Source organism: Elephas maximus, chromosome 3, assembly GCF_024166365.1.
Source record: "Elephas maximus indicus isolate mEleMax1 chromosome 3, mEleMax1 primary haplotype, whole genome shotgun sequence".
NCBI classification, from domain to species: Eukaryota; Metazoa; Chordata; class Mammalia; order Proboscidea; family Elephantidae; genus Elephas; species Elephas maximus.
Genome location: NC_064821.1, coordinates 27,981,841 through 28,103,736, shown reverse-complemented (window position 1 = coordinate 28,103,736; position 121,896 = coordinate 27,981,841). Strand labels below are relative to the sequence as shown.

The 121,896-nt window shown below is 48.8% G+C and overlaps 4 protein-coding genes across 5 annotated transcripts; 2 read left to right on the top strand and 2 right to left on the bottom strand.

Annotated features, from left to right (window-relative positions):
* Window positions 1-7,588: 7,588 nt before the first annotated feature.
* OLFM2 (olfactomedin 2) lies at window positions 7,589-72,227 on the top strand. 2 transcript variants are annotated; one of them, XM_049876812.1, is made up of 6 exons: window positions 7,589-7,787; window positions 67,027-67,176; window positions 68,768-68,914; window positions 69,161-69,380; window positions 69,698-69,804; window positions 71,011-72,227. In XM_049876812.1, exons 1-6 carry the CDS (start codon window positions 7,713-7,715, stop codon window positions 71,686-71,688), a joined length of 1,377 nt encoding a protein of 458 aa, XP_049732769.1. In that variant the 5' UTR covers window positions 7,589-7,712; the 3' UTR covers window positions 71,689-72,227. The 2 variants fall into 2 exon arrangements, with proteins under 2 accessions (XP_049732769.1, XP_049732768.1); XM_049876811.1 differs by lacking the exon at window positions 7,589-7,787 and adding an exon at window positions 21,969-22,224.
* A 3,943-nt stretch (window positions 72,228-76,170) lies between these two features.
* PIN1 (peptidylprolyl cis/trans isomerase, NIMA-interacting 1) lies at window positions 76,171-88,661 on the bottom strand. The gene is made up of 4 exons (XM_049876809.1): window positions 88,562-88,661; window positions 85,463-85,675; window positions 77,750-77,860; window positions 76,171-76,775 (listed from the first exon to the last, which is right to left on the bottom strand). The coding sequence occupies exons 1-4, from the start codon at window positions 88,617-88,619 to the stop codon at window positions 76,666-76,668; spliced, it is 492 nt and encodes a 163-aa protein (XP_049732766.1). The 5' UTR covers window positions 88,620-88,661; the 3' UTR covers window positions 76,171-76,665.
* An 8,785-nt stretch (window positions 88,662-97,446) lies between these two features.
* Window positions 97,447-99,038, bottom strand: UBL5 (ubiquitin like 5). Its single transcript, XM_049875814.1, has 5 exons — window positions 98,930-99,038; window positions 98,541-98,607; window positions 98,257-98,340; window positions 98,076-98,113; window positions 97,447-97,584 (listed from the first exon to the last, which is right to left on the bottom strand). Exons 2-5 carry the CDS (start codon window positions 98,594-98,596, stop codon window positions 97,541-97,543), a joined length of 222 nt encoding a protein of 73 aa, XP_049731771.1. The 5' UTR covers window positions 98,597-98,607; window positions 98,930-99,038; the 3' UTR covers window positions 97,447-97,540.
* Window positions 99,039-110,676: 11,638 nt separating this feature from the next.
* On the top strand, window positions 110,677-117,408 carry FBXL12 (F-box and leucine rich repeat protein 12). The gene is made up of 3 exons (XM_049876801.1): window positions 110,677-111,000; window positions 111,109-111,181; window positions 116,016-117,408. Exons 1-3 carry the CDS (start codon window positions 110,915-110,917, stop codon window positions 116,835-116,837), a joined length of 981 nt encoding a protein of 326 aa, XP_049732758.1. The 5' UTR covers window positions 110,677-110,914; the 3' UTR covers window positions 116,838-117,408.
* Window positions 117,409-121,896: the final 4,488 nt, after the last annotated feature.

Genomic DNA, 121,896 nt, shown 5'->3' with positions numbered 1-121,896 from the left:
AAAAAAAAAGCAAATGTATAGAGAACAAAGCTTATTAGTGGTTACCAGGGATGGAAGGGAGGGGGAAATGGGGGATTAACAAAGATGGAAAAATTGCATTGATTAAGGGTAGGGTTGCACAGCCAATTATTGTGTTTTTGTTATTGTAATTGCTGTCAATAAGTTGTATTGTTGCTGTTAGGTGCCATCGAGTCAGTTCCGACTCATAGCAACCTGATGTACAACAGAAAAAACACTGCCCAGTCCTGCACCATCCTCACAATCATTGCTATGCTTGAGCCCATTGTTGCAGCCACTGTGTCAACCCATCTCATTGAGGGTCTTCCTCTTTTTTGCTGACCCTCTACCAATCATGATGTCCTTCTCCTGTATGATCATTAAGGTTGTGTGTCAACTTGGCTGAGCCATAATTCTCAGTGATGTAGCCTGGCAGTTGTATGATGATGTGATCACTTCTATGATGAGACTTGATACAGTGTGATTACCTCTATGATGGGATCTGCTGTGAGTAGCCAATCAATTGAAAGGGAGCTTCCTTGGGGGTATGCCCTGAATCGAATATAAGAGGACTTCCTGGCAAGGCTCAGTGGCTTTTGCTCACTCTGGATCCTGCAGCTGGCTCCTGTTTGTCTGACCTCGGCTTCTTGGGACTTGAGCTAGCAGCTTACCTGCCATCTTGCCTGCCGCTCTTGGCATTCGTCGGTTTTCACAGCCTGTGAGCCAAAGCCCTGCTGTCTGACTTGCCAATCTTGGGTTTGCCTGCCCCTACAGCTGTGTGAATCAGGAGAAGCCTCCAGCCTGATCCACGTTGCAGCCTCTACAACTGTGTAAGTCATTTTCTTAATATAAATCTGCCTCTGTATATATTTATACACTTTACTGGTTGTGCTTCTCTAGAGAACGCGGCCTAAGACATCCAGGAACTGGTGCCTCCTGATAATATGTCCAAAGTAAGTGAGGTTAAGGCTTGCAGTCTTTGCTTCCAAGAAGCATTCTGACTGTACTTCTTCCAAGACAGACCTGTTCATTCTTCTGGCAGTCCGTGGTATATTCAATATTCTTCACTAACACCATAATTCAAAAGCATCAATTCTTCGGTCTTTCTTATTCAGCGTCCAGCTTTCACATGCATATGAGGCAATTGAAATACCAGGCTTGGGTCAGGCATTCCTTAATCCTCAAAATGACATCATTGCTTTCAACACTTTAAAGGGGTCTTTTGCAGCAGATTTGCCCAACGCAATATGTTGTCTGATTCCTTGACCGCTCCTTCCATGGGCATAGATTATAGATCCAAGTAAAATGGAACCCTTGACAACTTTAAGCTTTTCTCTGTTTATCATGATGTTGCTTATTGGTCCAATTGTGAGGATTTTTGTTTTCTTTATGTTGAGGTGCAATCCATACTGAAGGCTGTAGTCTTTGATCTTCATCAGTAAGGGCTTCAAGTCCTCTTCGCTTTCAGCAAGCAAGGTTGTGTCACCTATATCTCACAGGTTGTTAATGCACAATAAGTTGTACACCTGTAAAATGCTGAGTTGGCAGTTGTGTGATATAGATATTTACAACAACAACAACAACAACAAAAGAGTAGCTCCTGAGGCTGCTTATGTACAACCAAACACCTCATGGGATTTGTCTCCTTGGTTTGGAGGTTTAGGGTCATGGTTTCGGCCATCAAGTCTATTGCAACTCATAGTGACCTTATAGGACATCTCAGTTAATTGGCCTAATAGTGCATTTAGTGCTTCTGTCCTACCTCCTAGTTCATTGCATAGTGCCTGGGGTCTTAAAAACTTGCAAGCGGCCATCCAAGGCACAGCAATTAATCTCTATTCACCTGGAGCAACAGAAATTAAAAAAAAAACTGAAAAAGTATCAAGATACCATTTTTCACCCATTGGGTTGTCAGTGATCAAGAAGTTTGATAGTCCACAGAGTTAGCAAGGGTGTGAGGAAACAGGCACCCTTATTCATTGTGATGAATGCTTATTGGTACAACCTCTTTAGAGGGAAATTTGCAACATGCACGTACCATATAACCCAGTACGTCCACTTCTGATAATTTATCTTCCCAGTCTACTTACACATGTAGGAAATAGCACACACACCAGGTTATTCACTGCAGCATTGTAATAACAAGATTGGCATTAATCCAAGTGCCCAGGTATAGTGACTAAGTAAATAAATTATGAAATACATCCATATAATGGAATACTATATAGCCAAGAAAAGGACAGTGAGGCTTTTTATGGACTGATCTCCCAGATATATTGTTGAATGTTAAAAAAGAAAATACAGGACAAAGGGTATAATAGGCTACAGTTGTGAAAAAAAGGAAGGGGAGAGAAAATTTAAAGCATTGGTTGCCTCAAAGGAGGGGTCTGGTGGCTCAGGGAAGGAGTGAGTGGAGACCACTTTTGTACCTTTTGAATGTATTACTTACTTGGTAAATAAATTTATTAAATGAAACATCCACAGCAGTTATTCAGATGCTTGGGTCTTATTCCTGGAGATTTTAATTTGTTTGGGTTTTAGTCTTAGGAAAGAGATTTTCAGGAAACACCCCAGGAGACTCTGGTCTAGAGCCTGATGGGTTGCTTTTGGGTTTTGGTTTTGTTTTTGGTCATTTTTTTGCCCCCACAATTTATTTGACAAGAACTCGTGGAAAAACTTCCACCCCCCGCCCCCTCAGCTGAACAAAGAGGATTGTTCGAAACTTGGTCAAGAGATGAAGGCAGATCAGAGCACCCCCAGATGTTGAGTGGGGTGATAAAGTTTCCTGAGTTCAAGTACTGGCCTGCAGAAATGAGCTAGGGTTGGTCTCCACTCCTGAGGAGCTCCTGGTTTGATGGGGAAGGAAAGATGTACAGCAATAACCTATTGACCGTGGAGGTCAGTAAGTTGGCTGGAGTCAGATGGGACGGGGTTTGAATCCTGTGTCTGTTGACTATAGCTGGGTCAAGTTACCTAACCTCTCTGATCCTCGGACTTTTTGTTCTTAAATTGGGGATACTAATGTCTATCTCAGGGTTCTTGTAAGAATTCCAGGAAAAATGCATGGAAATGACTTAGTCTGGTGTTAAAGCTCAATAAGTGGGAAGAGTCATTATTAAAGAGATGTTTCCAGGGTGCTCTGGGAGGGAGCACTGAGTAGGTAGTCGTGCCTAGCCTGGAATATTACAGCGTCATGACTGATGAGGTACTCTCTAGACAGATAAGGGGAAGGAACATTCCAAGCATATGTCAATCAGGATTTAGCTGTAGGAAACAAGACCAGATCCAGAGAGCTGTTGGAAGGCTGAAGGATCTAGGGTTCTAAAAACAAAAAACCAAACAAACAAACAAAAAAAACAAACCCACTGCCCTCGAGCCGATTCTGACTCATAGCGACCTTAAGGACAGAGTAGAACTGCCTCATAGGATTTCCAAAGCTGTAAATCTTTATGGAAGCAGACCGCCACATCTTTCTCCCACAGAGCGACTGGTGGGCTCAAACCTCCGACCTTTTGGTTAGCAGCCAGATGCTTTAACCACTGTGCCACCAGGGCTCCTTTCTAGGGGTCTAGGCTGGGCCTATAAGATGACTTGCTACAGAACAGCACCTTTGAACTGACCCACCCCGGAGCTTCTGGCTCTGTTACTAGCAGGAAGGTGGAGAGTCACCAATTGGGAACTGTTAACTTCAAGAATACTCAGCCGCTGTTGTGATTTAGAGATTTGGAAAGTTGCCATCATTGTCACTGCAACCACTTTTCATCAAGAGCTGATGACGTTGGTTACTGGAAACAGGAATATCCCTGCAGGAAAACCCAACATCTCCACAACTGTGCTTGCCAGCTTGCCACTGCCAAGGCAGCAGGAAGATGGCCCCCATTTACTTCACCCACACATATCTCATGGTTCTAATTGATAGAACCTAATCGTCATCAGAAGTCTAGCTGCAAGGGAGTCTGGAAAACATTTTTTTTTAGCTTTGCAGCCTCTGCAATATAGGAATGCATACTAGGAGGTTGGAATGGTGCCAAGAGCCAACCCACCATCTTTTGTTTTTGCTTGCACAACATGCTTTTCCTCTTTTGATGGTAAAAATGCCACACTCCTCCTCCCTCCTTATTTTCTATCCAGCGCAGTTTAGGTGAGGCTGACCTCACTGTCTGGCTTCAGGAGGGTGATAAATGAGCCAGGTCTGGTCAATCCACATAATCAATTTCATGATGGGTACACGGCTTGGGATAGACCAATGAGAGTCATTATTTTGCAAGCAAACTCTGCTGGAGTTGCTGAGGTTGGAAGACACAAGCTTCTGGGAACCATCTTTGTCACCTCTTGGGGATAACTTACCTGAAAGGGAATCCCTCACAGAGAATAACACAGATGAGAAATACAGAGAGACAGAATCATAATGATAAAATAGGACCCCAGGATCCAGCCATGCTTGAATTGCATTATCCCTGGATTTTTTTTCAGTTATGTAAGCTAATAAATACTCTTTTTTGCTTAAACCAGTTCAAGTTGGGTTTCTGCCACTTGCTACCAAAGGAGCCCTGAAGGATATAGAAAGGGATCAGCAAGAGCAAAGGTCAAGGTGCGGAAATGCACGGTATAAGTTCATTCATTCATTAAAACTTTCTTCATCATTTTCTCTATGTCAGGCCCTGTGCTGGGTGTGGGAAAACAGAGGCCCCAGGTCAGGGCTTGAGTGCTGTTCTTCTGAAGGGACCACAGGAGAGCAGAGCTGATGACTGAGCACCCATTGGGAAAACACAGTGGTGGGACAGTGAGAATGGGTGGATTTCCAATGCCCCTTCACTCTGCCTTCTGAACATTGTGGAAGGTGGCCTGTGTCCAGTGCTAGACCTTGAGGCACCTGGTCCATCAGTTTTGCTACATGAGGTGCTTGAGAAGCTGATCTCTGCTTAGCGATGATCCGTAATACTGACCCCTACACTGATCACAGAGGAAGGTAAATACCATGCTCATCATAGCATTGATCACAATTCTGACCTTGAAGCTGACAAGAGTGCAACCAAGACACTGAGCATGACCTTGACCACAGCGTGACTTGATTATAACTTTGATCATAGCAGGCCAGGTCACTCCCAAAGAAAGCTCAGGACAATGATCACAGCATGACCAGGACATTGATTATGACACTAAGCACAACACAGCCAGGAAACTGACCACAGTGCTGGCAACTACTTTGACCACAGCACAACCAGAAATGACCAGAGGTCACAATACTGACCACACTGCTGACCCCAGAGAGCTGGGGTGCTGACAGCAGTGCAGATCACAGTTCAATAAGACACTGACCACAGCATAATCAGGACACAGTGCCACTGACCACAACACTATCATAACGATGACACTGAATGTATTGGCCAGAATCCAGTCAGAAAAACAGAGCCATGCCAGGTAGTTAAACAGAAGGAATTTAATATGAGATATTAGTCACAAAGGTGGAGGTAGGCTTCAAGAGCAAGTGGGAGAAGGTGGGTCATATCTAGAGTAACAAGCTGCCATCTTCCTAAGGGCTGGAGGGACAAAGGGAGGAGGTGTTTACCAGACAGCGGGAGCTGGGCCACTGGTAGGAGCTGAACCATGGTGGAGACTTCCCACTGGGGGTTGAGACCACAGAGAAGACAGAATGGTCACTTCCAGAGACACCCAAGGGAAGAGAGAGGGGGAGAAATACTCTGGCTTCTCCTTTCCTTCCACCCTCCAATCTCCTTCCAGGCCTTTCATTGGCTGAACATAACCAGATAAAATGGAGCCTGGGAAATATAGTTTGCAGGGCTCATCTCCTCTGTGATACAGAGCTTGGGGGGAGTGGATTTGAGGGCAAATAGGCTCAGGTCCAGCATATTGACCAAAGTCCAGCCAAACAGCACAGACCAAAGCTTGACCATGACTGTGACCATCTCAATGACCAGATCCCATGGAGGATACTGTTCATGACCCTGAAACACAGCTCTACCCAGGACCCTGCTCTGTAGAAAATGGACAAGCAGGATCCTCCCACTCCCTCCCCCATCCTATTGCTGACCGCAACCCAATTCAACATTCTGCTGGACACTCTTGGTCAAGAGCTTGTGGGTCCCTCCAACCAACATCCTTCTTCTACTCCACTTCTACTCCAGGCTTGGCCTGAGGAGTCAGCAAAGGACCATGTCCCATTTGGGGAGAGGAGGTAAAAGAATGGATGAGATTCTGCTTCCTGTCCCACATCCCATGGCCCTTGGCCTCGACTCCATACTCCGTTGGGGTAAGGCTACCAGTTACCAGTTGCTATTGAGTTGATTCCAACTCATGGTAAGTCCACGTTTGTCAGAGCAGAACTGCGCTCCATAGGGTTTTCAGTAGCTGATTTTTTTGGACGTAGATTGCTAGGGCTTTCTTCTGAGGCTCCTCTGGGTGGATTCAAACCTCCAACCTTTTGGTTAGCAGTCGCATGTGTTAGCCATTTTTACCACCCAGAGACTCCCAGGTACTCTGTTTGCATGAGTGACAGCAGTCTCCCAACAACTCTATCAGGGAACAAGTCTCCTAAAAGAGGGAAAACACTTTGCCTAAGATCTTGTGAAGAAGAAGTAACAGAACCAGGGTTGAACACAAGTCTGTTGGACACCAAGCCCTTCCTCCTTGTTCTGACAAAACCATCAATAACGTGCGTTATCTGCCTGGCACACGGTAGGGCCAGAAAAGCATGAATCCTCCTGTTCCTCCCATGGATTGTGCCCACATTTCTCAACAACCAGACTTACTGCTCCAAAGACGTCATTGAGGGGCTGTGGGGAAAGCAGGCGAGCAGGGAGGCTGATGGAATGGCAGGAGCTAGCTCCTCAACAGCAAGTAGGACCAGGATGTCCTTCATATGTGAATAGTTCCACAGAGGCTGGGTTAATATTTGATTCTCTGGGGATCTGGTCTTTCTTCTTGGACCATTGAAACAGGAGCAAGAGATTGCCCCAGGTGTGGCAGGGGAGGGGAGACTTTTAGGCTGGAATGGGTGCCAGGAGAGAGTAAGATGCCTGCTTTGGGGGCCAGGCCCACCCAGCTGACCGTCCTCCACCTCCTCCTTGGCTTTTAGTCTGCCTATCGGCCCCCCTCTCCCTGTCTCTATCTGTGTCCCAGCCCCCCCACCCCCGTCCTGGTAGTGACCCCTCCCCTTAACTTCCAAATTTCGCAGGCTGTGCCTCAGTTTCCCTGTTGGTTCTTGAGTTTTTTAAGGAGAGGATCCCTCAATTTCTCTCCTTTGCTTCCAGGACTTCCTCCTACCCACCCACCACCCCCCCCCAAGCCATTGATCCCCTCAACAGCGTCTTTAACCGGGGAAACGTCCGGAGAGGGTGAAATTTACAAACCCGTAACGGGCACCCCCTCCCCCAGCTTCGTGACCCGCCCCCATAATGTCCTAGGGGACTGTCGGATCTTGTCGGATCAATCCCAGGGCCCCCCTTCCCAGCCCGCAGACCCCGCTAGGTTGGAGCCTGAAGACGCGCTGGGGGCGGGGCCGGGGGGTGGAGCCCGCAACAAAGACGGAGAGAAAGGGGGCGGGGTGGGGCGGAATCCCGGCCGCCGGAGAGGCGGGGGAGGCGGTGGCGGAGGGTCGCCCTGGCCGGGCGGGCGGGGTCGCGCATGGTCGCGGTCCCCGCGCCGAGGCGCCACTAGGACGGGCAGGGGGCCCGGGCGCGGGCCGGGGGCGCGTCATGTGGCGGTTCACGGTCCCGCTGCTGCTGCTGCTGCCGCTGCTGCTGCTGCTGTGCCCAGGCCTTGCCGGACAGGTAGGGGCCCGGCGGGCAGGTGCGGGCTCTGGGGGTTCTTGGAAGGGAGTGGGGCTCAGAGGGTTCCTGGAAAGGTGGATTTAGGGCGCCACGAGCCCCTCGATGCACCGCATGAGAGGGGCGGGGGTCGCAGCGGAGGAGGGCTGGGGACGGCCACCTCGGCTTGAGGGAGGTGACAGCAGGGGCTTCAAATCCGACCTGAAACTGGGATGGTTTGGGGGGCAGCCTGACCACAGCTTCCGGGGTTCTTAACCTCTCAGTGACCCGGAGCCCACACCCCGCCATCTCGCTGGAGCTTGGAGGTGGGGAGGGGACAGAGCTGGGGGTGAAACTTCAGGAGGCCTTCACTCCCCCCATCATGGCAGGAGGTATCTGGTTCTGGGGCCCCCACCGCGGCCCACACCCCCAGTGTGGGGAAGGGGGCGGGACTCACGTGTGAGTGACTGACAGGGACCGTGTGTGAGGGGGTGCAGGTACTGGGAAAGCGTGTGTGGCTTTGTGTCCGTGGCTGGGTGTGACTGAGGGGAGTTTGTGTGTGAGGCTTTGAGGGTGTTTGTCCGCGGTACGTGAGTTGGGGTGTGATCAGGTGAGGGTGTTTGTACGTGAGCGAGTGCCTGTGTGTGACAGTGCGAGACTTGTGAGCCTGCGACAGGAGTTGTGTGTCTGTGTGTGATTGGCTGTGTGACTCTGGGGGTATTTCGGCAGCTGTAGCTCTGTGTAAAGGACTGTGTATGAGGCGATTGTGTCCATCTGCTTGGATGTTGTACAAATGTATGTGACCAGGTGTGTGGCTCTGTGCCAGCTTTGAGGTGACTGTGTGTCACACTGTGCCTTTGAGTAAATCATTCTGAAAGGGGGTGTGAAGAATAGGGGCTGTGTATGCAAATATGTGCATGGCCGGGTGTGTGTGTGTGTGTGTGTGTGTGTGTGTGTGTGTGTAGTCACTCAGGTTGCTGCCTGGCACCCCCCCTTCATGCTGTCACAGAAACAAGTCTCCCTTGCATTGTTACCCCATCCCCGTGAGGGGCTTGCAAAATGTGGAGGTGGCCCAAGTTTTCTTCAACTGTTGGGAAATCTTGTCTTGCCTCCTCCATCTTGGGGGTGGGAGCACCTTCAATTTTTCAGATCTGTAGATCAGAGGGAAGCTGTGATCAAAAATAATAAAATTTGTTGAGTGCTTACTATGTGCATGCAGGGCACTGTTTCAAGCATACAGCATGAATTAAGGCATTTATTTAATCCTCCCAGCACTCTTCAATGGGTGGTACTGTTACCCTTATTTTACAGATGAAGAAACTGAGGCACAGACAAGTTTAGTCACTCGCTCAAGCTCAGATAGCTTGGGAGTGGCAGAGCTAGGATTGAACCGAGGCATTCTGGCTCCTGAGCCCACATGCTTACCCTTTTGTTAAATCATCCCCGTCTACCTCCATGGGTGGTGCAAACGGATAATTCACTCAGGTCAAATGCCCCCAGACGCACCTTGGAAGAAATGCCGGGTGACCTGCTTCCGAAAAATCAGGCCCTGAAAACCTTATGGAGCACAGTTCTACTCTGAAACACATGGGGTCACCATGAGTCAATATCGACTCATTGGTCATGGATGTGGACAGTGCCTGTGTAGATGCCTCTAGGAGGGGCTTGCAGGTAGACACTCAGGAAAAACAGTCCTGGCACCTTCCCTTTTCTGATCAAGGGATGAAAGGAATGGGCTCTTGCACCGAGGGGAAATTGGGAGGGATGAGGTTTGGAGGGAAGGGTTGTCAGGCCACTGGGAGAGATTGTGGGGTCTCCTCCCTCCTGCACTGGGTGGGGCGGGGGTGTGCTAAGTGCCTAGCATCAGGCTGGCACACAGTAGGTTCTCAACTCACAATGTGAGCCAAGGAGAAGCAAAGAGAGATGGATGAGACAAAGAAACGAGAGACCCAAATACACACACACAAAAGAGACTGCTGGAAAAAAACCAGGAACCAAGTTGATTTCCAAGAAGGATCCTTGAAAACACCAAGTGGGGGTTCTCCCGCACCCCTGCCAGCGACTGGGAGCAGTTGCTTCCAGGGTGAACTCTAGATTTCCCTTCCCCTGCGAGATTGGCTGGGGGAGCAGGAGAGTTTGCTTTGAGAGGTGCTATTGGGGAGTCTGTAGGAACTGACCACAGGGCTGGAAGGGAGTTGTTTGGGCGTGGGGGAGCTAAACTGGGGATTGATGGAGGCGGGGCTAGACGGGGGCCAGCGAAGGCGGGGCTGGACAGTGGGTCGGGGTGGAGCTAAACTGAGGTAATCTGTTGGGGCGGGGCTGGAGGGGTCATGCAAAGGGCTGCAGTGCCACCAGGCGGCTACTGCGGGTATAACTGTCTCAGCCCCCACGCTTGCCAATCCGGCTTGGCATCCCAGGGGAGAGAGGAGTCTGGAGTGAGGTTGACACAGAGTGCTCTGTTCCCCACTTCGCCCCCTCCACCACTTCCCAGAGCCCCCTCCTCGGCCCCTGACGGGCCCTGAGCTCCACCAGGGGCCCCTCCTAGGAGTCATTCAATCACCAGATATTATTAAGCTCTGGGGATACAGTCAAGTGGTCAAAATTTCTGCCCTCCTGAAGCTGACCTTCTGGCAAGGGATACAAACAATAACCAAAGAAATATATAATATAGTAAGAGGCATGAACGATAGTGAATAGGCTAAAGGGGATTAAAGACCGACGATACCGTCCTGATCAGAAGATGTCTCTAAGGAGGCAGTATTTGAGGTGACACCTGAAGGAGGTGAAGGAAGGAGCCTTGTGGATATCCGGGGGAAGAGCACTACAGGCAGACGGAACAGCATAGGCGAACGCCCTGAGGTGGGACTGAACTTGGTGTGTTTCAGGAGCAGTGAGGAAGGAGGCTGGTGGGGCTGGAGAGGAATGAGGGAGGAGGAGGGTGGGGAGAGGTGAAAGCAGGGAAGCCAGGAGTGGCCAGACCACATGGGAATGTGTGGGCTGTGAAGCAGAGTTTGGATTTGACTCTAAGACGACTTGTCAGAGGTGTCATACATCCAGCCATCCAGCCAGCCAGCCAGCCACCCAGGATCTGTCCCAGGTGTTCTGAAATCTGGCCCATGAGTGACCTGGGAGTAACCAGAGTGCTTGACAGCTCAAAGCCCCACCATCTTCCCTGTGGGGGAAGATGCCCTCTCCACTAGGAAGTTCTCCCTGAGATCTAGGGTTTGGGGCCACCTCCTTCCTTGGGTTCCCATAGGATGAGGGGGAGGAGTAGTTCAGTTGGGATTCCATGCCTCAGGGGCTTTGCACTTGCGATTCCTTCTGCTAGCTATGTTCCCCCAGCTAGCTATGTGGCTGTCTCTCCCCTCCTTCAGGTCTCTGCTCAAACACCACTGTCTCAGAGAGGCCTGTCCTGACCAACCATCTCACATATTACCTCCTCCCACAGCCACTCTCTGAGCTCTTATCCTGTGTTATTTTTCTCCATAGTACTTGCCATTATCTCTCCATGATTTGCTTATTCGTTCATTGTCTCTCCTCCAGAGGTCTTTGTTGTGTCCCCAGTGCCTAGAACAGAGCCTGGCACACAGTAGGTGCTTAACAAATATTTGTTGAATAAATGAATGGTTAGTTGCTGTCAAGCTGAATCTGACTCACGGTGACCCAAGTAGAACAGAATGAAACATTGCCTGGTCCTGTACCATCTTCGCAATCACTGGTATGCTTGAGTCCATTGTTGCGACCACTGTGTGTTTTGAGTGACTTCAAATCTCAGGGCTCATCTTCCAGCACTATATCAGACAATACTCTGTTGTGATCCACAAAGTTTTCATTGCCCAATTTTCAGAAGTAGATCATCAGACCTTTTTTCCTAGTCTGTCTTAATGTGGAAGATCTGCTGAAATCTGTCCACCATTGGTGACCCTGCTGGTATTTGAAATGCCAGTGGCATAGCTTCTAGCATCTTAGTAACACGAAAGCTACCACAGTATGACACACTGACAGGCAGGTGGTGGAAATGAATGGATAGGCTCCCTCTCACCCAATACACACACACACACACACACACACACACACACACACACACAGAGTTGTAGTCTGCCCAACATCTCTTTCTTTCTCCAAATGCCGCAGTCTTGTGCCTGGAGGTCAGGGGAACAAGTCTTACCTTGAACAAGCCTCGCCACATATCTATTCTGAGTCCACCACCACTCCTGGATTGGAAGCCTCAGGAAAGCCCATTTTCCTCACCTGTGCCTGAAATCCCACCCTTATCCAAAGCCAAAAAAAAAACCCATTGCTGTTGAGTCAACTCCAACTCATAGCCACCCTATATAGGACAGGGTAGAACTGTCACATAGGGTTTCCAAGGCCGTAAATCTTTACAGAACCAGACGGCCACATCTTTCTGACACAGAGCAGTTGGTGGTTTGGAACCGCCGACCTTTCAGTTAGCACCCCAGGGCTTTAACCACGGCACCACCATGGCTCCTTCCATCATCGTAGGGCACCACTACCTGTTGCCGAGGAGTAGATTCTGACTCATAGCAGACCGGGATTAAGACTCTGTTACCCCGGACTCCTTTAGAAAATGTAAATGTCCCAGTTGGAGGAAGTAAAAGGAAACCCGAAGGGCTCCCAGGGAATAAGTGAATTGGACATTTTCTTCCTAGAGAAGAGCAAGGTTGGGGCTGGGCCTAAGATCAGGGTGCTGGAGCGACACCTAGTGTTGGAATGAGGTTTGTGCAGGGACTGTGTGTGTTGGTGTGCGAGTAAAAAAAAAAAAAAAAAAAGAGTATGCGTGCCTAAATGGTGTGCAGGTGGTGTGTCAGGGCCTGGACCAGGTGAGGCGAGTGAGGCACTCACCTCAGGTGAAAAATTGAAGGGGACACTAAAAAAACTCAGTAACCAACATAAACGTTTTAGCTTAATATGAATCAAAATGTGTGCCAAAAAAAATGAATAAAATGTCAAAATTGTAAAGACAGACAAGGATTAGGACTAGGGTGAAGTAAGTGGGATGAGTCATGCAAGTACATGATTGTTGTTGTTAGTAGGTGTTGTCGAGTCGATTCCAACTCATAGCGACCCTATGCACAAAAGAACAAAACACTGCCCAGACCTGCGCCATCCTCACCATCGTTGCTGTGCTTGAGCCCATTGTTGCAGTCCCTGTGTCAATCCACCCCTTTGATGGTCTTTCTCTTTTTCGCTGACATGCTACTTTACCAAGCATGATATCCTTCTCCAGGGATTGGTCCCTCCTGATAACACACTCTCTGGCTGTACTTCTTCCAAGACAGATTTGCTCGTTCTTCTGGCAGTGCATAGTGTATATTCAATATGCTTTGCCAACACCGTAATTCAAATACAGTACATGGCTGAATCCTATATTTACTTAAAATTTTGATAATTTGTTTATCACAGATTTGTGTGAGTGTGTGTGCTCACGCATGTGTGTGGTTGTTAGCTGCTGTTGAGTCAGCCCCCGACTCATGGTGTCTCCATGTACAATGGGATCAGGTCATCGTGATCCAAAGGGTTGTCACTGGTTGATTTTCAGAAGTAGATTGCCAGGCCTTTCTTCCTAGTCTTAGTCTAGATGCTCTGCTGAAGCCTGTTCAGCATTGCAGCAACACGCAAGCCCCCACTGACAGACAAGTGGTGGCTGTGCTCGAAGTGCATTGGCCAAGAGTGGAACCTAGGTCTCCCACATGGAAAGTGAGAATTCTACCACTGGGCCACCACTGCCCCTTTATTGTGGTAAAATATAACATGTCAAACATATATACCATGTCAACCATTTTTATGTATAAAATTCAGCGACATTAATTATGTTTCCCTGGTGCTACAGTGATTAAGAACTACGGCTACTAACCAAAAGGTGAGCAGTTCGAATCCACCAGCTGCTCCTTGGAAACCCTATGGGGCAGTTCTACTCTGTCCTATAGGGTTGTTATGAGTCAGGTTTGACTTGATGGCAACAGGTTTGTTTTATATGCAATATGGTGGATTTTTGCATTAATTTTGATTTTTAAAAATATTGCCTTAAAATATTATTTGTCTTGAGGACTGAATTTTTTGCCCCCCCCCCAAATTGTGTGCCTCACTTGATACCCTGGTCCCAGCTGTGTGTGGAGGGACCATGAGTGAGTATGCGGGGCCCACGCATGGACAGCCTGCCTCTGCATGTGTCTGTAGTGCCCATGGTGTGTGGGTGTGTGTGTGTGTGTGTGTGTGTGTGTGTGTGTGTGTGTGTGTGTGTTTAGGGAGCATGTAGATGGCATCGGCCACGCTGAGCACAGTAACGTGTATATCAGAATCATGTCTGTATGCGTTTACTACTTGTGTGTGCGTGCATGCACAGCGACTCTGTGTCCATGTATGCCCACCATATGGGAGTGTGTAGATTTCACATGAGCCCATCGGCTGGGTATGGGCAATGACTGTGTCCCCAGAGTTCAGTGTAAGTGCCTGGGAGGAAGTGACTCGGTGTTTTCTCTTACTCATGAATTCATGTATTCATCCAAACCAGTTGCTGTCAATTCCGACTCGTGATGACCCCATGTATGTCAGAGTAGAACTGTGCTCCATACGGTTTTCAGTCGTTGGTTTTTCAGAAGTAGATTTCCAAGCCTTTCTTCTGAAGTGCTTCTGGCTGGACTTCAACCTCCAACCTTTCTGTCAGCAACAGAGTGTGTTAGCTATTTGCACCACCCTGGAACTCCGTATATTCATCTAGAAGGCATTTATTGAGAGCCTTCTGTGTTTCAAGCTTTCTCCTAGACACCAAAGGCTAGGTGAAAGTTCACGTTCCCAAAGGGTCGGTCGATGACTTAACTTCTCTGGTGAAGTTGAGCCTAGCTGCGCTGGGGAGAAGGGGGCTATGACAGGAGCCTGAGACTTTATTCCCACTCTTAGGGAACTTCTGTGTGGGAACATCGACATGTCTTCACCCCCAGGGTGGAGGCCCAATCTATCTCACAACTACATCCATCCAGAACTCAGCCACAAACCAAGGAGAAACCAGAAATGCACAGAGAGTAGTCAGAATAGATTTCATAAAGTCTGTATGCAAAAGCTTGTCCATGTTAGCCCCGGGAACCCCAGTAGGATCTCAGTGCCTGCTGACTCGTACTTTACGTACAGTTCTAACAATCATGGTAACTAACATCTAACCCCTACTTGGCAGATGAGAAAACAGGGTGTTACAACATGAGAAGAAAGAAACCAAAAGGCAAAGTCAGTTGAGGCCATTGAATGAAATGGCCAATAGCTCCTCACCTTTTAGGTCCCAAGAGAATCACTGTTATTCCTAAGAAAAATACATGGCAAGCGAATGATGAGCCACGTTCGTTCTATTCTTGGTTTATCTGGTAATTTCTATGTGAAGGACACTGGGGGTGTGGAGACGTGATACAGCCCTACAGTGGAGCGGCCTTCATGGTCAAGTCCAGGAAATTTGTCACGGAGACGTGTAGCAGGCACACAATAATAATAAAAAAAAATGTCAAGCATCAATCAGGCTTCCTAGAGGAGGTGGCATTTGAGTTGGTCTTGAAGCATGAGTGAGTGAAGATTTGGGAGTGGACATTCCGTGCAGAAGAAGGTCATTGGTCAAGCTAACAAGACCTGAAAGGAGACAGGGGCTAGGTTGGAGTGTGGTTGGTCCACCTGGGGAGGTGAGATAGGAGATGAACTTGAAAAGATAGGTTATAACCTAACTGTAAAGGCCTTGAAAGCCATTTTAAGGATTTTAGAATTTACTGAGCTGGCAATAGGGAGCCACAGAAGGGGGTGTGTATGTTTTATATAGAAGTTTTTTTTTTTAATTATTATTATTTTTTATTGTACTTTAGTTGAAGGTTTACGGAACAAATTAGGTTCTCATTAAACAGTACACATATTGTTTTATGACACTGGTTAAGAACCTCACGACATGTCAACACTCTCCCTTCTCAACCTTGGGTTCCCTATTACCAGCTTTCCTGTCCTCTCCTGCCTTCTAGTCCTTGCGCATGGGCTAATGCACCCCTTTAGTCTTGTTTTGTTTTATGGGCCTGTTCAGTCTTTGGCTGAAGGGTGAACCTCAGGGGTGACTTCATTACTAAGTTGAGAGAGTGTCCGGGGGCCATACTCTCAGGGTTTCTCTAGTCTCTGTCAGGCCAGCAAGTCTGGTCTTTCTTTTTGAGTTAGAATTTTGTTCTACATTTTTCTGCAGCTCTGTCTGGGGACCCTCTATTGTGATCCCTGTCATAGTAGTCAGTGGTGATAGCCAGGCACCATCTAGTTGTACTGAACTCAGTCTGGTGGAGGCCGTGGTAGATGTGGACCATTAGTCCTTTGGATTAATCATTCCCTTGTGTCTTTAGTTTTCTTCAATCTCCCTTCCTCCCGAAGAGGTGAGACCAGTGGTGCATCCTAGATGGCCACTCACAGGCTTTTGAGACCCCAGATGCTATGCAGAAGGTTTTAAGGCATAAAAGAAATATGGTTGGATTTGAGTGTGGGACAGTCCCTGTGGCTATAATGTGGAGGACAGACTGGAATGGAGAGACTAAAAATGCAAAGACAGAATTATTTCAGGAGCTGACCAGGCCTGAGGCAAGTTGCTGGCAGCCAGAGGCAAAGCAGGACTAACATTTATGGGGGTGGAGGGTGCACCTCTCATTGTCTGGTGTCTGAGGTCCTCAACAAGGGCTACTGACTCCTTTTCACCCTTCTCCTGGTATTCTGAGCCAAGTGGGAAAATGGAGATGCCAGGAGAGTCACAGAGCTAACAGGCTTCCAGGGAGGAAAGGGGGATACATTTTTCAACAACATTTTCAAAAACTTGCTGTAACCAAGGAAAACTAAAACGAGGAGCAGGCTAGATGACTAACACCATTGTTGACAGTACGTGCACGAACACAAATACATGTCTTGTGTACGTGTGAGCGAAATACCAAATGGGGGAGATGATCCAGTTTGACAGAGGGCAGTTGACTTGTTGGAAAAGGCTCTTAGTTTTGCTTGGCTTGTGGTTTCTAGCTTATTGGAAAGATGTATCATTTTCACCTGCTGCAAATCAAACAGAAATGCAATTAATGTTTTATATATTTACAATTAATGTTTGGTGTGCAACATCTACAGAGAAATGCACAAGTCATAAGGGTGTAGTTTGACACACTGTCATGAAATGATCAAGAAGCAGAACTTTGAAAGAGTCCAGAAGCCCCCTCATGCCGCATCTAGTTGCTACCCAATCCCCCAAGAGTAACCACTAAGCTGACTTCTCTCACCATGGATTGGTTAGGCCTGCTTTTTAACTTAATCAAATGACTAAGTATGTAGTTTTTGGCACGTGGCTTCTTTTACTCAACATTATGCTTGTGAAACCCCTCCATATTATTGCTTGTTTTCTCTGCTTTATAGTGTTTCACAGTATATTCATTTTACTGTTTGGGGGCGTTAGGTTGGGTTAAGTTTGTGGCTGATACCAACAGTGCACTCTGACATACGTCTTTTAATGAATGTCTGTTCACGTTTCTGTCAGGTATATACCTAGCAGTGGAACTGTTGGGTCATGTTGTTAGGTGCCATTGAGTTGGTTCTAACTCACAGCTATCCTTTGTACAACAGAATGAAACACTGCCCATGATCGTTGCTATATTTGAGCCCATTGTTGCAGTCACTGTATCAGTCCATCTTGTTGAGGGTCTTTCTCTTTGTTGATGACCCTCTACTTTACCAAGCATGATGTCCTTCTCCAGGAACTGGTCCCTCCCGATAACATGTCCAAAGTACGAGAGATGACGTTTCACCATCCTTGCTTCTAATGAGCATTCTCACTGTACTTCTTCTAAGACAAATTGGTTCTTTCTTCTGGCAGTTTATGGTATATTCAGTATTCTTCACCAACACCAAAAATCAAATGCCTCAATTCTTCTTCAGTCTTCCTTATCCATTGTCCAGCTTTCACATGCATATGAAGCGATTGAAAATACCATGGCTTGCGTCAGGTGCACCTTCGTCCTCAAAGTGGCATCTTTGCTTTTTAACACTTTAAAGAGGTCTTTTGCAGCAGATTTGCTCAATTTGCATTGTTTGATTTCTTGACTGCTGCTTCCATGGGCACTGATTGTGGATCCAAGTAAAATGACAACTTTAATCTTCATTTGTCATGATGTTGCTTATTGGTCCAGTTGTGAGCATTTTTGTTTTCTTTATGTTGAGGTGTAATCCATACTTAAAGCTGTAGTCTATGACCCTCATCAGTGAGTGCTTCAAGTCCTCTTCACTTTCAGCAAGCAAGGTTGTGTCATCTGCATATCGCCAATTGTTAATGAGTCTTCCTCCAATCCTGATATTGTGTTCTTCTTCATATAGTCCAGTTTCGCGGATTATTTGCTCAGCAAACAGATGCAATAAGTATGGTGAAAGGATACAATCCTGATGCCCACTTTTCCTGATTTTAAACCACTTGGTATCCCCTTGTTCTATTCGAATGACTGCCTCTTGGTCTATGTACAGGTTCCTCATGAGCACAATTAAGTGTTCTGTAATTCTCGTTCTTCGCGATGTTATCAGTAATTTGTTATAAACCACACAGTTGAATGCTTGGTCAATAAAACACACGTGAACATCTTTCTGGTATTCTCTACTTTCTGCCAAGATCCATCTGACATCAGCAATGATATCCCTTGTTCCACATTCTCTTTTGAATCCGGCTTGAATTTCTGGCAGTTCCCGTCGATGTACTGCTGTAACCATTTTTAAAATCATCTTCAGCAAAATTTTACTTGTGAGTGATATTACTGATACTGTTTGATAATTTCTGCATTTTGTTGGATCACCTTTCTTTGGAATGGGGACAAATATGGATCTCTTCCAGTTGTTTGGCAAGGTAGCTACCTTCCGAATTTCTTGGCATAGATGAGTGAGTACTTCAGCATTGCATCAATTTGTTGAAACATCTCAATTGCCATTCTATCAATTCCTGGAGTCTTGTTTTTTGCCAATGCCTTCAATACAGCTTGGACTTCTTCCTTCACTACCATCGGTTCTTGATCATATGCTATCTCCTGAAATGGCTGAACGTTGACCAATTCTTTTTGGTACAGTGACTGTGTGTATTCCTGCCATCTTTTTTTGATGCTTCCTGCATTGTTCAATATTTTGCCCATAGAATGGTCATTGGTGAGGCATATGTTGTGCTTTAGAGGATATTTCTAACAGTCTTCCAAAGGATGGTACCAATTTACCCTTCCACCAGCAATGTATGAACATTCCAGTTACTCCATGTCCTCACCAACACTTGGTGTTATCTTTCTTTTCCATTTTAGACCTTTTGATTGGTATGTAGTGGTATCACATTGTGGATTTAATTTGCGTTTCCTGATGATTGTTGATGATGTTGAGCACCTTTTTTTTTAAAATTAATTTTTATTAAGCTTCAAGTGAACATTTACCATTCCAATCAGTCTGTCACATGTAGGTTTACATACATCTTACTCCCTTTGTTGAGCACCTTTTTATATATTTATTATTTGGAACCCTTTTGGGAAGTGCCTGTTCAAGTCTTTTGTCCACTTTTTTTTCTTATTGATTTGTAGTAATGTCGTATGTGTGAGTGAACACATATACATGTATATCCACACATATCTATCCACCTACCTACCTATTTCTCTATCTTCAGGATATGAATTCTTGTTGGACGTAAGTATTAAAGTATGTTTTTTTCATTCTTTTAATGGCTTTTTTTATCAATAGAATTTAAATATTTAAAATTTTTGTTTAAAATATACACAGCAAAACATACACCAATTCAACAATTTCTACATGTACAATTCAGTTACGTGAACTGCATTCTTCAAATTATACAGCCATTCTCTCCCTCCTTTTCTGAGTTGTTACTCCTTCATTGAAATAAACTCACTGCTCTCTGAACTGCCTATCTAATCTTTCAAGTTTCTGTTGTCGATTTGATCCCATATAGATAACTCTAAAAGAGCTCAATGCTCAAGGCAAACATTTTTTACTAATCGAGCTAAACTGTTGTTTGGTTTAAAGAAGACTTTAGGGGGTATTTTACTTTAAGGTTTAAAAATTTTCTCAGGGCAATGATTTTGGGAGATCATCCAGCCTCAATGACTCCAGAAAAGTCTGGATTCCATGGGAATTTGTAATTCTGTTCTGCATCCCCCCCACTTTTGATCAGGATTCTTCTGTAGAATCTTTGATCAAAATGTTCAGTAATGGTAGCCAGGCACTGTCCAGTTCTTCTGGTCTCATGGCAAAGAAGGCAGTTGTTCATGGAGGCAATCAGCCCTGCTGTTCTATTTCATCTCACTTACTTTGGACATGTTATCAGGAGGGACCAGTCCCTGGAGAAGGACATCATGCTTGGTAAAGTAGCAAAACGAGGAAAAACCTTAATGAAATGGATGGACACAGTGGCTGCAGCAATGGGCTCAAACATAGCAACGATTGTGAGGATGGTGCAGGACAGGCAGAATTTTGTTCTAGTGTACATAGGGTCACTGTGAGTCAGAACCAACTCTAGGCACCTAACAACAACACTATTTATAAAACACTTACTATGTCCCAGCCACCCCACAAAGTGCTTTACAAGCATTATCTCCTCCCTTGGCTCACTCTGCTCTGGCCACACTGGCCTCCTTCCTGTTTGAACACATCACTCACGCTCCTGCTCCAGGGTCTTTGCACTTGCTGTTCCCCCTGCCTGGAACTCTTCTTCCAGATATCCGAATGACTCCCTCCTTCACCTTCTCCACATCTTTGCTGAAATGCCCCCTTCCCCAACCAGCCTGTTTAAAGTTAACTCTCCCCCCGCCCCGCCCCCGAGTCCATATTCCCCTTCCCCTCTGCATTTTTTCCTGTTTCTTGTCTGTTTCGCCCAATACAATGTCCAGCTCCAGGAAGGCAGGCATTTTTGTTTGATGTTCACAGGGCCTAGGAGATTGTAGAACACTGGAGCCCTTTACAGTATGAAGCACACGGGTCCTCATCATTCATTTTGCAGATGAGGAAAGTGAGGCAGAGGGGGGCAGTCATCGCTGGAGAGAGAGATCACACAGGGGTAGCACCTGTTGTTGCGCTCAGAAAAAAAAGAAGTTTACAGAAGCCCCTCCAACAATCAGCGCTTCACCCGAGGCTAGCCCTCTGCGACCGGGAAAGCCCTGAGTCATCACCGCCTCCAGACGGTGGCCGCCGCGGACTAAGGGCGATGGTGGCGGCGGTGGCGCGAGGTGATGCGGGGACGCCAGGAGGGGGCGTGAGTGCAGGGAAATAGAGGAAATTAAAAGCTGCCCTGCGCTCCTCCTGCACTCCACCGCCCCCGCCACCGGCTGGCGCTGGGGGCCGGGGGCGGGGAGCACTGCACATCCTCCCACGAAGGGGCGGGGCCGATGCCGGTCCCTGGAGGAGGGTTCGAAGTGGAAGTTCCCCATCCCACCCCAAGTTCAAATTGTGAGTGGAGACCAACCTGGGACTCTATGCAAAAGGCCGTTCCCGCCTCCGCCGCTCTAGTTACCGCGCTGCCCCTGGTGTAATGGGAAAGCCTCCGCTGCCGAAGTGACCCCCATTCCTCATCTACACCCAAAGAATCGCGTTTGTTGGCTCCGCACCACACCACCCTGGGCTTTCCTCGTTCCTCAACGACCCAGGGGTCCCCAGAGTGGTCCTGGCACCGGGGAAGCCCTTTCCCCAAGGAAAGGAGACCCCCGGCTGCCGGATTCGCTTAGACGCACAGGGTCAAGCCTCCAGCCGGGAGATGCCCGTTCCCGGGTGGGAGAGCGCGGATCTGGTTTTTCTAACAGCAGGGGCTGGGGACTTGCGACCCCGGTCCCCTGCCCGTTTTGGGGTTCGGAGTGGGGCGGCTGCCCCTTTAAACGCAGGCCGAGCTGCGGGGTGCTGAGGGGCTGCGCTTCGGGGTGGCCCCGGAACGCCGCCGGGGGGCGGGGCCGGGAGTGCCGCGGCGGGGCAGCAGGGGGGTGACGGCCGCCCGGGGTCCCCCGCCCTGGGGGGCGGTCCCTGGCGGGGACGGGGGCCGGGCGGTCGGGGCGCCCCGCCGCCCCCCGCGGGCCCCGGGCCGGAGCCGTGACGTCACGGCGGCTGGAAGTGCCCGGCGCGGGTGGGGGCGGGGGCCGAGCGGCGCTTTATAAGCCGAGCCCGCCAGCGCCGAGCCGCAGCCGCGTCCCCGCCGGCCCGGCCCCGGACTCGCGCTCGAGCCCCGGGCGGCTCGGTGGCAAGGGACCGAGCGCCAGGCGGCGGGCCGGAGGAGGGACTCGCGGCGGGCGGCCGCGGGGCATGAGGCGGGGGCGCGATGTCGGTGCCGCTGCTCAAGATCGGGGCCGTGCTGAGCACCATGGCCATGGTCACCAACTGGATGTCGCAGACGCTGCCCTCGCTCGTAGGGCTCAACGGCACGGTGTCCCGGGCCGGCGCCTCCGAGAAAATCGTGAGTGGCCGCCGCGCAGGGGGCGCTCCCGGGGGGCGTGGTGCCCGCGCTGCCGCCGCCGCCGCCGCCGCCGCCGCCGCAGCCCCCGGCCCCCGCCCTGCCTCAACTTCCCCGCGCGCCTCGGACGGGGGCGCCCTCCCGGGGCTCCAGGCTGGACTGGGGCGGAGGGAGCCCGGGACCTGCAGACGCCTCCGCGCCGCTTAGTAGTTATCGTTATTATTATTGCTATTATTAATATTAAGCAGTGTCGGAGCGGCAACAGCGTACTGGCCTTGCTCCAGTCCAGAGAGGAGGCGGCAGGGGCTGCGGAACTGAGCCGAGTCCGAGCTGAGTGGGGCGGAGTGGGAGTGTGAGATACCAGGGGCTGGGAGGGATCCGCCTCTGATCGAGGGCGTCTCGGGGTCTCTGAGTGTCTCTACCTTTAGGGTCTCTGCCTGTTGGTGTCTCTCGCTGGAGAGTTTCGTCTCTTTATTTTTTCTGTTTTGCTTCTCTGTATCTCTATTTCTGTCCCGTCTCTGTCTCTGTTGCGCTGTTGTCTCTGACTTGGTGTCCGTTTTTGTCTGTCTCTCGTTTTCTCTCCCCTGCACGACCCCCACCCCCCACCCCGCCGGCATTTCTCTACTCATTCCCTGCCCCACCACGTGCTGAAGATTTATCCCATAACTCTCCCTCCCTGGAAGGCACACGGGTCTCAGACTGGGGCAGGGGCTGACGCTGCCTCCGGAAGCTCCAAGATTCCACTCCCCCCCATCCCCTCTATCACCTTCATCCCCTGCTTCCCTGGCCACAGAGCTTCCCTGGGCTGGGTAGCTCGATTGGGTTAAAGATGGTGGGCCTGGCGTGGGGTGAGGGGAGGGGGTGTTCTCGGTGCAAACTTCCCTCAGCCTCCTCCAGCCCTACTTCTGCTGGGTACACCCCTCTGGTAGCTCCGTCCTCTCATCAGTCTGTTTTCAGAACCCCACCCACTACCAGGGTCTGGGATGGATGAGGCTTTCTCTCAGCTGCCTGGGGTTTGCCCAACTTTGCCAGCGCCCTTTTAACACCTGATGGGCATCACACCACTTCAGTCCCTCCCCTGGCTGGAAGGAAAGAAAGGCTTTGCTCCCAAGGGCTGCAAGCAAGTGTTGGTGTGAGGAGCGCCATCCACTATGCCCAGAATTTGTCCAGCCCCTGTGTGTAGGTGGTATTGGACTTGGCACAGGTAAGGGCTTTTGGTCCACATTTTCAGACTTGAAGTCAACTTGTGAGGTGGTGTCTGTGTGTTGTCTCTCACACAGAGTGAGGGTGTTTGGGCATGTCCTGGTGTGTCTATCTGTGTGTGTGTATTTCTGGATTTGTATGAAGGGGTTGCAAGCACGGGATGGGAAGAGAAAGTGTTTGTGCATTGCCATCATGGGGGCCCCAGTGTGTCTTCCTGTGTGTGAAGGTGTGTCCCAGAATGAGTGAGGGTGTGTCCCTGAGTGAGCTTGTCTGGGCGTGGGTGTACCTGAGTGTGTATCTATGGGTTTGTGTGTATTGTGGTTGCATGTGTTCGTATGAGAGTGAGTCTGAGTAAGTGTGTCCCTGAATTGGTGTGAGTATGAGACAACCTTATTTTGCCTTCTAAGGGGGGGAAGAGATGATGTCTCCTTGACATCAGAAGCCAGATTCCCCTCTGCCCACCATCTGAGGAGTGTGAGTCTCTGTGTGCATGTCTTATGTGCAGGTGTGTGTGAACACAAGTATATGGTGTATATCTGGGAAATGTGTGCATAGTGATTAACAATGATTTCGTGTGTGGATGTGTTTCTGTGCAAACATGTGCATACGTGTGTATAGGTGTTTTTGGTATGCATATAAGTGTGGACATGTATGTCTTTGTGTGTATGTGTATGCAAGTGTGTGTCTGTGAATGTATGTATACCTGCCTTGTGTGTACTAGTTTTTGGCCTAAGTGTCTGTGTGCGATATGTGTGCACGCATGCACACACAGACCTGGTCACCACTCTGGTATATCTGTAGCTAATAGCACTTTGATTCAATGCTTCCATGAAATCACCTGCTGAAAGCTAATGGTTCCTCTGTACCTGATTCCCACCTCACCCATCAGTCTCACCAAGCATTGCCAAAAGGACCTTGTGGAGTAAGACTCCAAAGCACTGGGACTTGAGAATGATCTATAAAATGGGAGTGATAATCCCTACGTCACAGTACTGTTGTGGGTAATGGAGATTTACCATCCAGCTCCCCATTCATTCATCCATCTTTATACCCATCTACCCATCTTTACACTCATATTCCATTCTACCATCTGTCTCTCCATCCATCCATCCATCCATCCATCCATCCATCCATCCATCCATCCATCCATCCATCCATCCATCCATCCATCCATCCATCCATCCATCCATCCATCTTTTCATCCTTTTATCTTCATCCATTGATCTTTCCTCCATCTGTTATCCATCATCTGTCTCTCCATCTATCCTTCCATGCATCCATCCTTCTGTTCATTCATCTATCCATCCATCCATCTATCCTTCCATCCATTTTATATATTCAACAAAACTATTGGGTGTCTCCTTTATACTAAGCATGTATATATTTGGAACCCCCCAGCTCGGTGCCTGACATAATAGGTGCTCAGTTAGTGATAAGACTTTGAGTCAAACATGTGTGAGTTTGAATTCTGGCCTTGCAATTGGCTAGCTGTGAGACCTTGGGGGAAATTACTTAATCTCTCTAAACTCATTTTTCCTCTTTAGTCAAGGAGAATTGAAAGTCTCCATTAGACTACACAACCCATGAGGACATGTGTGTTTTGCTCATCACTGAACCCTAAGGCCTGATGCATAGTAAAAAAAAAAAAATTTTTTTTTGATGCATAGTAGGTCTATAATAAATATTTGTCAAGTGGCTAAATCAACAATCACACCTTCATAAGGATTCATGGATCCCACCTTCAAATGGAAACAAATGGCTGGGCGCATAGTAGGTGTTCAGTAAGGAGGAATTGTTTTGTTCACCATTGTGGTCAAGGACGTAATAGGCCCGGAATAAACATTTGTCAAGTGTCTAAATCAATAACCTCACACACAAACAAAAAAAGAATTAGGAAGAACAAATGGAGTAATTAGGCACAGAGTGGGTACTCGGTAAGGAGGAGTTGTAGGAAAATGTAGAGCGCCAATATGGGAAAGTTGAGGAGTTCAGGAATTCAAGTAGTGTGAATCCCCAAAGTCCATGAGGCAGAAGATTGGGTGCTGGTGTTTAGCATTATAAAGGACCTCAGAGGCATGGTGGGGGTGAGCGCAGTCCCTCTGGCCCTTCTCACCTCTGGCTTCACCCTCCCGAATCCAGAGAACTAGCTTAGTATTCTTGTGGTTACAGACCATCTCTGAAAAGGAGGGGGGAGGAAGCTGCTGCCACTAATACCTTTGGCCAACTCCCTGTCATAAACCATCCCTGTCGGATGGGAGCCTTTGCAGAATGGCTCCCCACTTGGGGATCATAAATCCAGAACCAGACTAAGAGCTGTCAGCCCCGTTGCCAGCAGCTACCATCATTGTGGGGCCTGAAGTGAGTTACCTGCATGTTGTACATTAGTTATGTCCTTGCCCATCCCCTCCCCCTTAAGGATGAGGAGGGAGAGAAAAGGGTGGGGAAGCGATGTTCTATTTTTGGGAAGGTCCTTTTTCTTGTGGGAAAAGTGGGAGAAGATCCGAGCTACTATCAGCAAAAGGCTGGGCTCTTTGAGGACGTTCTCATGAAGAACCAACGCTCAGAGTCCTTTCTTGATGGTGTTCTGGGGAAAAGGCCCCAGCTTCTCTGTATCAGTCAAGAGAGGCTGACTTACACTGCAGTAAGGAACAACCTCAAATCCCAATGATTTAACACAGTCCTGGTTTATTTCTCCCTTGCACTGTGTCCCCATCATTGGCTGGGGGGAGGGAGGGAGAAGAGGGCTCTGTCCATGGTAGCTACTCAGGAACCCAGTATGATGGAGGCTCCATCATGCCATGAAAAGGGAGGCACAGCAAATCACCCACTGGCTCCTGAAGCTTTACCCAGCACGTGACGCATGTTACTTTTGCTCAAATTCCATTGGTCAAAGCAAGTCACTTGGCCATGTCTAACCTCAAAGAGGGCGAGGAGTGCAGTCCTACCATGACCTGGATGTTGAGGAGTGGCCAAGTGCTTGTGAACAACCCTAAACACCACCCCACTCTGCAGTCTTTCCTCCTCTTACCTAACCAAACCAAACTAAACCCATTGCCATCAAGGCAATTCCAACTCACAGCGACCCTATAGGATTCTAACTCATAGTGACCCTATAGGACAGAGTAGAACTGCCTCATAGGGTTTCCAAGAATTGGCTGGTGGATTTGAACTGCTGACTTTTGGGTTAGCAGCCAACTGCTTAACCACTGCGCTGCCTCTTACCTAAGCAACAAGAATTCCCAGAGAGGGCATCTCTATTCATTCGCTCATTTATCCAACAAATATTTATTGAGCACCTAATATGTGCCAGGGACTATTCTGGGTGCCAGAGATATAACAGTGAATGAAACAGACAGAAACCCTTGTCCTCATGGAACTGACATGCTAGGGCATGGGAGTAGGGAGTAATAAATAAGTATATGGATAAATGTATAGTGTGTCAGGTGGTGAGAAGTTCTCTAAGGAAACCTAAGGAAATAAGGGAGATGGAAGAACTATTTCAGGTTGGCTGGTCAGGCAGCAAGAGGTGACGTTGGAGCAGAGACCTGAAGGAAGTGAGGGATGGGTCCTATGGCTATTTGGAGGAAGAGAGTTACAGGTAGAGGGAACAGCAGGTGCAAAGGCCCAGAGGTGAGCATATGCTTGAAATGTTTGAGGAACAACGAGGAGGCCAGTATGGCTGGAACAGAGCCAGCGAGGGGAAACGCAGGAGGAGACAAGGACAGAGGAGGTGACAGGAGCCACATCATGCATGGAGACCTTGTAGGGACTCTAGATTTAAACTGCAACTCCCCATAAACTCCTTGTCTCCCTTTTGTGCTTCATTTTTTCTCCATTACACTTTTAACTTTCTAATATACACTGTGGAGCTCAGGTGGCCTAGTAGTTGAGAGCTATGGCAAGCTACAGCTGCTAACCAAATGACTGGCTGTTTGAATCCACCACCTGCTCCTTGGAAACTCTATGAGGCAGTTCCACTCTGTCGTACGGGGTTGCTATGAGTTGGGATCAACTCAACGGCATCAGGTTTTATTTATTCTGGTAATATACTCTATATAGTCAACTTATTTATTTTATTGCCTGATTGTCCCCACTACAATGTCAGCTCCATGAGGGCAGGGATATTTTTAAAATCAACTTTTGTTCACTGTTGTAACCCTAGCATCTAGAACAGAGCCTAGCACATACAGGTGTTCATTCAGTACATACTTGCTAAATGTATACATTGATGAATAAAGGGGATGCTGTGTAGGGTTCTGAACAGAAAGGGATAAGTCTTTAGTCAGATGTTCACAGTTTCCCTTGGACTGCTATGGGAGGGAGCTCAGACAGGAGGTGAGGGTGGAAGCCAAGAGACTATGGGGTGGAGGCTGCTACACTGGCTCATGGGAGCCATGATGGGCTGGACCACGGTGGGGGCCAAAGAGGGGGAGAGAAGTAGGTACATTCTGGATTTGACCCACACCTGCCATAGGCACCTAATCCCGATTGTGGACTTCCAGCTTCTGCTCAAACACCGTGAGATGTAAGAAAACATTTATTGTGCACCTACTTTGTAGTGGGCAAGGTACTAAAACACACACACACACACACACAAATCCAGCTGCCATTGAGTCAATTCGAGTGGCCAGACTTTTGGTGAGTAGCTGGGAGCTTAACTGTTTGCGCCACCCAGGGACTCCAGGTAAAGTACCAGACTATGTAGTATAAGGATGAATAAGTTCCCTGATTTCAGTTAGATCACAGTCTCATCAATAGTGCATGTGACATGACAGGACGTGTGTGGTGATAGAGATAAGTCTATGGTGGTGTAGGGGCCCAGAGGAGGGTCACTGACTCCAGCCAGGGTGCGATGGAGGTTTCCTGGTGGTGGTGATGCCTAAGCTGAGTATTAAAGTCGAGAAGAAGTGACTAGGTGAAGGGGAGCAAGGGCAGTCCAGACAGAAGGAACAGAGGCGAGAAACATCCTGGTGGGCAGAGACTGCAAGCTGTTCAGCCTTGCTGGAGTCTGAAGTGCTGGGTTAGGAGGAGTGTGGAGGGACTGGAGTGGTCAGCAGGGTTCAGGTCACAGAGGAATTTGGCCTGAGATGCTTGTACTTCATCCTGTGTGCTGGAGGGCAGAAGCCCTGGAAGGGTTTGGAGCAGCAAAGGACTACAAGGCTGCATTTTTCAAGAGACCTAATTGTTAGAAAATCCCTCTAGATTGTGAGTTTGAAACCTGCCTCCTTTTAACTTTACCTGCCTCACTTGGACCAAATCTAACAGTGGCATAGTGGTTAAAGCACTTGGATGCAAATCAAAAGGTCAGTGGTCAGACTGACTTGATTTGTAAACTTTCACTTAAAGCACAATAAAAATTATTAAAAAAAAAAAAAAGGTCAGTGGTTCGAACCCACCAGCTGCTCCTCGGGAGAAAGATATGGCAGGCTGCTTCCATGAAGATCACAGCCTTGGAAACCTTATGAGGCAGATCCACTCTGTCTTACAGGGTCAAATGAGTCAGAATTGACTCGACAGCAATGGATTTGGTTTTGGTTTGGTAGCGCAATGGTTAAGCACTTGGCTGCTGATGGAAGGGTTGTTGGTTCGAACCCACCATCCGTTCTGTGGAAGAAAAGACCTCACAATCTGCTCCCATAAAGATTATCAGCCTAGGAAACCCTATGGGACAGTTCTACTCTCTCCTATAGGATCGCTATGAGTCAGAATTGACTCGACAGCACACAGCAACAGCATGGTGGCTCAGTGGTAGAATTCTCACCTTCCATGCAGGAGACCCAGGTTCGATTCCTGGCCAGATCACCTAATACATAACCATCACCCCCATCTGTCAGTGGAGGCTTGTGTGCCTCTGTGATGCTGAACAGGTTTCAGTGGAGCGTCCAGGCTAAGACGGACTGGGAAGAAATTCCTGGTGATCCACGTGTAAGTATCAGCCAGTGAAAACCCTTTGGGTCACAACAGCCCAATCTGCAACTGATCGTGGGGATGACGTAGGGCTGGGCAGCATTTCTTTCCATTGTGTATGGCGTCCCCATGAACCGAGGGCTGACTTGACGGCAGCTAACAACAACATCGTTGTTATTATTACTGTTATTATTCTAAGACCCTGCCTTCCTGCATCTCTGACCTTGTACCACTCTTCCATCCTTAGACACTCTTCTTGTTCCCATCTCTGGAACTTTGCCCGTGTTGTCCCATTCTCCAAGACACCCTCCCCCACCACCACCCCAGCTCTTCATCTAGCCAACTCCTTCTCATCATTCAGGTCCCAGCTCAAGTGTTACCTCTTCAGCGAGGCCTCCTCTCACCACCCCAGCTAAAGTTCTTACATGAGCCTGTTCTATAATTTTCTCATCAGTAATCATCCCGGTAATTATTTGTTTACCACCAGTGGAATGAAAGTGCCATGGAAGCAGGAACCTTGTCTCTGTTGTTCATTACCGGTGTCTTCTCATTCTGTTGTTGGTTAGTTGCCATCAAGTCTATTCCAACTCACGGCGACTCCACGTGTGCAGAGTAGAACTGCTCCATAGGGTTTTCAAGGCTGTGACCTTTTTGGACGCTGATCACCAGGCCTGTCTTCCAAGGTGCTTCTGGGTGGGTTCCAACTGCCAACCTTTTTTGGCTAGTATTTGAGTGCTTCACCATTTGCACCACCCCATGAGTACTCTCCCCTTTCTAGCATTACATATTTCCTGAATGGTCTCAGTTCTGCCCTGCAAGACCTCTGCCTCGTCTTCTTAATGACACCTTTGAGCCTTAATGAGCAGTTCTGTGCCCACTGAGTCTTCTCTCATGGCCCAGAACAACTCATTTAAAAATTTTTTTCATGTCCTTGTTTCTCAACCCTTCACTGTTTACTGTGCATGTTGTCAACTTCCCATATAAAGCTTGCCATATAAAGCTCCCACCAAACAGCAGAACAGAGTCACCCCCCACTAGTAGTCACTGGGTACCCTCTGTGTGCCAAGTCCAGTGCTGGGGGACTGGGGATACTGTGGTGAACAGATAGACATGGTCCCTTCCCACGTGAAGCTTCGCAAAGAGACATAATGACCATATAATCATGCAAATGGCTGTATACAAGTATAATTTGGTAAAAGCCATGAAGAAAAAGATGTGGAGCTATGAGAGCATTTAACAGAGAGAGGTGTGTGGTCAGGAATGGCTTCCTTGAGAAGTGACATTTGATCTGAGACATGAAGGATGGGGAAGAGTTAAGCAAAAAAAGAAAAAAAAACCCAAACCCATTGCCATCAAATCAATTCTGACTCATGTGTTACAGAGTAGAATTGCTCCATAGGGTTTTCTTTGCTGTGATCTTTTCAGAAACAGATCCACAGCGCTGATGGGTGGGTTCAAACCACCAACCTGGAGGTTAGTAGTTGAGCACAAACAGTTTGCGCCACCCAGGGGCCTTGAGTAAGGGTTAAGCAAAGGCAAAAGTAAAGGAGGTGAGGTAGAGGGAGGGAGACCGAGAGAACAGGGTGTGTGAAGGTGTCGGGGATCTAGTGATGTAAGCAGGAGACTTTACCCATCTGGTGCTGCTGATCACCTCCCTGGACCCAATCCACCCCAAATGTGATGCCGACACCCAGAAATGGCTTGAAGGTGGCTTTTGCCCACATGGTCAGCACCGCGGACAGCACCACAGACAGCTGTCCAGGGGAGTGGTCTGGGCCGTGGAACCTCTTGAGCATGGCTAAAACTGGCTGCCTCCTCTTCTGGAGGGAAGCACTAGCTTGTGCTTCTTGTTAGTGTCTTTCATGGCCCCAGCATCCTTCTCACCTCTGGCCCTGGGCGCTGCGCCTTTGTGAGGCTCCAGCGGGGAGCGGCAGCAAAGCTGGACAAGGAAGAAAAACAGCCTGCCAGGGAGGCCCAGGCACTTTGAGAGGGTGTGATGTAGGGTTGGTGTGTTTGTGTGGGAGGGAAGAGGCTGCTTTTGGGAGGCTGAGGGGACCATGCTGGAGAGAAATTGAGGCGGTGGGGGCAGGAGCTGCCTCAGTTTACAGTCTTTGTCTAATCCTTGACGCCTTTGTTTTTTAACTGCCTTTTTGAGCTTCTCTGTTTTTCTCACTCATCTCTGCCTCATCAACTATCTTTATTCCTTTCCCTCTGCCTTAACTGTATCCACAGCAGAATAACTGTTGAGTGAATACTGAGGGTTATCTCCACTTGCGTCTTGAAGTCTGCCTCTCTGTCCTTCTTTCTCGTCTCTGTCTCTCTCTGGATCATTCTGTATATATGAATTGGTTTCATCTTGTCTTTCTGTGTGTGTGTCTGTCTTGTTCTCTGTCTCTATGTTTCTTTTGTCTCTGACTCTGTCACCTCTCTCTTTGTGTTTCTGTCTCTATATCGTTTTGATCTCTGTGGCTGGGATTCTGTCTCCGTATTGCCATAGTTGCTGTATCACAGTCCAGGACCCTGATGAGAGGTAGACGGACTAGATGGCCTAAGAGGGCTCCTGAGACAGGACAAAGCCAGGGCTGGTGTTGGTGTTAGGGAGGATTCACTGAGGGAAGGATGAGTCAGACCAGCACAAGCCTGTGAAAGCCCCAGAGAGGTTCAGGGCGTCTGGATCCCTGGTGATGCTGGGGCTGGGGACCTTTGATGGGTGCTTAGGGTGGGGGCATCTAAGGTCCAGGCAGGCCCCTGTCTTCCACCCTCTATTTTCACTCCTTCCTGCCACCCAGGAGGGCATCCCTCTAGGACCCGGCTGCTAGACCTCAGCTCTGGCTCCAAGATGGAACAGCTGTCTGGGCTGCAGCTGCAGAAGCTCATTTTGAACAAGGGAGATGATTGCGGGAGTGATTGGGGGAGGAGAGGGAAGAGAGGGTAGCTGGGGCCAAAGAGGAATCAGGCTTGATTGTTGTTGCTGCTGCAGTGGGTGGCTTGCCCAGGAGATGGGGAGGCCAGGATGAGGTAAGAAAAGGCAGAAGCAAGTCTGTCTGCCCAGCCGTTGGTCCATCTGTCCCTACTTCTGGTCCTCCCTGTTTTGAAGTTTCTGTGCCTGTCTGTCTTTCAGAGCCTGTCTCTGGGTGTGTCTATCTGTCTGTTTCTGGACCTCCCACCTGCCTCTCTGCCTCTCTGCCTGTGCCTCTCAGCCTCTCCTGTTGCCTGTTGTTCTGCCTCCTACCCTTTCAGTTTCCCCATCTCTCTCTGCCTGTATCTCTCTGCCTCTCTGCCTGCCACCCTGTCTGGATCTCTGAGCCATCCTCCCTGCCCCTTGCTGCCACCATCAGTATCAGAAGCACAGCTAAGGTTCAAGCAGCCTTTGGAGTGCTCTTTCTTTTCTTGTCACTTCTGCAATACTCAGGGGCTGGAGACAAATTGAGGCGGCAAATTCCCAGGAAACGAATGGGATCGTGTCCTTCAATAAAGGGATATTTACAAAGATATCTCAATTAGGACTAATTAATTAAGCCAGCCACTTCCCCTGCCCTTTCCCCCACCCTGTGATCCCACAGCCTCCTGGGAGAGAACCAGCCAATGAGTGGATGGCAGAGCCTTGTGCTCAGATGGTGTCTCAATGTTTAATTTATAACCTCCTCTCCCCGCTGCCCCATCAATCCATCTGGAAGGGTAAGGTGGCCACGGGTGTGTAGGCTCGGGCAGAACTGGGGACCTGCCTGCCTCCCAGAGTGTGCCAGGGCATGTGAGTGTGTGTTGGAGGCTGTCCCTGCACATCAGGGCGTGTCTTCATGGCAGGGATGCCCCTTCCGGTAAGGGGAATCTGATGGCGACTGGGCATATCTAAGCCATGGGGGCATGTTGAGGTGAGTTAGAGGGAGTCTCTCATGGGAGGAATGGCTGAGGATAGGGAGGCACACCTAAGTGTATCCAGGTGTGATGGGGCATGTGGAGCACATCTGAGGATGTGGCATGTGCAGGGCCTGGCATGGCATGGTTCCTATCCTATGCTGTTAAGGGCTGTACTTGCAGGTGAAGCGTCTCCTCAAGGGCGTATCAAGGTATGTCTTGGCAGGAGCCCCTGGAAGGGATTGGAGAGGTGTAACAAGATCTACCACTCCCAGGAGGAACTGGTCATGCCCTCAGCTACATACTCTGAAGTTCCCCAGCCTCTTCAGCAATGGAGAATCAGGAGGATTGAGTTTCAATTCTTGGTCTACTATTTTCTCCTCTGTGGCCATCCTCTCCTAGTGCATGACTTCAGGGTCCCCAGTTTCCGCAACACTATAATCCCACCAGGATCCTTATGGTCCCTTCTCAACCCCACCCCTGCCTGCTCCTTCCCACCCGACACAGAGGAGTTACCAGTGCAGAGGGGAAAATGTTTCTTCTCAAATGTTACTTCCTAGTCATGAAGCCCTCAGTATAATGTCCAGCCTGGATTGGGGCCCTCAGTGTTATGACCAGAAGGATAATTCAGCCTTCACATAAAGACAGGTCTGACGACGCAACCCTCAGTGTAATACCCAACAAGGTAATGCAACCTTTAGTATAATGACAAGTCTGTTGATGCATCCTTTGGTGTAATGCCCATGAGAGTGATGCAGCCTTCAGTATAATGACAAGACTGGTGATGTAGCCCTCAGTGTGATGCCAGGGTAGCGGTGGGGCCATAAGCATATCTCAGAATGTGACTGAGGGTTCAAAGACAGGCACTGGTTGGAATATTTGGTGCAGTGAGAAAGAAGGGGAATTTGCTCATCTGGTGAGTACACTCTCCAGCAATTCCAGGATTCCAGGATTCCCCAACCCCACTGGCCGAGGCTGGCTCCATTAGCCCTTGTAAATGCCAGGTGACCTCAGCTGGACACCAGGCTTATTAGTAAAGCATAAATTCTGCAGGAATATTTCAGGACTGACTGCAATGCTAATGAGTCAGTCGAGAAGACCTCAGAGGGCAGCTGAGAGAGTACACAGATGTCAGTTCCTACTGCGAGCAGTGTAGGAATGTTCGCAGATACAGGCAGTGGACACAGTTGGAGAATTACACGTGGCAGGACATGAGTGTTCCTGAATGTACACAGATGTGTAACTTGTATGTGGCTTCTGCATGAACATACACTTGTGTACGTGGCTTCCCAGAAATAGCACACGGATGGACATGGGTATTTACAGACGTACACCCGGGTGACGGGTATGCAGGTTGGCGCGTTGCAGCAGAGCAGTTTGTGGATCTAAGCAATACGCACTTACGAACATGGCTATAGAGTGGTACGTGGGCACAGATGGTGAAGGATAGAGGCAAACAGACACAGATGTATGCAGCGTACAGATATATAGAGTTGTTATGCAGATTGACTTGTGGGCCCAGGGAATGCACACAGAGTATATAGAAATGGAATGCACTGTATATGGAAATGGAATGAAAATGTCTGAACAAAGATCTGGGCAACAGCGTAGCAGTATGCAGATGCACACACTCGTGCCCTTGTCCACTGACACACACTGGCATTCACCTAGATACACACTGGTGTACATGTATGTAGGTGGCTAGTCATAGATGTGTCCAGATGTTCACAGGTGCCTGTGGTTAAGCCTGGATGTCCGCAGTCACAAAACCCCTGGGTACCCCAATGCCTACCTTTTGGTATTTTGGTACATGAGAGACCAAATCCCGAGAAATTCCCTGGGCTTTTTGGCAAAGCGAGATCTCAAGGCCAACAAAGGTGGCCTTGGAACTGGCCCCAAGTGCCTTTCGGAGGATCATAGAGGGAAAGTCCAGAGTCACATGGATGTCTGTGTGACCCAGGAATACATAGCCTTGAGCCTTGCTTACAAGGATTTCTTAGCTGAGATTCTCCCCTGTTTGCTATTCTCCCCTCTCCCATCAGAGCTAATCATGGGGGTTAACACTTGGAAAGGAGCCCTGGTGGCACAGTGGTTAAGCGCTCAGCTGCTAACCGAAAGGTCTGTGGTTCGACCTCACTGGCCTCTCCACAGGAGAAAGATATGGCACCCTGCTTCCGTAAAGATTACAGCCTTGGAAACCCCATGGGGCAGTTCTACTCTGTCCTATAGAGTCACTATGAGTAGGACTCAGCTTGAAGCCACACCACCACCACCACCACAACAACACTTGGAAAGGGCTCAAAGTGTTGGCCAGAGCAAGGACGTGCCCAAGGCATGCCAGGCACCATCATTACTACCATTATGAGCATTCTACTGGAGATGCAGAGAGACCCCGGTCCTTAATGTCTAGTTTTCCAGCCTTGTTCCCTCACTCCCAGCCAGTCCTTACATCCACCCTAGTGTCCCTCCAGCTTCCAGCTTCATCTGTTTCTCTCCTGCTCTCACTGGAGAGAGTCAACCCTTCAAAGTCATTACTCCCCTCCCCATCCCAAGTTTCTTCTCCCACCAGTCGGCTCTTTCCTGACACTTCTCTCCATTCCCATTGCCTCCAAACATCACAGCTCCCGCCTGTCTGCCTGGGGGGTAGGTATGCTTGCCAAAGTGTCTCTTTGGAATAGAAAAGCTGCCCAAACCACCCCAGTGAAAGAGGATTTTTACATAAGGAAGGCAGGGAGTCTCACAAAACCCAACAGCTGGGGCTCCAGAGACTTGGAATGTATCATCACTCATTCATCAATTCAGTTAATGAATACCTATTTTGCACCTACTATGGGCCCAGTAAGGTCCCTGGGTGGCGCAAGTGGTTTGCACTCATCTACTAACCTAAAAGTTGGCAGTTTGAATCCACACAGTGGTACTGCAGAAGAAAGGCCTGGTGATTTGTTTCCATAAAAGGTTACAGCCAAGAAAACGCCACGGATCAGTTCTACTCTGTAACACATGGGGTCTTCATGAGTTGGAACCAACTCAATGGCAATGGGTTTGGTTTTATGTGCCAGGTGGGAGTCCCTGAGTGGCTGCTAACTGAAAGGTTGGAGGTTTGAGTCTACCCAGAGGTGCCTGGGAAGAAAGGCATGGTGATCTGCTTCTGGAAAAATTAGCCATTGAGAACCCTATGGAGCACAGTTGTACTCTGACACACATGGGGTTGTCATAAGTCGTGGTCAACTCAATGACAAACGGTAGTGTATGCCGGCAGACAAGATAGACAAGGCCCTTGCTTTCAAAGAGCTGACATTTCAGTTGGAAGAGACCAATAACAAACAGACAAGAAATTATCACTCGGCAATATAGGGTCGCTACGAGTCGGAATGGACTTGACGGCAACTGGTGTGTGTGTGGTATGTAACAAGGGCCCTGCATGCAGAGAGTTAAACCCGGGGAGGGATGGTGTTGGAGGCAGAACTACCTTGGATTCAGAAGCTCCAGCTCCTGCCTCTCTCACTGGCCTGTCCCCCTCCTTGCTCTGGAGGCCCCTCATTTCTGCACCCCTCACTTCAGCCTGCACATGGCTCTTGGTTTCTGCAGCCTCAAATCCACCCCTCCCTCCAGGACCTTCAGCTCCATACCTTTTAATCACCTTTGCCTCCACGTTCCCTTATTGTCTTCCTGGATTGGAGAATTTGGCTGGTTCCACTTGTCCCAGGAATCCACTCATTGTCCAGTTAGCTGAGACTGGGCACCTGGGTCACCTGGGAAAACATGGTTATGGAGAGTTGCTATTCTGTAGGGATTTAGAGGTAGGAGCATTCCCTTGGAAGGGGTACCGGGAGGGGAAGCACTGATAGACCCAGTCACTCACTCATTCATTCATTCACTTGACAAACTCTGATTGAGTGCCTAGTGTCTGCCAGGCAATGTTGTAGGTGCTGAGACATGGCTGTGAATGGGACAGATTCTGCCTCAGTCTTGCCGTGAGTATATTATACAGGAAACACAAGAAACATGTAAACAAATAAATAAACATAGATAAACACTGTAAAGGAATCAACGGGAGTATGAGGAAGAGTGATTGGAGGGTCGGGGAGGCCTTCTGGGGAGGTGATATTTGAGCAGAGACCTGACAGATGAGAGGAGCTGGCCATGAGAAGAACTGGGAGCAGGAACTACAAGTGCAAAGGCCTTGAGGTGGGAATGAGCTTGGTGCATTCTGGGAAGGGAGGGCCAGGGTGGCTGGAGAAGGGAAGGGGTTGAGGCTGGACAGGTCGGCAGGGGACCCTGTGTGCAGAGCCATACAGGCCACAATGAGTTGTTGGTTTTTAATTCCAAATGCAGTGAGAAGCCCCAGGCCAACTTGCAGTGGAGGAGGGTCATGATGTGATTCACATTTTAAAAAGATCCCTCTAACTGCTGTGTTAGGAAATGGATGCCAGGCAGTAAGGGTGGAAGCAGGGAGACCAGGGAAGAGGTGACTGCAATAGTCCAAGCAAGAGCCTATGGTGGCTGGGCCAGGGTAGAGGCAGCAGGAATGGTGAGCCGTGGCAGATTCAGCAAATGTTTTAGAGGTAGAGCTGACAGGATTTGCTGAAGGATCAGATGTGAGGGGTGGGATAAAGAGAGAACAGAGAAATGGGGTGGTGCCTGGGGAGAGCATGAGGCCTAGGGAGGACTTTTAAAAGGTGGAGGGACCAAAGTAGACCAGATATCAGCTGGTCAATGACCTGAACCCCTTTCCATGCTCCAACTTCCTGCCTCTGCTGAATTCTTTTTCTCTACTTGGCCTCTTATGCCCTTCGCTCTTTGCTCAGATCTTTTCCTGGACTGCTCAGATCTTTACCTGAGGTCATGGAGGGCCTCAAATGGCAGGCCAAGTCACTTGAACTTGATCCTGAAAGCAGTGAGGCCATCCATGTATTCAGCAAGTATAATTGAGGGCCTGCTATGTGCCCAACACTGTGTTCTTCATTGGAGAGACAAGCTAGTGAGCCAAACAGACATGATCACATGAGGCTTCCTGCAAAATGGGGAGACAGACCATGATCAAATAATCACAAAGAAATATAAATGGCAGATGTGATATCTGATCCTTAAAAAACGAAAAAACCAAACCCATTGCTATCAAGTCAATTCCGACTCCTGGTGACTACAGGACAGAGTAGAACTGCCCCATAGGGTTTCCAAGGAGTGGCTGGTGGATTTGAACTGCTGATCTTTTGGTTAGCAGCTGAACACTTAACCACTGGTGCCACCAGGCCTCCATCTGATCCTTGGTGCTACCCAAAACCAAATGCACTGCTATTGATTTGATTCTGATTCATAGAGACCCTGTGGAGTTTCCAAGGCTGTAAATCTTTATGGAAGCAGACTGCCTCATCTTTCTCTCACAGAGTGGCTGATGAGTTCGAACTGCCAACCTTATGGTTAGCAGCAGAGCTCTTTAACCACTGTGCAACCATAGCTCCTCTGGGTGTTACAGGAGCTTCTAATAAGAGGATTTAATCTAATTTGGAAGGTCAGAGGAAGCAACACATAAGCTGGGATCTGAAACAGAGACGAAAGAGTGATCTTGGCAGACAGAATTGCTTATGCAAAGGTCCTGGGGTGAGAGGAAGTGTGGAAAGCATGAAGGACTAAAGAAGGGAGAGGACAGTATAGGATGAAAGTGGAAAGGTAAGTGAAAGACAGAGCCATAGGGCCTAAGGCCATGTTAAAGGGTTTAAACTATGTCCCAAGAATGAAAGGAATCCACCAGTGGGGTTTGGTCAAGAGAATGATATGATAAGATGGCATTGTAAAAATTCCCTAAGGCTCCCATGTGGACTGCTGAGAGGAAGGGTAGACCAGGTGGGATACTTTCTGAACTGTCCAGGTGAGAGGTGAGGGCGGCTTGGACCAGCTAGTGATGATAGAGAGGAAGAGTCATGCATGAATTCTAAAGATATCTAGGAGTTAAAGTTGACAAGACCTGGTTAAAAAATAACCAACCAACCAACAAAACCCATTGCCATTGAGTCGATTCTGACTTATAGCAACCCTACAGGACAGAGTAGAACTGCCCCATAGGGTTTCCAAGGCTGTAATCTTTCTGGAAACAGACTGCGACATCTTTCTCCCGTGGAGCGGCTGGTGGGTTCAAACCACTGACCTTAAGGGAGCGGAAATGGGGTGACGATAATGCCTGGGTGTCTGATACACTGACCTGGGTAGACAGAGATGATGACAGGGAGTGTTGGATGACAACCAGGTTCAGTAAAGAAGATTGTACACTTCATTTTGAGCATGTTGTGACTGAGATACTTTTGAGACATCCAGGAGGGGCATCAAGGAGTGAGATGAATACATGGATCTGGAGCTTCGAGGACATATATGCATGTCAGTGGTGATGGAGCTTTGGCCAAGGGTGAGAACCCCTAGAGAAAGAGTGAGGTAAGGAGGAAGCTTATGGCTGAGTCTAGAGCAGTGGCTCTCGGCTGGAAGCAATTTTGCCCCCACAGTCCCTGGGTGGTGCAAACAGTTAATGTGCTTGCCTGCTAAACAGAATGTTGGAGGTTTGAGCCCACCCAGAAGCATCTCAGAAGAAAGGCCTGGTGTTGTACTTCCAAAATCAGTCATTGCAAACCCAGTGGAGCACAGTTCTACTCTAACAAACATAAAGTCACCATGAGTCAGAGTTGACTCCACGACAATTAGTTCTGGAGACATTTTTTGTCACAGCTGAGGTGAGGGCTGCTACTGGCATCTAGTGAGTAGAGGCCAAGGATGCTATTCAACATCCTACAGTGCACAGAACTGAATTATAACTAGCCCTAAATATCAATAGTACTGAGGTTGAGAAACCCTGGTCTAGAGGAACATGTACTGGCCAGGTGGAGGAAGATGAATCTACAAAGGAGGTACACCCAGGTAGGAGGAGACCATGTAAGCATGTGTCATAGTGGCTAAGGGAAGGAAATGTATCAAGAAAGAGGGGGTAGTCAGCAGACGAATTCTCTGGGAGGTCAAGAAAGACAGAAATCTAAAAAGCATCCACTGAATTTAGAAACATGGAGGCCACTAGTGGACTTTGCAGGGGCTGTTTGGTGATACAGTGGGGTCAGAAACCAGATGGGAGAGGTGGAGGATGAGTTTAGGAAGTGAAGAAATGGAGACAGTTAGTTTAAGCACCTAAGAAGACAAGTAGGAGGCAGATGGAAGGAGTCAAGTAAGGTGTCTTGTTTTATAATAACAGGGACTTGAGTACATTTTTTAAAAATTCCACTTCAAAGAAGGAGGTTGAATATGCAAGAGAACGACAGGATATTGACTGTGTATAAGATTTCTGAGAAGGCACAAGGGGATGAAAGCAAGAATGGTCTCATGAGCTTTTAGGAAAAGAAGCGGCTCCTCCATAGTAACAGGAAGGAGGGGCCAGGAAGGGGCATAGGTTTGTACATTGCTACAGCAGAGAAGAGGGATTCCATTTTATGGCACTCACTTTCTCTGGAAAGTTTGGAGGTGAGGCCAGGGAAGATTGGAGGAGAATGGAGAAGGTTTTCAGCCGTCCTGTTTAGCTCCAGTCACCTCACAACAAAGTACACTGGCCCTCCCTGTGGTACACACCCACGAAGAACGCTCTCTTTAAAGTCTCTTCCTGAGCCTGGGGAGAGCTCAGATGGTGGGATGTCCATCTCTAACATTTATGAGATAAGACTTATGACGGGTTCTCATAAAGTCCCCAACCCTTGAAGATTAATGCCATTTGTAACAGCCCATCAGGAAAACCTTATAATAATCCTTGAAAAAGCCCATAAAATTTCAATTTAATGAATTTTAGATAATGGCATTGGAAAAAATAAAATCCCTTTACTCATTAATCCTGGGATACATCAATCATTTTAAGCAGACTTTCACTCAAGTGGTGCTCAGCACTCTGAGGGACACGACTGCACGAGTAGGGAGATGCTTAGGAAGAGGAAACCTCAGCAATGGATTCCTCTCCCAACTGTGAAAAGGACAAGGTGGACCCTGGGACTGGGATAAGCTGGGGGAAACTGAATTCTGAGATAGTCCAGACTCAGCTTAGGTTCCGAGTTGGGGGACATGGGACAGAACAGGGATACACACCTGAGTTCTTAAGATACTTCATGAATGACTCTGAGACAGATTAGGGTCACTCCCAAGCCCAGGATAGACAAAGACTGAAGTTGGGTCTGGAAATAGAGCAGAGACAAACCTCGTCCTAGGAGAACCAAACTCAAGTTCTGGGTAGATAAGGGCTACACTAAGGCCTTGAGATAGGCAAGGCCAAACCCAGGTCTTGGGATGGACCAGGGATGCACTTGCATCCTGGGATAGACCATGGTTGGACCTGGGTCTTGGGATGGACCAGTACTTGACTCACATCCTGTGACAGACCAGAGCAGAGCCCATGAAGATAAAACGAGAAGATGGGCTTATCTTGGGGAAGTTGAGGGAGAATAGGTTTGCCCTGTGAGGATCTCCCTAATAGTCGGGTCATTTCACTCAAATTGTGGAGTGCCTCTGGGATTAATATCCATTGCAAATGATTTGGCATGTCCCAGGATTAATGAAGGGAAGAGAATTTTATTTTCCAATGCTAGGTCATTTCTAGTTTGATCCCGGCTGGGGCCTGTGGGCCAGAAACATGCTCAGCTGATCCAACGGCATGGGAATGTGCAGGGTAGCCATCTAGCGTTGGCTGTGACCACCTTGATCCAGACGTGAGTGATGTCTACACTCCACACAGGCTCATCACACACAGGGGCTCACACATTCATACACCAAAAGATACACATGCAGTCACACGCACAAACCCATACACATGCCTCAAGCACACAGAACCACACTTTGCACAGACATGAATACTGACACAGCAGTCACACACAGACCCTGGCACACACATGCACAGACAATGACACACATGCACCTCATCACAGCCTTACAAACACCCCTCCAGCCAGGCTAACACACGCATACATAGCCTCCCACACTATGACACTTCCACAGCGATCACTGTGACACAACTCCAGAGAACATGTTGTTCTCTGAGGACAGTACCCCCTGGAGTTGTATAGTGCAGTGCCCTGCCCCTCATGTTCATATTTCCACACCCATGTGCACAGTATCACACGTCTGTACTCATTCACTGTCTTACACGCTCATTCATGCTGTTTCATACATTTCAGATGCTTGCGCACTATAAATGGCTACACACTCGTGTGTTCTTGGCACATGGACACGAATGTCCTGCTGTGCCACACACCAATCTCACAGATTCCCAGGTTCGGCACTAGTCAGCACAGGAAAAGCTCTGCTGCTTAACACACAGCCCGCAAGTCTCAGTGGATTATCACAACCAAAATGTAGCTTTTGCTCATGCTACATGCAGGTTGGCAGGGGTCTCTGCCGAGCGGGGTCACTTTTACCCCCAGCTGATGGAAGTATCACATCAACACACACTTCTGCAACTGCTGAGGCAAGAACGTGGCAAATTGCCACTGGCCCTTAAAACTCACCCAGAAGTCACTTCCACTCACCTGGCATTGGCTAAAGGAAGTCATGTGGCCACGCCTAACATCACGGCTGGAGAAGTCCAGTGCTATTACGTGCCCAAGGGTGGAGAACTGGAAAATTTGTTGACACATACATACTAACGACTCTCACAGTCTCTTACACATTTAAAGAGTTACATGTGCATATATACATGTCCACACAGAGTTTATTTCTACCCATATGGGCCAGCCCTTATGGCTTGTTCCCTTCCAGGGGTAGAGGCATCCCCTCCCCATGGTCTGCCTCCAGAACCTATTTGCCTTGTGCTGCATTGGAGGGGCCTCCCCCTCCCTCCCAAGCTGGGGGTCCCAGGGTAATGCGTTTCCAAGCCAGAGCTGGAGCAGGAGCTGAGAAAACAGCGAAGACACCTTCCCTGCCCCCGGAGTGGGCGGTATTTTTCCACAGACACTGGGGAAGAATAATAACAGGCATTGGTAGTTCTCTGTTATTGGCCGAGAACCTTTCTTGTCTTGCCAGCTGCAGCTTGGAAGGTGAGCCTGAGAGGAGAAGGCAAATCCAGAGAGACCCACTCCTCTCACCTGCCCACCCTCCCCACCTCAGCCGGGGACCCTCTTCTTCCCCTCTTGGCCTGCCCCACTCCTTCCGACTACTTAAATACTATTCCAAGGCAGGAAACTCATGAATATTTATAGGGGCCTGGCAGCGAGGGAGATTAAAAAAAAAAAAAAAACATTTGGAATTTATGAACCAGGGTTCGTCTATAAATAACAGGCCTGTGGCTGATGGGGTTTCTTCCTCACCCACCACGTTCCTTTAACTTCAGCTCCAGCCCCACCCAGGCCTCCCTCAGCCACCCCTCCCCTCCCACACAGCCATACACGCACGGCCTGACTGTGGACCCATGACTGTCACATGCCTGCACACGCTCACCTAGACCCATGGACATGGACACACCTTCACACCTGCCTGCAGTCTGGCTCCCACGTCCCTTCCGCACCCAGACCTTCATGCCAAGTCCACTTGAACAGGGCCTCCTGTGTCACATTGGGGCACACACAGGGCCATTCCCACCCAGACCAGTGCACACATAGCCACACACACACACACAGACCCCCCATCCCAGCTCATGGCACTCCCTCCCTGACCTTGTGCATGGCACTTCCCCTCGCTGGGCCTCAGTTTCCACATTTGCATAAGGGGGGCACTGATAGTCCCAACCTCAGAGTGCTGTTGGGAGGATTTTTTAAAACAACAAATAAATACCAAGTGCCTATTGTGGACAAGGTACTATTGTAGGTGTCGGCAACACAGCAGCAAACAAAAACAGTATAAATTACTGACTGGCATTCTTGAGGGGAAGAATGATAATACACACTATTAATGTGTGAGTGATGTAGTGTGTTGGAGGTTGATAAAGTAGGGGAGCGGATGAGGAATGCTGCAGCCCTTGGAGTCTGACTAGGGTAGTCAGGGAAGGCCTCTTGAAACAGTGACATCTGAGTAAAGATATGAAGTAGGTGGAAGAACATTCCAGGAGTCCCTAAAACAAAAACCAAACCTGTTGCCGTCAAGTTGATCCCAACTTATATAGACCCTGTAGGACGGAGTAGAACTTCCCCATAGGGTTTCCAAGGAGTGGCCGGTGGACTTGAACTGCCGGCATTCTGGTTAGCAGCTGAACTCTTAACCACTGGTGCAAATGCTTAATGTACTCCCTGCTAATCGAAAGGCTGGCAGTTTGAGTCTATCCAGAGGCACCTTGGAAGAAAGGCCTGGAAATCTACTTTCCAAAAGTCAGCCATTGGAAATCCTATGGATCATGGTTCCGCTCTGACTCACGTGGGGTCGCCAAGTTGGAATTGACCTGACGGCATCTGGAAGAACATTCCAGGCAGAGAGAACAGCCAGTGCAAAGTCCTGATGCAGAGGCAGGCTGAGGTGTTGCAGGAACAAGGAGAAGGCCCATGTGGCTGGAACAGAGAGAGTGAGGCAGGGAGTGGGAGGAGATGAGGGCAGGGAGGTGATGGGCAGGTGGTGCAGGGCCTTGAGGGCTGCAGGAAAGATGGGCTTTTACCCCGAGTGAGGTGGGAACCACAGAGGGTTCTAAGCAAAGGAGGGATGTGTCCTGACTCAGGTGCTCACAGGCTTCCTCTGGCTGCTGCAGGAGTCAAGGATGGGAACCAGGAGACCAGGGTGGAGTGACCACACTGGTCCAGGGAAACAATAATGGGAGCCATTCCAGGGAGACGGCCATGGGAGAAGTGGTAGATTCTGTAGGTCAAATTGGTCACATTTGCTGATGGATCGGTGTAAGATAAAGAGAAGACTAAAGATATCTCCAAGTGAGTGGTTTTAAAGGATTAAGTCTTTAATTCCAGAAATGTTTATTGAGCACCTCCTTAATGTTGTTGTTGTTGTTAGGTGCTGTCGAGTTAGTTCTGACTCATCGCAACCCTATGTATAACAGAACAAAACACTGCCTGGTCCTGCGCCATCCTCATGATCATTGTTATGTTTGAGTCCATTGTTGCAGCCACTGTGTCAGCCCATCTCATTGAGGGTCTTCCTCATTTTTGCTGACCCTCCACTTTACCAAGCATGATGTCCTTCTCCAGGGACTGGTCCCTCCTGATAACATGTCCAAAGTATATGAGACAGAAGTCTCGCCATCCCTCACTTCCAAGGAGCACTCTGGGCATACTTCTTCCAAGACAGATTTGTTCTTTCCTCCGGCAGTCCATGGTATATTCAATATTCTTCGTCAACACCATAATTCAAAGGCATCAGTTCTTCTTCAGTCTTCCTTATTCACTTTCCAGCTTTTGCATGCATAGGAAGCCATTGAAAACACCACGGCTTGGGCCCTTACACTATTTTGGCACTATGTGACAGGCACTATTTTGGGTTGAGGGTGCAGCAATGAACAAAGAAACAAAAACCCCTACCCTTGGAGATCCAACAGTGTAATGGGGGAGACAGACAAGAAACAAGATAAATTTTAATGTGGGGAGCATCATAGATCGGGTGGACCCGGCAGAATTTGAGTTGCATTTGGAAGCTAGAGCAGCTCTCAGGATTGGCTGGCAGATTGGATATTTAGGTGGAAGTGAGGGAACTTGGTGCCTGGGTGTGAATGTGAGCTTGAAGGAACACCGCATAAATATTCTTACGCTGAATGGTCATCTTAGATTTGGGTTCCTGAGGAGCAGAACCTGAGACAGAGATTCGGAGCACATTATTAATGGGTGGTGGGGGGTAGGGAGGGAGGCAGGACTGGGAAGGGGGATGGGCTGAGCAAGGATGGGGGGTCTCAGGTAAAGACTAGCCATGGCCTGATTCACAGGGGTAGGAGCCCTCTTGAGTGTAAATTGCATCATAAGACAAGGGGGCAGGCTTTTATGCTTACATATCAATCCACCATTGGCCGCCCCTGGCCTCTCCCACGGGTCGTGGCACCCAAAAGCCAAGGGCAGTTCTCCGAGAAGGTCACAGGTGTCAGCTGCGAGCCTCAGAGCTCAGCAGCTGAGGGCGGGTGCCAATCAGTCAAGGGATGTGAGCAAAGCCCAAAGAGCATCTCCTACATCCCTGCTCATGAAGGGGGTCACAGAAGAGCCAGGCATTTATGCTGATCACAGCGTGGATGTCTGGCACCAGAACCTGTTCTCGGCTCTCTCGGGATGAAAACCAGAGCAACTTGGCACTGGGGCTCCCCTGACACAGCTGAGATCCTTTCCGGATTCATTAACTGCCAAAGATTCAGCCCTCTGCTTCCCAGACTTGCCTGCAAATTGCAGAAGGGAGATGTTGCCTCCAAATAGGTCAGAATAACTCATCTAATTCTTCCCCACCCCCTAGGAAGGTTGTTATCCTCATTTTGCAGATGGGGAAACTGAAGCTCAGAGAGGGTAAGTCACTTGCCCAAGGTCACACAGCTAGAAAGTGGAGGGTCGGAATTTGAACTCAGGTAGTCAGGCTCTGGGGTTCATGCACTTCAGAGCTACATTCAACTGCCTGAGACCCCAGGACCCCTTCAAAATGCAGAGCCCCTGCATCTACTCTGAGAGGGGAGAGGAAGAAGGAAGGTGAGGCTGAGAGAATAGGCCAGAGGGTGTGGGCAGATTGGGGAAGAAAGAGGTCACATTCATTCATTTATTCATACATTGATGCCTACTCAGTTCAGCGTGCACTAGTGCTGGGGCCACAGCAGGAAAGAAGACAGACCCAGCCCCTGACCTTTCGGTGCTCACAGCCTGGGGGCACCCAGGCAAGGAAAAGAATTAAATGTAAGAGCCTTGTGAGAGGGGAGAGGTAGGGAACTCTGGAGGCAGACACACGAGGGGACCCTGGCATGTCTTCAGGAATGGGGAAGGCTTCCTGGAAGTAGTGATGTTTTATCTGAGCCCTGAAGGATGCATAGAATTTGGAGAGTCCTGGGCCAGCTGGCAGGAGGTAGGCAGAGTGGAAACACCAGCATCTGTACAAACCCATGAACCTGGGTTCATATTCCCAGTTTTACCACCTTATGGATGACCCTGGGAGCAAGCAGTATTGCCTCAAGTTTAAAAAAAAAAAAAACTGGGCCCACCGAAGCTGATGAAACCCCCGAATCTGTTGCCCTGAGAAAATCTTTGAGCCTTGAACTGAAACTATCCTCTGAAGTCATCTTCAAACTAAACAATAAAACCAAACCACTGCCGTCGCGTTGATTCCGACTCATAGCGACCCTATAGGACAGAGTAGAACTGCCCCATAGAGTTTCCAAGGAGTGCCTGGCAGATTTGAACTGCCAACCTCTTGGTTAGCAGCTGTAGCACTTAACCACAACGCTACCAGGGTTTCCAACTAAACTATAGTTTAGCTGAATTAATAAAGGATGTTGGCCTTGAGCAATGAGCTCTTTTAAGGAATTATCTATCTGGGACTGCCCTGACAGGGAACACAACACAAAACCCCTGAGGGAGCAGGAAAGCAGTGGGATGCAGACCTCAAATTCTCATAAAAAGACCAGACTTAATGGTCTGACTGAGACCAGAAGGACCCTGGAGGTCATGGCCCCCAGGCCTTCTGTTAGCCCAAGACTAGAACCACTCCCAAAGCCAACTCTTCACACAGGGATTGGACTGGACTGTAAGATAGAAAATGACACTGGTGGGGAGTGGGCTTCTTAGATCAAGTAAACACCTGAGACTATGTGGGCAGCTCCTGTCTGTAGGAGAGATGAGAAGGCAGAGGGGAAAGAAGTTGGCTGAATGGATATGGAAATAGAGGGTGGAGAGAAGGAGTGTGCTGTCTCATTAGGGGGAGAGCAACTAGGAATATTTAGCAAGGTGTATATAAATTTTTGTATGAGAGACTGACTTGATTTGTAAACTTTCACTTAAAAAAATTTTTTTTTAATTCACTTAAGGCACAATAAAAATTAAAAACAAACAAAAAAGAATTATCTATCTGGGATCAAACTGACAACAGTAACTCTAAAACATAAACAAGTAGTTTATGGGGAAGTGAGTCTAAGTCAATGGCGGTGAAATAATATGGGGAGAGATAGCGAAAATGGTGACAAAATGTGGAAAACGTAATCAATATCATGGAACTGTATTCGTAGAAATTTGTTGCATGGATTATGATCTGCTGTGTATATTTTCATCAAAAAACAAAACAACAACAAAAAACAAACCTACAAATATCTATCGAGCACCTACTATGTGCCAAGTGCTGTTGTGGGCACTGGGGACATGGTAGTGACCAAGACATGAGGTCCTTACCCTTGTAAACTTCCCTCCTTTCCTCCTACTGGGTCATACACTACACCAGCCAACAAATGTATAGTATGGTTTCTGCCACGACAAGTGCCACGCAGGGAAGTGGGGGCTGAGAAGGGCTGCCATAAAGAGATGGTCAGGAAAGGTTCCCCTGAGGAGGTCTTTCTTTTTTAATTGTGTTTCCGATGAAGGTTTACAGAGCAAATTAGTTTCTCATTAAACAATTAATACACATATTGTATTGTGACATTGGTTGCCAACCTCGAGACATGTCAACACTCCCCCACTTCTCAAACTTGGGTTCCCATTACCAGCTTTCCTGTCCCCTCCTGCCTTCTCGTCCTTGCCCCTCGGCTGGTGTGCCCATTAAGTCTCATTTTGTATTATGGGTCTGTCTAATCTTTGGCTGAAGAGTGAACCTCAGGAGTAACTTCAGTACTGAGTTAAAAGAGTGTCCGAGAGCCATACTCTTGGGGTTTCTCCAGTCTCTGTTAGACCAGTAATTCTGCTCTTTTTTTGTGAGTTTGAATTTTGTTCTACATTTTTCTGAGGAGGTGATTTTTAAGCTTAGCTCTTAACTGTAGACAAGGACCCAGCATTATCATCATTTTCTCAAAGGCTTGTTGTGGGGTTGAATGGGACAGCTGACCTGAGCAAACGCTCCATAGTGTGTAGCTTAGTGGTTAAAACAACTTTAAGAGAGAGGCAGCCCAAGCCCTGAGTCCTGTGTGCTGGTCATTTACCTGGGTTCCTGTCATAGACTGAATTGATGTTAATGAGGTGGGATCAGCAGCAATTATGTCAGTGAGGCAGGCCTCAATCTACAAGATTAGGTTGTGTTTTAAACCAATCTCTTTTGCGATATAAAAGAAGCGAGCAGAGAGACAGGGGGACCTCGTGCAATCAAAAAAGCAATGCCAGGGGAAGAGCACATCCTTTGGACCTGGGGTCCCTGAGCTGAGAAGCTCCTAGACTGAGGGAAGATTGATGTCAGGGACCTCCCTCCAGGGCTGACATGGAGAGAAAGCCTTCCCCTAGAGCTGAGGCCCTGAATTTGGACTTCTGGTCTACCAGACTGTGCCAGAATAAACTTCTGTTTATTGAAGCCACCCATTTGTGGTATTTCTGCTGCAGCAGCACTAGATGACTAAGACAACCCCTCACATCCATTCTTTGCCCTTCCCATTCTGCTCTGAATACAGGGGAGTTGGCCCCCGCAAACTACGTTTCCCATCCTCGTTTGTCCACTGACTTCCTGCTGGGTTCAGCCAAGGGGAGGGAGGCTCTGGTGGGAGTTTGGAGGGCAGGAGGAAGGGAGAAGTTAGAGGATTTCTCCCCATCTCCCTTGCTTCAGAGTCCCTGGGTGGTGCAAATGGAGCTCAGCTGCTAACTGAAAGGTTGTAGGTTCGAATCTACCCAGAGGCACCCAGAAGAAAGGCCTGGTGATCTACTTCTGAAAAATCAGCCATTGAAAACCCTGACACACATGGGGTTGCCATGAGTCAGAATGACTTGATGGCAATTGGTTTTCTCTTTACTCCAGGTAGTGGCCTTGTCTCTTCCCTGATTCCAGCTCCTACCTGGTATCCCCTGAGGCAGCCCCTCCTCCAAGTTTCCTGCCTGGTGGCTCCTCCCTTTGCCCCCCAACCCTAGGGGTGTTGATGGCTTCCTGCAGTTGCTCTTCTCTTGATTGTTTGACTTGTCCCTTTTTTGCTCTTTTAGACCTTTGGTGTCCGGGTATCACACTCCTCATATTAAATTCCCTCCCTGGAACCATCGGGCATGGCCTCTGTTCCCTTAGTGGACCTGATGGCACATCAGGCTCTGCCATTTGACTTTTCTTCCCTGACCTTCAGTTTATAGCATCCCTGACATCACACTGATCTGAGATGCCTGGAGACTGTAATATCAGTAGCTGACCCTTACACAGCACTTAGTAGGTATTTTAAGCACTGTGCACGCAGTAACTCCGCAGCAACCCTATGAGGTGGTTGCTGTTGTTCGCCCTGTTTTACAGATGGGAAAACTGAGCCACGGTGAGATTCAAGTCACTTGCCTAAGGTCACACAGCAAGGAGATGGCAGTAAGAGGTTTCTCATGCACACGTCATGCATGTAACATGCCTAGCACACGGGCTGGTCATGATGATAATCATTACAGGCGGTGATGCACTGAGCTGGCGGTGATGCTGAAGCCCCTCCTTAGATGCAGGCTACAGCAGCCACAATGCACGCTGATTGGAGGCCCTTCTGGGCCCTGGCACCTGGCAGAACAATTCTCAGGCCTCTGCTGGCTCTCGTCCTGGCCCTGGAGGGGAGGCAGCAAAGGGCCTCTCCCCGGCAGCTCTGGCTGGAAGCAGCTGTTCTGTGTTTAGCCAGGATCGATTTCCCTTCAAGTGGACCATTCTCACTAACAAAGGGTTCTGGTGACCTAGGTGGCCGTCATCGTCCACTCCCCTCTGAGCAGAGAATGTGCTTCATGGCTGGAGCTCTTTTCTGTCTGAGATTCATTTCTTTGAAAGCCCTGCAAAACGCCAAAGGATGGGCTGAGCCATGCCTCCGTGTCCTTGCAGGGAGTTCTCTAGTGGATTTCTCTGCTTGTCTGTCTTGGCCTGGCCAGTTCCCTTGCCATGGCCTTCCTGACTGGATCTCCCTACTGTTCACACCCCTTTGTGGCTTTCCACCAGTCAGTGTGAACTCTGAGTTCATCTTCCAAGACCCTGCGTGTCCAGGGGTCGACATCTCAGCATCTCTGTGTCAGACAGGGTACCAGCGGAAAACGTGGTATCCTCAACAGGGACGAGTGAAGAGAATTCAGCAAAAAGTGCAAGCGGGGCTAGAAGTCCGTGGGTGGCACAGATGGTTAAAGCCCTTGGCTGCTAACTGAAAGGCTGGAGGTTTGAGTCCTCAGAAGAAAGGCACCTCGGAAGAAAGCCCTGGCAATCTACTTCCAAAAGATCACAGCCATTGAACACACTATGGAACACAGTTGTACTCTGACACACATGGAGTTGCCATGAGTGGGAGTCAGCTTGATGGCAACAGGTTTGGGACAGGGCTGAGAGAACAGGTAAAGGGATGTTGAAAACCCTGGGGTCAGCAACTGAGGGGCACTATGTCCACCCCTAGGCCAGAGAGAGAGAGAGATGTAGCTGAAGGAGGGGGACAACCAGAGGAGCCACGTCCTTCAGGAGAAGAACACTGCTACCACCGAACCACTGCCTGGCAGGAAAGGAATCAGCAGATTAAAAACTCGGCATATTCTCCCCTCTCCCTGGTGGCTCAACCCTTAAGCACTCGGCTGCTAACCAAAAGGTTGGCGGTTCAAACCCACCTGGCATTTCTGTGGGAGAAAGACCTGGCGATCTGCTCCTGTAAAGATTTCAGCCTAAAAAAACCCAATGGGGCAGTTCTACTCTGTCACGTGGAGCCGCTAAGAGTTGAAGCTGACTTGAGGGCACCCAACAATTCTCTCTTCTGTCCTCCACTCATGTGGCTGTTCTCATTGGCCAGTCTCACCTGGAAGCCAGAGGACAGGGCAGTCTGGGAGATGCAGTCTACAGGGGCCACTTGCCGAGGTACCGAGCGGGTAGAGAAGTACGGAGAGAGGACCTGGAGTGCAAACAGCACCCGGCTCACCTCCCTACCTCACAGCTTAGGCTTCAATGCCTCACAGAAAAACTTCCAGGTCCCACCCTGTGCTGTGTCTGCTCCCATGACAGTGGGCCCTCTATGGGGTAAGGATCTTTGCCCATCTCATTGACTGCTGTGGTCCCCGTGCCTAGAACACTGCCTGGCACATAGTATGTGCTCAGTAAACCTTTGAAGGGTGCACAGATGCTGTCTCCCTGCAGGCCCTGCTGTTGCCTCTGCCTGGAACGCCCTCCACCCCACCCTGCTGAACCCAGGTCACCCGTCAAGTCTGTTTAGCTCTTGCTTCTTCCAGAAGGGCTGTCTCTCCACCACTGAAACCAGGTTCCAGAGCCAGCCTCTGCTCTGAAAGCGCCCTGTGCTCCCCTTCACCTAGCTTGTCACACCGAATGATAATGGCCTCTTCACTTGTCTTTCTTCCTTGTAAATCTGTGAATCTTGGGATGGCAAGCTTGGTGTGGTCCTATTTGCCTTTGTAGGGAAAACAGCAGCTGGCCTTTCTTGCGCACTCACTGTGAACTACTGCTTTGAGCCCTTCAAATATATTAGCTAATTTAATCCTTGGAACACCCCAGTGAGGTAGCTGCCACCCCCATTTGAGAGACAAGGCACAGAGAATAAGGAAATTGCAAAAGGTAATGGTGCAGAGCTAAGATTTAAACTCAGGCTGTCTGGCCTCCAGACACCCGGCTGCCTTTTGGTGTTCCCACTCTGCAAATATTTGCTTATTTTCATTCCATAGACCTGGTGGCACAATGGTGAAGAACTCGGCTGCTAACCAAAAAGTTCGGCAGTTGGAATCCACCAGCCACTCCTTAGAAACCCTACAGGGCAGTTGTACCTGTCCTATAGGGTCACTGTGAGTCGGAATCGACTTGACGACAATGGGTTTGGTTTGGTTAGTCAATTATATCACACTTATGTTGTGTATGATAAGCCATTTAATATATTAGCAACAGCCTCAATGACTGACGTTGGTATTAAAAAGCAAAAAACCAAATCCATTGCCATCTAGTTGATTCAGACTCAGAGTGACCTTATAGGACGGGCCAGAGTTTCCAAGAAGTGGCTGGTGGATTCCAACTGCTGACCTTTTGGTTAGTAGCCTCCTAACCACTGCACCACCAGGACATTGGTGTTATTAGCCCTATATTACAGCTGGGGAAACTGAGGCACTGGGTGATTAAATCACTAGTCCACGGTCACACGAAAAAGCTGGATTTGAACCCAGGTGACCTGGCTCCACAGTCTGCACTGTTAATTACCGTGCTTGGCCACCTCACCTTCACTGGGAAAATCATAGCCTTTGCGACATGTTCCTTTGAAACCCTGGAAAACCAAAGCCCAGCTGCCGTTGAGTCAGCCCTAACTCATGGTGACCCTGTGTGTGTCCGAGTAGAACTGTGATCCATAGGGCTTTCAATGGCTGATTTTTTGGAAGTAGATCACCAGGTCTTTCTTCTGTGGCACCTCTGGATAGACTTGAACCACCAGCCTTTCGGTCAACAGCGAGTATGTTAACTGTTTGTACCACCCAGTGACTCCAAGGTGTAGCCAAGTGATAAAGGGTTTGGACCTCAAATTAATTTGCCACCCCCAGGGGCACACAGCATCTAGCAGGAAGGAGCCCACGGAAGTAGGTTTTCAGGCAGCTCTGGGACCTGGCTTTCCCTGTGGTTGAATTATTAGCTGGCAAGTTGGTCCCCTGTCACCTCCGGGCCATGCTTCCCTGCCTGCAAGGCCTCCTTCCTTCCTACCTCTGCCTGGGAGCCTCGTGGCAAACACCTCCATTTTGTGCAGGGGCGTCCCTGGTCATTGGAGTGAAATGCCTCAGCCAGCCACAGATGAATTTCCCCCCATGACGACCTTTTCCATGCGCTGATGGATTGATTTCAGAAATCTGTCCCCAGCCAATATGCCTAGCCCCAGCCCCCACCTGGGGAGCTGATGGTTGCAGATTTATGCCTGAGCTAGAAATTGAATTCCTACAAGTCGAGGGAAGTGTCTCAAAAGCTCACCCTGGCTCATTTTTACTTCTGACAAACTTCAGGTGAGAGATTAAACCTGGGCCAGTGTCTTCCAGCTGCAGGGACTGCGGTGACAGGAAATTACCTCACTGTGGACATTTTTCTTACATTCCCTGCCTTTGGTTTGGCCTCCCAAGGGAGAAGTAAAAAGCAGCCAGCCCTGCAGGCCTGTGTGGTTAGTGGGAATTTCCACTTCTGACCAGCTAAGGTTAGGGAAAGGAGCCCTGGTGGTGCAGTAGTTAAACACTTGGCTGCTAACTGAAAGGTCAGCGGTTCGAGCCCACCAGCCACTCTGCAGGAGAAAGATGTGGCAGGCAGTCTGCTTCCGTAGAGGATACAGCCTTGGAAGCCCTATGGGGCAGTTCTGCTCTGTCCTATAGGGTTGCCATGAGTCAGAATCGACTTGATGGCAATGGGTAATGGGAAGGGTCAGAAACGGGACACGCTCCGTGCACCCAAAGGCTAGCTCTTGGCCCCCATGGCAAATATTGAGCCATTTAGAGGGATGGGAAACAAAGCTTTTAATTCATCTCCATCATCAGCCAGGGCCCCACCCCAGCTCCCGAGGTCAGCTCTGTCCTGGTAACTTTTTGAGCTTCTAATTAATTTGGCTGTGACAGAGAGGGCCTCTCAGTGTGTGAATAATTCCAGACCCCCGCTTCCTTGCGCCCTGCAGAGGTCCAAAGGCTGGGGAGGGGGAAGCTGAGGAGGCCAGTGACAGCTCTGGGAAGAAAAAAACACCATCTTGCTAGAAACATCCCTCTTGGCTGCCCTGAAAAATGAGATGTCTGATGCAAATGTGGCTGCTTCTCTTTGGTACAAAGGCCCCTAAATATTAAAGAAATGAATCCTTGATGTCTACAAAGAAAGGATCAAAAACGAGCCTTTCTGAAAGGAGAAGGGCTTTTATTTCCCTGTGAACTTTTCTAGATCTAGCCTCTGGCGTGGATGTCTACAGAACACGGGGTGGGGGAGAGTAAAGAAATAAAGGAATCTGCCTGCCACATATTCATTCATTCAGGATATATCTCCGGAGCAGCTACCGCACCAGGCAGGGAAATGCCAGTGGGGGCGGGTGGCGGGGGGGGGAGGAATTCAGACCCGGTTCCTGCCCTTAAAAGCCGATGGGGCATTTGACAAAATACCTGGCCAGTACTCCCCAAAACTGTCAAGGTCATGAAAACCAAGGACAGACTGAGGAGTTGTTACAGACCAGAGGAGACTGAAGAGATGTGACAATTAAATGCAGTGAGGGACCTTGGACTAGGAAAAAGGACATTAGTGGAAAAAAATACTGAAATCCAAATAAAGTCTGGAGTTTAGTGTTGTACCAAATGTTGGTTTCTTTGTTGCTGTCCTTAGCTGCCATCAAGTCAGCCCCTGACTCATGGGGACACCATGCTAAAAGAGAGGGGAAAGTTGTGATCCATAGGGTTTTCATTGGCTGATTTTTGGAAGTAGATCGCCAGGCCTTTCTTCCTAGTCTGTCTCAGTCTGAAAGCTCTGCTGAAATCTGTTCAGCATCACAGCAACACGCAGGACTCTGCTGACAGACAGGTGGTAGCTGTGCTTGGGAACTGAACCCAAGTCTTCCGCATGGAACGCAAGAATTCTACCACTGAACGACCACTGCCCTCTTGTTGTTAGGTGCCGTCCAGACTCATGGCGAACCTATGTACAACAGAATGAAACACTGCCCAGTCTTTCACCATCCTCACAGTAGTTGTTATGCTTAAGCCCATCATTGCTGCCACTGTGTCAATCCATCTTGTTGACCGTCTTCCTCATTTTTGCCGACCCTCTACTTTTCCAAGCATGATGTCCTTCTCCAGGGACTGATCCCTCCTGATAACATATCCAAAGTATGTGAGACGAAGTCTCGCCATCCTCCCTTCTAAGGGGCATTCTGGCATACTTCTTCCAAGACAGGTTTGTTCGTTCTTCTGGCAGTTCATGGTATATTCAAAGTCTTCACCAATACCCTAATTCAAAGGCATCAATTCTTAGGTCTTCCTTGTTCATTGTCTAGCTTTCACATGCGTATGAGGGGATTGAAAACACCGTGGCTTGAGTCAGGCACACCTGAGTCCTTAAAGTGATGCCTTCACTTTTGAACACTTTAAAGAGGTCTTTTGCAGCAGGTTTGCCCAATACGGACCTCTCTAGTTGTGACAAATGTACCATGGTTATGTAAGATGTTAACAAGAGGGAAAATTGAGTGAGGGGTATGGGGTGACTCTGTACTCTCTTTGCAACTTTTCTGTAAATTTAAAATTACTTCAAAATAAAAGTTTATTTAAAAAACATGTTGAGTAGGCATGGAACAATTCTATGTTGATAATAAACCTCCGCTGACTGTGCACTCACTCTGTACCAGGCACTGTAACACAACAGCCCTGTGAGGCAGGACCATTGGATCCCAACTTACAGATGAGAAAGCAGAGAAGTTAAGAGAGGCACAGAGAGGTGAAGATACTTGCCCAAGGTCACACAGTTAGAAAGAAGCAGATCAGAATTTGGACATAAGCAGGTTTTGCTCTTAAACTCTACAGCTGTCTGTTCATTCACAGATATTTATTCAACAGTTACTATATCCCCCAGGGGCTGGCCAGAGAAACAGAACTCTTCTAGGGATTTATCTCTTAAGAGTTTTAGTTCAGGGATTTTGTTACACAGATGGCGGAAGAGATGAGAAACTAAACAGGGAATAGAGAAGAAACTCCGAGGTTGGCAACAGCAGAGAGCCTTTATCCCCCTAAGGCTGGGGGATCAGAAAGGAAAGGTGATACAAATGGAGCCCAGGAGCCAGGACTACCAGTGGGGGCTGAGCCACCGAGACGCAGCCACTGCCAGAGCACAAGAAGCAGAGTCATGTTGATTCTGACTCACGACCCTGTCTATAGGACAGGGTAGAACTGCCCCATAGGGTTTCCAAGGAGCGACTGGTGGATTTGAACTGCCAACCTTTTGGTTAGCAGCCTCAGCTCTTAACCACTGCACCATCCGGGCCCTAGAAGCAGAGAAGGTGGGTAAGTACCACTGCTTCTCCCTTTCTCCCACCCTCCAGTCTTCCATTGTTGCCTCTCGTTGGCTGAATCTTCCTGGATGTCAGAGAACAAGGGATTGTGGGCAATGTAGTTCTCTGTAGTATAGAGTAGGGCAGAGGAGGAAAGGGAATGAATCTGAGTGTGTTGGCAGCTGAGCAGCCCACCTCCTATATACCAGACACTTGCCTCTACAGCAGTGGGCAGAGCAGACATCTCCCTGCCATCAAGCAGCTTACGCCTCATTGTGTGTGTGCTTGCTGAGGGTCAGTTTTTATCCCCACTTTACAAATGTCAGGAAACCCTGGTGGTGTAGTGGTTAAGAGCTGCAGCTGTTAACCAAAAGGTTGGCAGTTTGAATCCACCAGGTACTCCTTGGAAACTCGATGGGGCAGTTCTGGTGGCAGTTCTGGGTCACTATGAGTCAGTATTGACTCAATGGCAACAGGTTTGGTTTTTTGGTTTACAAATGTCAGAGGCAAAGTGATTTCACAGTGAGGAAGTGGCAGATCCATTTTATTATGGCTCACCTCATAAGCTTCTTCTAGAGGCTGGTGAGAAATTAGCTGCAAAGCACTTAAAACAGGGCCTGGCTTGGTGGGGGGGTGGTGCTCAATAAATATTAGGTTATTATTATTATGGTTGTCATCGTTGTGATGCCAAGAAACCTCTCCTTGCATAGAAATGTCACCTCCTGCTGCCACAGGTGTGTGTGTGTGTCTGTGTGTCTGTGTGTTGGGGGAGTGTGGTGATACCACATTTAGGGATAAGCCTTCTTCATACCTTCCCTGGACTGAGGATTCCAGGGGAAAAGTCCATCAAGCTTAGAAACCTGTCTCTTCCCTCTGTATTTAATTGATTTGGTCCACGTTGTCATTGTGATGTCAGAGCCTAAAACCCCTTGAATGTAAGCACTGGCCTGTTCAGGGGCTCAGTGGGCGATGGGGGTCTTTTGCCAAGGCTAGAGTGACTTTAGAGAGCAAGACTTGTACTGAGCTGCCTGCCTCTTGGGACAAGATGGGTTAATTGTACTGGGAGGGAAAGAGGAAGGGAATGAATGGATGATATACGGGTGGGTGATATCTGGGACTCCTTCTGAGGACTCGAAGTCACCCCCCATCCTGGCCCCTCCCCAGCCACAAGGCTGTCACAGGCAAAGACCAGCTGCTGAGGCTTTGGGAGGCTTCTGGCGACTCCTGGCTCTCCAGCTTGGCATGGGCGAGCCGATATCTTCTTTAAGGCTTGTCAAGCTTATCACTCAGGGGGGATTTGCCCAGTATCTTGAGGTTTGACAAGGGCAGCCTGCTATTATCTCAAGCCCTCCAAAGGGACACGGCTCCCACCGCGGCTCCAATGTGGCAGACAAGCATGTCCCTGACCATTCATCACAAACGGCCCTTCTGCCATCCCAGTAGTCAGAGAACAGCCACGGCTATGCCCAGCCTGCGGGCGCTGGTCTCCCTGGGAGACTGAGCCAGCTGGTAGCAAAAGGAAAATTCACAGTAGATCTGAGATGTTTGCTTTCTGTCACACTGGCCCTTCGGTGTCTGATCATCCTACAGACACTCATTGTGCCAGGTCCTGGGGATTCAGTGGTGAACAAAACAGACAAAACACCCAGCCCTAGTGCCATTTTGGGTCCAGAGGCAGAGGCATGTCTTGAACCAGGGGTCATACCAATGAAATTCTAACGGCCATGGTGATCAGGGCTTGAAGGAGAAGGATAGGGGGGTGGGGTGTAGCATGGCGCTGTAGACCATGTAGTCAGGCCACCTGTGTGCAAATCCCAGCTCCATCCTTACAGGCTGTGAGGCTTTAGGCAGGAGACTTGACTTCTCTATGCCGCATTTCTTCATATATCACAGTGTTGTTATAAAAATTAAATAAGCTAATATGCTTAGCTTGACACATAGTAAGAAATGGTGTAAGCTGCCATCAAGTTGGCCCCTGACTCATGGTGACCCCATGCAGAACAGAACAAAATACTTCCCAGTCCTACAGATGTGACCTTTGTGATCCATAAGGTTTTCATTTGCTAATATTTTGGAAGTAGATCACCAGGCATTTCTTCCCAGCCAATCTTAGTCTGGAAGCTCCACTGAAACCTGTTCAGCATCACAGCAACACACAAGCCTCCATGGACAGCCAGGTGGTGACTGAGTATGAGTTGCATTGGCCGGGAATCAAACCTGTGTCTCGCGCATGGAAGGCGAGAATTCTACCACCGAACCACCACTGTTCTCAGTAAGAAATGTGTTAGGAAAAAAGCTCAGGATGCCTCAAGAATGTCTGAGACGTATGGCAGGGACAGCGAAGGCTGCTTTGGAAGACATTTATGCTTGAGCCCGAGCTATGATAGGGAAGCATTAGCCGGGCCATGAGACAGGCGAGTGTTGATGGCCCAGCCAGTGTAAAGGCCTGGAGGTGGGGAACACATGACATGTTCCAGTAAAGGAAAGATAACTAGAGAGGATGGGACAGGAAACCAAGGCAGTGTCAGCCCGGCCCCAGCTTGATGCCCTGTAGATGTGTGCTTCTTGAAAGAAACAGAAACCCCCCAAGTTACATCAAGGAGATGCTCTAGGATAGGAAGCTGTGTTGGACCATGTGGGTCTAGGGTAGAGCAAGTGTCTCCCCCATCTTCGTGTGGCCGTATGCTCTTGCCCTTCTTTCCCCACAATCAGGCTTCCTCTGCCTTCGTCTGGCAACCTTAGCCTCACGCCTCCACAGGACTTTGAAGGATATGAGGTTCGTCTATTTCTGTCTCAATTTTGACCCCAGGAAGAGTTACTAAATTGATCATTAGAGTGTTATGAGGATTACACTACTACTACCAATAATAATAATAAAAGTAACCGTTGCTAGTTGCCATCATGTCAGCTCCAGCTCATGGTGACCTTATGTATAACAGAACAAAATGTTGCCTGGCCCTGTGCCATCTTCATGATCTTTGGAGTCCATGTGTGAGTCCATTGTTTTGGCTGTTGTGTCATTCCATCTCCTTGAGGGCTTCCCTAGTTTTCTCTCACCTCTACTTGACCAACCATGGTGTCCTTTTCTAACGACTGGTCTTTCTGATGACATGTCCAAAGTGAACTTGACAAGGTTTCACCACCCTTGCTTCTAAGGAGCATTCTGGTAGTATTTCTTCTAAGACTGATTTGTTCATTGTTTTGGCAGTCCATGGTACATTTAATTTTCTTCACCAATGCCACAGTTCAAATGTATCAATTCGTCTACTGTCTTCCTTTTTAATTGTCCAGCTTTCACATGCATATGAGGTGCTTGAAAAGACCATGGCTTGGGTCAGGTGCATCTTAGTCATCAAGGTGATGTCTTTGCTTTTCAATAGTAATAGTAGCAAACACTTATGTAGGGCTTGCTCCACATAGATGACTGTACAAATTGCACATATGTTATTCATTCATTCACCCCTCCTAACAACTCTGTGAGGTAGGAGCCCTTATTATCTCCACTTTACAGATGAGGAAACTGAGACCCAGAGAGGCTAAACAGTTTTCCCAGGTCACACAGCAAATGAGTGTTTGAGCCAGGACACAAACCCAGGCAGCCCAATCCCAGAACCCAGCCCTTAATCGTCCAGCTCTACTCTGCTATCCCAAGTAGGAATAAGAAACATCCAGAAAAAACAAGTTGTTTCTATCGTAAGGATGTTGTCCAGAAAGACGCTGGTGACATCACACAGAATCCATTTTGGGAGGACCGTGGGAGAAATCCCTGCCTGCTCTTGGTACCAAAAATAGTTCAGTTTTCTCCTGAGCATCTGGATGCCTTTGTTTCAAGACACCAGGGATCGCATAAATGACCAGCTTTCCCTTTTTGAGTTGGCTGCTAAGAAGCTTGGAGCCAAATTTATGGCCCAACCATATGCTGGTTGTTCAGGTTTTTAAAGGATGAGTTTTTCTTAGCCTCATTTTTGGCTCTGTTTTATGTCCCCACTTTTTGTTTTTCTTCCTTTTCTCCCTTGCAAAAAATGTTAAAAGGAACTTGAAAAAAATCTTTACAAGAACAATCTGTGTTCATTGTAGAAAATTTAGAATATAGGATAAATTTAAAGATGGCTATAAAAATCCCTGTTGTCGTTAGATGCCGTCCAGTCAGTTCCAGCTCATAGCAACCCCATGTACGACAGAACGAAATGTTGCCTGGTCCTGCACCATCCTCACAATCATTGCTGTGTTTGAGCCCATTGTTGTAGCTACTGTGTCATTCCATCTTGTTGAGGGCCTTCCTCTTTTTTGCTGATTCTCTACCAAGCATGATGTCCTTCTCCAGGGATTGGTCCCTTCTGATAACATGTACAAAGTATTCAAATGTATGCACCAACTGCTAATGCCAAAGATGAAGAAACTGAAGATTTTACCAACTTCTGCGATCTGAAACTGATCAAACATGTGATCAAGATGCAATTGATAATTACTGGTGACTAGAATTAGCAAGTTGGAGACAAAGAAGAAGTATCAGTAGTTGGAAAATAAATATGGCCTTGGTGATAGAAACAACTGGGGAGATAGCATGATAGAATTTTGCAAGACCAACGACTTAGTCATCAGAAAAACCTGTTTTTCCCAGCGACATAAAAATCCTTGCCAACCTCCAACATTTAATGACTGCATTGTATCCCATCCTGTGGATGCATCTTAAGTTTTGAATTCAACCCCCTCCCCACCCCCATCAGGTACTTGGAGGGAAAATTCCGGTTTTCCCGTTGTTTAAACATCCTTGTACAACCGAATGGTTGTCTACACGATTCCCTGGGCCAAATTCTTAGAATCTTAATTGGCTGGGTTAAATGCAAATGCAGAAATCTTCACGCTTTGGCTATGGATTGGCAAACTGTCTAATTCCTGCTCTCATATTTAATTTGAGCTGTCTTGTGGTATTTTGCATATCCTTGTAAGCCACGTGGAGTCCTCTCTGGAACATCCACCACTACCACCCATTGCCGTCGAGTTGATTCCGACTCATGGCAACCCTATAGAACAGAGTAGAACTATCCCATAGAGTTTCCAAGGAGCGCCTGGTGAATTCGAACTGCGGACCTTTGGTTAGCAGTCGTAGCACTTAACCACTACGCCACCAGGGTTTCCCTCTGGAACGTGGCAGGGTACAAATAAATATAATAAACCCCAAGTTGCCTTTGCTTCGTGATTGAATTCTCCGGCCTCAAACACAGTAATGTCCTCATCTTTTTAAGAGGCAGCCTCTTGAGCTCTGTTTCTGTTGGCTAATCCCGGAGAGCCAACGCTCAATGGATGGCTGACCCCAGGATCTTGTAGAAGTTCGTTGGCCCCCAGGAAGCACCAGGAATTGTTTCTGAACCAAGATGTTAGGGGGTGGAGCTGGAAGCTGAGCTGATGATCCCAGGCATAACAGCAAGAAAAACTTTTCTTGCATGTCTCATACTCAGTTAATCCTGGACCTGTTACGGAGGCTGGTGCTTAATTGGGGCAGCAGCCTAGTGAAAGTATTTTAAAAATCCCAGCCAGAAAAGGTGATTTGAGGAACAGCTTCTTGAGCCGATAGCTTACCCTCTTAGAGCCCATTAGCAGGAATATTAAACTCTGAACCAGAGGCTCAGCCAAGAGTGTGGCTTGCTTCTCGAGCATGTTTGCCATCCCAGGTGAAACAAGCCACCCGACTGGGGTTTTCTGTATCTGAAGAGTTCTGGGGCTCTCACACCTGCTGTTACAAGCATTTCCCTTCGGATAAGCCATTCTCTGTCCCTAGGGCTCTGACCTCCAAGAGCTCGTGACTTTGGTTCCAAGCTCAACCTGGTCTGGGAGAGCTGGCGTTTGGACTCCCAAACATTGAGCCCTCCAGGACATTTAATTGGTTCCTGGGGACATGAGCTTGACTGCATATTTGAACTTGAACCTCTTGGACAAAACTCAGGATCTCTGCATGATGAGATTTGGCAGCCAAACTCCAGGCGTTTAATTACACTGCTGCAGAGAACACTCCTGTGAGGTGCGACCAACGCAGATAATTATTTTAGGAAAGCCAAGGAGGCCTTCTCTCTGCATCACTTAAAATCTTTCTTCTCTTTTACAATTCAATATTCATATGCTGAGAGAAAATGGCTTGTTTGCTTCAAAAGACACGATAGAAAAGAGATGTTAATTATGTTGTACTGGGCTGCTTTGTCTCTGCACAAAGGAGAATCTTTGGGGGGTTCTGTCCAAATTGCTTGGGAATCAGAGCCAGGGGAGTACGGGCGGGGCTGCTTGGGCTCATGTTCATTATTTATTTATTTTTAAAGAATCGGATTTTTCATGATAGGAGGCAAAGCTAGTTCTGCATTCTCCCGGAACCAATGGGGAAGGCTTTTGGGGGCTGCCCCTCTGGCTTTAGTTCAGGCTGCCTCAGAAGCAGATCTTGAGGTGAGGATTCATCTAGGAGGGACTCCAAAGAGCAGCGGTGGGGGAGCGAGGAAGTGAGACGGGCGGAGAGCTGGGAAGCCCGTGGCAGGGTGGGTTAATGAGCAGGTTGCAGCTGCCGGCAACTGAAGCACAGTCTCGATGGGGCTGCCTGGGAGACTGCGTGGAACGCGCCCCTCAGTGGTATCCCACTGGAGAGGGCTGGCGTTTTCGACTAACTCCCGTGTGCCATTGTTGAGGACTCCTGGGTGGGTGGTACTTCCTGCCTGCAATGGCAGGGGGAGCTCTGATCACAGAGAAAGCCCCCCAGCCGGGGTAATCCTGGCCACTTAAGGTTGTGAGTGTCGGGTCCACCTGGATCGCATCTGGGTGCAAGGAAGATGAGTTACTGCTGTTCCCCCGTGGGGGAGGTATGGACTCATAAAGAAGGGGTTTCCCTGACTTGGGAAGGGTGTACAAAAGGCACAAAGAATGACTAATTACAGCAGTTTTGGATGAAGGTAATGAACTGTTTATTTTTCTTACAAATTATTGGAAGAGTTAAACCCATCTGCACAACTACATCCCTTGCTCACCTTCCAATAGGCTTTTTTAAAAAAGACTATTGAGTGGGAGAGAAAAGGTAGGCTAATAGCTGGAGTCCCCAGGATTGCTTGAAACTCACAACCTGGCTTACTTCCACTACAGCTCGGGGAACAGACTCTGCTAGGTGGTCAGTACCGGCTGGGTGAATGATCAGCTATTCTGGTGCTTTGCTTCTGTGTAAAACACTTTGGGTTTTATCAGAATGTCTTCCACCCTCATAGGGATGCATCCTGGATGGCCACCACCCGTTATCACTCCCCCAGTCCAGGGCACCTGCCTCCGTCCTGGCCTCCCAGTTCCCACCCTCACCCCCTACATTCTCCCCGCAGCAGCCAGAGGGAGGCTGTGAACCCCCATCCCTGCTGACAGCTCCCCCCTGCTTCGCCTCCTTCTCACTCAGACTAAAAGCCAAAATCCTCAGCCCCCACCAGAGTCCTTGGGCAGCACAAATGACTAACTCATTCAGCTGCTATCTGAAAGGGTGGAGTTGCAAGTCCATCCAGCTTCACCTTGGAAGAAAGTCCTGGTCATCTACTTCTGAAAAACCAGTCATCGAAAACCCTGTGGAGCATAGTTCTACTCTGACACACTTGGGGTTCGACATGAGTCTGAACTAACTCTACAGCAGCTGGTTTTCAGGCCCCACCACCTCCCTGTCCTCATCTCCCCCTACTCTCTCCCTGGGTCACTCAGTTCCAACCATACTGACCTCCTGCATGTTTCTCAAACCCACTGGGCACAATCCTGCCTCAGGGCCTTTGCACCTGCTGTTCTCTCTGCCCAGAACACCCTTCCCCAGACATCCTTGTGACCCCTCCTTCACCTCCTTCAGGTCTTTACATAAATGACACCTAATTATGGAGGTCTTCCCAGGTGACCCTAAAATTGCAGCTCAGAACCGACTTGATGGCACATATAACAACCACCACCGCCTCGCAACCCCAGCATCCCCCATTCATTCTTCCCTGCATTACTTTTCTCTCTGGCACTCATCACCGCCTTAAATACTTTCTTATTTACTTTTCTCTCCCTTCTCTTGGAGTCCTGGTGGCACAGTGATTAAGCACTCAGCTGCTAACCAAAAGGTTGGCAGTTTGAATCCACCAGTCGCTCCCTGGATACCTTATGGGGCAGTTCTACTCTGTCCTGTGGGGTCGCTGTGAGTTGGAAATGACTTGGTGGCAACGGGTTTGGGTTAACGAAACTCCTAGAGGGTGGGGATTTCGGTGGATTTTGTTCACTGCCTTGTTTTCAACATCCATGATAGAGTCTGACACATGTGGCTGTTGTTGTTGGGTGCCGTTGAGTCAATGTCCACTTACAGCGATCCCGTGTGACAGAGTAAAACTGCCCCGTGGGGTTTCCTAGGCTGTAATCTTTACCAGAGCAGATCACCAGGTCTTTTCTCCCATGGAGCTGCTGGATGGGTTTAAACCGCCAACATTTTAGATAGCAACCAATTGCTAGTTAGCAGCCAAGTGCTTAACCACGGCACCACCAGAGCCCCTAGACACACATTAACCACCCAAACCCAGTAGGAGCTTAATAAATATTTGTTGAGCGAATGAAATCATGTCCTGTTGAAAATAAAAGGATTGGGAGCTGTGACTGGCTCCTCTATGTTCGGGGGAAGCTCTAGGGGGCCTGATCTGGGGGCCTGGCATCCCCATTCAGGGGGCAACTCAGTGCTTTCTGAACTGTGTTCCTCAGGTCCCTCCAGTTGCTGGTCAGAATTTTTGGTGACAAAACTGTCCCCTTCTCTCTCCCTATCTGACTCACTCATCCCTCAAGTTCAGCTCAAATGTCCCTTCCCTGTGGCACCTACTGAGACCCCCAGCCTGGATAAAACCCCCCATCACTCCCTGTCCTCCCTGCAGCATGTGTTTCTAGATGCATCAGTGGGGTTATGTGTTTGACGTCTGTCTTGCCTACTAGCTCCAGGGGCAGTGACTGGGTATGTTTTCTTCACTCTCTCTTCCTAGCCCCTGCCCAGACCCTATCTTGGCCCAGAATAGTTGCTCACTAGATATGTTTTTTAATACATTGGGAAAATGATGGCTCTCTTGAGTTCCTGTACATGTTAGCATTTCAAAGGCTCTGATAAGTCCTGTAGTAAAGAAACGTTTCACCCACAATGCACAAGCTTATTTGACCACAGACATGTTTTCTAACACACCTGGTAAGATCATCAGTGTTCTAAGGAGCATGGTTTGGGAAGCACAACCATAGCTGATCACTGAATTATCTGAGTGGTGTAAACTGATCCGAAGTTTAATTTAGGAGCCTGAAGGCGAAGTCTTCTAGTCAAGGGCCCAGAAAGCTCTGTGAGGATTCTATCATTCTTTGGTCATTACCTTGCCTGGGCTTCTTAGAGGCAGAGGGACAGTAGGGTCACACCTAGTGGCCCCTGAGATATATCCAGAATCTACCTGTAACCATGGGCTGGGGAAGCGAAGAGGGAAGTTCAGGTTTGGGGGTCATTTTGAGTGGGTCTATGTTCTAATGGTGGTTGTGGAGGCGGTGTTGTATGTGTGAAGGTATGCAAGAACATAATGAATTCCCAGCTTGTGGAAGGGCTCAAACCTCACAATTCCCTAGAAAGGAGAGTGAATTTGTTTTCTCCATTGCTTCATTTGTGTTCCTTAACCCCTCTGTACCTCAGTCTTACCATCTGAAAAATGGGGCTGTTGAGGAGGAACGGAGATCACACACACTGGGCACTCAGCAATGGCCTGGCACATCCCAGGGGTCCAGCAAAGGGCATCTGTCCTGTCCCCAGGCTCTCTCCACCCCCTTTGGGGGTGGGGCAAGCTCCCATTGGGTTGCTGCTCTCTGACACCAGCCTGACCTCTCCGCAGACCCTCTTCCAGAGCCCAGAGGAGGGTTGGCAGCTGTACACCTCTGCCCAGGCCCCCGACGGGAAATGCATCTGCACTGCGGTCATCCCTGCGCAGACTACCTGCTCCCGTGATGGTCGCAGTCGTGAGCTGCGGCAGCTGATGGAGAAGGTAAGAGCTTTTCAGGTGCCCGAGGGACCTAGACCACCGCAGAATTCCCACCCTACCCTCCACCCCATCCAGGTCAGCCCAGGCCAGATGGGGGCTACAAGGACTGTTCTGAGCAGGCTGAGAATTCAGCTCCCCTTCTGTGGATATTTCAGTATCTATTCAATGTGTCTTTGGAGGAGAAGCTGAGCGCTGGGGCAGGGATGGGGGAGGACCCTAGGATCATCATGGGAGCCTCTCCAGTGTGAGTTCTGGCCCCTCCATCCATGCCCCACTCACCAGACCCACCTTCTCAAGAAGGCGTTCTGTGTCCCTTGGAGAGAGTGTTTTACCCTCCACCCCAGGAAGCTCATGCAGAATCCTCCCCCCTCTTATCACAATCGATATAAAATGCTCCCCATTCAATGCGTTCCAAGGCTGTGCCAGTGCCCTTTACAATCTCACTGCTGACCCTTGCCACTACCCAGCTGAACTGCCCACTAGTCAGCTCTGAGGTAGCTGTTGAGAAGGACCATCAAGCCTCCCACCATCAGGCTACAGAAGAGGAAGCGAAGGCTCAGCAGAGAGGAGACTTGGCGGCCCCAGAGTCTTTCACTCATTAACTCCTCAGGCCCCTGCCCTGCCCACAACACTGGGACTGCTTTCCCCAATAGTTTTGTCTCTGATTGTTGACAGTGGCTATTGGTGTCCATGGTAGGTATCAGGCTGTTGAGTTTCTGAGAACTTACAAGAACACGAATAATTGTTCAGTAAATTTGGTGTGTTTGAATGAGCAATCTCAGCGGTGTCTTTGAGTTCACCTTAGCCAGGTGGGGGTGGGAGCTAGGATGCCCACAGGCCAGGTCAGGGGAAGACAGAGCAAGGGAATTTGAGTTCATTCATTCAAATGGAAAGTACTTATTGAGCACCTACTTTGTGCCAGTGTTGGGCACTGGGGATTCAGCTGTGGACAAGATGCTGGGTCTATCCTCACCTGAATGAGGCAGATGAATAAGACCATTCCAGATACTGGTTAAGCTGTGAAGAAAATAACTGCGTAAGGGCAGAGTGAGTAATCTGCTACTTCAGACAGGGTGTTCAGGGTAAGCCTGTCTTAGGAGGTGAGACATGAAGGATGAGATAGAGCCAGCCATGGGAAGATAAGGGGGGAACAGCATTCCAGGTAGAGGGATCAGCAAGCACAAAGGCCCTGAAGAAGAAGGAGCTTAGAGTTTGAGAGGGAATATAGGCTGGTGGTTGGAGTGTTGTGAAGGCAGAGAGGAAGGGTGAGGGGGCAGGACATGCAGGCCACAGTGAGTAGGGGAGGGAGGTGATCTAATGTTTTTGAAAAGCTCACTCTGGCTGCTTGTGGGGGACTGAGTGCAGGGCTTGAGGGTGGAAGCAGGGAACCAGGGAGAAGATGGTAGTGGTTGTGGCCAGACCAGGCAGGAGCCTGGAGAGGCATGGATGGATAGGGGATATCATTTGGAGGTTCCTGGTGAGATCTGGAGAGAAGAAGGCGGCCCAGTCAGTTGAGTGTTTGGCCTTGTCTGTAGCATTCCTGAGATGGCAGTGGGAAAGGAATCTCTGCCTCCTTAGCTGTCCTGCTCCCTAGGTCCAGAATGTCTCCCAGTCCATGGAAGTCCTTGAATTGCGGACGTATCGTGACCTCCAGTATGTGCGCAGCATGGAGACTCTTATGCGGAGCCTGGATGCGCGGCTCCGGGTAGCCGATGGGTCCCTCTCAGCCAAGAGCTTCCAGGTAGGTTTTTCTGGGTTCAGGTCAGAAGTCAAGGGGATAATTGGGACCATTAGTTCCAAGAGTGCGGTCACATCTGGGAAGAGCTGAGGGTTGGCTGGGACCTAGAATCCACAGGTCCAGTGTGGGTCAAATATCAAGGGCTAGGTATGCATTAAAGATAAAGAGGTGAAGTTTGGGTCAAAAGTTGGCATTGGGTATGGGTCAAAGGTCAGCATTCAGGATTGGAAACGATTCCATCTTGGGCAGGAGCTGAAGGACAGGATGACAGAGCTATTGCCCCTGAGCTTGGTCCTGGAACAATACAAGGCAGACACACGGACCATCGTGCGCCTGCGGGAGGAGGTGAGGAATCTCTCCAGCAGCCTTGCAGCCATCCAGGAAGAGATGGGCGCCTACGGGTACGAAGACCTGCAGCAGCGGGTGATGGCTCTGGAGGCCCGGCTTCATGCCTGCGCCCAGAAGCTGGGTATGACTTGATTCTTGACCCTGACCCCTGACCTCCACACCAAACCCCAATACCACCTGTGTGCCCAGAAGCTGGGCATGGCTTTGACTTCTAGCCTCTAAACTTTGACTCTTGATCTCCCTACCCAAGGTCAAACCTGAACCCAGAAGCTGGAAATGGCCTTGACCCCCAACCTGGCTCCATATTGGGACCAGATATCTGGATCCCCCCCACCCCTGTCCTAGATCTTCCCGTTTTGATCACAACACCTCATCCTTGCTCTGCTTACCTTGAACTCTTCCCATCTCCACCGTCATTCCCCTTGTTCCTGCCCCTAGGCTGTGGGAAGCTGACTGGGGTCAGTAACCCCATCACCATTCGGGCCATGGGGTCTCGCTTCGGCTCCTGGATGACTGACACAATGGCCCCCAGTGCGGATAGCCGGGTGAGTGACTGTGCCAACCCGAGGGCTCAGAGTGTGGGAGGGACATAGCCTATAGCTGCCTAGGGCTGCCCAGTGATTCCACAGCAATGACTCTCTTGAGGACCAAGGTATCGTGGTAACCCCAGGGCCCTTGGACCTCCCCTTGACTGCCTAGTGACCACCAAGTGACCAAGGGCCTTTCAGCCCAGTGAATCCCAAAGTCTGTTGACTTATAATGACTGTATAGAGACTAATGGTTCCTGAGTATCACTGACCAGCTCCCAATGACCACTCACCTCTAAGTACCCAGTGACCAGTGCCTTCCCAAGGACTACAGACTCCCTCCTCAGCACCACCCTGTGGCATTCAGACTTCCAGTGGCCTCCATGGTCATGATTGTCTATCACCTGTGAACCCACAGCAACCATCCATCAACCACCCAGTAACTTTCATCAACAGTGACCTTCCTAATGACTGATATTGGTCACTGGGTGGCCACTGCATGTCACTAGCCATTATCGGTATATACTATAGGTTATAGGTAGTAACTAGCCACTACCCTATCGTTATCATTAGGTTCCCAGCCATTATGGAAAAGGTGGTTCAATCAAGTGATTAAAAGCTTGAGTTCAGAATCAGATTTATATCCCAGTTTCACTACTTCTTTGCTAGGGAATCTTGGGCAGGTTCCTTAATGTCTCTGAGCCTCAATGTCCTCATCTTCAAGATGGTCATGATAGTATCAGCATTAAAGCATATAAGCTGCTTAGCCCAATAACCAACACTATTAAGGGCACTCACAAATGTTAAAGGGGGTAATGATCATGATGACAAACTGGGTCACCTCATGGCTACAGGGGTTACCCATGGGCAATGAATTCAAGTGACGTTTTTATCACTCAGGACTGCCCAGTGACCACTGACCATCCAATACCCAATGACCAGTTAATTTCAGGGCCAAATGAATCCCCAGGGACTGCAATTTCCCATGATCCTTACAGTTCAAGCACTAACCACATAGTGTCTGTTTCAAGGAACTCACTGACAAAATGATCTCAGCCATTGGGACTATGGTTGGTCATGAATGGTCTCTGGAAGTCCCATGACTGAATAATGACCACTTAGTGACTGTTGATCTTTAATGATCATGGTTGATTGCTAACTAGTTGCTGGGAACCTGGGGTCATGGGTGGTGGTTCCCCCAGTGACTAATGGGTGCTCTGATAGGTCTGGTACATGGATGGCTATTACAAAGGCCGGCGGGTCCTGGAATTCCGCACTCTAGGAGACTTCATCAAAGGCCAGAACTTTATCCAGCACCTGCTGCCCCAGCCGTGGGCAGGCACCGGCCACGTGGTATACAACGGTTCCCTCTTCTATAACAAGTACCAGAGCAATGTGGTAGTCAAGTACCACTTCCGCTCGCGCTCCGTGCTCGTGCAGAGGAGCCTCCCAGGGGCAGGTTACAACAACACCTTCCCCTACTCTTGGGGAGGCTTCTCTGACATGGACTTCATGGTGGACGAGAGCGGGCTCTGGGCCGTGTATACCACCAACCAGAACGCAGGCAACATTGTGGTCAGCCGGCTGGACCCGCACACCCTTGAGGTCATGCGGTCCTGGGACACCGGCTACCCCAAGCGCAGCGCTGGCGAGGCCTTTATGATCTGTGGTGTGCTCTACGTGACCAACTCGCACCTGGCCGGGGCCAAGGTCTACTTTGCCTACTTCACCAACACGTCCAGTTACGAGTACACGGACGTGCCCTTTCACAACCAGTACTCCCACATCTCCATGCTGGATTACAACCCCCGGGAGCGGGCGCTCTACACCTGGAACAACGGCCACCAGGTGCTCTACAATGTCACACTCTTCCACGTCATCAGCACTGCTGGGGACCCCTAGGGACTACCATAGCTCCCTAGGGGCTGCCACACAAGGGCCACTGGGGCCCGCAGGGGTCCTTACCACTCTGCCTGTATCCCTTAAAAATTATCTGTCGTGTCCTCTCTCTCCTTTCCTGTACTTTTTCTCCCCTCACTCCTTCCCCCACCCCAGCTTCCGTTTTCTGCCTCTGTATTTCTATCAATGCGTTTTTTTCATTTTTGTCCCTTCTTTATTGATCTCTCCTTTTGTCTTTTTTTTTTTTTTTTGATGCCCATCTCTCTCTGCCTTTTTATGGATGACTCTCCAGTTCTCTTTCCTGATTTCTGCTTCTCTTTGGTCTCTCATTCCCCTCCCCTCGGCCCCACCCTTTTTCAAGGGAGTTGAGTGCATGGATCTGTTTATTTACTTTTTTTCTTTCCGGGGTTGCTGCAATAAACGGGACCTTTGACATTTGACACTTTGGTTGCTGTCTGTGTCCAGTACGTGCAGGGGAAGAAGAGGTCAGGCAGGGGAAGAAGAGGTCAGGCAGAGGAAGAAGAGGTCAGGCAGAGGAAGAAGAGGTCAGGTGGAGGCAGCTGGCTCCCAGACTGGAGACCCATCTCCCGTGAGCCAGGGCCCCTTGTTCCATGACTCAGGCTTAGTGAACAAAGCAAGCCCAGCATTGGGGTGGGGGCTAGGGAATGGCACTCACCCCTCCCTAGGGGCGAGCCCTTTGGGAAAATGGGTGAAGAGACCCAATCCAAATCTGTTTTGATTGAAAACAATTTGTTTAAAAGCAATTTGAGGAAAACAACTGAGGAGTTGATCACAAGGATGAAAACTGGCCTCAAATGAATATTCTCCATCGCTGGTTTTTCACTTATCGATCATGCTGGTGCATTTCAGAGCAGTCAGGCAACTTTTTAATGGGTTTTAAACAATTTGGCTGCTTTTAAGAATTTGGATGTTTTTCCTCCCCGCCCCCTTCCTTTTACTTTGTAACTTCAAAATCATTTTAAGTGCGGCACATCTGTTCTAGTAACAAAAAGCTAGAAACAGCATAAAAAGTGGGCCTAGTGCCTTCAGTGAACACACCCACACCTCATGCAAAGACCCCATTTGTCTGGCAGGGGCTTAGGCAGGAAGGGACTCCGACATGGGGACAGGCAGGCAAAGACAGTAAGTATTGGTGGCAGAAGCGGGAATCAGGAAGGGGTTGAAAAAGAAAGGATGGAGCAAATCCTAATTGGCCTTGGAGATATGGCTAAAGGGCAGCTGAGAGTCACAGAAGGGGAAGAATAAGATGAGGGTCTAGCCAGATCTCTCTGGTGGCCTGGGTGAGACAAGCTGACAGGCAAGCCTGAGGACCAGCGAGGTGTCATTGGGGACAGCAGTGGGAAGGAGAGCAAGGCAGGGAGAGTCATCTCTGGGGCCAAGTTTTCATCCCTTGCCTGAAGCCAGGAACGAAAGTAGTGAGGGAGTGGTGCGGGGTGACCCATGACGCTTCCCCCAACTCATGACCCCCACTGAGTCTAGATCAGGAACATCATGAAAAGAGCCCTGGGCCAGTCCCCACCCCACTGATAGCCAAAGAGGAGGACTCCTTCACCTCCCCATCTCTAATGACTGGCCTCCCGATTAAATCATCTCCGCGCCATGCTGGGATCTCTGGGAACTCGGGCACCGAGGCCATATTGGTAACAAAACCAATGAATAATAAATGTGACTGCCTAATGCGCTCATTTAAAACCAGTTTTCACAGAAATCTTCCAGAAAAGCAATTAATTTCCATTTAAATGAACAAATTTGACATTGAAAAAGAATCGATTCCCTGATTAGGAAGTTGAGAAGCACTTGCCTCCACATTTGCCAAAAAAAAAAAAAAAACAAAAACATGGGGCTGGGATACTTAGAATATCTGCACTCCCTCCTCCAACTTACATTTATCTGGAGGCAAATCACTGGGGGGAAGTGTCTCATCCAAGATCCTCCCAAAGCAAGCTCAGGAGCCTAACGGCTGCGAAGTTAAACAGTATTTATCCAAAATACACACAGACTTGGAGACTCATATCCTTACACCAAGAACAAGACTGGATGTGGGCATGTCTGTCACTTCTGTACACCAAGTCCCTCAAACAGACACCCACAGGCACTTGGCATCCCAACCGCTCATATTCTGTCTCTCTCTCACACACACACACACACACACAAAACACAGGCGCAGTGCCTCAAGTACTCATTACACTGTTGTGTTTGTGGCTTTTGTTCCAACCAAGGGTGGGCAGCAGAGGGCTCCCACACACCATCTGAGGCCAAGGCCATCACCCTCATGCATGTCTTAGGCCAACCCTGCTTACTCTGACTTTCCCTCTCATTATATGTGTACTTGGCTATAAAGGGAAGCCGACACCCAAACCAAGCTGGTAACTGTGTTACCCCAAGTTGAGTTGACTCGCTAGCCATGCCCCACTGGTCACAAAAGCCTGCGGGATGCATATGGATCCAGTATCAGTTGCTGTCGAGTCAGAATTGATCCATGGCGACCCCACATGTATCAGAGTAGAACTGTGCTCCAAAGGGTTTTCAATGGCAGATTTTTTTTGCAGAGATCACCAGGTGTTTCTTCTAAAGTGCCTCTGGATAGACCCAAACCTCCAACCTTTCGATTAATAGAGGGTGTGTTAACTGCACTATCCAGGGACTCCCAGTGCACATGGCAGACAAGTGGAAATCAGCCTTTTGGGGAGGAGTCTGTCATGGAAATGCTCGTAAGAGACAAGCTGAGACAAGACTACACTGCCCTCATCCTAAAGGCCTGGGATTTAGAGCCTCAATTTCAGGGTAGGAGTGTGGAACAGGTGAGGGAAACCACAGCTACTTAATAATGAATCACCTGGACACTCAGTGGGCTCCGGGGGCATGTTTATCTAACAGCAATTTTCTTTCTTATTAATATTTTGGTCACTGTACAGATATACAAAGGAAGGGGAGCCACAAGGGCAGCCACACTATGACAGTACCCTCCAGCGCCATACAAGACAGACACACACCTAGAGACAACCCACATGCTGTCACAAACACCCACGGACAGACCCTGACACACAGCCACACACACAGCATCTCAGACATGCAGAAGCCCCTGGGCCCTGCGTGTTGAGGGCAGGGGCCCAGGCCCATTTTCTGGTGACCCTCTTCCCCAACCACCCATTTCTGATTCTTCTCAGAGGCCCCACAGTACAAGGCAGTATGGGATGGCTCCCCCAGCCCCAGAGAATTGTTGGTAGAAAGACAGGGCTGCTGTCCGCCTCGTGGCCTCACAGGCAATGAGAGAACATTCTGCCTGGAGGTATAGACAACCTGCCAGCTCTTCCCACCCGACAGAGCTGAGAGGAAATTCATTAAACCTTCCTAATGACAAACACCCCGGCAGGCAGAGCGAGCAATTGCTCCAATAGCCGGCCAGATGGGATTGGGGCAAGGTGATTGTTTATGAGGTGGTGGAAACTAAGCCCTGGGGAGGGCTCCCTTGGGGCTGCGCTGGGCAGGGCTTTATTTTGCTCGGATCCCTAAGCCCAGCCAGCCCAACATCCCGTGATCTGGGATGGTCTGCATGAAGGAGAGGGGCAGAGCAAGCATAACCACCTCCAACAATCTGACACGTCCCATACTGCTTGATTTAACTCCCAACCCCCAGTCCAGGCCCTTGCACGTGGGTGGCTGGTGGGCGCGGGGGTGATGATGGGCTGGTGGGTCACCCTCAGCCACCTACCCTGGTAGGGGTCCCCTAAGAAGAAGGGAGAGCTGGGAATAAGGTCCAGAACATCAGTACACCCACCCCCACACCTAGGAATCCCCTCTGCTCCTAGACACCCCCCACCCCTATGTTCCCAACACAAGGCCTTCCTCCCTGAAGAGGCCTGGGCAAGAGCCCTGCTCTCAGAAGTGCCTGGCAAGTGGCACCCCTTCCCTCCAGCCTGGGTACCCCTGCTGCCATGGTAACAGCATCCATGGAAGATGCTGGGTCTGGCAGCTGAACCTAAGAACCACCTGCCAGAAGCAGTTGTGGAGCAGGCCCCAGGGTGCTGGGCATGATTCCTTCTAAATGGAGAGCAGCCTGTGAGTGAAGTGGGGCTTGTGCAGAGAAGCACCCAGGGCAGAGGGTCTCAACCTCGCTCCCTCCCCTAGGACCCCTGCAGATCCCTGGCTCCACTCATGACCTGCTGCATCCGAGGCTGTGGGGAGGGGCCCAGGCCCTGCATTCTTGAACTGCACCCTGGGGATGGCTGGGCACACCCCCGTTGGAGCACCACTGGGACTGAATGGGGCCCCACCTTTCTGGGAGTCTGGCAACTAGGAAGAATTTCTGTTAGGATGTTCCCAGACCCAGGATGGAGGAGCCGCTTCCCAGGAGAGGAAACTATAGCTCGGGCGCTTGGGTTGATAGGAGATGTCACCCCCCTCCCACTCCACAATGCCCCTCATGTCTGACCAGGGCAAAAATGAGACACAGGACAGCAGAGCAGTGGTTCCAAGGTTTAATATAGGGTTGGGGGGGTGCTGCACTGTCCCTCAGAAAAGGCCCCATGGCCGGGCCACTCTGAGCCCCCAAGTCAAGCGTTTGCTTCTTGCAACTGAATAAAAGAACATGGCATAACTAGAAACAACCACTCCAGGCCCTCCTGCCCCCTCCTGGACCTGGGGGGAGGGGGCGCCAGGGGCAGTCCAGCTGACTAGACCTCCCCTTTGGGACAGATCATTGCCTGCCCCTAAGTCTGGGAGTACCCCTCCCCTACCCCACCCTCCTATGGCCCTTCTGAAGTCAATTCCTTAAGATGCAGGGGGAGGGGAGTCTAGCAGGGACCGCCCCAACAGGGGGCGGACAGGGGCCCCAGAGCCCCTGGTCTTGAAAATCCCCTCCAAGCCATTTTGGGAACAATAAATACTATGTGACTTGAGCAGGGAGGGAGAGCCGGGTGGGCGAGCACCCTGTGGGCCAGGCCCAGGCTGCCCTCAGCCTCACTCGGTGCGTAGGATGATATGGATGCCGGAATCCGTGAACACGGGCCCGCTCATCTCCCCTGTCCGCAGCGCAAAGGAGGCGTCTTCGAATGGCTTCTGCATCTGGCCTGGGGGAACCGTGAGAGACGGTGGGTGGGGGCCAAGCCCAGGCCAGTAGGCCAGGCCATGGCCACGGCAGGCAGGGGGAGCAGATGGGGCTCCCGCAGGTGCTGAGCCTCAGACTCATCTGTCACTCGGTTTATGACCCTGTCATGGTGCTGAGCTGTGGCCCAGCCAGGGGCGGCAGGGCCATTAAGGAGGCCCTGGGAAGCCTTGGACAGCATGAGGGATGGCAGGCAGAGCTGCCACTGCAGCTGCCGCTGCCTCGTTGAAAGACGCATTTTGGCGCTGAACTCATCTCCCCAGCCAGGCTCTCAGCCCCTGCCAATCATCTGTCACGCCTGCCTCCTCAACAGTGGCCCCTGGCCCCTGGCTGGCTCCCCCTTGAGGGCCCTGTACCCAGTCCTGGGCGTCTGCCTGGATGCGCCATAGGCCCCTGGGATGGAGGGAAGAACAGGAGGAGGCCTGGTACTTCTGCACCCCCGTCCCCTGTCCCAGCCAGATAGGCCTATGCTCAGGGCTCTGATCTGGCCCTTCCACCCCTCATGCCTGGGTGCTCCACCTGAGAGGTCAGGGGGAGGGGGATCTTGGGAGATATGCCCTGGGGCTCTCAGGGCCCCAGCCTCATAGCCCCAACAGGAGAGGCAAATGACCAGAGCTGGCTTGATGGGCCCGTAATGGGGCCATCTGTGCAGACACAGAAAAACACCCCCAGGACAGAATGACCCCAGGGAGAAGGCTCTGCACCCCTTTCCCCAGTGGCCCCAGTGTGGACCACCCCCCCCCCACCCCAGCAGGGCAGTCTCTGAAGCCTGCAAGAAGGGACTGCTGCCACCTGGTGGACCCAGAAGACCTCTATCACTGTGGCCAGCCCTCCTAGGAGCCTCCCTCTCCCCAGCCTCTACCCCCATGGAGGGCCCCACTGGTGGGCAGAGGGTGGTTGGGGTCTCCCAAGGGGTGGTGGTACCCATTCCTTGCACACCTCTGCTGAAGGCACCCAGGTCTCCCCTGGCCTTGGCCGAGCTGCAGTCGCTGAACTGGGAGGCCAGAGATTCAAAGTCCTCCTCTCCTGACTTGATCTTCTGGATGTAGCCTGCAGACGTAGGAGAACATGTCAGGGCCCAGGTGGGGCAGGGTGCCGATGGGCTGGAGGGTGCCAGAGGGAAGGGCAGCACTTTCAAAGATGAGCTGTGCACCTCCACCCCAGGCCCAGCTGTATATGCGTCTGCGTGCACGTGTGCACACACACTCACACCTGCTCCTAAAGCTCCCGAAACACAGCACCCACACGCATGCACGCACACACGCACGGTCTTCCCAAACACATGCTAACACACATCCACACCTTCTCCCTGCACACGTGTGCACAAACACACATCACACCTGGAGTTACACACGTCCATGAAAAGGCGCCCTTGCCAGGCACACACCCATAATGCGTACCTGCCATTCATCCACACACGCCACCATCCTGTGTTTGACCTCGACAGCCACGAAGCCTCAAAACTCCCACCCCTTTATTTCTCTAACACACTCATGCATGCGTGTGCATGTGCAAATGTAAGATGACCTCCTCCCACTCCCCAACACACACATACATTGAGAGAGAATCCACCAAGCCTGGCTGGGAGAAGGAGAGCACGACAAGACACGGGAGAAATGGAAGAGAGAGGCTGGACCCTTGGCAGAGGGCTGGGACCCAGTGCCCTCAAGGGTAGTCAAGGGTAAGTTTTCTCGAGGGATCTAGAAAAAAGGCAGGAGGCCAGGGCTAAAGCCCAGCTCGGCCACAGGACCAGCTGAATCCTCTGCCTGTGGGCCTCACTTGTCCCATCTGTTGAAAGTGACCGGAACACCTGGGTGTACACTGAGGCGTCGTGAGGAGATTGTGAGGTGGCCCAGGCGATGCTCTGGAAGAAACACTTCATTCTCATTGACTTTGCCCTGCAGGCAGCCAGGCACAGCTTTTCTCCCAAATCCCCAACAGAGGATGGGTTGGCCAAGCACCGGAGTCGCCCTCTGTCCAGCCCAAACCATCTCCCCTTTAGGGAAGGATTCTCCCTGGAGGGGAAGGGAGGCAAGGGCTGACAGGAGATAAAGGATGACTGTGAGGAAAAGGGCTCCCCCAGCAGAGGGCGTGAGACGGCATTCCGAGCATCTTGTGTGAGGAGTGTGTATTTGTGTGTGAGTGTTGATGGGGAGCTGCCAGCCACTCTCCTGAGTCCAGCAGCCCCTGAGGTGGGCAGGGGTTCTGGGAGCTAGGGCCTGTCATTCCCTCCCTAAGTGCCCCCTCCCTCAGCTCTGGTACACAAAGGACTGTTGTTGTCCCTGCCAGTCTCTATCTTGTACTTACAGGTGCAGCCACTGAGGGGAGCTCCAGGGCTTCTGGCCCAGTGCTGTAGCCACCAAGGGCCGAGGGAGGAGCCCCACAGAGGGCAGGGCCCCTCACAGCTTCCGCAACAGGCCTGCTGCTGGCATGGCAGTCCTCAGAGCATTCTCTGGCCTGTCCAGGGGGCCGCACACCCACCTGGCACATCTAGCTGGGCACTGAGATGCTGACCCATATCGCGCTACTTCTCTCCAGATGCAAGGGTCACCATGACATGCCAGCCTGTAGATATCTTCACATCACCATGGCATTTCCATGTGTCGTTCCTGTATGACCTGAATAAAGCCTCGACATACCTGCCTATTTGACCCATCCAGTGGAAACATCACTCACACACCTGCCTGGTACCTGTCAGAGTACCACGACACACCACCGCTTACTCTCGTCTCAGTGGTGCTAGGAGACCTGGGGGGAGGGTGCTCTGGCAGTCATATGACTGAAGGCATCAGCCTGACACTGCTCTGATCTAAACTTTACCCGGACACGTAGGTCTGATACTCCTGTGACCTAAATGTCACCACAATCCATTGGCCTGGGCTCGTGGTCAAAATGGCATGACCATGAGAGCTTCCCTATCACTCCCATCTGACTACCATCAGATACTGTCCTGGTATCTGATCCACACGTCGCCAGGACACAGGACTCATCACCCCCACCTGACTCATGTCCCCATCACCCCTGCCTGTCTGACCATCGTTTTGCTTCTCTGCCTGACCATCAGTCACTCGCCAGCAGGCCCCTGTGATAAGCCTACCAGATGTCTGTCAGCAGCACAGTACTTGGCACAGAGTAAGATCTTGGCAAACGTCACTTGCTGTCACTATTCTGCCTTCTATGTGGACTGTGCGTCCCAGCGGTGAAGCTGTCCCTTACTTCTCTCAGTCTGGTTATCACTGTGGATGGCACACTGCAGTGGGCTCTACCTGCAATGCCTCCACTGGTTGGACCACACCCTGGGCTGCTGGTGGTCTCCCTATGCCAGATTCACCGACTGGTGACTCCAACCTGAACTGGATGTCACTGGGATACCCTGCCTTCTCCTCCCCTCCCTGGACTTCTGATGGTCCCCTCGGCCTCACCCACACAGCCAGGGAGCCCTGAGTACACAGTACTCCTGGGTATACCTGGCCCGGGCTCAGGGATCAGGACTGTCTCCACAAACGGAACACCAGTGGAGCCGGGCCTGGCCCTGAGCCCTGTACACGCACGACCAAGTGGCATCCTCCAGACACCTGGGATGTGAGTACAGGGGTCCTGAGATTAGGCAGCTTGCCCAAGAGTCACACACAGAGTGGGTGCAAGTGACATCAGCCTCAAGACAGGCTAAAAACCAAGCATTTGCCCCCACACAGTTCAATCACCCAGCCCTTCCTCTGACCAGCTGGCTCTCTCAGAAAGCATTCTTCTTTGGTGGAAGCCTGAAACGATTTAAAAAAAAAAAAAAAAGCCTTCTCCTCGCTTTCCTCTCCTAAAGGCTGCCCTCCAAAATGCAAGCAAACACACTTCTACCACCAAACCCGTGTGTCCCCTCAGCTCACTCTCTACCCCTCGCCTGCATTTCTGTCCCTCCCAGTCCCACCCCAAAGCCCCTGCTTAAGCCCCTCTTCCTGCCTGGCACTGGCCTGCTGGCCTCTGGTCTCACCCAGAGCCTTCCCTAAGACCCCAGCTGCAAAAAGGCCCTTCCCGTGGACGCCGCATCAACCACCACACTATCTGTATGTCTGTCGCTGGCCTCACACCAGGAGGGCAGGGCTGAGTCAGCTTTGTTCAATGTAGCACCCAGCACCCAGAGGTGTGCACAAAACAGGTGTTCACCAATGTTTCAGGGATTAATGAATGAATGAGACAGAAACAGGCTACAGGGAAGGAGGAAGCCAGCCTGGGAGGGATCCAGTCAGCCTTCAGGCAGAAATCCTAGTATCTCCTGCATTTTCTACATGACCCTCAAGTCCCAACACTAAGGAGGAGGAGAGAAAGGAAATGCGATCTCCCCCGCGAACCCCCAGTCTTTTCCAGGGCAATGCCCAGCCTTGCCTGACTACACCAACACCCCTCGAACCCTCACCTGGTCAAGAACAATGCAGATCCAGGACAGTGTCTCAAGGATTCCCAGAATGGGAACGGGGGGCCTCTGCCTACTCTGGAAAATTCCAAAGCAGCACCTGTCTTTGCTAGCAGATTACAAATCAGCCTGTCCACAGTGTATCTCCCAGGCTGAGGGAGCCTGAGGGGCTATGACCGCAGACTCTGGACTTCAATGCTGGGTTCAAATCATACCTGTACCACTCCTGTGCTCTGTGACCCTGGTAGGTGACTTTGCTTCTCAGAGCCTCACTTGCCTAGCCTGTAAAATGGAGTGTTAATAGCCCCCCACCATGGAGGGCCATCGTGAGAATTCAACGAGTTACTGCCTGAAATAGTGCCTGGTGCACAGCAGGCCCTTCCCAGACACTAGTTGTCAATGGGCAGGCCATGCTGACTTCAGGGGTGAGCAAACAGGGTGGTCCCTCACCCTACAAAGGTTTATGGACAAACTCCCTGCCCTGCACAACACATCAACACAGCTGCTTCCAGCCCAAAGCCACCCAGACATCACAGGTAAAGGGGCCTGGTCAGCAAAGAGGCAACAAGATTAAATCTGTGGTCCCAGAAGCCCTAGACCCAGCAGGAGGGGCCCAGGGATACCAGAGACCCACCCTGGAGGCCGGCAGGCTGGGAGGGTGCCGCCAACCCGGGGGACACCAGGCCAAACAAGGTCATTGATTCCCAAGCCCGGGACATGCGAAGGTGGGGGCCAGGGGGCGGAGGTTGAGGGGAGGGAGGAGCAGGTCGGGGAGGGCTTCTCTACAGCCTGGCCTCCTTAGACAAGGACACTGGCAATGACACCCAGCTGGTCCTCAGATCCCTGACAGCCTCTGGCCACAGCCCAGAAGCTGCGGAGGAAGCGTGGTCAGGAAAGGAGCCTCAGCAGAAAATGTAGAGGCACTGGTTCTCGCTGCGGGCAGTCTGTCCCCGTGGGGCAAAGGGGGAGCCGTATCTAAATGGATAATGATGAGCTTCAGGCCCAGGCTGTCAGCTTGGGCGGGCACTGCCCAAACCACCATCTCCTGAGTACCTGGAACAAGTCCAGGATGGGGGAACATCCACTTCCACGGAAGAGAAAACAAGGCCCAGAGGCTCAAAGATCGCTGACATCCGCCCGTGAGTACTGGCTACCAAGTGCGCACATGGCTAGGGGGGTATCTTTCTGTACCCTCACACTGGCCCTCAGTGGAGGCCTGCCCTGGCCCATCTCAGGCAAAACGCTGAGGCCAGGAGAGGGAGGTCATAAGCCCAAGGTCATTCATTGGAGGGTCTATGTGCTGAGCCTGCCAAGCCTCCTGTGCCCCTGTCTAGAGCTCTTCTCCTGGGTGAAGGGGAAGAAGCTAGGGCTGCCCTCGAATCCCGCCTTGTCCTGAATGACCAGGTGTGTAATAAGGCTCCGCCATGTAGAGAGCAAGCGCCAGCCACTGCGCACATTGCCCTGCTGAGCATTCTGCTCTGTGCCTCCCTGCATCTTCATGGCTACCCTGTCCCCACTCTACAGACATGGCAACTGAGGCTCTGAGAGAAAAAGACACTTGCTTGAGGTCACACAGTGGGCACCGGAATCCAGCTGGGTGACCTGACCTCATCCCCCCTCTGCTGAACACCTCCACCCCTGCCCACCTAACCTACCACCAAGTCTTCTTGATTCTGCCTCCTAGAATCCGCTCCCTTCCCCACTCCCACGGCCCCCAACCCAGTTTAGGTCACATTGCCTCTAGAGGCAATTACTGTCATGGCCTCCACTGGGCCCTCAGCACAGGCGGGCGTGTCCTCGATTCCTGCTAACACTCTTGAGTCTGCATCTACTCAAGGTCAGGCCTGAGAGCCCAAAGGCTTGCGGGAGACACCCTCACCTGCCACTTCCTGGCAGTCCCACAGCCTGACAGCTTTCCTTTCAAGCCACACTCACTCTGTCCCCTCCTGTCTGTCCCCAGCTGCCCCAGCCTTCCACCATGTCTCACCGGGATTATCCCAAGTGTTTCTGTCTCCAGCCCAGGCCCTTTCCTCAGCTGCCTCCCTGCATCTTCCTCAGGTCCCTCAGGTTAACGAGCCTCTCCCAGGCTGGGCCTCTTGCTGCATCCCCTCTACTGGTGATGGTACCTCCTGGCACTCAATCTCCAAATGCCCATGCCTGGCCTTCTGCTCACACGGACGAGGTCCAGGAGCCTCAGAATACAGACCACCACAGCTGGGAGGACCCCTGAGGTCATCTCATTAGTCCCTTTGGGCTTTCTTCACCTGCTTCCTCCTCTCACCCAGAGGCAGCCAAACGCACGTCGCCCAGCAGCTGACCTAGCCAGCCTGGGCTCTGGGCCTTCCAGTTTCATATTCCAGCCAGAGTTCTCCTTCCTGAAGGCACAGTACCGCTGGGCCCCTCTCCTGATCACGCTCCAGGAAATGACCCAAACTCCTCTCTTCATGCAGGGCCCTCCCCAACCTGGCCAGGGCCCACCCCTAGTCTAACCCCTACAAAGCCTTCCCCAGATCCCTGACTACATCCTAGCCCCAGGGCTATACTTCTGCAGTTTCCTCCGCCAGGAATTCCGCCTGCTTCCTATTGGTTGGTGCAACAGTATTTTGAGAACTGACTCTAGGCCAGTTGCTGAGCAGTGGGAATACAGTGGGGACATAGATCCGGCCCCTGCCCTCACAGAGCTCAGAAGTTGAGCTCTTTAATCTGCCTTTAAGATTTCATCCAAGAACCAGGCTCCTCTCTATAATGCTTATGCATATGAAGCCAACAGGCACCATACACTGCACTAAATACCATATAATGTGTGTGTGTATGCACATGTGAGAAATATCCTATAGGCCACGTACTGGATCAAATGAAGTAACAGGAAAACAACAGCCAAAAGGCCGAGACTGCACTCTTTGCCAGGCCATGCTAATAATAACAACAACGACACTGACTGCTAGTAATTATAGAACACTTACTAGACGCCAGATGCTGTTATTCATGCTTTATTGTATTAGGTCAGAGTCCTTGAAATTACCCTGTGAGGTGGTTCCTATTATTATAATACGAATTTTACAGGTGATAAAGATGGAGGCTCAGAGATGTTAAGCAACTTGCTTGAAGTCACACAGCCAGGACCTGTAGAGCCAGACCAGAACCTAGGCTATCTGTGTGGGTGAGATACTGATGGTGTGGGGTAGGAGCAACCAGGAGGGCTCCAGGGTCCCTGGAAGGTGAGGTTGAGCAGACGATGAAACGACAGGAGATCTAGACCAGTACTGTCCAACAGCACTTCCTGCAATGATGGAAATATTTTATTTCCATGCTGGTCTTGCGGATGGCTAGTGAGACTGAGGAACTGAATTTTTAGAATTATTTGACTTTAATTAATTTAAATTGGAATAGCCACATGTAGGTAGAGGCAGTCATATAGGATGACTCTAGACCAGGGTTCTACAAACTATGGCCCATGGGCCAAATTCTGTCTGTTTTTGTAAATAAAGTTTTATTGGAACACAGCCCTTCCCATCTGTTTACATATTGTCTACGGCTGCCTTTGCGCTGTAACAGCAGAGCTGAGTAGTTGTGACAGAGACCATATGGCCTGCAAAACCTAAAATACTGACCGTCTGGCCTTTTAAGAACAACTTGGAGGACCCCTGCTCTAGACTGTGGAAGAAACACAGACCACAGCAGGGAAGAGTCTCCTCCTTTGGGTCAGACTTAACTCACAACTCCACTGGCTTGCTACCTTTCTGACCTCCCTCCAGACCCACCTACATTTGTGACCCAGGACCCTGCTTAATGATACTACTATTAACAACAGCTCCCACGGACTGAGGCCCTACTATGTGCCTGACACTGCCTCATCTCACTGAATTTTCACAAAAGCCCTCAGAAACAGACATATTCTGATCCCATTTTACAGAGGAGGAGGCTGAGTCTCCGGAAAGTGATCCAAGTCCCCCAAGCACGGAGTTTGCAGGATCCAGCTACTACCTGAGCCCAGGTCCGCTAGCCTCTAGGGCTGGGTCTTCGGCTCCTACCTTGGCTCACCCAGGAAATGCCAGATGAAAAGAAAAAAGAGAGGCGGCTGTGTGGGTAAGATTCATGTCACACACATGTTCTTCTGTGTCTGTCCACACTGTGCCTGATGGTAGGCACAAGTTGAGGCAGAGGGGCCATTCTGATTTCCATAAGGCTTGCTCTAGCCCCCCAGGGTGAGGACTCCATCCTGAGACCCTGTCCCCAGCCCTGCTCACCGTTGATCAGCTCCAGGGCCTCCTCCTTGGTTCGGGTGATCTTCTCCTGTCTCCAGGACGAGGGCCGCCGTGACTGGCTGTGTTTGACCAGCAGGTGCGAGCAGCGGACTCTGGTAGGCTCCCCCTGCCCGTTTTTGCTGCCACCGCTGCTATTGCCACTGGGTCGCTCCCACTGGCTGGCATTAGTGATGTGATTGAAGTAGTACACCCGGCCTGGAAGGGAGGAGAGATGGGAATTCAGTTAGGGCTGTGCTCGCAGATGCCACCCTGGAGCCCTAACCAGAGGCCAGGGTACAGACATGCCTTCATTAAGCAAATAAACTGTGCACCCACCATGTGCCACAGGCCCGGGGACACTGGAGCCAACTTGGCAGGACATAACCCTGCTGTAGCGTGATGGATTGCTTTTATATGGCCTTTCTTGCCATGGTCTTGTAACTCTCACCACATGATTGGGTGGGACCATGTAAATAAGATGTATGGAACCCTAACAAGGGGATTGGTCAGTTTTGCCATTCCACTAGGCTTAAAATGAGCCATCCCATAGGTGGAAAGGGAGGACCTCACTACCACCAAAAATAAGAAATGGGAGCAGAGCATGCTGAGAATCTCCTAGACCCAACAGACAAAGATAGAGAGCTATAAAAGTACAACTTAGCGAGAAGTGGCAGCAGAGAAACAGCAGAAGAACCAGGAGGCTGGTGCAAGATGGTGCAGTGGGCCTCCCAGCCCACGGAGTAATACGGTTACAGTGGGTGTGCTGACCCACGGAGTGAGAGAGCTAAGCACCTTTGGGCAGGAGCCTTCCTGGAGGAGTGGAGTGCCTCTGGGTACTTATTAGCAGAGCTAAAGAGCTTTGTTTAACACTTGCCTGAGCACCCAACAGGCTCAAACAGCAACGACTTTGAGGATGGTACTGGACCAGGCAGTGTTTTGTTCTATTGTACATAGGGTTGCTATGAGTCAGAACTGACTTGACGGCACCTAACAACAACTACTTCTCTAATACACCCCATAACTATGAGTATGATCTGTGAGTTCTGTTTAGCCACTGCAATGGACTATCAAACCCAGCACAGTAGCAGAGAGTGCTGTCGGAGGTATAGCTGGTGTCAGAATTGGTAAAAAGACTGGAAACAGGCAGTATGTCTGACCTCCACCCTCATAGGAATCAGCGTGGGGCTGATGTGGATGGCAATTCTCTCTCCCTCTCACGAAGTTAGAGAAGGTCAGATGCCCCTAACATGCCATTTTTAACACCTATCTTATGGAGCTAACATTCTAAGTGGGGGCAGACAGACACTAAACAAGCAAATAAGATAACTTCAGTCGCTGGTAACTTCAAGGAGGAAAATAACCCAGGGTGGCGGAACAAGGCAAACCTGGGAGACAGGAGACTGATTCAAAGCATTCATTCAGCAGACCGCCTGTCTGGGTTCAAATCCAGCCCTGCCACTTACCCAATGATCTACCTTCCCTGGACCTCAGTTTTCTCACCTGTAAAATGGACATAACAATACCTGACTGTATGGTTGTTGTAAAGACTGAATAAGCTCACATCTGTAAACGGCTTAAAACAGCGCCTGGAACACATCAACAGTGTGATAGCTGTTATCATCTCCTTTTATAGATGACAAAATTGAGGCCTCGCCTTCCCCATCTTTAGTAATGGCAGTAACAGGTAACACTTCCTTACTGTTTACTCTGTTCCATGCACACACTTGGGCCCATCACCATTAAGGACCGGCTGTCACCCCCAAGGAAGGCTGTCAGGGTCCAGCTGAATAGAAATGGCATGAATGAGGGCCCAGAGGTGGGCGGAGCATGAGGTTTATGCTGTAGGTGCCAGTCAAAGGCCAGGGCAGGAACAGGGTGGGCAATGGCATGGGCTCTGAGGGCAAATCCAGTTGAGCCACTGACTTAAACTCTAAAATCGTGGCAATGGGCTCTACCTCCCCGAATCTCTGCTTTCTCATCTGAAAAGTGGGGGTGAGAGAATAAGGACATCAAATCTCATGGGATTAATGTGGAGAGTTGATGATGCACACGAAGTGCTCACCAGAGTGCCAGACACATGGTAAGCTCTCTAACAGAACCAAACCCATTGCCATCGAGTTGATTCTGACTCATAGCAACTCTATAGCACAAGTAGAACTGCCCTACAGGGTTTCCAAGGAGCGCATTGTGGATTCGAGCTGCAGACCTTTTGGTTAGCAGCCATAGCTCTTAACCACATGCCACTAGGGTTTCCAAACACTCCAAGTAAACAGGAATTATTACTGAGGTTACTAGAGACTTTGAGGCAATGCAGTGACTCCCCAAACACAACCAGGAAGTGGGCTTGCTCCTCCAGAGCTTGCAGTGAAGTGGCTGTGGGCAGGCAGCTCTGGAGCCCAGTCTACGCTCCCTGAACTGAATGACCTCAGGCGAGTTCCTTAAGTTCTGGCCTCAGTTTCTTCACCTACAAAATGGAGGTAACAACTACCTCCCTCCCACAGTTGTGGCGATTTGGAGAGAACACGCTTAAAATGCTTGGCACAATGCCTGGAGCAGAGATAAACGTGGCCTACTATTGGCGATAACCTTTAAATTCAGCCCAGGGCACAGGGGCCAGCCTCAAGCAGGATAACGGGGGACATTGCAGACTCAGCATTAGATGTGGACGCCAGGGGTTATGGCTTCTGGGTCGGGAAACACGCTGGGGCCACATCCTGTGGATGGGGTTGGGGTGTCGCCCCTGTGATGCCTCCGGGCCCGGAGGGATGTAAAGATGTCCACCCACGGGACTTCAGCCGAATTAGGCCCGGGCGTGTCGGCCGGGTGGGCAGGGACAGGGCCATCGCCCGGGAAGTGTGTGAGCTCACCGGCCCCTCACCCACCCCTCAGCGCGCTAAGCCTCCCTGGCGCCGCCGTGCCTCAGCTTCCCCACTCCTGAGGCCCACAGCAGCCACCGAATGTGCCCGGGCCGTTCCCCGGGATCGACGCAGAGAAGCCAAAACCCCACAGGAAAGAAGCGGCGGCGCCGCGCCCGAAGGGCAAGCTCGATCCCTGCTTCCATGGGCCCGCGCGATCCTACCCCAGCCCCAGCCCCTGAGGCACCTGAGCTGCGGCTCATGCGCTTCTCCCAGCCGGGCGGCAGCTTCTCTTCGTCCGCCATCTTCGCTCCTGCCGCAGCGCCCGCTCCGCCTCCGCCGCACCGCCTAGGTCTCCCGCGCCCGCCCGCCGCCACCGCCGATTGGCTCGGTGCGCCCCCGCACCCGGACCTTGGGGCGACGCTCACTGGATACCCCAACCGTCGGGACTCCCTTCCTGGCTTCTTATTGGACAGAAGCGAGGGTGGGCGGCTCCTCCCACATCTTATCTGGGCCCCGCCCCCTCGGCCCCTAAGTGGCAGGGAAGGGACTCAAGCCGGCCCTTCTCAACGCCCTTAGGCGAGCTCCAAAGAAGTCCCGACCACTCCTTTGCGTCCTTCGCCGCACAGCCCGCTCGGGCAGGAAAGAGCTTACTGATTGGCTACCGCAGTGGCTATTCCCGCCTTCGTAAACCATTCCTGAAGGCTGGCAATCCCTTGATTTCTACCCAAGCGGAAGTGTCTGGCTAGTATGGGGATAACGGCAGCCGACGAGGTACTTGGGAGTTGCGGTGCTGACTGTCCTGTTGCCATAGCAACCCAGTTACCTTGGTGAGGAGTGGCTAAGAATCCAGAAGCCTAAATTTGGCTTCTCCATCCTCCCTCGTCCCACCTGTTTCCTCCAGATGTCCAAAGCTAACCCGTCCCCCTTTTATTCTGTGCAAGGCTAACACTTCCCTATGCTACTGACCCAAACACCTTACATCTCCTTTGGGACCTACTTACATCACATTCTCTGTCAATCTCAATCTTCCCTCGTCCTGGGTGGCTGATGGGTGCTGGCATTGCCACTCAGGTGGGAACACTTTGCGGGGGGGGGGAAGGCGTGGGTAGGGCGGAGAGGGAAGGATGATGAGCTCAGTTTGAGTCAGTTTAAAATCGAGTCTGCGGTGCCCGTGGGGCATTGAGTAGGTGGTTGGAGACTCAGCTCTGGGGAATTGCAGGCGGGAGAGAGATACAGAAGTCAGACATTAAGAGAAGAGTTCAATGACAGTTATCTGTAGCGTGTACCCTATAATGACCATTTAAAAAATGTTGCACAGTGACATGAACGCATAGGGAATCAAGTCCAGAACAAATTAGAGGCAGGATATGATAGAAGGTTAAAAGCACACCCTGGAGCCACACTGCTTGGACTCAAAACTCCACTTAGCCACTTGCTATGACCTTGAGCAAATTACTTAGCTTCTGCACTTCAGCTTCCCCATCTACAAAAGGGGGATGAGAAATAATACATACCTCATCAGATTGATGGAAACCCTGGTGGCACAGTGGTTAAGTGCTACAGCTGCTAACCAAAAGGTCAGTAGTTCAAATCCACCAGGCACTCCTTGGAAACCCTATGGGGCAGTTCTACTCTGACCTATAGGGTCTCTATGAGTTGGAATCGACTTGATGGCAATGGGTTTGGTTCATCAGTTTGACGTGACGTTTAAATGATGCTGGGTGAAAAAAGCAAGTCATACCACCAAAACCAAACCCAGTACTAGAGTTCCCAAATACTCTTCACCCAGCTTTCCCTTCTGTTAGCATCTTACATAACAATAAAATAGTATTCAACCAGGGCACTTTTGCCCCCCAGGGGACAGCTGGCAATGTCTTCAGACATTTTTGTTGTCACAGATGGGGGGGGTGGAGGGCGGGGATACTACTGGCATCTAGTGGGTAGAGGTTGTTTTAGTTATCTAGTGCTGCTGTAACAGAAATACAAGTGGATGGCTTTAACAAAGAGAAATTTATTCCCTCACAGTCTAGGAGTCTAGAAGTCCAAATTCAGGGCAGCAGCTCCAGGGAAAGGCTTTCTCTCTCAGTTCTGGGGGAAGGTCTTTGTCATCAATCTTCCCCTGATCTAGGAGATTCTCAGTGCAGGGAACCTGGGTCCAAAGGAAGCACTCTGCTCCTGGCACTTCTTTCTTGGTGGTATGAGGTCCCTCTCCTCTCTTCTTGATTCTTTTATATCTCAAAAGAGATTCAAAGTACAACCTAATCCTGTAGATTGCCTCCTGCCTCATTAAGATAACTGTCTCTAATCCTGTCTCATTAACATCATAGAGATTAGGATTTACAACACAAAGGGTAATCACATCAGATGACAAAATGGTGAACCACCACACAATACAGGGAGTCATGGCCTAGCCAAGTTGACACACATTTTAGGGGGATACAATTCAATCCCTAACAGAGGCCAAAGATGCTGGCTAAACATCCTACACTACACAGCACCCCTACATACAAGAATTATCCAGCCCAAAATGTCAATAATGCCAAGGTTGAGAAAACCTGCCATAGAAAAATTATCAAATCTAAGAAATAAACATCAGTACAATACTATTAGCTATACTACAGACTTTTTTCTAGATTTCCCCAGGTTTTTGAATATTTTTTTTTTTTTTTGGTTTCAGAATCTCTCATTGTCATGTCTCCTCCAATATGTGACAGTTCCTTGTCTTTCATGACAGACTCTTCTGAAGAGTAGAATGTCTCTCATTCCAATATTGTCATGATGTGTTTGTCTAATTTCTCACAATTAAATTGAATTATGTATCACCAGGAAGAATACCAGAAGCAATGTGCCCTTCCTGGTGCATCATATCAAGTGGTAGATGATTTTGAAATGTGTTACTGATTGTCTTAGGTATGGACTGCCACATAACAAATCACCCACAACTTAGTGAATGAACATTTATTATCTGTTTCTGTTGAGTCAGTAGTCCAGGCACTTTAGCAGGATGCTTCTGCCTCAAGGTCTCTTAACAGACTGTAATCAGGTGTTGGCAGAGATGGTTGCAGTCTCATCTGAAGGCTTGACTGGGGCAGGGATTGTTGGCAAGATTCAGTTCCTCACAAGAAGTTGGACTGAGGGCTATATTCTTCACTGGCTTTGGCTGGTGGTCTCTCCATAAGGCAGCTCACAACATGGCTGCTGATTTTCATCACAGAACAAATAAGAAAGCAAGAGAGCAAGCAGGATGGAAGCCAGTCTCTTTGGAACCTATCTCAGAAATTGCATCCCATCACCTACACTCAAGAGGAGGGGATTATACAAGGTTGTGAATACCAGAATGTGGGGATCATTAGGAGTCATTTCAGGGGTTGCATACCACATATATTAACTTTGACCATTTCCTTAAGGCGGTATCTAAACTTACTGTTTTTCCCTTTGTAATTAATATTTAAGGCAGATACTTCAAGATTATGCAAATATCCTACTTCTGCTTAAATTCTGACCACAAAATTTTACCATCTAACAGTGGGTCACTATGAGTCGGAATTGACTTGGCAGCACTGGGTTTGGTTTTTTTTTTTTTTTAACAGTGGATCTTGCCTATGGCAATTAGTGCTGTGGTGTCCAATGGTGATTTCTCATTTCTATACTTCCACATTTATTTATTGGAATCCTCCTGTAAGAAAAGGTTCTCCTTTCTCCACATTTATTTCTTCAGTTAGTTTTTGGATATTCAAGTCCCTGGGTGGTACAAACGGTTAGCTGCTTGGCTACCAACCAAAAGGCTGGTGGTTCGAGTCCACCCAGAGGTACATCGGAAGGAAGGCCTGGCAATCTACTTCTGAAAAATCTACCCCTGAAAACCCTATGAAGCAGTTCTACTCTGACATACATGGGTTCACCATGAGTCGGAGTTGACTCAGTGGCAGCTTTTTTTTTTTTTAGTTAAAATGGGCTCAAAATTATTTTATTCTTTGGATTATAATTCAATACCATCATTACTTTGTTGCTCAAGTTGTTCCAGGTTTGGCCATTTGGAGCCCTTTCAGTTTGGTTCCTGTGCTCTCTCAACACACTCCCATCCTTTTTTATTTGGGCACTTCCTACTTTCTGGCACCACAGATTGCTCCAGGCTCATCTTGTATTTTCCCTGCCCAAGCCCTGGAACCAACTCGTTTTTCCCAGAAGGCCTAGTTCTTTTTATTGGAGGATTGTATTTAGAAACCAAGATTGGAGTGCAAGATATGGTCATCACTATTGGGGTGTCACTGCTTCTGGTCCTGCTCCGTAGATAAAAAAAGGAAATGTATGTATGTGTGTATGTATATACATACACACACACGTATACATCTCTATATTTCTGTCTGCATATATAGTAAACACAGTTATAAATTCATCCTGATACCTCCAACTTTAATCCAGTCCCACAGGGTTCATTCCAGCCTTCCTCCATTTGATTTGTAACTTTTACTTCTAGCAATAAGAAACCGTGGCTCTCATCTATAATAGATTATTTGTTGAACTGTAACGTGTATGTATACACACACACACACACACACACAGGTAGGTAGGTAGTTTCAGAATTGCTAGCCCATACCTCTAGCGAGGCTGGGTATTTCAGATAAGCAAAACCAGCAAAGCGCATATTAAAAAAAAACAAACCCACTGCTGTCAAGGTGATTCCAACGCATAGCAACTCTACAGGACAGGGTAGAACTGCCCCATATGGTTTCCAAGGAGCAGCTGGTGGATTCGAACTGCCAACCTTTTGGTTAGCAGTCAAGCTCTTAACCACTGTGCCACCAGGGCTCCTGAAATATATATATGTAAATATAGAGAGATTTATCTCAAGGAAATGGCTCACAGTTGTAGAGGTTACCAAGGTCCAAGTCTGTGGGTCAGACATCAGGCTGGAGGCTTCTCCTGACTGTGCAGCTGTGAAAATGGGAGGTAGGAGTGGGTCTTGGGGACATTTAGCAATGTCTTCTAAGACAGTCTGGAAAGCCTGGTGGTATAGTGGTTAAGAGCTACAGCTGCTAACCAAAGGTCTGAATCCACCAGGCACTCCTTGGAAACTCTATGGGGCAGTTCTACTGTCCTATAGGGTCGCTATGAATCAACTCCATGGCACAGGGTTTTTTTTGTAAGGCATCTGCCCCAGGCAATGACTCAGCCACCACCCTAGGTGGTATCTCAGACAAAGGCTCTTCAGATACAGCTGAGTTAATCTCATCAGATGGGGCTGGAGGGGATAATGGTTTTACTGGGGAGTGTGGCTTCCCATACAAACATGGAATACCCTCTTCAGATGGGAGTTAAAAGGGTTGGTTCTGTTGGCAGGAATGATTCAATGGAATTTAGAGGCTCAGTGTCCCCAATTTCCTGATTATCTGCCCATATGTCTCCATCCCAAGGTTCAGGATCCCATTTCTTCCCAATCCACACCCTCACTTTAACTTCAGATACCACTGGAGGTTGGGAATTCAGAGGCATTGTAATTCATCCACTCTTATGATAAGCTTCTGGGTTTGGTTTTCAGCAATATCAGCTCTGTTACTACAAGAAAGAAGGCTTTCTTTCAGGGCACAAGTGGAAACTTTGAGGTCTTTTATGTGGTGCTTGAGCTGTGACTCTGAAGCCCCAAGGTCATCTGTTTCTTTCACTATTTTGTCTAGCAAAAGTAGGACCAACCAACCAGTTTCCCTATACTTCTCATTCTGACAAAATTGTAGAAAAGTATCAAACATGTGATCACCCAGAGCCTTGCTTCTCACCAATATTTGATCTACTGTTAGTGATATTTTGCATATTAATATTGCCACCTGACATCAGGTGGAAGCAGAGTCATCAGCACCTTTTAGATTAGTCAGACTTGAGAACAAATTTAGAAAACTCATTCTTATGACTTTGTTTCTCTAGAACCACTCTCGGTACCAAATATCACACCTTTGCTTGCTGCAAGTGAAGAGGACTTGGAGGGTTTGAAGCACTAACTGATGGAGATCAAAAACTACAGCGTTCAGTATGGATTACACCTCAAAATAAAACAAAAATCCTCACAACTGGACCAGTAAGCAATATCACGATCACGATAAACAGAGAAAATATTGAAGTTGTCAGGGATTTCATTTTACTTGGATCCATAATTGTAAGGGGGAGGGGGAGAGCTTGCACTCTGGAAGAGGAAGAGACAAGGGGTGGTGACATTCCTCAGTAAGATGGTCCCTACGTAGTTAAACTTTAAGCCAAGGAAATGATCCATATAGGGGTCCCTAACTTGGTAATTAAACCTTAAGCCAAGGAAATAGTCTCTATAGGGGTCCCTGTCTTGGCTGTTAAACGTTAACAGGGAGAGATAAGAGACAAGGATATAAAACCCTAAGAAAACAACTATTGGGGCTCTCAGACTCTATATATCTGAGTAGCCTGTTTGATGCTCCCTAGTCAAGTGTACTTTTGCTATTAACCCTCTGCTAGCTAATAAACCTCTGCTCACTTGGCAATATTTGTCTCAGTGTTTGAATTCTTTCCTACGCCGAAGACAAGAATTGAGACCATTCTCCAGTAACATAATGAACACCCATGGAAGCAGCAGCCAAGAAATCAAATGACATGTTGCATTGGGAAAATCTCCTGCAAAAGACCTCTTTAAAGTATTAAAAACCAAAGATTTCACTTTGAGGTCTAAAATACACCTGACCCAAGCCATATTTTCAGTCGCCTCATATGCATGCAAAAGCTGAACAATGAATAAGACCAAAGAATTGATGCTTTTGAATTATGGTGTTGGTGAAAAATACTTAATATACCAGGGACTGTCAGAAGTACGAATAAATCTGTCTTGGAAGTACAGCAAGAATGCTCCTTAGAAGTGAGGATGGTGAGACTTCATCTCATGTACTTTGGACATGTTATCAGGAGGGATCAATCCTTGGAGAAGGACATAAGGCTTGGTAAAGTAGAGGGTCTGAAAAAAGAGGAAAATCCTCAACTAAATGGACTGACATAGTGGCTGCTACAATGGGCTCAAACATGGCAATGACTGTGAGGATGGCACAGGGACAGGCAGTGTTTCATTCTGTTATACGTAGGGTCACTGTGAGTCCGAACTGACTCAAAGGTACTAACAACAACCCCTATAAGGTACAAATTTATCAACTAGATTCTTTTGTGTTTAGTCTTATTCAGTCAAAATACTTTTTCCAAAGTTATTTAACTTATCGCCTTTCTTTCCCACCTGTTAAGTGTGGTCATGTGATTAATTTGTAGTACACACGGATTCATTTGACAGCCTGCATTTCACCTATCTTCCTATATCCTGATCGACAAATGCAGAGTCCTATATCCACCATCACAGATCCATACAGGACAGTTCCATCACCCAGTAATTGTCCTGCACTGCCCTTTTATGTAAAAGAGCAAAATGAAACAAACAAAAAAATCAATAAAATAATTAAAAGAGAATGAGAAAGATCATTAATATGGAAAGATGTCAAAGATAAAGCATATAAAAGTCAGCTGCTAATATATGAGTATAGGAATTCCATTCCCACAACTCCATCATAAGTTTGTTCTGATGCAAGTTGAATATGAATACTCGAATACATCAAGTCAGGAATACCTGTATTACCGTATGTGTAATTATCCCAATTGTATAAAAACTACATTGTATTGCAAAAAATTTCTGGATTTACTCAAATATGTCAATGACTGCCACTGGTGGAAGGGATGGTATCAGAAATAAAGTTTTTAACAAACACTTGGATTTTTCTAATAAGCATGCATCCACATAATTTTTTAAAAATTAAAACGGAAGTTTATATGAACACATTGAAAAAGGCCTGATCTCAGGAAAGAGAATGGAGGAGAGAGTTTTTCATCTTTAGCCTGTTCACTTCTATGCTGATTTGAAAGTAACAAGGAATCACCTCTTTAGCCTGTCATATAACTGAAAAATTTTTTGTTTTTAAACAGAGCCAGTTATGGGGGAGACAGAGCAGAAAGAGTAGGAAGAGCAAGGGTACCAGGAGACTGATATTTCTGCCATGCCTGGAGGAAAAGGAGTCCCCAAAAAGGGAGGGAGCCATGGAAGGAAAGTGGGGAGAGGCACTAATGAAGACCAAAGAGAGACCATTTTCAATGAGCTACAGACCAGCACCGTCCTATGTGGCAGGCAGGTCCATTTTCCAAGCTTTGTGGTGAAAGAAAGGCAGAGGCTGGTTGGAACTTGGACGGAGTATTGATGGAGCAAGATTCTGGGAACGGGTTTCCAAGGAGGGGCTCCAGAATGAGACTGGGCCCAGGTCTCTCTTCAGCCTCTAGGAGGGGACAGGGCCAAGGTCAGCACCAGGACATGTGGCCAGAGGAACAGAGGCAGGATGTTTGCTGTCTTGTCTACTCAAACATGGAGGAAGACCAAGGACAGCTAACAGCACTATGCGCCAGGTAGTGTGCTGTTTTAATTACATTATCTCACTGAGATGTAAGTACCATCATGGTGTCCTTTTCAGGGGAGGAAAGTGAGGATCAGAGGTCGACTTCCCTGAGTCCCATTGCTAATGATCAGTCAGAGTGCATACCTAGCTGGTCTGGCTCCTAAGGCTGGAATCTTACAGCCTATGCCACACTACCTTCCGCTGTCCACTATACTCATTTTTTATTTTTGTTAAGTGCCAGTAACTGTGGATGTTTAAGCATACTTTATGTTATTTATGCTTCACAACACACCAATGAAGTAAACACCATTAGCTCTAGTTTTTGAATAAGGAAATGAAGACTTAGGGAGGTTAAGTAATTTGCCCAGGATCACTCAGCTGTTGGTGGCAAAGCTGGGATTTCACCCAGGGTCTGTCTGAATCCAGAGCCTGTATTTCTAACCACTACATCTACTAATGTCCCCACCCAGAGGCTCCCTGGTCTTCTAGGGTGACAATCCCAAGCCTGGACCCTTAGTGACCTAGGGCAAACCCCAGAGCTCTGGGATCCCACTCTGCTGACTCACTCTTCCCACAATGACCCAATCAACAACTCTTACTGAGCAAATGGGCACTGAGGGTACAGTGACAACCAGACAGACACCAGCCCTCCCCCTCATCAGACAGCTCTGACATGAAGAAGACAACACCGAAGCAGCATCTGAGTTTTTATTAATGTAAAAACAAGCCTCCATACCACTGTGTGGGAAGGGGAGAGGGAGGGCAGAAGAGGAGGAAGGAATTCTGCCTTATTGGTAATACAGCTCCAGGTTCATCCCATCGTGGATTTCATCTGAAGTGAAGGTGTTAAGGAATCCTCATGGTGGGCTCCATCCCCACCCCTTTCACCCACTCACAGCTGGGTCAGGATGAAGGCTCAGCCCAGGGCTAAGGAAGCCATTTGGACTGGCCTATGTTGATTTGGGGAGAATCCAAAACATAAAAACAGTACATGCTCCAGTGCCTTGCGTAACAAACATGCCTGAGTTTCACTCCATCCTGGCCTCCTGCCCAACACTCAGGTGGAGCAAGGATGTCTACTCTACCCAGTACTCAAAAAATATTTTGAACTTAAAGTGTTTTCTAATACTAGTCAAAATATTTCACCAGCCAAACACTCCCCTCCCGCAACAAAATAATTACATAGGTCCCTCTTTCTAAATGCTTATCATGTGCTACATACTAAACACTTTATGTGTGTAAGTCTTTTAGACTCTGGTACCAAACAAAGAGAAACACGGCGGGGCAAGCAGGCCCATTCTCGGGAAGTCACACAAAGGATACAGTCGCCCAGACACACGTGGTCCTTAAAAATGGTGTACCTATGGGATAAAGACCTTTCAGAAAGGAGCCCAGGAGGTCCTTACCCTAGAGACAGGCTGAGGAAGCACTGCCTAAGCAAAGGGCTGCCTGCAGCATTCCCCCAATCCAAACCTTCTGGCCGCAGCTCTACCACTGCACTCACCACTTCTTAAGGACAATCTTGTTCCAACGGGTGCCAGTTTGGGCTGCGATCAACTTCTTAAGGTCCCCGATGGTGTCATCAGGGCTGGAAGCAGAGAAGTTAAGGAAAATGCAAAGAGGAGGTAGGAAAAGAAGAGGGGATTCCAGGGCTGAAAGCGCTCTGTCAGGACGCCATCTGCCCCCGTTCCTGGGTTTAATCAAAACCACCCCACAACACCGACTGAGTGCCTGCCTCGTGCCAAGCACACCCCCAGAGGCTACTGCCTCTCGATTGCCAAAGGATACTTGCATTTAACGCGGACCTTCTTCCCCAGACGGTCGTTGCAAACCACCTCGATCATCCTGGCTGGAGCTACACAGGACCAGGGATGGGAGGCGGCAAAGTCAAGATTCCAGGGGTTTCCCAGACCTCTAAAACCCCAGCCTCCATGTCTCTCAGGTCCCAACCTCCCCAGTCACTAAGCCTTCCGCTCACCCCCTCCAAACCCTCGCATTTGAGTCCTCCTGAGCCCTAAGTACGATGTCCCAGGCCCGCGGGCCTTCGGCAATTGCGTTTCCGCCCCTCCATGTCGCCTGAAGTCCCAGCCCCAGGGTTCTCCGGCCTCCGACCTCGACAGTCGCAGGCCTGCGGAATCTAGGCGGCCGAGACCCGTCACCTCTCCCGGCCCCCTCACCTCCAATCTCCTCGAAGGTACCGACGCCACAACCTCGGAGCTTGAACACTAAACCCGGCCGCAAGCGTCGCTCGGAGCCGGAAGCGGAAGTGCACTCGTGGAGGCACGGCCCCCTCACCTCGCCACCGGGCGGGATCTTTTAGTTCCTGGGTGCGGGTGTTGCCTTGCGGTTCCCGGTCGCAGCTTTCGGGGTCCCGATGCCGGAGAGGGGGACTCCTGAAGTCGGCGCGTGGGGCCGAGCCGGGATCCCGGCCCGTGTAGGGATAGGGAAGGGGCGTAAAGGAATAGGTGAGGGCTGGCGCCGGAGCCTTTGGTTGAGGCGCCTTCGCTGTGGGCGGACCCTGTCAGTTGGTGAGGAGGCCGGAGGGGCCCAGGAAACATCCTAGGAGGACCTACCGTTCCTGAGCCGGACGAAGTCTCTCATTGCAGCTTCGGGGCTACGGGGCGCAGGGACCGAATCCTGCAGCATCCCGTCCAGCCCCCAGCCTTGTGCAGGGCTGGGCTCAAAGAGTTGTGTTCACCCCCCACCTCTGACAGTAGCGTCTGCCCCCACTGACAACCAGCCCCCCTCCCCCCGCCCCCGCCCGGGGCACCTGGGATGCAAACTACAGTCAGTAAGCAAAGGAGCCGACTGATCCCGTTTTTTAATAACAGCGCTATTTGGACTGGAGTATACGTTGCATACCTGAGCCAACTGCCAGTCGCCACCCTGCCACAGCCGGCAGCAAGGAAGCTGGAAAATCTCCTTGTCCTGATTTTTCAAGGGTGGTCACTCCTGCCCTACTGGGAGCACTTTGTACCAGATCCCAGCCTTGCCTTTCAGCCCCAAAGCAGCCCCTGGACTGGTGGGACAGGGAGCAGGCCCCCTGCAAACAACCAATGGAATTGTTGAATAGTTCTTTCTCAGCAGACTGGATTCTCCCAGTTTGGTGACCCTGTGGGATTCACTTGAAAAGGGATCACCTCTTAAGACCCATCACCTCCTCAAACTAGGATGTGAGATGAAGGGGAAGACAGGAGAGGCCATTCTGTGGAAAAGGCAGATGCTCTGGGTGTCCTGTCAGGTCCTCCTGCCTTAGGGAGCTGACTTGGGGTCCCATCAAAAACATCAGGCTTTCCTGCCTCAGAACTTTGAGCCATCATTCCTCTAGTGGCTGCAGACTGTTGGCAGAGGAGGGCAGTGAATGTGAAAAACTCAGGCTGGAGGCACAGGCTTTGGATCCAGATGGCTGAGTTAAAATACAAACCTCACCTCTTAAAATTAAGTTGTATGGTCTCAGGCAAGACACTTCCCCTCCCTGAATCTCATTTTCCTCTTCAATGTAAGAAGAACAGCAACAACTCATAGCAACCTTATGTATAACAGAACAAAACATTGCAGGCCTGCACCATCCTCACAATCATTGCTGTTTGAGCCCATTGTTGCAGCAGCCACTGTGTCAAATCCACCTCCTCGAGGGTCTTCCTCTTTTTTCACTGACCCTCTATGATGTCCTTCTCCAGGGATTGGTCCCTTCTGATAACATGTCCAAAACAGAAATACTGGGTCATATGAGGTGTTAATGATGGTTACCCCTAGATGGTGGGATTGGAGGGAGTCTCATTTTCCTCTTTGATGCTTTTTGGTGTTTCCCCAGATTTCCTGCATTATTGAACATGTAGCTTTTGTAATCAGGGGGTGAAGGGGGTAAGTAAATGTTAGTTTTTTTTTTTTTAAGTTCTAATTTCTCAATGTTTGATTTAGTGATAGCTCAACTCAGGATCATGTGCTGAGTTGTAGGCTGCTGGAGATTGGAAAGGGGTGAGGAATACTGCTGAGAGAGGAGGAAAATGAAGTCTGGGATCATTGGGAGCTGGGGGCTTCATGGGGAGTGGTGGGGGTCTGCTGGGAAATGGGGGTACCTGCCGCAGCTGTGTTAAGTTAAGGGGGAAGGAAGTTGAGAACAATGAGAGGTCTCAGGACTAAACTGCTACTGCTTTGAAAATGCCCTCCCCTTGGCCCAGGTAGGAGGGGTAGGGCCCTCATGAGACAGGACACCTTACCTTTTGTGACCCCTCCCTGCACCATGGTATTTATAACTGGGAACTTCACAGCTGTGCATGAAGGACCCAGGTCTTGCCCACAGAGGGGCCAGGATGGAACCATCCCACTGTCTGGACAGTATCTACTGTCAGATTTGCTCTTTGGGGGGTGGGGAGGTGCTTTCCAGGAGGGAGAGTTCTGGGACCTGATCCAGGGAGCAAGCTGGGTAAGCCCTCTCTGTCCCCTTGTTTCCTGGGTTTCTGAGTCAGAGGAGGGAGATTGTATGTGAGGTTCTTTTCTCCCACCTGATACCCCTTTCCACTCCTATCTGCTGGGTGGGGTGGGCATGAGATGGTTTTTAGGAACCCCCTGTAACTGAGCTGGGAGCAGGGACACCTGGGTTCTGCTGAACTTAAAAGCAATCCCCCATACACCCAGAGTTTACCAGGCAAGAAATCATCTTGGGGGTGGAGGAGTTGCTCAGGAGGTCTCTTTCCTTAACAACTGTCTTAGTTATCTAGCTCTGTAACAGTAATACCATAAGTGGGTGGCTTTAACAAAGAGAAATTTATTTTCTCACAGTTTAGAAGGCTAGAAGTCTGAAATCAGGGCACCGACTCTAGGGGAAGGCTTTCCCTCTCTGTCAGCTCTGGGAGAAGGCCCTTATTTCTCAGCTTCTATTCCTTGGCTCCTTGATGATCTTCATCTATCGTGGCATCTATCTTCCCTTATCTCTGCTTCTTCAGTTCCTTGCTTAATTTGCTCCTTTTATATCTCAAAAGAGATTGACTCAAAATGCACCCTATGCTAATACTTTCTCATTAACATAACAAAGAAAATCACTCCCAAATGGAATTATAACTACGGGTACAAAACAGAACAAAAAACCAAACCCATTGTCGTCGAGTTAATTCTGACTCATAGCGACCCTATAGGACAGAGTAGAATTGCTCCATAGGGTTTCCAAGGAACACCTTGTGGATTTGAACTGCCAGCCTATTGGATAGCAGCCAAACTCTTAACCACTACACCAGCAGAGTTTCCAGGATATAGGTATAGCAGTTAGGATTTACAACACATACTTTTGGGGGACACAATTCAGTCCATAACAACATGCAAGCATTGCAGCAGGTCTTGGAGAACCAGCGGTGAAGAAGGCCTACCTGGCACCCCAGAATTCTTTTGATAGAGGAGGAAGACAGCTGTCTGGGTTATCTAGTGCTGCTATAACAGAAATACCACAAGTGGATGGTTTTAACAAAGAGAAATTTATTCTCTCACAGTCTAGGAGGCTACAAGTCCAAATTCAGGGCATCAGCTCCAAGGAAAGGCTTTCTCTCCCTGTGGCCTCTGGAGGAAGGTCCTTGTCAACCTTCCCCTAGTCGAGGAGCTTCTCAGCACAGGGACCCTGGGTCCAAAAGACTCACATTCCTGCTCTTCTTTCTTGGTGGTATGAAGTCCCCCACTCCCTACTTGCTTCCCTTTCCTTTTATCTCTTGTAAAATAAAAGGTGGTGCAGGCCACACTCCAGGGAAACTCCCTTTACATTGGATCAGGGATGTGACCTTAGTAAGGGTGTTACAATGCCACCCTAATCCTCTTTAACATAATCTAATCTTGCCTCATTAACCACTGGCAGAGATTAGGATTTACAACGCATAGGAAAATTACAATCACGAAATGGAGGACAACCACACAATACTGGGAACCATGGCCCAGCCAAATTGATACACATATTTTTGGGGATACAATTCAATCCATGACAACAGGTGAAGAGGTTCATACAGTAATACAGTGACAAGTGCTGTGAGGGGGAAGCACAGAGGGGGCACTGCTCAGCGTGATGGCATGACTTTCCAGAGTGAAGCACGATACAGGGCACTGTGAAGAGGCCCAGATACTGGCATCTGAAAGACCTGGACTTGTGGCTTTGGCACGTGACTTGACCTCTAAGTTTCAGCTTCCTCTAGTGTCGATCACTTGCTGTTAGCTGTAGTAGAGTCGGCCCCTGACTCCTGGTGACCCCACGCACAACAGAATGAAACGCTGCCCGGTCCTGCTCCATCCTCATGATCAGTTGCGGATTGGATCCTTGTTATCCATAAGGCTTTCACTGGCTGATTTTTGGAAACAGATCACTAGGCTTTTCTTCCTAGTCTGGAAACTCAGCTGAAACCTGTTTAGCATCATAGCAACACGGAAGCTTCCACTGACAGATGAGTGGTGGCTGCATCTGAGGTGCATTGGCTGGAAATCAAACCTAAGGTAAGAATTCTACCACTGAACCACCACTGCCCCCACTGACTTAGGGTTGTGGAAATACAATGAGATAATACTGGTAAAACGCTTATCTCAGTGCTTGGCACACAATAAGCTCTGACTAATAGGAGCTCTTTTGTCTTTTGGAGTTATGAGGAGTTATCAGAATGTTCTGAGCAGAGGGAAGAGCCAGTGTGTAAAGTTAGGAATGCTCTTGGCTTCAAGTCAGAAAGCTAACAGTTGCTTAAATAAGTGGCTATTTTTTTCATGATGAAAATTCTGGATGTAGGCAATGCTGGATGAATAGCTCAGTGATATATGGAGCTAGTGTCTGTGTGATTTTTTTTTTTTTTTGGCCTTTCCCCGCATGATTGCAATATGGCTGCCAAAGCATGAGGCATCTAATTCGTGTTCAAGGCAGAAAGAAGGGGGAAGGGATGTACAAGCCTTTTTTTGTGAGGGAGTGACAAGAGCTACAAAGTAAAGGAGGTAGAGAGTGGCAGAGGATACTATTTTTGATGTGGTCATCAGTTTTTATAGAGACAGGAATGAAGTTAAGGCATCCAGCTGTACGACTACCTTGGATAATTGGTCCAGATGAGAGGAACCACTAAGGGCAAAGGTCCTGAGGTGGGAATGCACACAACCTCTCCAACATTTATTATTTTGTGTTTTTTGGATTAATGCTAGCCTTGTTGGAGTGAGATGGAATCTCATTGTAGTTTTGATTTGAATTTCTCTAATGGCTAATGATCATGAGCATTTCCTCCTGTATCTGTTAGCTACCTGAATGTCTTCTTCAGTGAAGTGCCTATTTGTATTCTTTTCCCATTTTTAAATTGGGTTATTTTTCTTTTTGTAGTTGAGTTTTTGCAGTATCATGTAAATTTTAGAGATCAGATGCTGATCGGAAATGTCATAGCAAAAAACTTTTTCCCAGTCTGTAGGATGCCTTTTTACTCTTTTGGTGAAGTCTTTGGATGAGCATAGGTGTTTGATTTTTAGGAGCTCCCAGTTATCTAGTTTCTCTTCTGTGTTGTTAGTAATGTTTTATACACTGTTTATGCCATGTATTAGGGCTCCTGGCATTGTCCCTATTTTTTCTTCCATGATCTTTATCGTTTTAGATTTTATATTTAGGTCTTTGATCCATTTTGAGTTAGTTTTTGTGCATGGTGTGAGGTATGGGTCTTGTTTCATTTTTTTGCAGATGAATATCCAGTTATGCCAGCACCATTTGTTAAAGACACTATTTTTTCCCCATTTAAGGAACTTCAGGTCTTTGTCAAATATCAGCTGCTCATATGGGGATGGATTTATGTCTGGATTCTCAATTCTGTTCCACTGGTCTATGTATCTGTTGTTGTACCAGTACCAGGCTGTTTTGACTACTGTGGCGGTATAATAGGTTCTAAAATCAGGTAGAGTAAGGCCTCCCACTTTGTTCTTTTTCGGTAATGCTTTCCTTATCTGGGGCCTCTTTCCCTTCCATATGAAGTTGGTGATTTGTTTCTCCATCTCATTAAAAAAAGTCTTTGGAATTTGGATCGGAATTGTGATGTATCTATAGATGGCTTTTTGTAGAATAGACATTTTTACAACGTTAGGTCTTCCTATCCATGAGCAAGGTATGTTTTTCTATTTAGGTAGGTCTCTCTTTTTTTTTTTTTTCTTGTGGTAGTGTCTTGTAGTTTTCTTTGTATAGGTCTTTTACGTCTCTGGTAAGATTTATTCCTAAGTATTTTAATTTCTTGGGGGCTATTGTAAATCGTATTGATTTGGTGATTTCCTCTTCAATGATCTTTTTGTTGGTGTAGAGGAATCCAACTGATTTTTGTATGTTTATCTTGTATCCTGATACTCTGCTGAACTATTAGTTTCAGTAGTTTTCTTGAGGATTCTTCAGGGTTTTCTGTGTGTAAGATCATGTCATCTGCAAATAGAGATACTTCTACTTCTTCCTCACCAATCTGGATGCACTTTATTTCTTTATCTAGCCTAATTGCTCCGGCTAGGACCTCCAGCACAATGTTGAGTAAGAGTGGTGATAAAGGGCATCCTCGTCCGGCTCCCAATCTCAAGGGGAATGCTTTTAGACTCTCTCCATTTAGGATGATGTTGGCTGTTGGCTTTGTAAAAATGCCCTTTATTATGTTGAGGAATTTTCCTTCTATTCCTAATTTGCTGAGAGCTTTTATCACGAATGGGTGTTGACCTTTGTCAAATGCCTTTTCTGCATCCATTGATAAGATCATGTTGTTCTTTTCTTTTGTTTTATTTATGTGATGGATTACATTAATTGTTTTTCTATTGTTGAACCATCCCTGAATACCTGGTATGAATCCCACTTGTTCATGATGTATTATTTTTTTGATATGTTGTTGAATTCTATTGGCTAGAATTTTGTTGAGGATTTTGGCATCTAAGTTCATGAGGGATATAGGTCTGTAATTTTCTTTTTTGGTGGTGTCTTTACCTGGTTTTGGTATCAGGGATATAGTGGATTCATAGAATGAGTTTGGGAGTATTCTGTCCTTTCTTATGCTTTGAAATACCTTTAGTGGTAGTGGTGTTAACTGTTCTCTGAAAGGTTGCTAGAACTCTGCAGTGAAGCTGTCTGGAACAGGGCTTTTTTTTGTTGGGAGTTTTTCGATTACCTTTTCAATCTCTTCTTTTGTTATGGGTTCATTTACTTGTTCTACCTCTGTTTGTGTTAGTTTAGGTAGGTAGTGTGTTTCTAGAAATTCATCCATTTATTCTAGATTTTCTAATTTGTTAGAGTACAATTTTTCTTAGTAATCTGATATGATTCTTTTAATTTCACCTGGATCTGTTGTGATATCACCCATCTCATTTCTTATTCAGGTAATTTGCTTCCTCTCCTGTTTTTCTTTTGTCAGTTTGGCCAATGGTTTATCACTTTTGTTAATTTTTTCAAAGAACCAGCTTTTGGTCTTGTTAGCTCTTTCAATTGTTTTTCTGTTCTCTGTTTCATTTCATTCTGCTCTAATTTTTATTATTTGCTTTCTTCTGGTGCCTGAGGGTTTCTTTTGTTACTCTGTTTCTATTTGTTCAAGTTGTAGGGATAATTCTTTGATTTTGGGCCTTTTTTCTCTTTGGATGTGTGCATTTATTGACATAAATTGCACTCTGAGAGTACAGGTGGGTGGGCATTCAATGCTTTTGGTTGTAAGGACTGGGAGGTACCAGTTATCCTTGGATCCCTGTTGTGGGTGGCTGGGTGACCTGAGTGGAGCCAGCAGTCCTTAGGACCGTGATTTGGGTAGGTGAGGACCCCGTTTAACAGGCAAGGTGGTGTCACACATCAAACACCCACCTCTCCACAGCACAGCTAAAACAGTTGCAGTCCGCCAACAAGGGCCTATTCCCCTGAAATAGGCCCATACAGGTCCATGCAGGGGAGAAAGGTATTCAAAGTCCATGGAACGTTTACGGTTGGACAGGAGCCACTTCTGTCCTGAGCTCCCCAGGTTAGTGGAACTGGCAGATTATCTTTTCTCCATTTGTGAATTTATTCCTTCTCAAGGCTGAGAGAATGGCTCAGGCCGTGCAACAGAACCTATTTCAGGCCCAGGGAAATCAACAGCCACTGAAGCAGGCTTAGGGGCTGGGGGAGTGGTAAAATATATGCAAGTACTTACCTTTCGCCAAGACTGCCATTCTTCTCTTATTCTGGAGGTGTGAGTAGGCTGTGCAGCTGGCTGTTTCTCTCTGAGGAAGCTGCAGCTGAATGCTACCACCAGCCTGCTGCAGCTCCTCCCAGGAATGGTGCCTGAGGGATCCTGGCTATTCTGGACCAGTAACTCCTCTCAGCTTCTGAACCGTCTCTCCCTTGCCCTGTCACTCGGTCCGTTTTCTAACTTTGCCTTTGATGTCGAGGGCTTCTAGATTGTCATAAATGTAATCATTTCACTTGTTTTTTCGGGTCTTTGTTGTAAGAGGTTTCACTGGAAGCATCTGTTACTCCACTGTCTTGGCCCCACCCCTCCAAAGATAACTTTTGAGGCAATTAAAGAAATTGGGTTATTCACTGGGTGTTAAGATGATACCACGTGTCATAGATTGAATTGTGTCCCTCGAAAATATGTGTTAACTTGGCTAGGCCTTGATTCCCAGTATCGTGTGGTTGTACTCCATTTTGTGATCTGATATAATTATCCTCCGTTTTGTGATGTGTTGTAAATTCTAGCCTTTGGTAAATCCTAGCCTCTATGCCTATGGCTTGGAGCCTGGCTGCTAACCAAAAGGTCCGCAGTTCAAATTCAGCAGCCGCTCCTTGGAAACCCTCAGGGCAGTTCTACTTTGTCCTATAGGGGTCATTATGAGTCCGAATCAGAATGGACTTGAAGGCAACAGGTTTTTTTAAGCCTGTGGTTATGGTCCCATTTGGGAGTGAGTTGTCTGTTATGTTAATGAGTTGGAATTAGGGTGGGATGTATCTTCAGTCACCACCATACTAGACGGTGTGATTCAAGTCACCACTCTTACTACCCTTATTCAAGACTTTTATATTACAAGAGATAAAAGGGGAGAGAAACAAGCAGAAATAGGGACCTCACTACCACCTAGAAGAAGAGATGGGAGTGGAGTGTGTCCTTTGGGCCTGGGGTTCTCCTAGAATCAGGGGACGGAGAGATAGAGAGCTGTAACACTGGAGACTGTGCAGGATGGCAAGAAGCAGTGGCAGAGAAACAGTGGCAGCAGAACCAGGACACCAGAGTGAGAGGTATGGGAGCAAACCCATGGAGTGAGAGAGCTGAGCACCTTCAGGCAGGAGGCTTCCTGGCAGAGTGGGTGCCTCTGGGCATGTATCAGTGGAGCTAAAGTGCTTTGTAACACTTGCCTGAGCAGGGAGGAGGCCAGGCAGAGAGGCCAAGAGGCTGAGGGCCAGTGAGAGACCTGCCTGTGAACAAGGCTGAGAAAAGGCTGTCTTGATCAAACTGGACATTTCTTGAGAGCCAACAAAGAGAAGAAGCCTTCCCCTACAGATGGCACCCTGAATTCGGACTTCTAGGCTTCTAAACGGAGAAAGTAAATTTGTTTGAAAAGCCATCCACTTGTGGTATTTCTGTTGTAACAGCACTAGATAACTAAGACACCATATAATGATGGTTACTTTTGTAGGTATGATAATTGTGTTGTGGTTATCCAAGAAAATGTCCCCACTTTTTAGGGATACATAATAAAATCTGTAGCGGTGAAATAACTTGGTGTCTGGAATTCACTTTAAATTTCAATTTAAAATACGTTGGCAGAGGAGTGGAAAAGCATAAATGAAGCAAATGTGGCAAAATCTTAATAATTGTTGAATCTGGGTATTCGGTATATGGGGTTCATTATATTTTCCTACTGGAGTATGTTTCAGTTTTCATAAAAGCTAACAAAAATCCTCTAGATATATAAAACCAAAAAACCTGTTGCTGTCACGTCAATTCCAATTCATGGTGCCCCAGTGTGTGACAGAGTAGAACTGCTCCGTGGGGTTTTCTTGACTGTAATTTTTACAGAAGCAGATCCCCAGGTTTTTCCTCCGCAGCACCTCTGGGTGGGTTCTAACCATCAGCCTTCAGGCTAGTAGTCAAGCACAAACCATTCATGTCACCTAGGGACCTCTCTAGGTGTATATATAGATATGGGTTTAAACTAGGGCACATAATAAGATGTTAAGAAAAGCTAGCCCTATTGCCAACTACTCCCAGTATTTACTATTCTCTATCCAGAGAAGTAAGGTCCCCGGGCAGCACAAACAGTTTGAGCTCTCCTAGCATGCTCGAAGATGCTGTGGTATATACAGATGTTTTTCTTTTTAAAACAGATTTCAAGTCTCCAACCCCTGCTCTGTATGTGTGTGTGTTAAAAATATATTTATTGCCATTATAGACTTTTGGGGAAGTAATTTAGCACAATCTATTCAAAAGTTAATCTCACATGTCTTTTGACCCAACAAAGTAATTTCTGGTTATTTGTCTTATAGAGACCTGGGGAGGCACTGGTGGTTTTGAACCACCGATCTTTATGGTTAGCAGCTGATCACTTTAACCGCGGTGCCACCAGGGCTCCTTATAAAAACATAGGCTATATAGAAAAGAATGCTTACCTGCAATATTGTGGTAACACCAAATCTGAATACCCATCAGTATGGAAATGTTTGAATAAATCTTTTACTGCCCTTATGAATTGCTATTTTAAAAATGAGTGATGATGGGAAAATTTGGGAACGGGTAATGGTGATGGTTGAACAACATGATGAACATAATTTAATGTCACTGAACTGCAAATGTGAGGAATATTTAAATGGCAAATGTATTGTTACATACGTGTATATATATGTATACGTGTGTGTAGATATGTATATGGAGCTCTGGTGGCACGGTGGTTAAGAACTCAGCTGCTAACCAAAAAAGGTGGGCATTTTGAATCCACCAAGAGCTCATTGGAAACTCTATGGGGCAGTTCTACTCTGTCCTATAGGGTCGCTATGAGTCGGAATAGGCTCAATGGCAACAGGTTTGGTTTTTCTGGAATATATATATATTTACCATAATAAATAATGTATTTGGTGGGAGTGTCAACACAAACAACCTCTGTGGAGAACAATTTGGCAGTAACGATCAAGACGAAAAATTCAACATGCCTTTTGAACAAGTTATTCCACTTCTACAAATTTATCCTAGTGCACATTATTAAGCTAAAAATAAGTAAAAGTAGAGACGGGGCGGGGTAACCAGTAGCAAGGTGCGTATAGGTTTACTTGTGTGAACAATTCCACATGGGTCTCACCACATCGAAGGTGAATATAGGTGACACGTACACTACAGATTAGTAAGTGAGCACGAGTAAATCCCTGCGTACGTTGTTTATTGTGTAGTCTCTACTACTGTGGAGTCCTGGTGGCGCGGCGGTCAAGAGTTCGGCTACTAACCAAAAGGTCTGTAGTCGAATTCACCAGTCGCTCTCAGAAACCCCATGGGGCAGTTCTACACTGTTCTGTAGGGTCGCTATGAGTCAGGACCGACTCCATGGCAACAGGTTTTTGGTCTCCTACTGTGGAAACCTCGTCCTCCGCCACGACTTTCGCCCTCCCCCCGCCCCGCCCCGCCCCAGCTCTTTCCCGCCTCGGTCACGCCTTCGGGGCTTGGAGACCGTCCCCAGTCCCGCCCCTCTGCCGCCTCTCCGCCCTCGGCTCCGCCCACGGCGCCTTTTTCCCGCCCTAGTCACGCCTGCCAGGATTGGTCGTCGTTTCCAGCCCCTCCCCCTAGTCTCGTCCTCGCCTCTGACCCCGCCCCCGAGTACCGTCTCCGCTCCTGACCCCGCCCCCAAGCCTCGTCCCCGCCTCTAACCCGGTCCTCCGAGCCGCGTCTCTGCCTCTAACCCCGCCCCCCGAGCTCGTCACCGCTTCTAATCACGCCCCCCGAGTTTAGTCCCTACTTCTAACTCAGTCCTCTGAAATTTGTGCCTTGTCGGGTCCTCTGCATCTGGTCCTGACCCGGGCCTGATCAGGCTCCTGGTCTAACCACGTCGTCGCTAGAGAAAAGGCGAGTCTCCCCGCCGATGACTGGAGGCCGCAGCCACCTCCCTGCCCGCATTCCTCCCAGTCCTCCACCTCCCGCCGCCTCGGGCGCCCGAAGGCGCCAGCCCCCGCGTCCTTTTAGCCGGAAGTGGAAGTGTGCTTCTTTGGGATCATGGCGTCTGTGATCGACCTGCCGGACTCTGTCCTGTTGGAGATTTTCTCTTACCTCCCGGTCCGAGACCGGATCCGCATCTCCAGGTGCGGCTCCGCCCCGCAGTGGGAAGGGCCGGGAGGGAGGCGCACCCGGAGATGTAGACCGCTCCCGGTGGTGCCGGGGTCGTTCTAACGGCGGGTCCCCTCCTCCAGGGTCTGTCATCGCTGGAAGAGGCTGGTGGACGACCAATGGCTGTGGCGACACGTCGATCTGACGCTCTACACGGTATGCGGGAAGGGCTGGGCGGGAGGACCATCCCTGCCACCCTGGGACAGTGTGTTGGGGCTCGGGCTCGGGTTTGCGAGACGGGCCACTTAACTGCTCCCCTGCCACCTCTGGTAGGTTACCTAGCCCTGGCCCCTATGAGCCTCAATTTTCCCAGCTCCGAAACGGGCATAAAGAACAGTACCTGCCTCATTGGACTATGGTGGAGATTGTACAAGGAAAGGGCTCAGAGCAGTTTCTGTCATACAGGCAGCATTACAATAAATACATTAACGCTGGGCTGCAAACCAGAAGAATGGCGGTTCTAGCCCACCCAGAAGCGCCTGGGAAGAAAGGCCTGGTGAGCTACTTCCGAAAAATAGACCGTTGAAAACCCTATGAAGCACAGTTCTACTCGGACACACGTGGGCTTGCCATGAGTATAAATTGAATCCAGGACAACTGGTGGTGGTGGTGGTATGCTTACATTATCAAATATTAAAACTATTGGTGGATACATCATTTTTCAGAGTCAACTAATTTCCAGAATTAATTTTCAGAATAGTGCAACCTAACCATTCCCATGCTCTTCCATTAACATTTTGTTTTTCTTATGAAATATTTCTCATATCTAGATATACATAACCCATTGCCATTGAGTTGATTCTGACCCATAGCGACCCTAAAGGACAGAGTAGAACTGCCCCCACAGGATTTCTAAGGAGTGGCTGGTAGGTTCCAACTGCTGACCAAAAGGTTAGCAACCAAGCTCGTAACCACTGTGCCACCAGGGCTTCCCAGGTATGCATAGAAAATACTATGACAAACAACCACATACTCACCCCCTAGATTTAACCTATTTTAACCTTTGCCCTTATTTGCTGCAGATCATCCATGTGTGTCAAAGACACGTATGTATACGTGTACACACATACAGTGAAATCTGTGACAGCTGGAACTCAAGGGACCGCCTTGTCTTTCTATCTAGGTCTTGGAAGTTTTCTGCTTTTGACATGGTGCAGTCTTACCACTTTTCTGTTGCTTGTTTTAGTGGAAAGTATTTGTTTTCCTTCTCTGACAGGTTTCTGCCTTACACGGTTTCCAGCTTTCAGAAGTTTTACTGGATGTATAAAACATGATAGTTTTTTTTGCACATTTTGAAACTCCTTAGAGGTAACCACTATCATCAAGTAGTTTTGTATCCTTCCTTCCATATTTTTGTTTATTTTATGTGTGTCCATTAGTAATATACAGTATTGCTAATGCTATTCTACTGTTTAGCTAATGGTATCCTACTGTATGGAGCCCTGGTGGTACAGTGGTTAAGCATTCGACTGTTAACTGTAAGGTTGGTGGTTTGAATGCACCAGTGGGAGAATTTTACTAGCCACGGCTTCTACCCACATAAGTTACCTGTTGGTGGCCAATATTTCTAGTGAATCCATTTCCCTGGACCCAAACTTGAAGATCTAAATTTGTTCAGGCAGATTGATGCCTCTGTCAAAAGTAGGTCGGCAGTTCAGATCCACCAGGTGCTCCTTGGAGACTCTATGGGGCAGTTCTACTCTGCCCTATAGGGTCACTACCAGTTGGAATCGACTTGATGGCAATGAGTTTGGTTTTTTTGGTTGGTCAAAAGTAGTCAATAAATTTAATGCTACGTAGTTCCTTTTTCTGTTCCCTTTTTTTTTAACGTAAAATGCACAGTGTTATCAGTCATTATATTTTGTGCTGTTTTTGTTTTGTCTACCAAGTCTAACTTCACAGGGTTAATTTTTACAGCCTTTATTGTACTGGACTGTCTTAGTTCCCTAGTGCTGCTGTAAGAGAAATAGCAAAAGTGGGTGGGTTTAACAAACAAATTAATTTTCTCATAGTTTAGGAGGCTAGAAGTCAAATTCAGGGTGCGAGCTCTAGGGGGAGGTTTTCTTTCTCTGTTGGCTCTGTAGGAGCTTCTGCTCCTGGTTGATTTTCATGTAGCTTGGCATCTCTTCCCCCATATCTGCTCTGCTTGCTTGTTTAATCTCTTTTATATCTCAAAAGAAATTGACTTAAGATACAGCCTGTACTTATCCTGCCTCATTAACATAACAAAGGCAGCCCATTCCCAAATGGGATTATAACCATGGGCATAGAGGTTATGATTCACAACACATATTATGGAGGGACATAATTCAATCTGCAACATTCCACCCATGGCCCCCAAAAATTCATGTCCTTGCCACATTCACCCCATCACATCATCTCAAAAGTCTTAACTCCAAGTCCAAATATCTTTTTAATCATCTAAATCAAATATTGGTCAGACTTTAGGTGTATTCCATCCTGGGGCAAAATTCCACTTCATCTGTGATCCTGTGAAATACAGATTACTCGTTACCTGTTTCCAAAGTACAGTGGTAGAACAGGCATAAGATAGACATTTCCATTACAAATGGGAGAAATTGGAGGGAAAAAAAGGGTAACAGGCACCAAGCAAGTCCAAAACTCTGCAGAACAGTTTATATTAGCTGTCAAGTTTTAAAAATAATCCTCTGTTCTTTGGTACCACCTGGCAAAGGTCCTGCCCTCAAGACTGGGTGTTGGCCATGCCCTCTGGATTCTGGGTGGAGGCCCCTCAGCCCTGGGCTTAAGCTCCGCCTTCCAGGCCCACTAGGACAGCAACTCTGCTCTCTCAGCTTTGGGCAGCCCCATTCTCCTAGTCCACCTGAGTGGCAACTGTACCCCCTTGGCCCCAGACAGCCCTGTTCTTCTGCCCTTTGGGCATGGCAGCCCTGCCCCCTCAGCTTTGGGTGTTGATCCCACCCTCCCAGCACACTTTAATGGCAGTCCCACACTCTGGAACCTAGTTGGCTGGATCCGACTCTTTGAAACCTAGAAGGCTGTGGTCCCATCCTTTGAGATCCAGGAAACTGTGGCCCCACCCTTTGAAACCAAGAAGGCCCTGCTTCCTGTGCTTCTTCCAACAGTTCTGCTGATCTCCGAGCTGCCCCAGGGATGGTCCTTTTCTTTTTTTTGGAGGACAACAGATGTAGCTCTTTTGGCCTGTTTCCTGCCTGTAGAATTCCAAGAGGCAGACAGAGTTCTTTTCTTTCGCTCTTTCTCTGTCCCGTTCAGTCTAAGCTGATGGGTTTTCTGCTGCGGTAGTTGGTTAGATCAGTCACAGGCTTAATCTGTTTAACAAAACATTGTGTAGCCATGTCCTTAGTGAAAATTCTAGGACATGTGCCCTTAGTTTGTACAACAGAACTTTCCAAATCTTTTAAGTTTTGTTTTCATTTTGTACAGTTTGTTTTTAAGTCTATCTGTTTCATCTCACATTTTACTGTAAGTGACAAGCTGAAACCACGTGGCCTCTTTAGGATCTTGCTTAGAAATCTCATCAGCTAGATATCCAAGTTCATCACTTACAAGTTCTACCTTCCATGAAACATTTGAATGTAATTCAGACAAGTTCTTTGCCACTGCATAAAAAGCATTACCCTTCCTCCATTGGCCAATCACATGTTCATTGTTTTCTTTTAAACTCTCACCAGAAGCGTATTTAACATCCATATTTATAGCAGCATTTTGTTACTGGCACCATATAGATCCTCTAAGATGATAGAGACTTTCTCTGTGGCTGTCCTCACTTCCTTCTGAGCCCTCACCAGAATTGCCTTTGATGTCCATAATTCTACCAACAGTCTTCAGGGCAATCTGTGCTTTTACTATGCTTTTACTATTTTTTAGGCACCTTAAAACTCTTCCAGCCTCTACCCATTACCCAATTCCCAAATCACTTTCACATTTTAGGTGTCTCTTAGAGCAACACCCCATTCTCGGTACCAAATTCTATCTTAGTTATCTAGGGCTGCTATAATAGAAATGCCACAAGTGGATGGCTTTAACGAACAGAAATTTGTTTTCTCACAGTTTAGGAGGCTAGAAGTTCTAATTCAGGGTGCTGGCTCTAGGGGAAGTCTTTCTCTCTCTGTCAGCTCTGGAGAATTGTCTCTTCTGAGCTTCTGCCCCTGGACAGAATTCATGTGGCTTGGCATCTCTCTTCCCCCATCTCTGCTCTGCTTGCTTGTTTAATCTCTTTTATATCTCAAGAGAGATTGACTCAAGATACACAGTACACTAATCCTGCCTCATTAACATAACAAAGATAACCCATTCCCAAATGATATTTATAACCATAGGTATAAACCAAAATTAAAAAAAAACCGAACCCAGTGCCGTCAAGTCGATTCTGACTCATAGCGACCCTATAGGACAGAGTAGAACTGTCCCATCGTGTTTCCAAGGAGTGCCTGGCGGATTCTAACTGCTGACCATTTGGTTAGCAGCCGTAGCACTTAACCACTACGCCGCCAGGGTTTCCACCATAGGTATAGAGCTTAGAATTTACAACACACATTTTTTGGGGACATAATTCAGTCCATAACCCAGACAATGATTTTTAATCTAGACAAAATTTTATCCTGAGCAGCTTTTGCCTTTTTCAGTTTTATTTTGTTGGTTATTTCTACTAGAGGTGGTCAAGCCAAAAGGGGTACAATCCTGGTAGGTTGCTTTGCTTTCTTTCTTCCTCTAGGAGAGAGAATGAGAATTTACTCTGTGCTAAGGACAGATCTGTTATCATTTTCTTCCTCTCACTGCTTTTGTTCAGAGTCCTAAAAGTCAAAATGGTGGGGTCACGCTATCTTGTTGCCCCTGGGGAGATCGGTGGCCAGGGTGAGGCTGGCAAGGGAAGGGCAGAAGCCCAGGGAAACACCTGAAACCCTGTCAGGGTGTGTCTGTCTTCAGGCAGGCTGTGGCCTTGGAAGCCTTGTGCCTCTTACCCAGTTACCCCAATCCCTGACTCTTACAGATGCGGCCTAAAATCATGTGGCATCTCCTTCGTCGGTACATGGCATCTCGGCTCCATTCCCTGCGGATGGGCGGGTACCTGTTCTCTGGCTCCCAGGCCCCTCAGCTGTCCCCTGCCCTGATGAGGGCCCTAGGTCAGAAGTGCCCCAACCTGAAGCGCCTCTGCCTGCACGTGGCCGACCTGACCATGGTGCCCATCACCAGTCTGCCCTGCACCCTGAGGACCCTGGAGCTGCACAGTTGTGAGATCTCCATGGCTTGGCTCCTCAAGGAGCAGGACCCCACAGTCCTGCCCCTGCTTGAGTGCATCGTGCTAGACCGTGTCCCCGCCTTCCGCGATGAGCACCTACAGGGCCTGACGCGCTTCCGTGCCCTGCGCTCGCTGGTGCTTGGTGGCACCTACCGCGTGACCGAAACAGGGCTGGATGCAAGCTTGCAGGAGATGAGCTACTTGCAGAGGCTGGAGGTGCTAGGCTGCACCCTCTCGGCCGACGGCACCCTCCTGGCCATCAGCCGCCACCTCCGAGATATACGCAAGATCCGGCTGACCGTGAGGGGTCTTTCTGCCCCTGGCCTGTCAGTCTTGGAAGGAATGCCGGCCCTGGAGAGTCTGTGCCTGCTGGGCCCACTCATCACCCCAGAAATGCCCTCCGCAGCTGAAATCCTCTCCTCGTGCCTCACTATGCCCAAGCTCAGGGTCCTTGAGCTGCAGGGGTTAGGGTGGGAGGGCCAGGAGGCTGAGAGGATCCTGTGTAAGGGGCTGCCCCATTGTATGGTCATCGTCAGGGCCTGCCCCAAAGAGTCCATGGACTGGTGGATGTGACGGCACAGCCTGCTCCTTGGACTCAGGGTTCCTGCCCATCCTAGCTTTCACTGTGGTTCTGAGCGGCATCTTGAAGAGGGCAGGACATCAGGCTGAGACTCAGGCGAGTGAAGGCTCCATGGCACCATAGAAAGAACTGAGGCGTTGGGGCCTGCAGCCTTTCGGAATCCTGACTTTGTGTTTGCCAGCTGTGTGGGCTCCGTCACATCAGCCAACCTCCCTGAGGCCCAGTTCCCACATCTGGAAATGGGGCCAACCATAGCTACCTCATGGTGATATTGCAAAGCCTTACTCTTTAACAGCCTCTAGCCAGAAGGTCTTCGATGAAGGATGTTCTCAGGGTTGTCCTCAGGAACACAACAGATGCAGAAGGGTAGGGGTAAGAGTTTGGGGGCCCTGAGGGGCCCGGCCTCCTTAGGAGGCCTGGAAAGACCATATGTGCCTGTGCACACCCACATGTTCACACACCATTTATGTACCTACATGCATGGGAGAGACCCAGGGACAAAGGGCAACTGAGACTTGCAGTTTGATTTTCAGTTGCATTTTCTATGCTGTATTTTGCAGATTTTCCCACAACATATATTATTTTGCTATTAAATAAAAATAATCATTTTTTTCCAAAATAGTGTTCAGTTTATTCATTCCGCAAAAGTTTGTTGAGTACTTGCTATTGTTCCCACACTGCTGTAGGCACTAGGGGTCACAGCGGTGATCAGAGCAGACAAGACCTTGCTCTGAGGAGAAGAGGGTACTAAACAGGCAAAGAAATTATCCATGGAACAATTTCAGAGACTATAAGACTATAAACCAGGGTCACATGATAGAGTTAGAGTGGTCGGGGCAGGTGTCGCGGAGCTGAGCCCTGAGAAGTGAGGAGGAACCAGCCTGGGAAACAACTGGAGGAGGATAGAAAAAGACCCTGAGGTGGGGAACGAGCTTGGCATTTTCTGGGAGCAGGAAGAAAGTCCACGTGGCAGAGTGAGCAAGGGGAAAGCAGTAGAAGGTAAGAGCAGAGAAAGAATGGGGCAAGGTCAGGCAGGGCCTCAGAGGGCTCAGGGGCTTTTGCCTTTGGAGTCTGAACCACTTGAAAGATGCAGGTGTCAGATAATGATCATGAATGTTAGTTCTGAACTGAGCTAGGTAGGAGGGTGGGCTCCCCCTGCCGGAGGAAGGCCAGTGTGCCCCCTCTGTGGCAGGCAGAGCCAGGAGAGAGAAAAGAGGTGAGCTGGGTGAGCTTGGTCTTATTCCCAGCTCACCCATCAGGGAGGAGCTGAGACAGTCTTTGCTAACCCTCTGGAAAGTGGAGTAGAAACCCTTCCTTTCTCAGGGTTGTCCTCAGGAACATACGGTGTGAGTGCTCTCTGATATGGGCGTGGTTTGGGTCTAATGGTCTGGTGCTGTAACCAAACCTAGCAGCTCCAGCCCAGGGCACCTGGGGGACTGGGTTGATCCAGGCTGACCATGGGGATTGAAGAAATTCAGGGCTGGTGGTGCAGTGGTTAAGCATTTGGCTACTAACCAAAAGGTTGGCAGTTCGAATCCAACAACCACTCCTTGGAAACTCTATGGGGCAGTTGTACTCTGTCCTATAGGGTTGCTATGAGTCAGAACAGACTCAATGACAATGGGTTGGTTTTTTTGGGTGGGGGCAGGGAGGAAAATGAAGTCTGTTATGCTGGTGGAGGGTGACCGGAAATCTGAGGCCTGTTGAGTATGATGGAGGGGTCAACTCCAGCCTTGTGCTGGGCTCTGATGGTGGTCCTGGGGGTGGGCTGCTGAAGCCCCTCCTGGAACAACTCCAGGGAAAAATAAGCTTGCTTTTTTTCTTCCTGCCTTTCCAGTGGGAATGCAGCAGCAGAGGTTAAGTTAGAGGCAGTAGCGTACACATAAATGCTTGAGAGCCAGCTCAGCATTTGCCAATTTCTGCGGTGTCAACACTCCCATTACAGCTGGTTTCAGGCTACCAACCGTTTAACGACCCACTTGCAGAATTCTTGAAAATTTAGCACTTGGCTCGCACAAGCTGGCACGAGCCGACTGCAGCACACCACTGGTTAGAGTGTCTTCATCCCAGGCTCACCCTTGTGGGGGACTCACTGTGCCTCAGTGACACGTTCCCTGGGCCTTGCCCTAAGGGGTGTGGAGTTATGTCTGGAACATTTGGCGGAGCTCTTCTGCTCTTGTGATTCCAACCTCTTTCACCCCCAACCATTGCCTTCTCCCAGAGAAGGGATGGAGGCTTCAGGACTGCCCTCTGATGAAAATGAAGGATAATCATAATAGCTGACATTCACTAAGTGTTTACCATGTGTCAGATACTGTGCTCAGTCCTTCATGCACAAAATCCTAGCAGCCCAGTGAGGGGAGTCCAGATGAGGAAACTGAGGCACAAAGAAGATAAGTTGCCCCCAATCACATAGCTAGTAAAGTAACAGCCTGGGTAACCCTATTCCACAATCCTAACCATCATGGTAAGTTACCTTGCTGACATGTAACAGTGCGTAGAAGGATGGCCCAATAACTGCCCCAGCGGGCCAAAGACTAGATGTAGACCTATTTCTTACAACTTTGTTAAGGTATAGGTCCTTAGGTGGCACAAACAGTTTGCACTTGACTGCTAACCTAAAGGTTGGCAGTTCAAACCCACCCAGCGGTACTGGGGAAGATAGGCCTGGCGATCTGCTTCTGTTAAGATTAAAGCCAAGAAAACCCGGTGAAGCGGTTCTACCCTGACACACATGGAGTCAAGAGGAGTCAGAGTTGACTCAATGGCAACTAGTTACTAATTCGTGAGCCAGAACTGCCCAGCCAAACTGCTCCTGGATTCCTGACTCACAGAAACCAGGACCGTTGTTTTAAGCCACTGTTAAAAAAAGTAATCTAAGCACAAAGGAATTCAAACATGGGGTTTGTTTGAGCAGTTATTCTATATGCTTTTAAGGAGACCATTCTGATTCTAAAAAAAACAAATGGCTTCATGTAGGCTGGTTACAATGAAGCTCATAAAAAGAAGAGGAAGAATAGAAAATCATTCCTTGGCTAATCTTAATGTAAATAATTGAACCTTGATCCCACTTACTGACTGAGATCAGCTGACTTTTGGTTGCTAGGTGGTCTCCGGCCTGGGGGGCAAGGGCATTCATTTGCTCAGATCTTTAGGTGTAGTCCAGAGGTTTTAAAATGATAACCAACAAAGAAATAAATAAACCAAACCCGTTATGGCTGAGTTGATTGCAACTCATAGTGACCATATAGGACAGAGTACAACTGCCCCATAGGGTTTCCAAGGCTGTAAGCTTTCCGGGGAAACCCTGGTGGCGTAGTGGTGAAGTGCTACAGCTGCTAACCATAGGTCAGCAGTTTAAATCCACCAGGCACTCCTTGGAAACTCTATGGGGCAATTCTACCCTGACCTATAGGGTCGCTATGAATCGGAATCGACTCGATGGCAATGGGTTTTTTTTTTTTTTTTTTTTTTTAATCTTTCTGGAAGCAGACTGACTCATCTTTCTCCTGCAGAGTGGCTGGTGGGTTCCAACCACCGCCAACCTTTCAGTTAGCTGCTGAGTGCTTAACCACTGCACTACCAGGGCTCTTTTCAAAATGATAAAAGGTACCTCATGTCTCAGGAAGCAAGAGAAATTACCTCAAGTTACATTCTCTGCATTAGATAAACTCTAAGCTGGTTTATGGTTAACAAATGCCTTTGTCACAAAGGGGTTTGCAAAGATTTAATCACTGTGTTAGACTGGGGCTCGGTTTCCTTGTTTTTGACACTTCTTAAAGCCCGAGAAAACAAGTTGACAATGCTGCAAAATAGTTTAGCAGTTCCTGGTGAAAAAAAGACACAAGTTAGTAGTTTTACTGTCTTTTTGGTCAGGCTTTTACTGTTAATTTTGGGCTCCTGGGTAAGAGAAACCTCTTGCAATCAAAGTAAGATGTCTATTTTTAATTTTATTTCACGCCACTAATTTTTCAGGTAATTTGTTACAGGCCCTATGAGTCAGAATCGACTCGACGGCCCTGGGTTATTAGGTAACTAACATGGGTGGTGAGTCCAACTAGGTCAGTACAAGCATCCCCCTACTCTTTTATAATCTCTTAAAAATTTGTTCCCAGTTCTGATTCCTCACTAGATCTCTTCATCCCATAAGTCATATACAGTGAAACCTGTGAGAGCCGGAACTCAATGGGACTGCTTTGTTTTTCCGGGCTTCCTAAATTTTCTGCCTTTGACAGGGTGTGGTCTTACCACTTTTGTATCGCTGTTAGTGTAAAGTATTTCAATTTTCCTTCTCTGACAGGTTTCCGCCTCACACAGGTTCTGGCTTTCGCAGGTTTTACTGTATTTATCTCAGTTACCACCATCGCAAAAAACAAAAGCTTCCTCTTTCAGTCAGGAAAAACTAGGTTAGCTGAGGTTAAAAACAACCTCCAAATCAGAGTAGCTTAACAACACAAACGTTTCTTTCTTACTCCAATGGGCAGGAACTTTGTACCACACAGTCACTCAGAGTCCCAGACTGACAGAGGGTCTATCATCTTGTGGCTGCACCAGGGGAAGAAAGAAATTGTGGAATCCCACATGGGCTTCGAGGGCACCTCTACTCTGTTGAAACAGAAATCTAATTAAGCCAATAATAGGAACTGACTGAAGTTTATTTAACACACGATTTGCAAATCAGGGCAGCATTTCTGACTGAAATCAAGCCCGTCGCCATGGAGTCAATTCTGACTCATAGCGACTCTATGTCTGATGAGAGAGTCAAAAAATGTTCCAAAGAAGAAAAATCTTTTACAGATTCTTATTCTCCAGCTTATTGCTAGTAATTATACATTACCATGGAAAAAGGGCTGGAAGAGTGTTTACATAACTCATGGACATGCAACGTTTTCTTGAAGAACAGTTCAGGTAACTACTGATTTACCCTAAAATGTAGATTCTAGTCTGACGTTTGAAACTGCTGTTTGTCGAAACTGACTGCACATAGGTAATCCTCTAAAACAGCACAATGCCCAAGGGGACCATTCTTTACTAATTAAGCTAGACTATTGT

Bases quoted from the DNA above. Each gene is read 5' to 3' on its own strand.
- OLFM2 (XM_049876811.1), top strand. From the start codon at position 22,090: ATGTCGGTGCCGCTGCTCAAGATCGGGGCCGTGCTGAGCACCATGGCC. The intron at 69,381-69,697 runs GTATGACTTGAT...TCCTGCCCCTAG, and splicing joins TGCCTGCGCCCAGAAGCTGG to GCTGTGGGAAGCTGACTGGG. The intron at 69,805-71,010 runs GTGAGTGACTGT...GTGCTCTGATAG, and splicing joins CCCCCAGTGCGGATAGCCGG to GTCTGGTACATGGATGGCTA.
- PIN1 (XM_049876809.1), bottom strand. From the start codon at position 88,619: ATGGCGGACGAAGAGAAGCTGCCGCCCGGCTGGGAGAAGCGCATGAGC. The intron at 85,676-88,561 runs GTGCCTCAGGGG...CCTCCCTTCCAG, and splicing joins GCGCATGAGCCGCAGCTCAG to GCCGGGTGTACTACTTCAAT. The intron at 76,776-77,749 runs GTGTGCAAGGAA...CGGTTCCCCCAG, and splicing joins CCTGGGTGCCTTCAGCAGAG to GCCAGATGCAGAAGCCATTC.
- UBL5 (XM_049875814.1), bottom strand. From the start codon at position 98,596: ATGATCGAGGTGGTTTGCAACGACCGTCTGGGGAAGAAGGTCCGCGTT. The intron at 98,341-98,540 runs GTATCCTTTGGC...CTCTGCTTCCAG, and splicing joins AAGGTCCGCGTTAAATGCAA to CCCTGATGACACCATCGGGG. The intron at 97,585-98,075 runs GTATCCTTTGTG...CCTTCACTTCAG, and splicing joins CCACGTGTGTCTGGGCGACT to ATGAAATCCACGATGGGATG.
- FBXL12 (XM_049876801.1), top strand. From the start codon at position 110,915: ATGGCGTCTGTGATCGACCTGCCGGACTCTGTCCTGTTGGAGATTTTC. The intron at 111,001-111,108 runs GTGCGGCTCCGC...CCCCTCCTCCAG, and splicing joins GACCGGATCCGCATCTCCAG to GGTCTGTCATCGCTGGAAGA. The intron at 111,182-116,015 runs GTATGCGGGAAG...TGACTCTTACAG, and splicing joins TCGATCTGACGCTCTACACG to ATGCGGCCTAAAATCATGTG.